The sequence below is a fragment of the Lepisma saccharinum genome, chromosome 13, assembly GCF_977018435.1.
Source record: "Lepisma saccharinum chromosome 13, izLepSacc3.1, whole genome shotgun sequence".
In the NCBI taxonomy this organism is placed as follows: domain Eukaryota; kingdom Metazoa; phylum Arthropoda; class Insecta; order Zygentoma; family Lepismatidae; genus Lepisma; species Lepisma saccharinum.
In genome coordinates this window covers 62,348,937-62,493,115 of record NC_139241.1, presented here as the reverse complement: position 1 = coordinate 62,493,115, position 144,179 = coordinate 62,348,937, and the positions used below count along the sequence as shown (strand labels likewise).

The following is a 144,179-nucleotide window of genomic DNA, read 5'->3' as shown; positions in this document are numbered from 1 at the left end:
TCGCCCACAACAATGACTTCTACTGTTGTTCAGAGGCGCTTGTGATTCAGGTAGGTTTTCTAATGACTTGCGTCATACCAAAAAGTATAAAACACCAGAGTTCAAAACATTTGTGGCATAGTGAGGCATCTCATTTTCTAGCTAAAAAAATGGATAGATGATGTTTTATTGAAAACCCAGCTGACTTCAGGCAAATAAACAATACCTGTGGCGACTAATTCCATAAGTAAATTATTAAGCAAAAAAGGGCCGACACTTCCTTCGGACTTGGCGTTCCCACCCGAAATGCCTATGCTACGCCACTGACGTGTACATGTTTACTCATCATTTTTTATGCCATGCAAACACTTGGCTTTTCAATACCAAAATGTTGCTTTAATCTTTGGAAATTTTGCTTGGCTTCTGGCAAGAAATTTAACAATAGTATGATGTGCAAATGAGACTGGAACTGCTTGCTTGCTCACTCATTGTGCTTACTACTGACTGACTGTTTCAAAGGTGAACTGCAAAGTATAGAATGAGTCTCAGACACAACCCCTTCAACATCCGACTGGTCCTAAGTTGATAAGTTTGCTTGGGTGACTGTAGGGAACAAATTCCGATCTATATTTGAATAACCAATGTATTATTAGTATATAGGACAAATCTTTTGAGAATTGTAAGGTACATTCTCAAAACTAATTTCAGTTTAAAAGTTTTATTGCAATAAGTTAACTCAAAAGGACAAAACTCTTAGTGACGTAGAATGTGAAGATCCAAATTTGATTTATGTCTAAATGACTTATGGCAATGAGGGCACGGAAAAGGAAGGGAATTCTTGTAATACTTTAAATGTGAATTCAAGTAAGCTTTAGACACATATGACTTTCTACATACAGTGCATTCGAAAGGGCGAATTCCTTTGTGATTTCTCATATGATTAGTCAACCCTTCATTATATACAAATCCTTTACCACACAGGTTGCACTGAAAAGGTGGAATTCTCTCATGAATTAAAGTATGTTTTTGTAAATTTCCTCTTCTGTTGAAGCTTTTACAGCAAATAGTGCATTTGAAAGGACGGGCACCATTGTGACACTTAATATGAACACTCAAACATCTTTTTCTTCTAAATAACTTGCCACAAAGATCGCACTTGAAGTTAGCAATTTTTTTGTGAGTATCAATATGACTAGTCAAATTCCTTTCCCACTTGAATTCCCTGGGGCAAAGGGTGCATTTGAAAAGAGAAGTGGGATCGTGAAGTTTAAGATGGTACTTCAAGCGAACTTTATCTCTGAATGATTTGTCACACTGTGAGCACTGGTACGTGCTATTTGCTTCATGAAGGATGAGATGTGATTTAAAATGCCATTTTGTAGTAAACGATTCACCGCAATGACAACAGCGGTATGGACAAACTCCTTCGTGCTTCTTGATATGAGCAATTAAGTTTAGTTTAGTATCATATTCTTTGCTACAAAAATTACATTTGAAACAACTGTGGTGGTAAGCTTTAGTCTCTGCAATTGTGTTTGAATTTCCCTCGAATGGTTCGATGGGAGCACTGTGTTTTAAATTTTGAACCTTGCCATGGATTGCAATGTGAACATTTAAAGCATATTTCTGCTTGAATGCTTTGTTGCAGAGGGTACATTTGAAAGGACGTACATTTTCATGACTCTCCATGTGATTGTTCAAGTTTTGAATTCCTGTGTATGTCTTGAAGCATATAGAACATTGAAAAGGACGAATTCCTGTGTGTGTGTTAAGATGAGCATCCAATCTTGCTTTCAGGTAAAAGGTTTTGTCACAATGGGTGCATTTAAATGAGTGATTTTTTTCATGAATTACTCTAATGTGTGTTCTCAAACTTAAATATGATGCAAAAGGTTTGTTGCACTGGGTACACTGGGTAGACTGAATGCCTTCATGAGTTTTAAGATGCACTGCAAAATAGTTTCTATTTGTAAATGCTTTGTTGCAATGAAAGCATTGGAAAGGGTAAATTTCTTCATGCCTTCTTAGGTGAGCATCTAAACTGTACTTTTGAAGAAACATTTTGGAGCAATAAGTGCATTCCAGAGGCTGAATATCTTGGTGAATTTTGCCAACATTATTTAATCTCTCTTCCTCCGTAAAGGTGGGACAATTGGATTTGCATAGTATATGGTTGTTAGTGTTTCCTATTGATGTGTTTGAATTGCTACAAGACTTGAAACTGTTGGATAGTTCCAATTCTGTCTTTAAAATACAGTTGGGAAGATTACTTAATGTTGAAGATATTTCCTTGTGCTCAGTTTTAACAGTCTCTTCAGTAATCACTTCGGTTTCCTTTTGGAATGGCATGTCACTGAATCTGAAAAAAAAAAAATCTGCATTTTAACTTTCATCATAAAAATATTTTATCTTATAATAAACTTAATATTACAATGCCAAGTCACACATTTAGAACATACAATTGTACCAGTCATATAGACCTATTCCTTTGAAAACAGGTTTAGTGAACATGAGAGCTCGGACGTCAGTGTTTTGGATCCAAAAGTTTTATCTTATTGTTGTTGTTTCTGAAGCATCCATATTTTCCATATTGGCTAACAATCTCAACGTCTTGCCAAATACAGAATATGATGCAAATAATTCTACAGGAATCAGGGGACAGTTCAGATTAGTTAAACAACAACACGAATAACAACCCTCAAGTAGGTCACCATTAAATAACAATAGCATGTCAGCACAGAAAGTGGCACCATGGGTGGAAAGGACCGACAAGAAGAAAGTGACAGGAAATTCTTGTCCCCATGGTTCGAGGAATAGAATATGAATCCCAATGAGGTCATAAGGGCGACGCTGAAAGGTATTGAAGCGGGGTGGGCTCTAATGTGCCTCATTATGATTAATTTTGTTTCATTGCTGAATCCACCTGTCTAGGATTACTCTATCAAATCAAGTCAGTCTTTATGATGTTGGTACCCATCCTGGGGAATATCCACTGGGTGAGCTCTAACCCACTGGGAAATGATCACAGGGCAACTGCCTGTCCAACAAAATAGCTGCAGGAGAAATTTTTGGAATCATCTATAGTAGAGAAACAATCACTCATGCATGCGCGCGTGTGCACACACGGCCGCACGCACACATCACACACAGAGAGAGAGAGAGAAGGATACAGACATAAAAACACTGAGAGGAACTGGAATGAGAGAATCAGAGTGAACAGATACAAAAAAAGAGCAACGAAGAAATCAAGTAATTAAAAAAGTAAAGCAAGTAAGAAATAAAAAAGAGGATGAAAGAGAAGGAAAATTAGTAGTCATGACCACAGAGATTGGCTGAATATATTTAATTAGCCCTTGATTGGTTTCATTTTACTTCACTTTTCTGCACTTTTGGCTAATCACGAATATGATGATGAATGGAAACAAGATGAAATGGGTGAAGGACGATCACAGATATATATATGGACAATACAACACAAGTCCTACAGAAAATTATACTGGCTTTGAGTTCAGGTGTACAGTGTGTAACACGAGCTAACTTACATTATTATTATATAGTGTTTATTCTCAAATAACTATGTTATTTTCAGTCACTATTCTACCATCTATGCTACATGCATAAGCTAAACAATAAAACATAGGTGATGAATGGTAGAAGAGGTGAAACATCATCACAAAAAACATGTAACTTTTCGAACCCGGAACTTCAGGTCACCAGCAAATGAATTAAACAGCTAAAATTAGATCACTTTAACATCTGCTTAAAGCTATTCACATTTGCTGTAAAATACAAGTAGAAATCGAACTTCAATAATAATACATAATTAGGAATTGTAGCTATCCTGGTAACGTGATTCGAAAAAGTGTTCTCGTGTTGCCAGCCAGGTTAAATCGGTGTTAGCTTCCAATGTTTCGAGCATATAGATTGCTCTCACCATGAGGGAATGTAGATATGGAGACCAGTGTTGGGTTAAATACATGACTATGATGGGGCGGAGCTTGGATGATGTCTTCCTATTGGTTCGCTCTGGATCCTGGTGTACATAATTAATTTAAGCAAAGTCATAAGCTTTGCACAAGTGTGCAACTTCGCATATTTGAAGCTGATTCCAATCTCAGTATATCATGGAAACTGTTAAAAAAAAATAATGACACCTTCGTCAATGCTGCTTGTGGAAAGGATACTCACATGCACACTCTCACTCTTTCTAAAACAGAGAAACACGCAATGCAGTGTTATGTGTGTTATTCAAGTTCAAAGCAACAACCCCTTTCCCCTCATCCTACTGCTATATGTTTTGGTGAGAGTGCGATAAGAGTAATTTGATCCTGTAAGGCATTTTTTCCTGAAGGCAAGAAAGAAAAAAAATACCGTGACAACTTCAATTCCTGTATGAACACTTGATGCCCCACACCATGGCCATGCAGTCTAAGGTGTCATGCATTGGGCTCTGGCTACAGGATGTGCACAGGTTCGAGTCTCCTGGAGGAAGCATAACAACTTATCTCCCAAAATTTCGGACTGTCGCCTACCATCGCAAGAAATTGGGAAGCTACAAATGAGTAGCCTGCAACAACGACTAGGGTTTCATCGTGCTGACCACACATCAGCCCATAACTGGTTGGCTGATCTCCCACCTTTGTCAGTGGGTAGGTAGGTCCTGGCCTTCACTGACTGTTGAGCCATGGGTTAAAAAAAATGCACTTTTGATTGTGTGAAAATCGGTGAATGGGAAGAGGTAAAGTAAGTGTCCTCCCTTACCTTGCTATGGATGGGACAATGTAAAGCCCACCACTCAATGAAGTGAGTTCCATAAATCCACTTTTTTAAAAAAAAGTTCACCTTACATATGTGTGTGCACATTTCCATAATATTCAACTCCCGAGTGGAAACATCATTGCTTTTTAATCAAGGGGTCTCGGGTTTGATACCTGGTCGAGGCACATAGCGGTTCAGATCCCACTTTAAACTGTACGTCCATTCCCAATTAGCCTTTCTGTGCATAAAGTGTGCTTAAAAATCAACTTACACGAACAATGTCCATAATAATAAAAATTAATATATTACCTGGAATTTGGCGAAGGAGATTCATTCATTTCATTAACATTTTTGCTTGACAAATCTGGGTCGGTTTGCATATCATCTGTCAAAGGAAATCTTTCTAATCTTGTTTCACAAATCATAACTTCTTCCTCGATTTTTATTGCATCACTTTTTATTTGTTTTGCAATGTCACTGCACTCATTTATGTCCTTATACTCTCTGCTTTGAAACTGATCAAATAACAATGTGGGAAACTCGTCTGCCTTAACATCTTCAATACCTTCAGTTTCAGTCTTTATTCCACAGGAAACGAAGAGTATACCACAGGCCTCTACGTCTCCTTCCACCTTTACATGGCTGGTATCAGGTGCAATAGCCAAGTCTTCAGAATCTTCCAATTTGATGTGCTTTATCACATTCTCCATTGTAACACTTGAAGTATTTTTTCTGAAGACTAAATAATGTGATTTGTACTAAATGCACTAAGATTGAAGAAAATTATTCTTAAAATGTTTTATTTTATTTTGCTTTTCTACCAATTTGGACCAATCATGATAATTTCATTTCACTAGCATGTGGGATACACGTGACTGATAAAATTTCCATGTGACCAAGTGACAAAATACATATTGTTGGACATTCCCCAGCATTCAGACATGTTTGAAGTAAAATTTGTTAAACCCATCGGAAAATCTGGAAAGAGAATGAAATATTGATCATTAAAAAAAAAATCTATGCATAAAAAGTAAAACTTCCTGGCATGCATCGTCTGCACAGTAAATGATAAATGACTGTTGCCTAGACAAACACCTTCTAATTTGTTACAAATTTTAAAACCTGCCTAGGTTTTTATCACAGGACAAATAAATGACTTTGAATGCAAAAAAAAAGGGTTAAAAAAGGCTTGAAGGTAAGGAATAAAACATTTAAAACCAACTCATGCCAGGAAGTTATGGCTTACACTCCCAATTTGGGTAATACTCTATTATTTACAAAATGTATACTCTTAAAAACTATGTCCAAAATATTGGACACTGTGAAGATCTTGCACAGAATAGGGAAAGATGGAACACTTATGTTGCTGTGGCAATAAACACTAGGTGTGAATGGTGTGTGCTGGCTGAACTTAGATTTCAACTGTCACTTCACAGGATACCCTAACCTTTACGCAAAGGAAGCCAAGTAATAGACAAAAATGTGTAGGTCCAAGTGAGGAAGTAGTAAAAACTGATTTTTAATAGAAATTGGGGTAGAGGTTATACTGTAAAACCAATGGGTCTACCACAAAGTAGGGCCTCACTGATGGCATAGTGTTAACGTCATTGGCTTGTAATCAAGGGGTCCTGGTATTGATACCCAGTGGAGGCACATAGTGGTTTGGATCATCACACTTTAAACTGTATGTCTAGTTCTGATTAGCCTTATGTGCATAAAGTGGACTTAAGTTTTTGTTTTTTTTAAAATTAAGACCAAAAAGTTGCATAATAGCAGGAGCCAGTGTATGTGTTTGTACCACTCATCAAAATGTTAAACTAATGATAGCTGGAGCTCACTTAAATAAAATAACTCTCCTAGGACATAAAAATCCATTTAAAACATTCCAAAATTGTCTTTAAAAAATAATGTGTAGGGTACCACAACTGAAGTGTTTTCTAGATGAGGTCACTTCTTCCTTTTTTGGAAGACACCCTCCTTTTTCCCAACTTTTTAGTTTGACAGGGTTGTCGTTTGCAAGCTTGTGCGATGGTGTTCAAGGTGCCTGTCCGACAGCAGGTTCATTCATTATATCCTGACATTTTTATGACTTGACCGGACTACGTGCAATGAGCAAGGGTCCCTGTGCCTCACCGTGTTTTTACCCTAAGCCTTCGTCTTGTAAAAGTGTTTGTAATTGTGTCTGTGAAAATAAATTTGTTATTATATTTATCAACGAAGTATTTAAAGTTTCAGCAGTGAGCTGTTTTTGGGCAATTTTGTAAATTTTCAATTTCAATAACTCACCTTCATATGAGAGCATTTTCCTTACACTATTCTGAGCAATTGCAGGTCAAATCAACCAAAATAAATAAATTTTGGAATTTGATGTCATGGATTTGACTAATTTTTTGTATAAAAGTTTATCTAAAATATAGAAAATATTGTAATAAAAAACCAAGCATGTTGTATATCAAATGAAAGCCCTCTTCATGAGCTTCAAAATGAGACCATGCCCAGCCCTGTAGTTAAAACAGGTCTCTTGCAAATTGTATTACACAATCGGCAGTGCTCAGCTCGGAACTATCTGCTGGCAGCCATTAGAGTACATTATTATTTTACGCCCTGAGATTTAGAACTCTACAAACATGCTCTACAAGAGTGAGACAAACGTGCACTACAAAAGTGACAGGGTGGCTACAAAGAAATGAAATGAAATTCCCTGACTTTTCCAGGTTTTCCAGGACAAAATTTACATTTTTCCCTGACAATTACAAACTAAACTAAATCGATGTTTTTGCAAATGGAAATAATAAACTCATACAGATCCTCATATGGTTTTGCTAAGTACCAATATTATCTTCTATGAAATTGACTTAATTTCTCTATTCTCTATGATTTGAATTCAAACTGCAAAATAGTGAATTTGGAAAATTATTATAATTCACAAGCTAAGGAAGGATTATGGAATTTTGTCATACGCAGTAAGTTTAAAATAAAATACTTGATTATTTTTAAAGTTACGACTAAATGAGATAAGAGTGACGAGTGATTGATTAAGAAATACAATTTGTAATTTATCAGTCTCCTTATACATTCTCAGTATTATATGTTGATATTTCCACTGAGGTTTGGAACCCTCTACTTGCAAAAACTATGAGTGCGGACTCATTTTTCAATGCATAGTAAAGCTACTTCTCTCTTCTCTGTAAAGCAAACAACTTAACTTTTGAAGATAAGTGAAACAATAGAATTGTACAAAAGAGTCATATTTCCTTACAGTATCAATGGGATTTCTGCTTCAGTACAGTATATCCAAGTGAAGTACTGTGAAACTGACGACATGCAGTTATATCATTAATGTTGAAGAAAAGGGTATGTAAGTATTAGAAATTTAAGGCAAGGAATTTATAGAATTGCATTGTATAGGTACCTGCTTTAGCTAACCAACACATTAAAACAGGAACACTGTAATAATAAAAGCTTCTGAAAGTTCATATACGAGGGGCATCCTGAAAAAGCTCCAATGGTGCCTATACGCAGCACTAGTGGTCGGAGAGCAACACACACACATGCAGCACCACACACTTTATCCCGCAAAGTTTCCTCAAGGTACCAGCTTCATATGATGCTGGGTGGGCACCGGAGCAGTTTGAATAGGTGAAAACATCAGGGTTCTCCCCCGCAGGGATCGACCCCTTGTCTCTCACATAGTAGTCAGATGCCCTAATGACTGAGCTCCATTATTACTCGCTCGACAAATGCCAATAGTGCACACTTAGCTTGGTAATTCCAAACATATCTTGTGCGACAAATACGAAGATGTGGCTCCCGTGTGACGGTAGATATGCACTCGATCTCCTATTAGAACCCTGCCACTTTGCTCTGTGATGCAAATGGTTTTGATAGAAGTTGAAAAAATCATGGGAAATAAATTATTTAATGTGGCTGTCGGAATTATTCCATGTACGTATAACTCTATAGTTTACTCTTGAGTAAAATGTTGGAAAACTTGCATGTTCTATGTACACAAACATGGCCTAGAAAAGACAAGGATGTTGGATTTCATGGAATTTTTCATTGTTTTAGGACATTTCTTTTTAAAAAATCACTAATAATGCCAATAATTTGCATTTTTTGCCAAATTCGCATTATTTTGATATTTCGAATGGGCGAAAAATGTGTCCAGACATCACTGCACATTCCTAAACATAATTTCGCAGCAATTACCATTTTTCACGGTTTTGGCGTTTGCGAAAAATCAATGTACCTACTAATTGGAAATTACTTTCTAGCCACCCGTCGTATAAATCAGTAGATGGAAAGTGAAAATTTAGCAGGGCTGGCAGAGAAAAGTCAATTCTTAAAGGAAGTGATTTGCTGTTACGATTGAATGATTCGAGTAAATATGATATTAAAATATTTATGTATTTATTATAAGTATTTTATTTCATAATATTGGACATTAACTTCACTCAGTGAGAGATTTAAGACCATCTCTCACGAGATTAAACAGACAGGACACAGAGTGGCGTTAATTTCATTGCAAAACTAGTGTTGCAGTAAATTTGAGGTTAGGAGCATGCACTTGCCAATTTTTATAACGTTCACCAATGCAGATTTATGTTTCACTTTTTCGTAATGGTATTCAATATATATCCCGTTTGGTTGAATTCTTCTTGATATCTAGGAATATTACAATATCATTGTAAACGTATGTAACTTGTGCGAAACCAGTAATATGTCAGGATGATAAAAGAAAGCCTTCGTAAGCACTGCTACATTCAATAAGGTGAAGTGAGCCAGAAGAGTAATAAAATTCCAACAGCATATTTGCAGTCTAAAGCTCTTCTTGTTTATACATGCGATTTTTGTTGGATGTTGCAGTCCATGCAATTTCTGTCGCATGTTGTAGTGAGATACTTTGTCGGGTGGCGATATTCGACAAAAATCGTATGTATGAATGGAACATATTTGTTTCCATGTTCCTTCAGTTTGCCCAACAAAATGCCTTACTACGACGTCCGACAACTATCGGACGGCACCACCCGCTCTTATCCCCTCCATCTGTTGACAAGTCCCCTTACTACTTCCATACGGACAAGAAAAAATGATAATTCAATGCATTTTCCACGTAATACAAGGGTTCATCAAATGAAAAGGTACGAAACGTCGTAACAACGGAATCGTTTATATAATACCGATGCCGCGATGGGACAACGTAGCGTGATATGTAGGGGTGCAATTGGAGTCACCACGCGGCATCGGAGCATGCAGGGGAACGCGCATGCGCAGGAGAGAGCAGAGGCTCCGATACAGAGCGCCGTCCAAGTGACGCGGCAGTGTGTATTCGGACAAGATGGCGTTAACATTGGCAAATTCGACTGTTGAGGAGCAGCAAGGCGTTATCCGTTTTCTGACAGCGGAAGGTGTTAAACCGGCCGATATTCATCGCCGGATGGTGAACGTTTACGGGGAAGACGAACGACCGGGGCTGCTCATGGAGGGTGTGGTTCTGCTCCATGATAACGCACATCCACACGTCTCCAGGGTCACACAAGCGGAACTGGCCAGGTTCAAGTGGGAGCAGCTAAACCATCTGCCCTACAGTCCGGACTTATACCCTTGTGACTTCCATGTGTTTGGTCCCCTGAAAAAGCATCTCAAAGGAAAGCGCTTCACCTCGGACGATGAACTCAAGGACGCTGTGAAGAACTGGGTCGCACCACGGCCAAAGAAATTCTGGGAAAAAGGAATCATTCGGCTCGTTCATCAATGGGATCAATATGCTCAGGCCTATGGAGGATACTTTTAATAAAGTATTCATTTACACCGACAGTGTCGTTTTGTACCTTTTCATTTGATCAACCCTTGTATTTAGAGGCTTAACCTTTACTCCTAACGATGATACCAACCATATGGTATCATCAGAGTAAGGTCGTACTGGCCCGATGATACCATATGGTATCATGGTGCTGATTACAAAATGAATGTGCTTTTTGGACCTTCATACTCTTATGTTAGGGTGGAAACTCTGACACAGGTCTGGAGCAAGCCTGGGAAATTCATGTTGATGACCAACCTCCCCCCTCTCCGCAACATATCCATGCCACATAACCGAACAGAGTTTCACATTTTGGCTCACTATTCAACTTGTATGGCACCCCGGAACATGAAACATGTTTCAATCTCTTTGGAAATGTCCATTCTCTGAAGAGAATACTAACGTTTGCGCCTTCTCCCCAAAATAGCGGGAGAAGAGAAGGTAAACTCCAGATTTTTATGTTGTTTTTTTTTCATTAAAATTCGGTGGTCACGCCCCAAAACCCCCCTTCCTCGGTTTGGTGTTCTGAATTGTACACGGTTGCATGCTATGATGTTTTAGCTACAAACCAAAACTTATCCGAAGTAGATTGCTCCCATAGTACCCGAGTTATAACAATTTTCCTCCAAACATGCAAATTAGCTATATTTCGTAAAAAAAAAAAAAATCACATTTTGGCATATTATTCAACTTGTATGGCACCCAAGAACATAAAACATGTTTCATTCTCTTGAGAAATGTCCATTCTTTGAAGAGAATGCTAACGTTTCCGCCTTCTCCCCAAAATAGCGGGAGAAGAGGAGGTAAACTCCAGATTTTTATTATTTTTTTTCATTGAAATTCGGTGGTCGTGCCCCCAAACCCCCCTTCCTCGGTTTGGTGTTCTGAATTGTACACGGTTGCATGCTATGATGTTTTATCTGAAAAACTAAACATATCCGAAGTAGATTGCTCCGTTAGTGCCCGAGTTATAACAATTTTCCTCCAAAAATGCAAATTACCTATTTTTCGTAAAAAAAATAATCACGTTTTGGCTTATTATTCAACTTGTATGGCACCCAAGAACATAAAACATGTTTCATTTTCTTGGGAAATGTCCATTCTTTGAAAAGAATACTAAAGTTCGCGCCTTCTCACCAAAATATTGGGAGAAGAGGGGGCAAACTCCAGATTTTTGTTTTTTCCATTGAAATTCGGGGGACGTGCCCCCCAAGCCCCCTTCCTCAATTTGGTGTTCTGAATTGTACACGGTTGCATGCTATGATGTTTTATCTGAAAAACTAAACATATCCGAAGTAGATTGCTCCGTTAGTGCCCGAGTTATAACAATTTTCCTCCAAAAATGCAAATTACCTATTTTTCGTAAAAAAAATAATCACATTTTGGCTTATTATTCAACTTGTATGGCACCCAAGAACATAAAACATGTTTCATTTTCTTGGGAAATGTCCATTCTTTGAAAAGAATACTAAAGTTCGCGCCTTCTCACCAAAATATTGGGAGAAGAGGGGGCAAACTCCAGATTTTTGTTTTTTCCATTGAAATTCGGGGGACGTGCCCCCCAAGCCCCCTTCCTCAATTTGGTGTTCTGAATTGTACACGGTTGCATGCTATGATGTTTTATCTGAAAAACTAAACATATCCGAAGTAGATTGCTCCGTTAGTGCCCGAGTTATAACAATTTTCCTCCAAAAATGCAAATTACCTATTTTTCCTAAAAAAAAAAATCACATTTTGGCTTATTATTCAACTTGTATGGCACCCAAGAACATAAAACATGTTTCATTCTCTTGGGAAATGTCCATTCTTTGAAAAGAATACTAAAGTTCGCGTTTTCTTGCCAAAATATCGGGAGAAGAGGGGGCAAACTCCAGATTTTTGTTTTTCCATTGCAATTGGGGGGACGTGCCCCCCAAGCCCCCCTTCCTCGGTCCAGTGTTCTGAATTGTACACCGTTGCATGCACTGATGTTTTATCCGAAGTAGATTGCTCCCATAGTGCCCGAGTTATAACAATTTTCGTCAAAAGAGTGTTCAAAGTCAATGAAGACGAAATTCCCTGACATTTCCCTGACTTTTTTTGACACCTCAAATTCCCTGACCTTTCCCGGTGTTCCAGGTCTGTCGCCACCCTGAGTGAGTCCCAAGCCGAACCCAGCTGACCATCATGGCAACCGTGTTTTGGGACCAAAAGGGTGTGTGATTTTTGTGGAATTCTTGGAACCAGGTGGAGTATCACAAACTGTCTGCGAGGTGGGTACCAAAAATGCTGACAGACGCTCACAAAGGGCAAAGAAGGACAGCTGCCATTGCATTGACTGCTGCTTCGACTCCCCAGTAACGATATCCACGTCCTGGTTATCAGTCACAATTCGATGCACTCTTTTCGCAGACACTTCTGGAAACTCTTTGGGGAGTTCAGATATTGTGAACCGGCAATTGGAATGCACTTTCTCGTTAACGTGTTCCACCAGATCGTCCGTCTGAACACTAGGCCTTCTGCTACGCTCATCGTCATGGACATTTGACATTGCCTGACCTTCCCTTCACTCATCACTGTCGGTCCATAAATGGCACACAATTCCCGATGGATGTCAGCTGCATTCTGTCCTTTGGCGTTCAGAAATCGTATGACAGATCTCACTTCACATTTGGCGGGATTTTGTATTACGGCAGCCATTTCACCTTTCTGCTACTCGCACGTACGCAACCCAACTCTGCAAGCACAGAATACTAGGGCATGCTACTGCGCATGCTCAACTTCATCAGTGTTGCCAACCCCGCATAAAAAATTATCGGCCCCTTTTTTTACATGCACCTCGTAGTTGCAAACTTTAGCGAGAAGTCGTGGATTTTGAATTTCAGTGGGTGCTAAAATTCACGAAACAGTGACGAGGACTTTTCTTTAGAAACTAGTCTGCAGGAGTTATATAATATCTTTCGAGATTTATATGATTTGCACATGTGCATCTAAGGGCCATTCAGACTGTGCAACTTTTTTAGTAATCGATATCTTTCAAGCCAAGAAAATAACTCTCACCTACTTAAATTGCAAAGAAAAGTGCCGACTACATTTACATAAATTCAACGTGCATTTTCGTAGTAACTACGTATACTCAGAACATTATGGCACCCTATGGCCTAAATAGCTGTTACCTTACAAGTAACTGAGCATTGCAAGTGTAATATGCGTCTATATTCTGACTTGGGCGCCGCAGAAAAAAATCTTGAAACACCAAGGGTGTTGTGAAGTGAAAAAGTTTGGTAACCCCTGCTTTAAATGGTCAAAAATCAACCTCTCTGAACCCTGGGAAAATTACGCTAGGAGGAAAAATATGAAACATGAAGGAAGGAAGAAATATGAGCAATGTCACATTGATACTTCAATCTAAGCATCGCAACCGAGTTATTGTGTATAATTCTGTATAATACCCAAATATCTTACATATGGGAGGACGCATCCTCCCCTCTGTCCCGATAACGACACACGTGCTTTCAATACTGAATTGATTGATTTGGATTGATTTGATGTTTCAATGCAATACTTTATGCACGGTAAGGCTAATCGGGACTGGACCTACAGTTTAAAGTGGGATACGAACCACTATGTGCCTCCAATGGGAATCGAACCTGGGATTCCTAGCTTACAAGGCGACGACGCTACCACTGCGCCATCGGGGAGGCCTCATTGGTTAACATATGGTATGTGTAATAAAACAGTAGATTGCGAAATATGGTAGTCTTGCATTGTACATATCTGAGATTGCATGTTGTGCTAATTAGTTTGGACTAGCCATTATTAATTATAAATGACATAATTAAAATGGTGTAAATTGTATAAATACAACTTGTATTACTTCAAATATAGCATGATTTTGGGGGGGGGGATTGTTGAATTGTTATTCTCGCTTTTTCAATTGAAGATGAAGTTACAAGGTTGCATTCAGTACAAAGAGTGTATTGTGAACACCCATATGTGAACTGCACGCGATGCCACTGTCTCTCATAATATATCAATCAGAAGTGAGCTGCCCCAGCAGAGACACATGGTCGTTTGGATCCCACTTTAACTGTAGGTCCTGTCTCAATTATCTGTGCATAAGGTGGACCACAACTCAAACAAAAAAGAATTGAGTTGCGCATGACAAGCCCAGATTGGTGTAGGGGCTTCGCAATGTTCCCTGTGTGTTCCTGAAATGTTGTATAATCCAGAAATTCAATCAATTTAAATGAATTAAAAAATCAATATTTGAAACAGATATGGCTCAACAATAACACAATTCAAACTGGGAATTCTTTGAGGAGGTCACTGAATTCAAAGATTCGCTCTTATTTTCCATTTTCTTTTCTGGCAGTACATAGAGCTGTATTATAAGAGTTAACAGTCACTACAAATAACTCCATGACTCAGTGTTTATTATTATTTGCCAATATATGGAAGATGATCGAGGATGTCTAGGATAATACACAGGAGCGTACTGGTTCAGCCAGAATGTCCCAGGCAACTTCACATGTTGAAATGCTGGAGTTACTTTATTTCCCAGCAGATGGCTACGATAGGAAAAAGCCTAATCTCATATCTTTACACATCGGTTGTCATAAACTTAGTGTAAATTGCCTGCAGTTATTAATCTAGTGGGAAGAATAAAATTATCCGTCAGTCTTCTTATTGCAACACAATAAACAATCAAATTGGTAATTCATCAACGTTTACCACTAATTTTAATTTACGCCGTATCTTAGTAAAGCATCCAAGTTTGGCATATAAAGGCAAAGGCAGTTTGGGTGCTTGAGATGTCTACCATTTCACAAAGGGCATAGCACACACTACTTAATATTGATCGTAGCATGGTTATGTGGTCTGCATAGCTCAGGTGTTCATCCAGTAGGATACCCAGAAATTTGACATTCTTTTAAGGCCCTAGTTGTGTATTCCCAGATATTAAATTGAGGCTTATTTGGTTTCTAGTTTGGATTGTAGAAAACCTAATGTATTTTTTTTTTTACTGCTGAGGAGTAGATTATTATTTAAAAACCAGTCATCTAATTTGTTTAATACATTTTTAGCCTTAGACTGTAGAGCATCTTTGGGAGTGTCTGCAATTATAATATTTGTATCATCAGCATATAATATTGTATTTGCCTCAGGTATAACATTTGGCAAATCATTTAAGTACATAAGAAACAAAAGAGCCAAGAATACTTCCCTGAGGCACACAACAGGTTACACTTTTGAGGCAGAGTGTTGATGTGTTAAGTATCCTTTTGCTGTGGTGTGAGGGATTGCTTCAATTTGCTTTCTATTGGTAAGGTAAGATTGAAACCACTTTTGTGGTAGTCCATGGATACCAAGTTTTTTGAAGTTTTGAAGCACAGGGGAGCACTTTACTTTTTTTTACCATCATTATTGAATGCTCAATATTTTTTTTAGAAGACTGAGTTGTGAAATGGGCTTCTAATTTGATAAATCTTTTGGGTAATTTTTCTTCAGTAATGGTTTAACAACTACTACTTTTAGCCTGTCTGGGAAAATACCCTGTTCAATGGAATTGTTTATTATATGTAGTAGTCAGTGGCAGCGATTAGGGAAAGGGTTGGCATTTTGCATTTTTTTTTTAAAAACCCAACCTGGGTGGGTTTTTAGGGTTTTTTCAGATAAAACCCAGGTAGGGTTTTTCAGGTTATGTTTATAAATATATACAGGTATTGGACAAAATAATGGAAACACCTGTGGAAGTCTGAACATATTTTCAATGTGCCTGGTAACACTGAGCACGGCGAAAATCAACCTTCTCTTGTTTGTTGCAGGTAGTATGGACTGTGCACTGCCAGTAGAGTGAGGCAGTGTGGTAGTGGACTTTATGCACGTGTGGTGAGTGACCAGTATGTCCGATCTGACGTAGTTTGAAAGAGGTCGAATTGTTGGTACCTGTGTCGCTGGAGCATCTGTGAGCAAAACAGCGACATTATGCGGTGAAACACAAGGCACGGTCTCGAAAGTCATGACTGCATACACAGTGCACAGTAAAACAGGGTCTGCTAAGCACAATAGTGGTCGAAAGACGAATCTGCAGGAGAGGGACTGCTGGGCCTTGAAGCATATTGTGACGTCATACAAAGGAAACAACGGCTGCCAAAGTGACTTCAGAACTTAATCAGAACCTAAACACCAGCGTCATGCAAAACAGTGAGGCGGGAACTGCATCAAATGGGTATCCATGGGCATATTAATACATGATGTTCTGACTTCCACAGGTGTTTCCATTATTTTGTCCAATACCGGTATATTTTAAAAATGAAATACATTTTTCCCTGATAGTAATATATTGGAACATTCAATTTGTATTGTTTTAGTTCACTGAATCAAAAACTATTTAATATTTTCTGTTAACATTGTTAAGAATGGACAATCAAGGTCTCACACCTTGAAATGATTAAACTAAAAACATACAAAACCTGTGCCGCAAGACTATTTAGGGCCCAGGCCTACATACTGACTGCCGGCTGCACTCCCACCCAATCCTACTCTTATGAGGTGACATGTGGTCAGCACGACGAACCCCCAGTCGTCGTTGTAGGTTTTCATAACCTGGTTATGCTACTCATTCGTAGCTCCCCAATTTAATCATGATGGTGAGTGTTTACCAGTCTCATACGCAGGCCGAAATCTCAAGAGAAAATCTGTTACATTTCCCCAAGGAGACTCAAACCTGCACACGTCCCATAGCTGGAACCCAAAGCATGACCTCACAGACACAGTGTGGGACAAATGAAAAATGTGACAACAGTTTCATTCTACTCTTGCTGGATGGCGTAATATTCAATATATATCTATGATTATTTCCCAGGGTTGCACACTGCAATACTATACTAATACTTGATAGCTGTGGTGGTTTAGTCAACCTACGTGGTGGAGTGGTTAGCACAGCATACTGCAATGCCAGGGGTCCAGGGTTCGAAACCTGGTTCGGACGTGGATGTTTATGTTTGTCCCAATGATAATACAGAGAGCCGGCCCCCATGGTGAAATGGTAAGCACATCGCACTACGACGGCAGGGGTACCGGGTTCGAATCCTGGCCTGGGCATGGATGTTTGTGAGTGTTCATTCATCAATTTCATCCTATCATCACTCATTCTGATCTTCGCAATTACCTAGCAGAAAGTGGCAGAAAAGCAAAGTAAAATAAATCAAATCAATCAAGAAAGCAAACCCCACATTACTGGCCTCTCCGATGGCTCAGTGATGTCGACCTCCATGCCAGTGTGGTTAGCACAGCAGCTGCGATGCCAGGGGTTCTGGGTTCAAGTCCTGGATAAGACATGGGTATTTGTGTTTGTCCAAATGAGAAAAACTGAAAATTGAGAAAAACCGAGAAATGTAAAAAGTTGAGGAAAATGTGAAAATAATTGTAATACTCCGCATAGGGGTGTTCCATTACAAAAAAAAGAGGTAGCGTCGCTGTTGTAATCCAGGGTTCCCGGCTTTGATACCCGGCGGAGGCACATAGTGGTTCGGATTCTAATTCTAACTGTAGGTCCAGTCCCCTTACTGTGCATAAAATGGACTTAAAACGCCAACTCAATCAATGAAACTCCCATTAAAATTAGCCACGATGGATATTTTTTTTAGTACAATTTTAAGCCCCTAAAGTGTATTATCCACTCTTACAATTCTCACTCCCAGAAAAACACCCTGCGAGTGCGTACGCTGGTGAGTAGCATGCGTGTGTATATGAGAGTTGATTTTAATTTGACAATGTCCGTCTCTTCTTCTCTCTCTCTCTCTCACATAAATATATATGTATGTATATGGTGGGGAAAAGAGAAGCAAACAGAAGGTAAGATTAAGGATTGGAATGTGGAATGTCAGAACCCTGTTACAGACTGGAAAGCTAGAAAACTTAAAGGCAGAAATGAGAAGAAACAAAGTAGATGTTATGGGAATATCAGAAGTGAGGTGGGAACAAAATGGTGAAATAGTGAGTGATGAGTTCAAGATTATTTTTATTTTATTTTTTGAAATTATATATTTCAAGGTGGGCGGTATGTTGCCCCCACAATGTACTTGGATCCAACATGGCGGCCAAGATATTTTTCTTTATATTAGCCAAATAGGTGTTAGCAACACTTGTCTTCGAGTGTGCAGCAAGTATGGATGCAGGACTTCGTTTTGTGTCTACAGTTTTATATCTTGTCATCTGTGTGACAGGGAATGTGTAATGTATGTAAACATATGTGTGTGTCATTAAACATGTAGTTTACATAAGGTGAGTGCCCTTTGCAAATTCACCTACCGAACCACCGAAAGTTTTTGGATGCAAATCGGAACGGGGCTCGCTCCCCGACATGGTCCTCCATAGCCGGATTTGTGACATTCTGTGAAAGTGATTCTAGTGACTTGGTGCTTTTCTACATGCATAATTGTGAACTGTGACTGTGAGCGTGCATTTGTGTGATAAAGACAGTCTCGACACAGAACTTCTTATCACACTTTTCGTATTTTTCGTTCGTTAGTTCCTCGCCCGCGAGACGCGAACAAAGAAACTGACGTCATCAAGGCGTGGTGCTGGCCTAAACAAGCATCTTTCGTTACCAGCGTGTAGTGCAATCCGGTTTGCCAAATTTCGGTCGGTTCGCAGTTCGTGAACGTGCCAAAATGGAGCGAATTCTCGCAGCAAAGACAGTGCTAAAACGTAAGATTACACGTCTCGAGAATCATGTCAATTCCGGGACTTTAGGCAATGCCACGATGTCTTTGTGTGGTGATAAAGCGACGCAACTACCAAGTGACTGCTAACAACTATTAATTGATCTTCCTGCAAGGGATGCTAGTGACTTCGAAAGGTATGAAGGTGAATTAGGTGTGGAAGAAGACAGACTTGATCACATTGTCTACAAGCATCGGTCAGTACAATTAACGGCATCAGGAAGTCTTACATCAGTGACGTCATCATCACGTGACAGCCCACCCCAGCAACAAGTAGGTGAAGCTAAACTACCGAGATTGGAAATTCCTTCCTTCAGTGGATCGCTGGAGGACTGGCTAAGTTTTCATGATTTGTTTAGTGCAAGTGTCGACAAAAACGCGAACTTAAGTGGTGCACAAAAACTTCAGTATTTGAAGGCTTCTCTCAAGGGCGAGGCTGCCTTGCTTATACAATTGTTAGCAGTGACAGATGAAAACTATCAACACGCGTGGGAGTTGCTCAACAACCTCTATTCTAACAAGAGGGAATTAGTTAGCAACACTGTCCAGCGACTGGTGAATCAGCCGCAAGTGAATAAGAACACGCACACAAATTTACGTCGTCTTATCGACACTACAAATGAGTGCATTCGTGTTTTAAAGGTGCTCGGTGTACCTGTTGAATCTTGGGACACGATTCTTGTTTATCATACAACAAAAAAACTCTATTCTGAGTCAAGAAAACAATGGGAACTCTCTCTCACGTCGCAAGAAGTGCCTAGTTTTTCCGAGTTGACCCAGTTCCTAGATCAGTGTGCGCGTGCATTGTCGTCAATGGCAAGTGAAAACAACAATCGGCGGAAGGTGGTGAGTCATAGTAAGCCTTCAACCTCTTCCTTTGTAACATCAGCTGTTTCCTTCTGCCCGAAATGCTGCACCAAGCAACACAAACTACACAAGTGTGAAGAGTTTCTTCAAATGTCCGTGCAACAAAGGCACAGTTTTGTGAAAGAGAAGGTGCTTTGCTTTAATTGTTTTCAACAGCACAAATTAAGAGTATGTACATCAAACGGGTGTCACCTCTGTGGAAAATATCACCATACTTTAATTCATTTTGACAAGGCTAACAAGAATGGGCAGTCGACCAGTTCCTCTCCCCCAAGTGTCATCTCATGTTGCAGAAAACAAGTTACTTAAATCCTCTGGTGTACCACAAGTATTGTTATGTACTTCTATTGTTAATGTTAAAAACAAACAGGGTTACTTTCAGCCTTGTCGTGTGCTCTTAGACTCGGCGTCGGAAGTGTCCTTTGTGTCTGAGACATGTTTACGAAGGTTGCAGTTACCTAAGCAAGGCACAAACATAAATGTTTCTGGCACAACTGAAAGGGGTGTTTACACAGTCAATGCTATAGCTAATGTTCAATTTCTGTCAAAGTGCAAGACACAACTGTACAGTGTAAGGGCTGTGGTAGTGAAGAAAATCACAGGTAATTTGCCAAGGGTGCAAGCACCAGGGGCGTGCACTCGGTCACACATACAGGGCTTACCCTTAGCTGATCCTACATTTAACGTGAGTGCTCCTGTAGATATTTTACTGGGCTGTGATATTTTTCCTTTATTGTTGGGAAGTGGACGCTGCGTGGGACCTCCTGGTACTCCATCAGCATTAGAAACAGTCTTCGGTTGGGTGTTATCAGGGCAAATTGATGGTAGTGTTGGTAATGCAAATACCAACTCAGTCTCATCTTTCCATGTGTCATGTGATTTGAATACTAACGTACGTAATTTCTGGGAACTTGAAATATTACCAACCCTTAATCATTTAACGTCAGAAGAGAAAAAGTGTGAAGCACATTTCATAGCAACTCACCAACGAGAGAATGGTCGATATGTAGTTAGCTTACCATTTAAGAACGATGATGTGGTGTTAGGGTTTTCAAGAGAAACAGCAGTTAAGAGACTTAAAAGTCAAGAACGCAGACTTTCTCACTCCCCTGAACTTCGTAAACAGTATAATGCTTTCATGACTGAGTATAGAGAACTTGGACATATGGAACTCATATCCCCCCTGAAGAAATACATAAGGTGCCTAGTGAAAGCTAGTATTATCCTCATCATCCTGTATTTAACACAGTACGACTTCACCTATTCGTGTACTTTTTGATGGCAGTTGTAAAACGTCTACAGGTGTTTCTCGTAATGACACTTTAATGATTGGCCCTAAGTTACAAAGTGATATCATTAGTGTGATATTACAATTCAGAATACATTAAGTAGCCCTAACTTCTGACATCTCAAAAATATATAGACAAGTGAAAATTAATCGAAAGGATACAGACTCTCAGAGAATTGTGTGGAGAGAGGATCCTAGTGAACCATTTCAAGACTTCAGATTATTGACTGTCACTTATGGTACTGCTTGTGCACCATACTTAGCTACGAGGTGTCTGCAACAATTACGTGAAGATGAAGGTGCAAATTTCCCCCTTGCTTCAAATGTGTTACTTAATCATGTGTACATAGACGATTTCTTAAGTGGGAGTGATTCTACGGAGGGTGCTATAGAACTGTACCATCAACTAACCCAACTCCTGCTTAAAGGTGGTTTTGAACTTCGCAAATGGTCATCTAATGATCCTAAGGTGTTAGACAGTATTCCGAGCGAATTGCTTGAAAGAAACATGCCGTTTCAATTTAATTACAGTGACTGTAAGAAAACATTGGGGATTCAGCGGTGTCCGTCCTTGGATCATTTCTCCTTCAATGTAGTGAGTCCAATTGTGCATTCTGTGTTGACCAAGCGACTTCTCCTCTCAGAGATATCTAAGTTGTTTGATCCTTTGGGCTGGCTATCACCTACCACAGTGAAAGCCAAATTATTGATACAAGAACTGTGGAAATTAGAACTTGACTGGGATGATGAACTTCCAACTAATGTAATTGATGAGTGGGTTAGTTACTACAGTGATTTACCAAATTTGCAAACTATTAGAATTGAACGTTGCATCATTCCAAAAGACTGTATCGAGCTTCATTTAGTCGGGTTTTGTGATGCATATGAAGCAGCCTATGCAGCGGTTGTTTACCTTAGGTGTGTGTGTGTGCTTATGAACAAGTACAGGTTAAACTTGTTGCCTCAAAAACAAGAGTGGCTCCTCTGAAAAAGATAACACTTCCACGACTGGAACTTTGTGCTGCATTATTGTTGGTTCGCCTCATTACTTATGTGCGAAAAGCATTGCCAGTCAACTTCACAACTGTTACCTCCTATTCGGACTCCAAAATAGTTTTAGCTTGGATAGCTTCATGTCCTAGTCGTTGGAAAACTTTTGTGGCGAATCGGGTCTCTAAAATACAAGAGGAAGGTGATATAAAGTGGTGTCATGTCAGCAGTAAAGACAATCCTGCCGACTGTGCAAGTCGTGGGATTCCCCCTTCCAGCTTAGTGACACATTATTTATGGTGGCAAGGGCCTCCATTTTTACATGAGCTACAATTGCTTGAAAACAAGTGTGACATACAAGAATGTAGTGAAGTGAGTGTAGAACAGAAGCAGTCTGTTGTAAGCCTTGTGTCAACACAAGACAACCCATTATTTGAGAGGTATTCTTCTCTAAATGAACTGCAACATGTAGTGGCCTGGTGTAAACGTTTCATTTTCAATGCCCGCAACAAAACTAACAAACTGCATGGTCCATTGAGCACTAAAGAGTTGTGGGACACACTTCTGGTGTTAGTGAAAATTGTGCAACAGAGTGAATTTGCCAGTGAAATTAATGCTCTTAACAATTGTTTACTCTTATCTTCAGGGAGTATCTTTCATAGTTTAAATCCATTTTTTGATGAACTAGGTGTTCTCAGGGTGGGCGGCAGATTGAAACAAAGTAACATTCCATACAGTGCCAAACATCCTATTTTGCTGCCCAAGAAGCATAGATTAACAGACTTTCACGGTGGCAACTTACACAAAATTTGATGCAACATTTCTGGAAACGTTGGTCTCGAGACTATCTCACCCAGCTGCAACAATGTTCGAAGTGGAGAACACAACAGAAAAATCTTCAAGTTGGTGATTTGGTTCTCATCAGAGATGATCAGCTTCCTCCACAGCAATGGAAACTTGGAAGGTTCATCCAGGTACTGATGGACTCGTAAGGACAGCTACAGTGAAAACCAGTACCGGCAATTACAAAAGACCAATTGTAAAGTTATGTCTTTTGCCACTGAATAATGATTGTGAAAATTGAAAAATTGAACATTTGCATTCAATAATTTCAAATAGTTCTAGTGTACAATATGTGTAAAATTGTTTTTCATATTTTTTGTTTGCAGTGTACAATTTTTTTTTTTTTTAAATTATATATTTCAAGGTGGGCGGTATGTTGCCCCCAGAATGTACTTGGATCCAACATGGTGGCCAAGACATTTTTCTTTATATTTGCCAAATAGGTGTTGGCAACACTTGTCTTCGAGTGCGCAGCAAGTATGGATGCAGGACGTCGTTTTGTGTCTACAGTTTTATCTTTTGTCATCTGTGTGACAATGTGTAATGTATGTAAACATATGTGTGTGTCATTAAACATGTAGTTTACATAAGGTGAGTGTCCTTTGCAAATTCACCTAACCAACCACCGAAAGTTTTTGGATACAAATCGGAACGGGGCTCGCTCCCCGACATAATGGGTGATTGGAATGCTGTAGCAGGAGAAAGGCAGGATGGAAGTACAGTAGGAAGATATGGATTAGGTGAGAGAAATGAGAGAGGGGAAAGCCTGGTAAATTTCTGTAAAAGAAACTCCCTAATTGTTGGAAACACACTGTTCCAGCAACATAAGAGAAGGAGATACACCTGGATATGTTCAAGAGATTGCAAAAGATACCAGATAGATTACATACTGGTACAAGAAAGATTTCGAAATTGGTTGAAAAATACGAAGACATTGCCAGGAGCTGACATTAATTCAGACCACACCTTGCTAATATGAGAAATCAATCTTAGATTGAAGAAGATAACACAAAATCAGATGAGCAAGAAACCCCACTTAGAGAAGCTAAGGGAAGAAGACGAAAGACAAAAATTTGCAGAACATTTCCAAGGAAACTATAATAAGTTTAAAGCTAGTTGTAACAATAAGGATGAGATGTGGGATGGAATAAAAAGCTGCTTATAGAAGGCAGTGGAGAAACAATAGTCTACAGGGAAAGGAAAAGTGCAAAGAAACCATAGATTACTGAAAGTATGCTGGAAAAAATGGAGGAACGGAGAAAATCGAAGAACGTAAATACAGAAGAGGGAAGAAATAATTACATGATACTGAATAACCAGCTAAGAAGAGAAACTGACAGGGCAAAAGAACAATGGATGAAACAAAAATGTGAAGAAATTGAAGAACTGGAAAAAAGAGGAAGGTACGACTTGATGTATCGTGAAGTAAATTGCTTGGACTTCCAAATGAAGAAATGGAAAACAATGTGGATGATAGAAGACGAGGGAGGATGTGAAATCACAGACAAAAAAGGAATATCGAATGTGTGGGGAAAGTACGTTAAAGAGCTCTATGAGAAAGAGAATCGCCCAGACAGTCTGAATGTAGAAAATGAAGACGACGTGCCTGATGATGAGAAAGGATACTATATCCTGAATGAAGAATTTGAGCAAGCACTCAAAGAAATGAGGAATGGGAAAGCAACGGGCACTGATGAAATTGCTGTTGAACTTATCAAATGCCTGGGAGATGGAAAAAGAGAAATACTGCACTTATGAAATGAAATCTATGAGAAAAGCAATGCCAGAAAATGTTCTGAGTACAGGACAATCAGCTTGATATCTCACTCGGCAAAAATTCTTCTAAGAATTCTGAACAGACGCCTATACTCAAAGGTCAGTGGCGAGTTAGAGGAAGAACAGTTTGGTTTCAGGAAAGGAAGAGGTACAAAGGATGCAATTGGTTTACTGAGGACCATTAGGGAAAGATATTTAGAGAAAGGAAAGGAGGTGTTTGTAGTATTTGTAGACCTGGAGAAAACCTTTGATAGAGTGAATTGGGTTAAACTTTTAGAAATTCTGATGAAAATTGGTATAGATTGGAAAGAGAGAAGACTTCTAAGCAACTTATACATGAATTAACGAGTTAAAGTGAGAAAAGGATACGAAATGACAAGAGGCTGTGAAATTGGAAGAGGAGTACGACAAGGATGTTGCCTATCTTACTTTGTTTAATATCTATTTAGAATATATAGTGAAAAATTGTTTCCAGGGCACAGGAGGTGTCAAATTGGGAGGAAGAAGAATAAACTGCATAAGATTTGCTGATGACATGGCATTATTCGCTGAGGATGAAAGAAGCATAAATAGTATGTTAGAAGAGTTAAACAGCAGCTGTGAGCAGTATGGGATGAAGATTAATGTAAACAAGACAAAGGCAATGGTCATAGGACGGAAACCAAGGAATATTAATGTGAGAGCAAACAGTGAAAGAATCCAGCAAGTGGATAGCTTCAAGTACCTCGGATGCACTATAAGCAGTGACATGAGCTGCAACCAAGAAGTGAAAATGAGAATCGCAATAGCAAAGGAAGCTTTCAATGGAAGAAAAAATGTTTTTTGTGGACCCATGGACATAGGTCTAAGGAAGAGATTAGTGAAATGTTTTGTGTGGAGTGTAGCACTATATGGTGCAGAAACCTGGACGTTGAGAAGAAATGAAGAGAAACGACTCAAAGCTTTTGAAATGTGTACATGGTGAAAAATGGAGCATGTAAAATGGACAGACAAGGTAAGAAACGAAGTCGTACTAAAAAGAGTTGGTGAAAAAGATCTATACTGGAGACCATCAAGAAGAGGAAAAGAAACTGGTTAGGACACTGTCTAAGAAGGAACTGCCTGCTAAGGGATGCCTTGGAGGGAATGGTTGAAGGAGGAAAAGTCCGTGGAAGAAAGAGATATCAGCTTATGGATGATATTAAATTAACTGGGTCATATGCTATTACGAAGCATAAGACAGAGAATAGGGAAAGCTGGAGATTGCAGTGAAAAACCTGCCAATTAGGCAGAAAACAATGAATGAATGAATGTATATATACATACATAATGTTGTTTGTTGTTAAATTTCTTAATTGTTTCATAGATATATTTCTGCCATTTGGGACCCCCCCCCCAAATGATCAACCTAGCTACGTCCCTGGTTGCGAAAGAAACATATGCGTTCACATTAAATTATTGGAGAGGGGACAGTGTATAATAATAATAAATACCATGCAAACACAACACATTTCATTTTTCGGTAACATTATAGTATAGGGGTGACGGATTTCTTCAAATTTACAGGAGAAAATACTTACGGAAACCATTTTCTGTAGCGTTATGAAAGTTCGTGAATGTAGATTTTATCCATTTTAATGCGAATACATGTTGTTTTCTGCGAAAATCTCTGTCCGACACACTGTTTCTGCTACCGCCATATGCTTTCTGCATGAGAGCACAATGTTCCGTGTGTTAAGATGACGTAACCCCATAGTCAGTGTTTCAAACTCACAGTGTTTTCACTAGAACATGACGTTTCGAGTATTTTTTTTTTTTTTTTTAACTATGCTTGCCTAACCTAACATAACCTTACGGAAAATTGTTTCTGGGGCTAACGTGGATGGTTTTTGGGGCTAACGTCAATGGTTTGCGACGTATTAGCATAATTTCAAATCCAGGCACGAAAGTAGGTATTTTCCGGTGAACGAGGTTGCAGCACTGCATAAATCGACAAAACACTCGCACAACGCGCACTGAACCAGTACGCTATCACCGCCAAAATGTGTTACACAATCGAAATAACAAATAACAGTAAGTACTCGTAAATGTAAGAAACAGACATTATCTTAGTTAGAAATACATTATTTCACCTTAGGAAATGTTCCGCATTCCAAAATAGGGTAAAATTTTCGTATCCCCAAAACGTATTTCTTCAATTTTACAGGAGAAAGTACTTACCGAAATGGGTTTATTTATACTTTACGAAGGTCTTGGAATTTTGTTTTCACCTCGTTGAAATTTTTTTGCCGATAAATCATGTAATTTTCGACATTAATGTCACTCCGATGCACGAAAGCTGTTCCCTTGATGTGTGTCTACTACGTGAACCAAATATTTGCGAGCGTTTCATGACGTAACAACCGGTCAGTGTTTCCAAATGCGCAGTTTTGTAACTGTGTTACAGTTCTAGAACGTAAATAAACGTGAGTTACTGTTCATCATTTCTGATTACGAACTTGCGACAACATGACGTGCACAGGATCAGTACCGTGCTCAACGTGAGGTTGATGGGGGTTATAACCCCCCCCCCCTTTTCGCCCAGTATCTCTAAGGCTATTTATGAATGGTTCGTGGAGCTATTTATGAATGGTTCGTGGGGCTATTTATGAATGGTTTGTGGGGCTATCCGTGAATGGTTCGTGGGGCTATCCGTGAATGGTTCGTGGGGCTATTTGTGAACGGTTCGTGGGGCTATCTGTGAATGGTTTGTGGGGCTATTTATGAATGGTTCGTGGGGTTTTCGAACCCGAAAAAAAAAATTAATTTTGAAAAACAAATTTCACTATGTTTCCTAACCTAACAGAACCTAACCTAACCTTGCCGTGCATGGTTCGTGGGGCTATTTATGAATGGTTCGTGGGGCCTTTTATGAATGGTTTGTGGGGCTATCCGTGAATGGTTTGTGGGGCTATTTATGAATGGTTCGTGGGGTTTTCGAACCCGAAAAAAAAATTAATTTTGAAAAACAAATTAAACTATGTTTCCTAACCTAACAGAACCTAACCTAACCTTGCCGTGCATGGTTCGTGGGGCTAATATTTATGAATGGTTTGTGGGTCTATCCGTGCATGGTTCGTGGAGTTTTCGAACCTGGAATAAAATACAAAATCAGTAACACGAAAGTAGGTATTTTTCTATGAAGAAGATTGCAACACTGCATAACCAGTGATCATGGACTACGCTAGTCAAGATTTCTCCACCATATCGCGTGTAACGCAAGCGAAAGCGAACAAAATAAAAATACTCGATATTTCGAAAATTGAGATTATTTGCGTGCAAAAAACGAAACGCGAAATAGAAGAATCCTTACGAATGCAGAATATGTAAGTATCAATGTGAAAAATACGAAAATAAGGGAATTAGAGACGTATGGTGGTTACCGAAATTTTAATCAAAATAGTACGTTAGAAATGTAAAAAAGTTCGAAATATATGATTTATAGGTGTCACCCCCAGACTATAATAGTACCAAAAAACCTAAACCGTAGTGTTCTTGTTGCTTATTGTGAACCCATCATAACTTGCCGTTCCGCTCTAATATATTAAATCTTACCTTCGCAAGAATGTAATTTCCGAAAACCTATGACATCGTGCATTATGTGAAAGATTTATGAAACAGATTTTTATTAGCAATTTAAACTGGAAAGAAACTTCTAATTTCGGTGAAATTAACTCGGTCCAACGTCAAGCTTATGGAAACCAAATGACATACGAAATTCTCTGAAGACAGGTCTTCCTCTCCGCACAACAATCATGCTACCTTGTGTTCTGACGTCAGACGAGGTACACGAAGTTAGGTTAGGTTCAATTAGCATAAATACAATGAAAAATTATTATTTAGGCTAAGAGAACTAAGCATAGCTAGCCGAACATGACAACGTAGGCATCTAGCCTAAAATTAAAAAGCTTTCTCCCGTGACTTCAGAACACATAATTGCTCAAGTGTCGTGCGATAAATGAGACTCGACACAGGGTTTCCCTTGTTTCACAACACTTATGCAACGTAGTAGATATGGATATATAAATTTTTTCCTACTGCCACAAAAATAGGCAATAATTAAGCTGGAGAGTTCAATGAACTAACCGATCTCTAACTACGCACTGGCAATGATCAGGCTGGAAAGTTCATACGAACTAACCGATGACTGATTATGCAACGATAGAATATGATGCAACGTAGTGTTCTGACGTCAGACGAGAAATACCTACAAGTTTGGTTTCGTTATATTAGCACAAATACACTGAAAAAATATTATTTATGCTAATAGAACTAAACTTAGCTAGCCTAACCTAACAACGTAGGCATTTAGCCTAAAATTAAAATGTTCTCTCCCGTGACATCTGAACTCTGAACACAAGTTTGCTCAAATGTTGTGCGATAAGTGAGACCCGAGGAAACAACCCAAGACTAGCGTATACTTCGTTGTTACGTTAGATGCCATGCCTGTGTTGTGAGGTTTAGCTAGTAGAGCATAAATACACGGCAAACTTCTACTTTCAAGAAATTTGATCCCCAGAACAAAAAGTCGGGATCGGGATTCGAACTACTTTTGGGATTTCGCACACACTTTCTTTCCGGTTTCAAGAAAGATCTGGCAACACTAGTTTCTGGTAGATGAATAAATGGGAGTGGGTGCAGTGGCGTAACAACTGTTTAGTGTTACAGGGGTTATTATAAACCTGTAGCATAACTTATTATAACTTCTCCAAAAGTAGTTGTAAAAAATAATTTTCGGTAAGTTCTTACAAAACGATCTTTTTTCTTAAGTGCAAAAACTAGTATTGTGCTCAGTAGCTGTATGATTCATAGTTGGTCACCAACGCGCTACTTTGACCCCTTGGTCCTTTTTGTAATTACGCCCCTGGGTGCGTGAGTGTGAGAATAGAGATTTTTTTACGCCAACATATTTAAGAACTTAGCAGCATACTTCTTTTAATGTATATATTTATGCCTTCATAGCCGGATTACGTCATTAACGTACACGCACGAGAAGCATACGTGGACAATTGATAATGGCTAGCACTATCCTTGCATTTATCTGCCTGATAACAGTTTTAATCTGTACTGATAACCATGAAATTTTCCCAAGTCATATTTCTGTAGGTATCTATATTTGGTGTATGGCACCGAATTACTTTAGAAATGAAGCCCAGATCGATACCAGAGGATATATGAGTGAACCAAATTGGTTTGGACTGTACAAGGCTAAAAAAAAAAATAAAACATCGAAACTTGATGACTTATATTTGGAAGGCTTTTTATCACGTCAGTAGATTTCTAAAAATATGATTTTATGGTGAAGAAAATAAATCAGGAGTTTGTTAAGTTAGCTAAAATACACCCTTAACATGAGGAGAGTCACCCATGGGACAGTTATCAATGTATGTGATAGATTCGTGGTGTTCAAATCGCAATAAAAGAAGTTTGGGTAACAGTTTCATAGATCGGAGACATTAAAATCGGATATTTTGTGTTTCGCATGGTTCGTACTTACCAATTGTGTATTGCGGAAGATAGTTCAAGGTGCCATTATGCTTTTTACACAAAAAAAAACACAATTTTTCACATAGAGAGTAATTTCTTTGACACCTTTTTCCGCTTTCATAACACAGAATATGGCGGGCAAATCTTGACTACCGTAGTGGGCATGCAGTGTTTCCATTCACGGATAGCCCCACAAACCATTTCCAATAAGGTTAGGTTAGGTTTGATTACGTTAGGCAAGCATAGTAAAGATAAAAAAAGGGGGGTTGAAACACTGAAGGGGCTTACGTCATCAAACGTACGCAGCATCCGGTTGTCATAGGGCAAGCAAATGAAAGCAATGGCAATTGTGCGTCGGTGAGATATTTCTCTTGAAAAATACATGATTTCCCGGTTAAATATATTCCATGATGAAAGAAAATACCTCCACGAACGTTGTAAACCTTGGAGAAACTCATTTCCGTAAGTAGTTTCTTGTGTAAAATTGAAGAAACGTGTCTCCAATGTATGAAACTGTTACCGAAGTTTGATATGATATGTACCAGCATGTACATTTACATGATATGTTCCCTTGCACCAGCACGTACATTTACAATAGAGAGAAACTTTATACAACTGTAGATTGCTTGACAGTTGTTCCTTGAGGTAGAAGTTTTTTTTATTTGCACCTGTGCCTGTGTTCACTTAGATGTTCCTGGATTTTTTGACTCTTAACATTTGCTGAATGTTTGCATTGCTCCACTATATATATCATCCCCCCCCCCCACCAAAAAAAAATTATGAAAGAGAACTGAATGGTGGTTGGTCACATAAAAAAATCTTTGGATGTATATCCTGAGTGTTGGCAGATCTACCTCCCACAGTGGATAGATAATTAAAATTTCAATCTCTGCGAAATGTCTCAAATTTGTTTATTTTGTTATTTTTCACATTCGTACATACGTATTCTGCATTGCTAAGGATTCTTGAAGGTGGGATTTCAATTTTCCACATATCGAGTAATTATTGTTCGTTCGTTTTTCACTTGCAAACTTGATTAGCGTTGTCCATCATCAGTGGGTATGCAGTGTTTCCAACTTTCTTCACCGAAAAATACCTACTTTCCCCACACACTATTTATGAATAGCCCCACAAACCATTCATAAATAGCCCCACGAACCATGCATGGCAAGGTTAGGCAAACATAGTTAAAATTGTTGTGTTCTTGCAAAAGAACAGCATGGTTAGAAACTCTGACCGGGTGTTACATCATCAACACACACAACATTTGGTTCACGTAGTGGAAGGACATAGAGGCAACAGCTTTTGTGCATCGGAGATACATTAATCTTGAAAAATACATGATATACCGGCCAGATAAATTAAACGATGGGAAAAAACACTTCCACGACCTTTCAAAAGTCTACATAAACTCAGTTCGGTAAGTACTTTCCCCTGTAAAATTGAAGAAATATGTTTCCCGGAGATCAAAATTTTCTGATAGATACGTACAGTACATGCATTTGTATATGAATGGCTTATTGCAGAAAGGGACCTGAGTCACTTTTGCACAATTCTGAGAAAAACAATGAAAAATCGTATAATATTAATAGTGTAAGAAAGAAATGTGCCGTTGTTGGCTCAAATATTCAACATAATGAATAGTTAATTTTGCAACCCTCAATGCACCCCCCTACAGTATGCTGCTAGACACAGTGGAGATGAAAAAATTAACTCCGATACCTCAAAAATGTGACTCAGGTCCCTTTCTGCAATAAGCCATTCATATGTAGTTGTCACGAGTGGCATGGGTCCAAGTTCTGATTATGTAGATTCAATGTCATCATGATATGGGTCATTCCATGCCAAATCAACAAAGTTCACAACCCGAGTTTCTGAAACTCTACTATTTGGTAGTCTTCATGATGATATGAAATCCTGAGAAATTGTAGCTTCCTCTGTGGCGTAGTTATGGAGTTTTGGGGGCTCGAAAATACAAAAAATTGTCAATTTTTAGTCTGCGCTCCAGACTTTCATGGATAAGTGCTCTTACCCTAATTGACGTAGAGAGCTGGTTGTAGTCTTGTTTGAAAGGACATGAAATAAGCTTTCCAACGGTGTATCACATCACTATATTTCGAATAAAATCTTTTCAAGGTCATCCACTTTGACCTTTGGATCTTGAACTTTTGAAGATGCATATCTGTGATTTCCTTGGAACTGAAATATATTGTTAACACAAGGTTACACTATAACATAACCAAATTTGAAGTTGGGACGATTATGGGATAATTAAAGAAAAACAATTTAATTAGTATAAGTGTATTTTTTCAGCCAGTCATTTCTAGTGGGAGTTTGCAACACTGTTGTTATTTACTTCTAAGAATAATATAATTATCTACAGTAGTGAAAAATGGACAAGAATTTTTTGTTTCCTGAGAAATAAATTACATGCACCATAGTTCACAGGTTGTTCTTCAGTATTCATTCATTCAGTCTTTGCATGGCAAGCTGGCTTGCGTCCATTGTTAAAGTGTACATTCTTCTTGTAGCAGTGGAAGGATCCACTTTTGTTAGAACATTGCACGTTGGGATCCAACAAATGTCCAGTTGAACCAAATGGGGACATAAAAATTATCCTGATGGACCGTGAGGTTGAAGAAAGTTACTTTGTAAATCACCGGTGGCTTCAGACACTTTATGAACACACACTAGCCCCCAGTTGTTATTATATACACAAGTAAAATATCCAGTAATATCTTAATTCTAAGGCATTTTAACATATTATGAAATGATGTTCTGTAAATTCATCACATGCAGAATAACATTTCATATGATTCCTGGAATGGAATTAACTTTAGCAAATTGGTCACACAACATAGAAAAATCATCCTTGTGGTAGTCAACATTGATGAAGTTTTTGCGATTTTTGTAGTGTGCTGCTGCTCCATCAGAAAAGTAAAATATCTTGACCAGGTTGTCAGAACCAAATTTATCCTTCAAAAATGTAATAAGTACTTTCTGGAGTAAGTGAACTAATGCTTTATTATGCTATCTGATATGGCAGCCAAATTTTCAGTTATGATTGTCGAAGTATTGGAATTTCCATAATAAATAGTGAATGGATGTATTGTTGTTGCTTGACCATTGTTTCAATGAAAACCTTCCACGGATCTCAAAACCTTGAAGGCTTTCTAATCTGGATGATGCCATGATGCTGGCGATCAAGGTACCTTACTTAAAAAAAGTCAGCTCAAATTAGAACTGTCACACTAAACACACTATCTATTCAACATTCTACCACACTTGTTTCAAACAACACTGCTGCACACATTTTTCACTTTCTAGTTGCAGAAGTATTGCAGATTAGCAAGTCTGCAATGCAAGAGTGCAGTGTTGCAAACTCCCACTAGAAATGACTGGCTGAAAAAATACACTAATACTAATTAAATTGTTTTTCTTCAATTATCCCATAATCGTCCCTACTTCAAATTTGGTTATGTTATAGTGTAACCTTGTGTTAACAATATATTTCAGTTCCAAGGAAATCACAGATATGCATCTTCAAAAGTTCAAGGTCCAAAGGTCAAAGTGGATGACCATGTGACACACCGTTGGAAAGCTTATTACATGTCCTTTCAAACAAGACTACAACCAGCTCTCTACGTCAATTAGGGTAAGAGCAATTATTCATGAAAGTTTCCATAACTACGCCACACAGGAAGCTACAATTTCTCAGGATTTCATATCTTCATGAAGACTACCAAATAGTAGAGTTTCAGAAAAATCCGAGATGGTCGGGTCAGAAATGACACTTTTTTTTGTTGATTTGGCGTGGAATGACCCGTATACATTTTCTGCATGAATCAAATATTATAGATGTCTGTAATCATGTATTGACCACATTTCCTGGATTACTTACCTTAGTGTATTTATTTTGGAAAACAATTTTTTCAACCTCCTCATTAATATGCTTACCTGAGTAAATTAGGTAGCTGCTCTTAGGATTATAATTGTACACCTGTGTGTTGGTGTTGCTATTGTAACCTTTTAATAGGTTAGGATTGTTTTATGTATGCGAGAGTGTGTGTGTGTACATATATATTGAGTGAAATAGATGCATTCATAATGCAAAACTGTGACAAAATTTACACCTTTATTAATTTCTAGATTGGTTTGCAATGAAAATTAATACATTGAAAGATGAAAATAATTTAAAACAAGGAGATAGGAATTCGTGGTGATAAAGTACATGCTATTAACATAGTAGTGCAACATCTCTGAAGAATGACAATGTATTGCATGCAAATATGCCATAAAAACCTTAAAAATATGTGCAATAAAATGAGCAAAAAGACAATTTCTCTTACCCAACAAAATCTGATTAAAAAAACCTGCTACAATACATAAAGTTACCCATGTTTACCAAAAACTAACAAGAATTAATTTGTAATATTCATCCAAAAAATTTTCAACATTTGTAACCACCATTTTCATACGCTTATCAATATGCACTAGAGTGTAGTCCGAAAAAAATCTCGTTAACATTATATGATGCAACAGGAATGAATTTCATGTTGAGAACTTCAGATGTGATTGATATGAGTGGATTGAGGACACACATCTTCGCATAATTACACAAACTAATATTCTATTTTAAAAACATCTTGCCTTTATATTGTCTTAAAAATATGCATTTGTAGGAAAAATATATGTAACATAAAATGTGGGTTCATTTAGTTTAAGTTTTAACAACACTCTTCTCTTAAAAAAAACATTTTTTTTGTACATATTCCTCTTTTGCATATAAATCTTCGGACTTGTCATTCTGTACAATCGACAGCAAAGATAAAAGAGATATCATGTCCATCACTGTTATTCTATATTCAGTGTGCTTTTCATTAATTTCTTGCCCTGCCGTAAGAGGCAGATTTTTCACTGCAATCTCCAGTCTTTCTGATCTTGTATCTTATATTTTGTGTATCATCTGATATCTTCTTCCCTGAATCATTTCCCCTTCAACTGTTCCTTCCAATGTGTACTTTATCAGCCAATTCCTTCTTAGACTTTTAAGGAATGGAATTTTTTTAGTGCTTTTCTTTTCAACTTATGAACCTTGCAACATGGTAAACAAACCGAAATGATGAACAGTTTGGATATTATTACATTTTGTTGTGCGAGGAACAGAGGGGTATAACTTAAGTTTATCAAGTTTACACAGAAGAGGGGATAGTGTATTCTTAGGACTATGTCAGTAAATGGGAGATGGGTGACTCCACCTTACTGCTAAGGATTAGAAGTGGAGATATGTTGATTTGACTCCAAATAGAGCTCTTCAGAGGAGTTTAAACAAAACTGCATTTCACATCTTTAGAGTTATGTTCTTGCAGTTCTCATATATAACTGTGCTGTATAGCTATAAAGAAAAAATGTCACAACTGCAAAGTAGACGAGGTATTCATTCCTAAACTGGTAGGAAGAGTATTAATATACCCTATCATAGACTCTCGAAATCTTTGAACAGTTAGGAAGCTCTAGAATGAAGACTGTTTAATAAGCTAACTGTGACAAATTTGCCTTCAAATATATTTAAACATAAACTGTATGACTGGTTTGTTGGCCTACCATTTTACTGTACAACCTTAATGACAATAAATTATTATTAATATACAACACTTTGTCCCTGGCTGTATGTATAACTTATTTCTTGAAGTGTAGTTTTCATATAAATGCCCCAATACTTATCTCATGAGACAAATATTTATCATGGTTTCAAAAGTTAGATGCATCACTGTGTAAAAAGTCACTTGTTGGGCCTTGGTCCTCAAAGGCCTGTTCGAACCATATAGTTTAGAGTTTGGTAGTTTAGTATTTAGCATTTTGTAGTGATCAGTTTTTATCTCTTTCCAGAAAATAAGAACATGATGGATGGTCACAGAACGATGGAAATTAATGGGATTACAATTGAAGAAGTTGACGATAAAAGTGAAGCAAAGTGTGAAGATCACGAAAGTAATAATGAAAGATCCGAACTGGAAGACAAGGATGATAGTTCCTGTCCAGATTTTGTAGAAGTCACCCTTGGATCTCCAAACGAAGACTCCAGCGAGAAGAGTACTTCGTGGTCACCCGTTGATATGACCATCAACACACTCTCGTCCAATGGATCTAAGATGAAGATGACTGATGGGAAGTCTGATAACAGTGAAGACGAAGACGATTGCGAGGTCTTGGTGGTTGAGTGTGATCCGTTAGTCATAGAGAATGCAGTTAACTACAAGAATGAAAGTCCCGAATTCAGCTCGCATAGAAAAGAAAGTGAGAATTCGGACAGCTCTAAGCCATATCAACCATCAGATTTGGCGCAGTCATCTCTAGCCAAGAGCATGGCCGATGATTTAGAAAGCATCCGGGCACTTGTGCAGCAAGCTCGTCAGGCAGCTCAAATATCTAGAAGAGCTGTCAGTAAGAAGAAAGTGCCAGATGAGGAAACTGTCCCCACGTTTGTTGATGATATAAAAGTGGAAGTCAAAGAGGAAGAGGAAGAATTTGTTGACACAGATGGAAATGAAATTTCAATGATTGAGGCCACAAGTTCCTCCAGGTTAGTATTTTATTGTCTAATACGAGAGATTACTATGCTATTTCTAAATATAGTTGAAACTAGTGCTCTTTGCTGGTGGTACAAAGGGTATGCTCAGCCATAACCTTTGCCTTTTCAAAGATAAGGTTAAGTTTTTGTTTTAAAGTCCACTTGGAAGTGGGATCTGAACCACATTGCCATCGAGGAGGCCTGTTTAACCAAAGGAATGTAGATAAATGTGTACTTTTGACCTGTTTGCTTGAATCTACATACAACAAAATACCACTCTTTGAGAAACCAGTACTTTATCAGACTTTTTCAAAATCTGCAAAAAATATATTTTCCCCCAAAAATGTAGCCTACATTTTTTTAAAAATCCTTCTCTGTTTGACCCCTATTTAGTGCATAGTGTCAAAAACTGTTTGTAACAGCAGTTCATATCTACATATGCATGTTAGCTGCAATAAAGCAATATTTGCCTAGCTTAACCCTTAAATGCGCAATTTTTTTATGTTAATTTTTGTGATGTTGGAATCCCTGAAAAAATAGTTAAAAAATTATGTTGTAAATTTAATGTTTTATTGATATTTTATTGAACTTTGCATATGTGCAAAGCTGCACGTTTATGTTACATTTTGACACTTAATTGAGCTTTGAATATTTGCAAAGCTGCACGTTTAGGTTACTTTTGCATATACATTGCAGTTCAACATGTAGTGTAGAATAGCATAATTATTACATATTTTTTATAAGAATCACTACATATAATATTCTGTCCAGACATATTAAACCCTGCTCACTACTCATGGAAAGCCTTGAAGCTATTTTTTTCTTTGTTGAAACAAATTAACCTTACACTTTTCACAGGCTACATATGTATATCCTCTACAGTTATTGCATTTACAAGTTGTCCTTTTCTCTTTCCATTGAGGCCATTCAAGTCCTTTCTAATTTCTTTACTTGGTGGAGTTAATTTGTATTTGACATGCCGTTCATCTACCTCTTTTTTGACTCTTTGGTCCAATTCTGCAGAGTGTTTGCTAATTTGACTCTGAATTGCATCTGTGTTAGAGTATTGCTATTTGCTTTAGTATGGACTTTCCGCTGCAAAGTCCAAGCATTTAGAATTGTAATGTCCACAAGGTGATAAAATAATGGAAAATACCACTTTTGAAATTTCATTTTGATACAAATTCTTCCTATAGGACATATATGTTACTGTCCAGGAGATCAACATTTCCCATGTGCTTGTTGTAAACAGACACAACTGCTGGACATTCCTTGTACTTTTTGTCACACCTCTGAACTAGTTGCTTCAGTTTTTCACCAATGAATGATGAAAGCAACGCAACATTGCTATTATCCTAGAATATAACTGTGGAGATCTCTACAGAATCAATATTTGCACATAACTCTGAGAGAATCCACGAGGATGCTTCATCCTTTGGAAATTTACAGCTTGGTATTCTGTTTCTCTGAATAGTGCCTACACACTAAATTCCTCTTTTATGAAGGTATATTGCAAGGTCCAATGAAGTGCAAAAACGATCAAAGTACAATTTATAATTTGGTATTTCTTTTGCCAATCTTACAACAACATTGCCACTTGCACCAATGACAGGTTCAGCCTAAACTTTGGATCAATGACCTTATTTCATCAACCGTGAGTCTCTTATTTTTCAGTTCCTTCTCATGTGTGTGATGATCCATTGCTAGTTCACAAAATCAAAAAAAGAACGAGAAAATAATAACATAATCGAACAGCGCTGTATGCTCCAACACCAACATGCCTCGTTCTGAAAAGGGAAGCTGAATTCGCAGCTTTGCAGATATGCAAAGTGCATAAAAGGTAGTAAAAAAACAACAACAAAAAACAATGAACAATAATGTCCTCCTCTATAAATAATTGGCGAGGTAAACAGCAATGTTAACCATAGAAAAATTGCCAGTATTGCATGTTGAATACTATGCCGACAAAAGCGGCACCGTGTACATCAAAGAACACAACAATCAAAACTTTGCACCTGAAGGTAAACACTAATTATTGACCCAGTGTATGCTTTATGATAAAGTCTGTAACAACTATTGAATATCAGCATCTTCAAATGTCTAACACTCTCACGTGAAGAGAACTGGATGAAGTTTTACGGGTATTTAAAGACCGCATTTAAGGGTTAATGTATGGACTAAGCCACTTATCACCGTCTAGCATACTTTTTTTAGAGTTATGCAATGCAATTAAATATTTTTGTACAATGAACCATTATCAGAAAAACTGTGCATGGTTATAGGACCCTAAGAGTACTCAAATTATTTTTTTTTAATTAACATCTATTTATTGCAGGGATCACAGAGGCTCTTCAAGTAGAATTTTTTTGCAATGTGTAAATTTTCTTCTGTTTTTCTTGGGGGGTAGGGGGACACTATACCATAATTTGCTTACCCACAAGAACATGGTGTGTTGATTGAGAAAAAACAACTACAACTGCCTAAATAGTTTCTCCCTTACCAGCACTGCACACTTGAAAAGTGCATGCTTGTAAACCTCCACTCCCAAGAGACTTAAAAGTAGGAGAGGTTTCTGTCCACTCTAGGTTGACATAAACTCCCATTTTTTTATATTTGTAAAATGCATAGTAATTACAGTTTAAATCGAGAATTAAGATATTGTTAAATAAACAATAATACCAGTCAGTGAATTGTTATTTTATGTATTTAGAAACCACCGTACATAATTGTAAATAATATAATATGCATGTAAGTGTTTTTTCACCCCTTGGGATCATTTTATACTTCTGATTCCATCCAGTTCTAATTAGCATGTGAACTTTTTGCCATGCCTTTCTCCAAAAATCAACAATATGTCGCACAAACTTCACATAGTTAACACACATCAAAGAGTTATTCTACTCGAGAAACACATTGGATTGTAGCTTTTTAGAGTGTGTGTGCAGTAGCTAGGCATATTTGAGATGGTCACAGACACACAGACATGTTACTTTTATGAAGTAATCTTATAATTGTGAACTGTTTGATTATTTTAAAAGTGGTGACTTAGTGGCCATGCACATTATGCTTTGCCACTCAAGGTTCCAGGTTCAAATCCTGACCTACACACCAGCTTTGTTTGTGAGTTTGAGACACCATTTTCAGTATGTTGTGTCATTTTTCTTCACCTTGTCAAATCTGTTATATTGTTCCTGTGCTAAATCGAAACAGCTAGCTGAGATTTCCCAGAAAATCCAGAGAAATTTCATATTATTAGAAACAAATTTGGCAAAGATACTCAGTCACTTTCCCACACCCTTTACACTCCTAAAGTGACTTCCTTTACTTTTCTAGATTGATAACCTTGATACAAGAAAATGTGGTGTGAATTGTCCTCTCCTTTCTGTTTCAGATTATCAGATGGTGCCAGCAGACAAGAAATAAATGATAACTCACCAAATGACTTCATGAAGAGGAAATCATTTTCTTGCTGCTTATGTGGGAAAACTTTTTCAAAGAGTAAGTATCTCGATGCTCACATGAATGCCCACATTATGAACCCCAACGACAAGTACCAGTGCCCGAAGTGTGGCAAGATATTTGCTTCGAGATGTGAGCTGAACGGTCACAAGGCAGTCCATGGCAGCACGGGCGATTTCAGTTGCCCCGTGTGCGAGAAAAAGTTTTCAAAGAAGAGCGATCTTGTCGACCACAGCAGGGTTCACAAGGAAGGTAAACCTTTTAAATGCAATGTTTGCGGCCGATCGTACATCTGGCGGAAAGGTCTCAAGAGGCATCAGAAGTTGCACACTCAGTCGCTCAAGTATTCTTGCCCACAGTGCCCAGAAGTCTTCGTCGATAAACGTCAGCTTACGACGCATGCCAAGTGCCACGAACCGGATCCCATTTTCATGTGCCCTCATTGCGGGAAGGTATATCGCCGAAAGCGTGGCCTAGTGGCGCACATGCAGATACACTCCGAGGACCTGCCTTTTTCTTGCAAGTTGTGCGGAAAGTCGTTTCCACACAAGAGCAGCCTGAAACGGCACATCAGAACCCATTCAACCGAGGACACGTTTTCGTGTGCCTTCTGCACGAACACATACTACGACAGGGACACGCTACAGAAACACGAGCGAGTGCACACCGGAGATTACACGTGTCAGTTGTGCGGAAAGGTGTTTGCTGGAAAGAGTAATCTTCAGCGTCACATCCGAACGCACACAGGAGAGACGCCTTTCGCATGTACATACTGTCCGAAGGCTTTTTCGGACAAGAGTCACTTAATAAGGCATGCACGTATACATGTGAACGACGGTCCATCATACTCGTGCCATCAGTGCGGAAAGTCTTTTGCGCAGAGGAGCTACCTTGTCCAGCATGCGAGGACTCATATCACGGATGCTCCGTTCCGTTGTGAATACTGTGATAAGTCCTACTGTGAACGATACATGCTGGTGAAGCACACAAGGATCCACACGCAGGAGAAGATATACTGTTGTGAGTTTTGTGGGAAGGGGTTCACACATAAGAGTTACCTGTTGAGACATACTAGGTCACATGCTGCTGAAGCTGCTGTATGAAGGATTATGGGTAAATCTCTGTGCCTAAAGCTCGTTGCCTATGGAATTAGATTTTCTATTTTACAAGTGATACTGGCCAATAATCTGGTTACAAAAATTGTTAATTTTTGTTAGTAGGTAGAAGGGGATGGATGTGTTCACCCATGCAATGACTTTGCAGTAGGGGTGGGCAAGTTTCTGAAAGCCTTATTGGCCTATTTGGTTTGAGTGCGAAGAGACACCAGATGTTGACTGACCAAAAGGGTGGTTTATGACTGAAGATAAAGCAACAAAGTGGTAACACTGTACCCACCCTTGGACTCCAAAAATCTGGCTCTATTAATTGGCACCAGGGCCAGTGTTTTTTTTTTTTTGGACGTGGCTACCTTTTTATTTAATATTTTTTTCTGAGTCATTGTCTTTAGTGTAATGAATTGTACACTACAGCCCAACCCACAGTCAGTTACATGAGTAGTGGCTGGCCCTTCATGTGATGAAGTTTCAATACTTCTGTTATCCAAGATATACGAGACAGATTCAATTCAACATATATTTTCTGTTTCTTTCATCTGAACGGTCTTTCATTCTTCTTTGTAAAGGGAATTATTTCCTTAATGAAATTTGCAAAGCATGAAAATGAACTAATTTAGTGCTATGCTTATATAAGGCAGGCAGACTTGACCTATTTATGGCATGGTGCATTTTTCATAAAAGGTTACCAGTTAACACACATTCATTGTTGTTACCATTTGAAAGGTGGTATCCAATTAAGTAATATGAATTAATATGGTAAATACTTATTATAAAATGACACTATTTGAAATTTACATATTTATTGGTGCTGTAAATTGTGTACTGAATTCCCATACAAACCGAGAAAGGGAAAGTTTGCACAAGAACATCAAAATTGTTTGGATACTATATACTTGCATTGAATAGAGTTTATAAAAAAAGCGTATGTGGTGCTGTCAATTATTTATATTTGCTTGCCATTTTTCTTGTGGATATCTTTTATGGTACATTGCAATCACTTTTGGCCACTCTCATTTAATGTTGTTTCTGATAGACTTCTCAGCATTGGGTACAAAAAGCCAGAAGCACAATTGAGCAAAATCAGTTGCTCTTGACTTTGGCAAGGAAATATTTCAAATTTCATATCTAGTTGAGATGTGAACTTTATGCTCAGGAGAGCTAATTGGCCTGGCACTATGGTTTTAAAATGGGATCCGAACCACTGTACATTATATTTTACCTTCAGCAAAGATTGAACCCAGAATATTTGATTACAGTGAGAAGGCCCTCATACCTAGTTCAGAAGCCAGTGAGGCATTTAGATAGAAACTCTAATTCCACATACAGTAGCTTTAATGTGTATACATGGGGAGGTAGAGTAAATAATTAGGTCACTGAACTTGATATTTGGATACATTGACAGTGGTGTGTAGTTCGCTTTGACAAAGAGTTCCTCACCTGCATGGTCAGCTGGAAACATCATGGTCCCAGTGCATAATAGTTATACACCAGAGCTGAGAAAAGTTCATTTTAAACCATTAGTAGCTTAATTTCACACATTCCTCCTTGGTTCTGGTGAATTTCTGCACGTCATGCTGTGTTTGGGTATGTAATCAAATCTTGCATATGTGGAGGCAATTTTTATTTTGCATCTACAGGCACAAACAGACCAAGGAACAATGAATAATTCCTTCATTGCAAACATTTTAGTTGCATTTTGTGACTTGTCGATGTCCGTTCTGAACACTGCTACTTACATACTTTACATTCTGAATTTGTCTGTTTAATCACTATATGTATTCACAGTATAAAAAGTATAAAAACTTACGTGAGTGAGTATAATAGTCGTAACAATTCTTTCAAACGACGTTTCGCGAAGCTACGCTTTGCTTCTTCATGTTTTCTTATCAGTAAATAATATATATGATGAAGTATTTTATTTACTGATAAGAAAACCTGAAGAAGCGAAGTATACTTTGCGAAACGTCGTTTGCAAGGATTGCTATGACTATTATACTCACTCACGTAAGTTTTTTATACTGTGTACTTACATACTGTTGGAGTACATTTTCTTTGTTATAGATACAATACATTATGCCTTCTGTGATATGGACTGGTAAATTTGCAATTTGGATAAGTACCACATTAATGTAGTTGTTATGTACCTGGAGTTCAATTGTTTTGGGTTTGATCTTTGCTGTAGATCGCAAGGAGAATTGTGAAGCTGTGTGAATACAGAAACATGTCTGACCAGTGGAAAGTTTAGTTTGGGTATCTTGCAAGTAATTATTCTCTGAAATGATATCAGTTACAAGAGTACTTTTGTATCAGCTCTTCATGTTATGTTGGATATTATTTTTTATTGTTTCTCAGCTCATTGAACTATCATGTGTATAAGTAGAATTGACAATGTACAGAGCAACCATGCAGGAATGTTTTAGAATGAAGGAAAACTACTAAGTAGCAGACAACTATAATTCTTCATGCTAAGAAATTTGTTAAGGGCCTGAATCAGGTTAACCTTTGTATAGTTCTTGATGATTTTGTAAGTTGGTTAATTTGACTGGTTAAAGTTCCACCACTTATTTCATTGTTAATTATTACTGTGTTTGTATATGTTGCATGTTATGGACCTTCAGTATGAATTATTTGATAATGGAATGGTTTAAGAATATGCTAGCCTTATCAGTGAAAAAAAAAGGAGACCTTGGGTGATCATTAAGTGGAAATTGTAAAACAAGTAATGTATTTTACAGATCTTTTTAAAGAGATATATGTACTGTTTCTATGTTTATAAAATTAATAATGGTCTTATTTTACAAATTGCAAGCAGTTTATTTCTAATTATTTACTAGGAGTTTTAGGATACTTGTATTACTTTTCATGAAGTCCTATCTTAGAAAATAATATTCTGTACAAATTCCAAAAAAATAATGCAGTGCACACAGTCTCTGTTTTTGTTATTTTATATTGCTTTTGTACCTCTTGCATTAACTGCAAGGATGAAGATGAATGATGAACAGATGAAATTGATGATGCAACAAACACAACAATCCATCCATGCCATGACCAGGTTTTGATTGGCTTGTTAAATCATTTTTTAAGAAACATAATTTTGTTTTTTACCATATTTGTAATGAACAATAAAGCAGTTTGTTCCTTTTTGTTTAGCTCTAGGCATGGTTAAAACAGCACAAAAATTTTAGCCTAAACAGTTTCCAGTTTCTAAAGTAGAATTCTTATTATTAATGTCCTTTAGTTAGTTATTCCATATGTGTTAAATGCATGATTATGTATTGCAGGCATGGACACGCTTTTGTGGTATATTTTTTTATCACTTGTATGTTTTGTGGTATATTTCTGTCATTTGTACAACGAAAAGTGCTATATGTCTTTTTTCTTTCCAAACTACATTGATAAGGAAAATGGTGTACATGTACCACTTCAGAATGCAATTTGAAATTGAACTGTTAAATATTCTATTTTGAAATTGATTTACATGTTAAAAGAATATGGGAAGTGATTATATAATAAACGAGAGTAGCATTGATTGAAGCTGCACACAATTGTGTTTCTTTTATTTTACTTACGTTTGCATGTGTGTGTTTAAGATGCTTTTTTTCTGGGGGAAGGGGAGGTTCTGGTAGTCCTCATAAGACAAATTCCCTATGTTGACACAGCTGATAGTCATACAAAGCTAATCAATCATGAGAGCTATTAAAATACTGTTGTACATTCATTTATTTGCTATAAATTTAATAATGATAATATATTGTGCTGTTAACATCCGTTGGCACTGTTATTATACTGAAGAAAATTGTCCAGGAAGGTGAAGCTAAACTTCAGAGCAACATTTATCACCAGGGAACGGATTTATATGTAGTAAAAATGTGCTAAATCTGTAAATACAAAATATGCAGTTAAATATGGACTTAAAATTGTAAAAAAATATATATTTTTAATAATATAAGACACTACATAAAATACAGTATGCTTACATTGACATTAATTGTAAAACAACACAGAATGTGTTTTTTATTTTCTGTTTCCAAAACAATGAACAACAAAATTTTGTTGTAAGTGTTAGAACGTGAATTTCCTTCTATCTCCTCTTAAGATGGATTATATTGACTAAAACTGCGTTCAATATTGCAAGAATTAATGGAAGTGTCTTTCAAATTTGTCAGTTATCCGCAAGAAATTCACTCGAATCTTACGGTCACATGGGGACATGTAGTTATTGTGCGAATATGGAGTATATGTTGACAAATGTTCTGAAACATGGGTATAACTTGGGGCCTAATTTTGGGGGGAGAATTGATAAAATTATCATAAAAATAGCATCCAGGGACATTTTGCTAAATGACTGATAAATTTGCAAAATCATGAAAAGTATTTTGACTAAATAATTTGTGTATTGACAGATTTAATTCAACAATAATAAATATTATTGGAAAATTAACAAGCCCCATAGAACTCTTAAATACACAAGAGACTCAATTTATAAGCTTAAAGAGAACCTTGAATCTGAAGTTTGCCCAAAATACAAGTTATCGTAGCAAGCACGTAAAAATCTCATATTATGGCGTACCAATGTGAGTGAAGTTTCTGGTCCTAATAAAGTTGCAGTTACCTTTGTCAGAGAGTTGTTTCAGAGTCCAAATCGGCTAATATTTTCGAGATATCAATATACAAAATGGCAAGGTGGTGAAGTTCTTCTTGTCCAGCAGTATTGCATACATACATCCTGCATCTTTAGAGGCAAAAAAGGATCGCTTGCAGCTTGCTGAATTCACAGGGTCTGTCAAGCATTTTGTGAATGTATCATTCAAATTCGGAAGCCATTCATTTAAATGGCATTCTACAAAAAAACAAATTTGGGTTCAAACTCATCATCTGTGTTGTTACTTGTACACATTCACAACAACACAGTGGGTTCTGAAGCAATGGCAGATTAAAGGAAGGGGCAGAGGGGAAATGCTTGATGGTACGTTGTATGTTATTTTCTTCTCATAAATTAATAAATAATTTGCACAGAAATGCAACAAATATTATGTTATTTTAAGACGAGGACATATTCAAGGAGGCCAAGCGGGCACTCATTGGTGACAGTTTTACATGGGCATTTGATTATTTTTCAGATATTGATAAATAGTGATGGAATGGAATGAAGCAAGGCAAACATTAACACATTTTGTGACACACATGACCAGGTAGCAGTTAGGGAGAACAGGAGGCAATTGTCACGAGCACTGAAATGTGGGGTTGGGGTGAAAGTTTGGGGGAAGATGAAAAAACTTTAGGTGAAGGACTTACTACTGTATCTTGCTCCAAGAGTTGTTTAAAGGGGCCTGGACGGAGGTAACCTACCTCTACAAGGGGCCTTGTGAGTGATGCAGGGTGTAACTACCAGGGCCTCATTTTATTTTTTCAGATATTGGTAAATAATTTACACACTTGAATAAAATAAAGTTAACATTGAAGCATTTTACAACACACATGGAGCAGAGAGGAAAACCCCACTTAACCAGTCTGCCTTCCTACCATCCACCCCAGCGAACAGTAAAACTACATAAATGAAAGTTCTTTAAACCCAAATCAGAAAATATCCCTGTCACCTGGTTCTTTTTCTTTCAACACCATCACCATGGAAGACTGTAGTCTGGGCAGAAAGGAGCCTGTGCCACGGGTAGGATTTTATATTTGGTATAAATAGCCCCGACTAAAAAGCAATGCATTTTGGCTTTCTTAAAAACATATGTAACCCCTCCGGTGTAATATGTGCACAGCTCTGATCTTTGGGTATTTTGTCCAAAGGCATTCTTCACCTCAGCATTCATCAATAAATGGTGGGGAACAATCTCTGGGTGTTGACAGGAAGAGTTACAAGGGTCACTATTTATTTTGAGCCTTGGCAACACTGATTGAAGTTATGCGCGATTTGACGTTTGCACGGAATCGTCTGGCATTATTGACCATAAAGTACTTCAAATGTTTTGTCAATAGCTTCATTTGTGTTGTTTATGTTGCATTGGATATTGCGCGACAACAATAAAATGAAATTAACTCGTGAACATTTTCGTGCAATGATTTTTTACGATTTTCGACGTGGATTATCAAGACAAGAGTGCATCGATCAACTTACTTCCACATTTGGCGATGAAGCCCCATCCTTTGCCACTGTGAAACGCTGGTATAACGAATTTAATCGTGGCCGCCATTCGGTCACCGACGAGATTCGCGAAGGTCGTCCAAAATCAGTTGTTGTTCAAGAAAACATTGATGCTGTGCAAAACCTAATACTGCAAGATCGTCATGTGACATACTGTGAGATTGAGGTAACCATAGGCATTAGTTCCACCAGCATATATAAAATATCACATGATCATTTAGCTGTGAGAAAGGTATGTTCTCGTTGGATCCCACACAATTTGACAAAAACTCAAAAAGACGCTTGCGTCAATTGGTGCAAACAAATGCTCAATAAATACAATCGTGGTGCTTCAAAGACGTATATAAGATTGTAACAGGTGACGAATCATGGATATATGCATATGAGCCGGAACGTAAACAGCAGTCGACTGTATGGGTGTTTCAAGATGAACCCAATCCAACAAAAGTTGTTCGCGCTCGAAGCACATCGAAACAAATGGTCACCTGTTTTTTCGGGAAAACTGGTCATGTGGCAACTGTGCCTTTAGAGGAATGTAGAACGGTCAACTCTGAATGGTACACAACAATTTGTTTGCCAGAGGTCTTCGGTCAAATACGGAAAACAAACAAACGCCGTCGGATCATTCTTCATCGAGACAATGCCAGCTGTCACACATCTCATCTAACAACCGACTTTATGAACAGTCAAAAAATCGAATTGATGGGTCATCCACCGTACAGTCCTGATTTGGCACCCAATGACTTCTTCTTGTTCCCGAATGTCAAGAATAAATTGCGTGGACAACGATTTTCATCGGCGGAAGACACCGTTGATGCGTTCAAAAACCATATTATGCAGGTGTATCAAGAAGATTGGAAAAACTGCTTTGACAAATGGTTCGAACGAATGGAAAAGTGTATTGACCATAAAGGAGAATACTTCGAAAAACAATAAAGCAGTTTTCAATGCCAAATTCCTGTTTTTTCATTGTTAGGCTCAAAATATAAATAGTGACCCTCGTAGAGGAGTCCGTAAACATTTCAACATTTAGTCAAAAAAGTTTTTGCATCATATTAACTGGTTGCTTTCACTGCGATGTTTTTCCAATTGTTGATTAATTTTTCCCAGTTAGAATAAAATATGGCAAACATTGTGTTATTTGACGATACATATGGTGAGGTTGTAGCTACAGGGGCATAGGCTCATGCCACTGGTGCTGATAGATGTGAGAGGGGCCAAAAATCAAGGACTGAAAAGAACATACAAGAGATAGGGATAATTTAGAACAGGAGAAATATAGCTTTTTTTCCTTAGTTTGGAAGTTTATGAGAGGAAGTTTTTAATCTGTCATTATTCTGAAGTCAATTTTGTCTGAAATTTTATAGGTGGCACAAACCTCTTTTACTGAATTTTGGGGGGTGGGGGGCAAGTGCCCCCTTGCGCCTCCCAAGTTATGCGTATGTTCTGAAATATGGAAATAATTCTTAAAAATAGCTAAAATATGTAAAATACCTTACTCTTTCCAGTAGTGTTGCGCTGACTCGTGTGTGTGTCATACATGCTGGAAATTGCTGCGGCGATAAAGAAACCCATCAAATGCGAAGTGCAGGCTGTGATGCAGTTTCTCCAGGCAAAAGACAAAGTCCAGAAAATTGCGGTAGTTTATGGGAAGGTGATGAAGTTGCATCGTGCTTTCGCGGGATGTCAGACTGCTGCAATTTTCTGTACATTTGCCTTTTGCCTGGAGAAACCGTATCACAGCCTGCACTCTGCGTTTGGCAGATTCTTTATCGCCACAGCAATTTCCAGCATGTATGACTCGCACACAACTTAACGCAGCACTGAGAATTAATGTTACTGGAAAGAGTAAAGATCAAGGTTACTGTCAGTGTTGTCAACTTATGTCTTACATACTTTCCCTAAGATATATATCAGTTGTATTTTTACTTTCCTGACACACCTCGTACATGTAAAAATATGAAGAAAAAAAATTAATTTTTCAAGTCTACATGCCATGATGTGTAAAGATAATACAAAATATAACTGATTTCAGCTTCACACATAAATATAGTGTTATTACAAATGATCTTTCCGATTACAAACTTGAATAACATGCAGATACATGGAAGTTGTCTCAATGAAAAGGGAAACTCAAAAAGTTTCAGTGGTTGGTACAACCATCGCGTACTTATTGATTTCGTCACTAGGGGTCATAGGAGAGAAAATGGCTGCCAAGGAAGAGAGGAAGGCTTTTTGTGTGCTGGATTTTCACGTCTGCCAGTCTGTTTTCACTGTGCAACTTAATTTTAGAAGAAAGTTTGGTGAAGATGCACCCAGTGGGCCCAGTATCCGTAAGTGATATTCTGACTTTAAAGCAAGGGGATGCATCTGCAAGCGAAAGTCAACCGGCCGTCCACCAGTAAGCAAGGCAACTGTGGAGCTTGTGAGAGAGAGTTTTGTACGAAGTATACAGAAATCCACCCACAGCTAGTGGAGAATTAGATATCCTGCAACCAACCGTGTGGAAGTACACAAACGTTTGTGGTTCATCCTTACCGTTTGCAATTGTTGCAGGCCTTGAAACCAGACGGCAAAAGGCAAGAGACTTGTCTTTCTATGATGACATGCAAATCGAAATGGAAACTGATGGTTTCACGGAATCATTGGTGTTCAGTGATGAAGCCACCTTCCACCTGTCGGGTAAAGTGCACAAAAATAATGTTAGGATCTGGGGTCTGAAAAATCCTACAGATCATGTGGAGCATGTACACGACTCCCCCCAAGCTGAATGTTTTTTTCCGCTATTAGCCATGAAAAGATGTATGGCCCTTTCTTTTTCGACGAGAACACAATCACGGGGTTTTCGTACCTACAAAAGTTATGGACATGGCTTCTTCGACAACTGGAACAGGATATCGAAGGTTTAATTTTTCAACAGGATGGGGCAACACTCCATTTTCACTTAGATGTCAGACGTGAACTGAATAGGCGACTACCAAAGAGATGGATTGGGTGTTCTGGCCGTGATGATAGGGAACGTTTGCGTTGGCCTCCACATTCCCCCGACCTTACATCCTGTGATATTTTTCTCTTAAGGTTTTGTCAAACAACAAGTGTATCGTCCACCTTTACCACCTACCATCCAGGATCTTTGTGTTCGCATCACAGAGGCCACTGCAGTGAATCGTTCATTGTTACGTGTATGGCAGGAATTAGATTACAGGCTTGATGTGTGTCGCGTGACAGGGAGCTCACATTGAGCACATGTGATGTGATGTGAACCAAATGTAATACAAAACTTTTTGAGTTTCCCTTTCCATTGATATCACTTTCATGTATCTTAGTGTTATTAAACCTGAGTTATTCAAGTTTGTAATCGGAAAGATCATTTCTAATAACCCTGTATGTATTTATATATAAATCCGTTCCCTGTTTTTCACTGCGTCTTGAACTGTTTTTTTTTCTTTTGTTGCTAAGACAATCTCAGTGTTGTCAGGCACATAAACATTATGCAATTTAACATACGTAGATAAGGAAAAAAAGGCTATTGAACATCAACTTTAACATTTACATTTGAAATTTTGAAATACATAACAATTATAATTCTACATTTGAAATTAAAATAAGAAAAAATGAACTTGTGCTGTAATAGAGAACAGTCACAAAATTGAAACTCATTTCTTTTGTTAACAGAGATTATTACTAGATTTGTTCAGGTATGATAAAGGTGTCCAGTACAGTCTACAATTGTACACCACCAAAAAAGAAAGGACTGTAGTGTGTGAGCATGTGTATATGTATGTTTATATGTATGCTGAGAGTGAGTGGTAGGTTTGCAAATATATGAGTGGCTCGGGAGTAAAACTTGATAGCCCACAAAAGTATGAAACCAAGGAGAATGCAAGTGAAAGTTCGTCCATTACATTGTGGCTTATCGGGTACCCAGATGATCCTGTCTGTTTCCGGTTGTCAGCGGCTACTGAAGAAACTTCATTCAACCTTAGACTGTGCAGTAACTGAATCCAATGTTAAACTCAATTTTGACCAGACTATGGGTTATCAAGTTATACAGTATGTAACATTGTTATTCGTACACACAGAATTTCTGAGGAAAAAATGTCATATCTATTAGTAAATATAATCATTTTACCTGGAAATTAATGATAATGAAAGTTTCACCAACAAATGTCAATAAAAATGTATGTTCAAAGTGTATAAACAGAGCATATAATTTGTGTGAAAAGAGAAAAACACGCTGTTTCATGCAACATTGTTATTCGTAAAGGCAAGAGTTTCAATCTTCCTCGCATACAGCGCCACCGCTATTTGGGCAATTTTGTGCAGTTTAAAACTTCGTAACAAGTTTGAACATGCAGGCATGCTCCCCGTCAAGGGGAATGCTGGTGTAGGTATTGTTGTAGGCATATCGTCTATCTATCAGCATGTTTGAAATGGGCAAGGTGAAGGAACTTAGTTCCGATCTGAAGGATGTTATTATAAATTTGGCCCTTAGAGGTTATTCGTTCAGAAAAATTGGACAAACAGTCAATAAATCACACTCCACAGTTCAATACATAGTAAACAAATTTAGAGAGGAAGGTTCAACACAGAATGTGCCAAGAAAACCAAGAGAGACGGTTGAATAAACGTGATGAACGCTGTATTTTAAAAAGAGTGCGAGAAAACCCCCAACTAAGTGTTCCTCAGTTACGACCGTTAGTAAAAAATGTTGCTGGCAAGATGATGTCCGATCAAACTGTCTGACGTGCCTTGTGGAAGCATGGCTATCATGGCAGAATACCACGAAAGAGGCCGTATGTAAATAAGGTGAATCACAGGAATAGACTTTCATTCATGAAAAAGCACATCCACAAAGACCAGGAACTTTGTGATAGTGTCATATGGTCAGACGAGTCCAAGATTAATACGAGATACGGGTCAGATCGGATAAATAGGGTCTGGAGAAAATCAAATAAAGACAATGATCACATTAACACAGTTCCAACAGTCAAACATGGTGGTGGGTCATTAATGATTTGGGGTTGTATGTCGTCCAAAGGTGTTAGTATCATCCAGTTTATTGATGGTACCATGGATGCATATGTCTATTTGGACATATTGAAGAACAGTGTAAAGCAGAGTGCACAAAAAATGGACACGCCGCCAATCTACAGATTCTAACAAGACAATGACAGTAAGCATAAGGTGCGAGTTAACATGAATTGTCTAATATGGAATGTGCCCAAACTACTACAAACACCAGCTCAAAGTCCAGACTTAAATTCCATTGAGCATTTATGGACAATTTTGAAGAGGCGAGTCCATAAAGCTGGCATCAAGTCCAAACAAGAGTTGAAAACTGTTGTGCAAGCCGAGTGGAATGAAACATGTCAGAAACTGGTTAATTGTATGAAGAACAGGTGTCAAGCAGTAATTAAAGCCAAAGGATACGCATCAAAGTATTAGAACTGTCAGTCAATTTGCTCTGAATATACTTTTTTCTTTTATATTATTAAGTGTACGAATAGAAAAGTTGTACAAAAAATGGCATGTTTCTCTTTCAGTTTCATTTAATTTATTATTGTCATTGGTTATACAGAATTTGGGTAAGATTTTATGTTCCTAATGATATTAGTTATTGAATTGTAAAGAAACAATTTCAAAAGAGTGTATTTCCTTTCAGATATTAAAGCATTTCTTTGAAAATCCGTGTGTACGAATAAGAATGTTACATACTGTATAATAAACGCAACAATGAGAATGAATTGAGGTGACCTAGCAAGTGGAACAGGACACAATGAAATATCCAGGCTCAAACTGTAACGTTGGTCACATCTGCACCATGGCCAACCCCCAGCTGCTCTGCCATGGCAACATTAAATGGCAAGGGAGAGCATCTTTTGGAGGGAAGATGACAGCCAGCAGGTGTGAGGAATGGGAATGGGGGAAGTTATAGACTGCAAGCCACTTCTAGGAGTGGGAGAGAAATTGTGCTGCTTCGCGAATTTTACTCAAGGAAAAATACATGAATTAATCATAATTGTCGCTGCTATTATTATTAATTTTCAGAGAAGCAATGAGCTTTTGTGCATATGATCTGAATTAATAATGTTAAGTTTAAAGGCCGCTAGCCCATCATCGGGATGCGACGTGCCACCTCGGTCCCCTCGAACGACCAAGCTGGGCGTCACTGCCTACAATGTCAGTAACTTATTTGCCTCGACTATTTACTCAGAACCTTCGGGACATGAGAAACCGCTTCCCAGAGTTTGGGTATGGGGTCTGCATCTCAACTTAGCTTACATACCTATACTGGGTTTAATCACTTAAACCTATATTCATGCAAAATTACCCTCACTTCGGTACTTTGCTTAACCATCGTGATCGCACCCACATTTCACTGACCAGTGAGAACGTACATGTGAGTCACGATGGAAGCAGTACCAAAATAACTGATGGACTTGTGAGCCAACAGCACCTCCACCCCGCTGACCAGCAGCAGCAGAACACCCTGTCAGGCCAGAAGTCCATCAGCCAACCAAATATTATCTATACACAATAATCATTAGTTATGTTTACTTATTACTTTTCAAAGAAACAAACTTCATCAATTACTGAATTTATTTACAACTCAAGTCAAAATAATCCAACTCCTAAATATAATACAAAAAGAAATCATAAAACAACACTCTTGAGTGAAGTTTACCACCATGAATAAAACTGAATCATGGTGTCTTAACATTATCTTAGAGGTACGGGATCAAACCATGAGATGCGTTACTTTCCAGTAAGTAGCTTAGGCTTCCATAGAGCAAGAAAAGGATCCACAACTAACATAATTTAAATAAACACTGAAATGAAAGGTGGCACACACAATTTGAATTCTAATACCTTCACGACTGAACCGGTACATTCATAATTAATGAAAGGGTTTACCTATCTCGTCAGATGGGTCCTCCTTAATCTCACACATGCAGAAAGTCTATTTAACTGATTGTTTGAATCTAAAACAGTGTTCCTTCTGAACGTTAAACAACAGAGTCACTCCCTACTTCTCCCTAAGATCAACCCTTTCTCTCTCTCTCAAACTACAAGCAACAACTCCTCTCTCGAAAACCCCAGAACAACTGATCCTCTTTCCTCAAAAGCCAACACTCTTAACCTCGTAACATTCATAACAAATAACAGGGGAGCCAATCTCAACCCTTTACATCAGGGGAGAACAATATCTCAACCCCTTTCAAGCCATCGTCGGCTACTTATATTACAAATGAAACTTTACAGAATTCTCTCAAGCATTCATAACAAATAACAGGGGAGCCAATTTCAACCCTTTACAACTGGGGAAAACGATCTCAACCTTTTACAACAGGGGAAAACAATCTCAACCCTTTTCAACAGGGGGAACCATATCAACCCTTTACAAAGCACTGCCGGCTACTCATATTACAAATGCAGCTCTACAGAACTCACTTAGATAATTCCCTTTCATAAGAAATGTACGACCAATTACATATTATATGCTGACCCAGTAATGCGCACCTTTGCAACCAGTAAAAGAAACCATTTACTTTTACCTAATGATGCAACTATTCACATTCTAACGTACTTGTTACGGAAAGTTTTTAATGTGCACCTTCTGACCAGAAGAGTGCTCTCAGTTTAAGGCAACAACATTTCAAATTTATTTACAGAACCTCCTGACCAGGAAAGCTCCAAAAGATTTAAGTTAAAAATATTAAAATTCACAATATGATTTTCAACATGATAAGCGGATTGTAAATATCTGAAAACTTCAGTTTCATTTTTATGAATTTAAATGGAGTCGCACTGACCAGCACTAACTACAACAAAATTTATAAATGATTAATGATTTTAAATAGTATAGTTAATATATAAATTCATTTTTTACAGACACGCGTTGTCCCTTCTTAAGGATTGTACTGACCAGCACTAGTCCCTAAGGGTGGCTTCCTGAAAATGCTGGACATTGCGGAAGGACAGGGCTGACCAGCCACTTCCCACCCAATGCCCCTATTCTCAAAGCCTGGACCCCTACTTGCAAAGTGATTACATTAAAACCCAAGAACAGAATGAATTTTGCTGTCGAATCTCCCAGTATTTATACTTGCCGGATTGAGTCATTTTCTCCCCCGAACAAAAGATTAGGCCTAACTGAAAGTTATTTTTAGCTACAACAATTACCCCTTCCAAAAGACACACAGAATGAAACACAATGGAACTTAAGTTTACTGCTAAAATCAAGTGCAGCACCTAATGTAACAAACGCATTGTTCAGACAAAAGAAAATGCAAGATTCAGCTTGCTCTGCATTCTTTTCACCCGAAAGAAACTGTGTTGCTTCGGAACCAAGAAAATTTACACCCACAAAAGAAAAACATTTTAAAATACATATACAAGGGCTGATTGAAAATTATTCAAACAAGTATAACTTTTACCAAATTTCCAGATCGTTACAATTACATGAGAGAAACCATGCAATGCGTCAATATCTGGCCTTGAGTTTTGACAAATTTCAGTTGACTGATTTAATGAATATCATTTATTTGCCTCCCTGATAGCATAGTGGCTAACGGTGCCACCTTTGTAACGAGTTTGATTAGGTGAGACAACAGCATATGCTGAAACCTCGCTTGTTGAACAATACATATTACTATTATTATTATACCTGATAGGTTACATTTCAGTTCTTTGGATCTCACTTTAAAATGCATTTCCAGTCGCATAAACTGTGCATACACTACACAAAGTTTACGTAAAATTACATACAACGATGACTTCATTATAAGGATAAGTTGCACAAGGCGTGTCCCAGTCATCCCATTGATATTATTAAAAACACTATTTGTCCTGTTTTATAAAGTCTACGAGTTTGCTTGAAAACCAAATCTAAATTTGAGACATTTCATGCTAAAACAAAAAATGTTGATGGAATTTTTAAATAAGCGTTATGGCTGTCGAGAATGTTTGAGCAGACAGTTGTATTGTTTTGAGCATGTTCCATTATTTGTAGAGTAATAAGCATGGTCAAGAAGCATAATATAGTTTCAATACGGATCTGTAATAATTTAAATTTGTGCACCTTGACACAAACTCAGACAAATCTCATGCTGTGTCAGATATGTGAGGAGTTTTATGACGGTTGGTGAAGAATAAAGTTGTTCTCAAGAAGACTGGTTCTTCTGATAAATACTTCTGGCCTTCCTCAACTTCAGCGTAGAACTAACATCAAAGGTTGATCAGAAGGGACCAGAAATACTACGTAAGTCATACAGAGATTAAAATAATGAATATCTCTTGTCAATGGGAGATCATGATTCATTTATTGTTTATGATGTATCATTTATGTGGTCCACACTGTAATAAATAATAATAATAATAACAACAACAATATATAATTAGGCCTAACAGACTTTTCATGAGGGGGGGATCAACCAACTTCCTTGGGATGTCTCATTTTGGAGTGAAACTATTATGGTTGCCCTATGTATTGATCCCCGGCCGGTTCAAATCCGGGAACTTTTCTAATGGAAGCGGCCCCGGGATCAAGAAAGTGTGGGGCGTTACCCCCACACCCCTATATGCCTTCATGGTGTGGTGCTAAGCACAGGGGAGTACTTTACTTTTTTTTTTTTTACCTATGTATTGATGATCTCGTATATTATTATTACGGTTGTGTTGCGACACCTTCTTTGCTTCACATGCCCTTATCTTCAGATAATGGCAGGAGGCACTGTCCATTGTATCTGCCAAGATATGCCCTATCTTACCCGTGACTGATAAAAGTGGTTTGGTCACTTATCAGCTGGTGTAATCTCTCTCTGGTGAATTCCAATTGTAGATAAAAAAGAAATCAGTACTTCGACACATTCAGGAAGTGACAGATGTGTTAAAATGTATTCGTTTTTAATTCCTTTAGCCATTTTTGTGGTACCTTCTATTCATTGTATGGGCCATGTGCCTGTTGTGGTGTGGAAATCTTTTGGTGCTGACGACGGAGACTATCCTGCTCTGAAGAAATGGACATCAGAGGAATTCTCCAGATTTCTTGAAGACCAAACAGCTGTGAAACCACTGGTGGTTGTGTTCACGGAGGATCATCTAAATCTGGAGGATTTCAGCCGGAATCCAGCATCTTTTGCGGAACTAAGCACTCTAACTAGCCAGGCTCCAACAAGGTTCTTCTTTCCTTCCGTGTACGAGCCAATCAGCGCTTTGCACAGCATCGAGAACAACAGATACACCTGGCAGACAATCTCGGTAGAGTCGGATGGAGATATCACTGCTAAAGAATTTAACGTAGCAGGCAACTCGGTATTGACAGTTAAATTTACTGAATCACGACAAGTCAAAGACCAGTCGGTGATTCACAAGAAGCATGTGTCCATGATCTCCATGATTTACCGAGGGTTGCTGAAGAAAAATGCAAACGTTTTGGCCTTATACACTGCTAATAGACCTACATCCCTCTATTCTAACGACAAGCATGTTATTCAAAGGCGCACTATTCACGAAGAACCAACAAATCGTGTTTTTGATTCGTCAGATGTGCTGTTTTATACACATGAGAATAATGTTACTATAACCTGTGGAGGTGTTGATACACCTTTTTATGAATTTCATGAAAATGTTACGAGTGTAGAATCAGCAGATGATAACACAACCATTTTGTATCTTGGTGGATTTACACTGAAACTGAACATCACACGGTTGGGAGGTTATTGGAGGGTACGAGGAGCAGAGCTCAACCTGTCTGATGATAAACAACAGCTTTGCAGTATTAGTGAACATATTCTGAACTTACCAAATTACCGAATCGAAGCACCAATGTATTTCTCCTATCACTGTGGCCAGAAGATGAATTTCAGTTCAAAATCCGTTACTGTTTCTTTCAATGGGTTGCAGATACAACCCTTCACTGGCGGAAAATATAGATTTGGCGATTCCTTTGACTGTGTGAATTTCTTCAGTGTTCCTATCTTGTCTGGAATGTTTGTGACTGTGATTTTTGCCATCATCTTTGCTTATGGAATGTGCATGATAGTGGACTTAAAAACTAATGACATGTTTGACGATGCGAAAGGAAAGACCATCACGGTCACCGCTACGGAGTGATTTTGTTTTTGTCTTATATTTGGGAAATTGGGAAACAATGGTATAATGAGATGTAGGGTGTTGTTTTGACATTGTGTTCTTAGTTGTGGAAATAGTAATAAAAATACACACCATCTTGGCACGATTTCATTGTACCAGTAGGCAAGTATCAATGTATAGTATTTTGTTGTAAAATGTGCTTACCAGATGTCAATATAGTTTAAAATTTTTAAGCAATGTTTAAATGCAAAAACCTTACAGTTGGAATGTAAGGGGTCGTCTTTTAGAAAGGCATGTATTACTAGAAATTTCAGATGAACAAGTACAGTACGTTTCAAAGGTCATGCAGCCCTTTCATTGTTAATAACTTGAGTGTCATGTGATATTAACACAGATTTTTTGCATCTTCAAGCCTTATCTTTTGACATATGTTTAAATACTTTACATTGCCAACTTTAGTCTGTACAGAAAACTCCAGAAATTAATTATGGGACAAACCAGACAGATTTTTTTTCCGGAATATGATTTTCGAAGGAGAAAACATACTGACAAATAGAGGTTGTAATTTGTGTGCAGCGCTTGATGGGTTTGGAAAAAAATGATTTCATGGGTAAATGGACAAGTGACATTTTAGTGGCTTATGATCAAGGTTGGCAACATGTTATCAGATGCAAACAACATGAACCCCTGTACAGACCATACAACTGCATGGAAAATCATAATAATTTTGCTCTGAAATTTTACTTCGGACAGTTAATTTTGTTGCACCTGGCAACCCTACTTACATTTGATCCTGCGTAATACTAGTACAGATGGAATGGACCATAGGAAAGTCAAACCAGGGTAGCCAGTTGCAACCAAGAAACCTTTAAGAAGTATCATTTCATGGAAAATTTAGGATTTTTGAAGCAGTTGTGTGGTCAGTACATGGGTACATGTTGCCTGCATCTACTAACAAAAATCTGGACTGCTGGTGTTGCTAATGAATATTATAAGCCACCAAAATGCCACTTTTTTCACTTCAATAAAAATCGCTATTTCCAAACCCATCAAGTGATGAACATGACCTATATTTGTTGCAAACTCCAGATTAACATGATACCCATCCTGAAGCATAAAATTATGATCCTGCAATAGTTTATAATAATTTCTTCTTTACTGAAATCAGAATAATTCTGGAAAAACTTCACTGCAACTAATTAATTTATAAAATTTTCTGTACATAATGAATTGTTAACCAAAAAGTATTTTAAAAAATATCTTGAACGAGAGGTTTCATAATGCAGAAAACCTGGTGTGAATATCGCTCATAGTGTTCATCTGATCAAAGTTAAAGTTTGGTGACTTTTGAAACACACTGTACTTAGTGCCTGGGCCCATAGTCAGGATAATCCTCCATCGGGTTTTTTGTAAACATGTATTTGATCCTTTTGTGCTGAATCCCTCTGTGTTTTCATCATGACATGATAACACTAACATTCCTCACAACTTCTCATGACTTGGTGGGTTGGCCATACTGCTTTCTATGCATGCAAAAGTTATTAGTAGAGACCGGATGTTAGGCAAAATGCCTATTCTTTCCTGTTAGAGATATGATGAAAACTAATGTTGCGAAGGCCAGGGGGGAGGGATTAGCTTCATTTAAAGGCAATTTAATTTTGCCTATTTTGCCTATTTCATACGATATTGCCTATATTATTTCATAAATGCCAGATATTGCCTATTTTAGGCATTTTCTTTAAAATTGGGACATGACTGAACTCGGTGCATACAATTTCCTGTTCCCAGGATTAGTTTCCGATACTTCCAAGAAATTTAAAAATAACAGTTAGCGAGTTATTGCAGCTAATAAGGACTTGGACAAATTAAGGGCAATTCAACAAGTTCGGAAAGGTGAAAATATACAAACTGAGTTAGATCCACATGTTCTCGCGTGCTTTAAGTATGCTCCGGTAACATCTGTGGAGGTTGAAAGATCTTTTTTCAATTCTAAAAAATGTGTTGTCCGATCGCAGACATAACTTGTCGGTTGATCATTTGAAGAAATACCTTGTTGTGATGTGCAACCACAATTAGTGCTTCTTATTCAGAGACTGCCAAACCGTACAGTACAAACTTAAAATGCATTTAAACAGGTGCTGTGTGGAATATATAGTGTAATTTTTTAAACTGAAATAACCCTGTGTGCAGTGATAAAGTGTATATTTAAATAATTTGCGTACTGGTTGGAAGTAGCCAACAATTTCATTTGTCAGATTATTGTGTGTAGCCATTATACAATGGAAAATTTTGGGCTGACGTGACTCCTGTTTGCAGTGATTTATTAAGTATAATATTGGACTCCTGTCTCTAATGATGAGCTCCTGGTTTATTTTAAGCAACTATAAAGAATGTACAGGTATGTTTCTATATTTTTTAAACACCTATTTCTTTTTGTATGTCTATCTTCATTATTTTGAGTTAAATTTAATTGCCTTTTTATTGCCTATTTGTATTTTAATGCCTATTTTACTGCCTATTTTGAAAATTATAAGTGCTTATTTGCCTGCCTATTTTATATGTTTTTAGTGCCTAAACATCCGGTCTCTAGTTATTAGCAACTAAAACTGTCACGTTCTCTTTACAGGATATAGGAATGAAAGTAAAATCAAGTTTGTTGAATCAGTTTCTTGATGGCAGAAATTGTGCATGATATGTTTTATAGTTAATTTTAGTCCATTTATGGTGTTCAATTAACTTCTTTCTCTTGAATAGGGAGTCCAGTTATAATGTCTCAGACTGGTCTGAAAATTTATTTCACCATACCCTGGAAAACCTGAAAAATTCATGAAATTTGTTTTTTTTTTTTCAAAATGAGTGGGTGTGGCCACAAAGAACAGGTCACTGCTCCCTGTTATTCTTTGATGAAAAGTGAAAGTGAAAAGGACGTTTACCCTACACCCGTGAGAAAAGAAAATGGGTAATGACGGTCAAATATGTGCAAAATTCACACTATTTTCTTGCATGTGCAGAAAGCAGTAAGGCCTACCTAAACAAAATTACAGAAAAAGTGCAGATAATTATTGACTTGACCCTCTATATTTCCTCAACATTTTGCCATTGCACATATAATGCATTGAAATGTTGAGCAAATAAAGAAGTTTAGCCTCTGGACATACCAGTCTCATTTTTAACGTGACTCACTACATGTAATTAATAACAAACACATCCATGTACTGGTGCACGCAGGGGAAGCTGAAGAGACTACAGCTCCTCCTGAAATTTTGAGAAAATCAAAATTTTTCAATGAAGGCAGTAACGAACTTGGGGGAAAAATCAAAGTGGCAAATTCAATCCCTTTAAATGAGCCCCAATTACAATTATGAAAACAAAGGTTGAAAACGGTAATTGTAAAATATTTTGTAGTAAAAACTCACTATGTAGTATCCAGTCCCCTCCAAAAAAAAAAAAAAAAATCTTCCTTATGCTAGCAGCTCCATGTGACACAAACTTCTACCTCCAGCAAGTAGACTCCTTCAGTCAGTGAGTGACCCCTTCTGCAAAGTGCAACAACTCTGGTGGGTGATTCTCTAAGGGAGCTTTCACATTGAAGCAATACTTGGCAAGTAACATGTGTCTCTTTGAACCCACACTTCAGAAATCAATGGAACCTTTTGAACTGAAGGAACATGACAAGCTGCACATGCCGAGTGTTGCTTGTGTGTCGGTCAGACTAGGCCATTTTGTCTATGGCTTGCAACATGTTGCTTCAGTCTGTTTGGGCATGCATGGTGAATGCTTTCATATAGACTGAAGGGGCCCATTTTGCTTGTCGCTTTGGTCTGATATCTCCCGAACACTCAAAGTCTTCTCTGTGTGTGTGTGTCTCTGCCACAGTTCCAGACATTGTGACAAAACAAATTTCTTGATTTTCCCTGGCATTTTCAATTAATTTCCAGAGCATCCTGTAATATTAACCTAAATTAATGCTGCTGACAGTATATTTTTGAGTGGAAATATGAGAGCCTGGCTTTAAGTTGCAAGAAATACCAGGTTTCAAGTGTTTCTTTCTACTTACCAACAAATGTTGTATCAGACGAGGGTTTAAAAAAAAATCATTGCAGGTACAGCAATCATATTTAATTTTCCATGACCTTTTTATTATCCCTAAGTGAATTTCCAACTTTTCCAAGCTTTCAAGGATTTTGTAGGTCATGACATGAAGAAGGCACAGACTAAACCAACCAAGTTCTTCTTTCACTTTCTCACAATGTCAAGCAAATGTGCCCTCCAAGCATTCCTTTTAAACAGATATTCCACGATTAAAACAATATTCATGTTAAAGTAAAAATACATTTATTTTTTTAAACATCAACATCACAGATGAAAAAATCACAGCTTGTTATTTAGCTTTAAAGATCAAAAGTCCTTCTCGGGGTCTCCTCCCCTTCCCCACTTATCATCTGAAGCTCCTGCAAGCCGTGCAGCACTAACTTTATGTTGGCCTTCACCTTGGCACTGTCTTCCTTGAGGGAGTCCACCTGCTTTGTCAGCTGTGCCAGCTTCTTCTCCACAAACTTCAGAGCTTCCGGTAGCGTCAACTCCAGGTAAAACCCAAAGCCTATATGGACAAAAATCCTGGAAGGGTCGGTCCTGAAAATAAGGACATCTCTCACACTTTCACAGGAACAATGCTATTGTACTTACTCATTTTGAAAAAATGAATTCCATGAATTATCAGGTTTTCCAGGCAATGCTAAGAAAAATTTCGAGATCAGTCTGTGGTACTATAACTGGCCTCTCTATTCAAGAGAATAAAGTTCACTGAACACCATTAATGAACAAAAATTAACTAAAATATTGCATGCACAATTACTCCCGTCAAGATGCTGGTTCAACGAACTACATTTTACTTTCATTTCCATATCCTGCATAAAAAGAACTTTACAATCATAGCTCTTAACAACATTGGAATGGACAAGGAAATCAAGAACACCATTGGCACTCTTGAAAAATTGTAGCAGTGTGGAATTTATGTTCACGGATTTTACATTTTCCTGCATTATATATAGACAATCTTGATGGACCCAACATAGTAAACTGTTAATAAATTTTCCTCGATTTTGCATTTTCCTGTATTTTAAGATTTTTCAGCATGGTCCCTTGAAAAATGTAAAATCAAGGTTCCACTGTACATATACAGGGAGGTTATTTCAGTCGTTCACCGCCAGCGTGTCGGCCGTTCGGCGGACTCTTCATGCAACAGGTCCCGGCAAATTGCGTTCAGGAAGTCCGTAACAGAAACCGCTTGTTTTGTAATGTTTCCACTTTTCACAATTACAGTTACAATTACAATTGAAATAAGCACGTACCTTGTCGCAAGGATGCTGGAAAAGGTGTCCTCCCAAATACAAATATTTCTGGCACCTTATTTCTGACAGAAAATCTTAGATTAGACATCGCTACTTTATCCTCAGTTGTCAGAAAGGGAAGACAGCATCCCGGCGCATAAAGCAAACCGAAAGCGTAAAATGATATTTAAAAGTAATAATAAGGATGATCACTAACCTCCTGTGTTATAAGAGATGTTGAAAATGACCTCCTTCAACAGCAATACAACACGTTTCTTAGGTTCAAGAGATCCTGTCTCTCGTAATTGCCTGACCACTTTTCTGCAAGAATTCGTTTTCACGTAATTATCGTACATAAAAACTGTCTGTTCAAGACTATATTTGTTTAACGACATAAGTAATGAATGAATAACAATTAACACACAATAAAGCACTGGCCATGAGTAGCACATTACAATAACACAGTATAAGCAACACGCGTACTGTTGAACGCAAACAGAATTGAACATGAACGAACACTGACGTCTGGTAGCCAACAGTGTTGCTAACCATTTTTCAGCAATGTCCCTACAGACGTAGTCAAAATGTCCCTACAACTGACCAAATGTCCCTACGCCAAGTAAAGTGACTAAAAAAACAACACCTCATTAGCATGCAAAACAGAAGATAAAATATACACATTTACTTACCAAATCTTTCTGCTCGGTGCTTCCACAATTAATGAAGGAGCGAATTTACAATACATGACCCCTCCCCGATTTTTGTAATATTTTGCATACTCACTAATTGAGGCCTCCTAATCATGAATTTCAAGTTAAGATTTGGGGGGTCACGTGTAGAAATTGCAAAATAAGTGAAATTGAGTGGTCCGCGATCGGCACGATTGCTCATTATTTACCGGAAGATTTTGTGTTTCCAATACTTAAAAAACGAAATATACATTCCTGATATTACTACGACCCCAAATTTTAACTATGTTTGCCTAACCTAACCTAACCGTACCTGAATGGTTCGTGAGGCTATCCGTCATTGGTTTGTTGGGCTACCCGTGCATGTTTTTTTCGAGCCCAAATTTTAACTACCGGTATGTTTGCCTTGCCTAACCTAACTTAACCTAACCTTACCGAGAATGGTCAGTGGGGCTATTCCTGAATGGTTTTGCGGTAATTGTGATTACGAACCGATAAAAAATATTATTTTCGTAGCACTTTAACAGCAAACGTTCATCATCGAAGACGCCATTTTCGTATCCTGCAATTTTATGATTGATGTACTGTTGCCAAATTTACCTATAATCAAATCAGTTCTTCTACATCGTGATTGTCGCTGTCACATGTAAGCACGTTCTTTGGGCAATATACTGAAATCCATAAATTTATTAATTAGCCCACAGCCATCCGCCTGCACACTCCACCTAAAAATCTGTACAACATTAACAACTCTTTTACTGTTCTCTTCCGCCATTCTTACACGATCCATGCTCTCCAAGTATGAAATCAACAGTGTGGCAACGCTGTAGACAGCGTAACTAATTGTAATTTGTTCATATCAACAAATATGGCTACCATACTTGTATACAGAGAATCATTGCGAGAATTGAAAAGCTTATTTTACAACTTCTACACGTTAATGGACATTTTTTCCCCCTCACCACAACATGTTAACTTGAGATAAGTCATCACGAATAATTATTTCGTGAGTATAAGACGTAGCATAGAAATTACAGACTGGTCCGGTATTGTAAATTCTTGCCTTAATGAATAATAGGGGTGTGCGGGACAGAATGTTTTGGGTCGGGACGGGATCGGGACGGTAATTTTTTTAAATCCCGACATTCGGGACTGAAAAATTTGCAATTTCCCGACCAAGTCGGAAAATTTTCTGGACGGGAAATGTTCGAAATTTCCCGAAGCACTGGAAATCTCAAATTTTACAAGTCATTTTCACTTTAAGTGATTGTTTTTGCATTTCTAGAATAAAAACTTACAACTTTCGATAAGTTCCAGAAACTTACAAGGCAGAAAACGTCGAGAATTAACGACTTTTTAAAGTAAAGAATCCAGCACACCCCTAATGAATAACGTTGAGTCGTTTACTGTTGATTATGTTATTTGAAGTCATACATGCTGCTGCTGTGAAGAGATAGATGTTGGTTGGTGATGCTGTATTTCCTGCAGTCTTTAACAATTTTGGTCCCATTTTATTTCCGTTTTTTTGTTTTTGTATCACTTAACATTGAAAATATTCTTTCCGTTTCCGCGTTAGAATGCGGCAATGTTAGCACTATTTTCGCGAGAGTGGAAATGTTTTCAAAAAGGAACTTGCCTTGAAAGTTTTTGGTAACCGATAACATGTTCCAAAATTCTGATGGAGATTTGTTAGTTAGTTCTTTTTTCTCCTCCTCGCTAAAGTATCCAGATAAACTAATTCATAAAATGTAATTTACCAAGATTGAAAAAAGTACCTACGTTTTCCCTCATTTGGCAAAATCTGTCCCTACGTTCCTACGCGGGCGAAATTTAGTGAAAAGTCCCTATGCGGAGGGACATGTCCCTACGGTTGGCATCACTGCCGACACGTGCAGTATGAAGCGCCCTCTCGCGGCTGACAACTCACCCAACCCCCGATAAGCTGCAGGCGCTGTTGCGACAACTGAGGATAAAGCAGCGATGACTAATCTAAGATTAGATGTCAGAAATAAGGTGCCAGAAATATTTGTAATTGCGAGGGCACCTTTTTCTGCAATCCTTGCGACAAGTTAAGTGCTTATTTCAATTATAATTGTAACTGTAATTGTGAAAAGTGGAAACATTAGAAAACAAGCGGTTTCTGTTACGGACTTCCTGTAATGCAATTTGCCGGGACCTGTTGCATGAAGAGTCCGCCGAACGGCCGACACGCTGGCGGTGAACGACTGAAATAACCTCCCTGTACATACCAAATTTTATCTCAAGTAGATTAATTACCAGACCATGAACAAATTGGTGGTAGCATTTCCATTATACTTTAGGACTTGTTTTTGTAATAAAGGTGTAGGTGTACCCTTAATATATCTACTTCTGATTTTGATTTATTGCGACGATGAAGATGAGTAATGATATGATTAAATTGATGAAGGGACGCTCACAAAGAGGTTAGAACACCATGTCCAAGCTGAGATTCGAACCTGGAACCCTGGCATCGTAGCATGCTGTGCTAATCATTCTGCCATAGAGGTCAGCTTATTTCTACATATGGTTCTAAGATCACCAAATCAGTGATTTATATACTCTCCCAAATTTCCAAAACACCCCCTAAAATATTCCACAAAGATCCAATTTATGGTCATTTTGGCCAATGGAAAATTATGGATAAACTCCTGATATAAATTGTAATGAATTATATGCTCAGAAACCAGTGCAGTGACAAGTACCATGTGAAATCAAAACCAGCAGCCAGGTAACAATGTTATGCTTAGTCCAGCAGCCATACGGTCTTTCTGGGGAAAACAGAGCAGCTCCATGCAAGACTGGCTTCGAGCTCTCTTGTAATGTAGTGGTGTATGGATAAGAAGTACACCTCTGTAAGATACGAGGTGCATCCAGAAAGTAAGTTTCCCTATTTCTTAAAAAAAAAAACCAAAACAGTTTCAGGAAACCATTTATTTACAACAGACACAGCAAAGGTTCAGCAATTTTTCAACATAGCAACCACCAGAATTGAGACACTTGTCGAATCGTGGTATCAACTTTTGGATCCCACTGTCGTAGAACTCTGCCGCCTGTGAATGGAACCAGCGTGTGACAGACATCTTCAGCTCTTCGTCGTTAACAAAATGCTCAATTTCTCAAATGCCAATATTCTTGAGGTGCAAGAAAACATGAAAATCGCTGGGAGCCAGATCAGGACTGTAAGGTGGATGATCAAACAACTCCCAGCAAAATTCCGTCAAAACAGCTACTGTGCGCCGAGCCGTATGTGGACGAGCATTGTCATGGAGGAGCACAACACCTGCAGTAAGCATGCCACACCTCTTGTTTTGAATGGCACGTCGCAATTTCCTTAGTGTTTCACAGTAATGGTCAGCGTTCACCGTTTCACCTCTGGGGAGGAAGTCAATGAGCAAAATGCCCTTCCTGTCCCAAAACACGGTGCACACCACTTTCTGTACCGACAGCGTTTGTTTGAATTTCTTCTTGACCGGAGATCCACTATGCCGCCAATGCATTGACTGCTGCTTGATTTCAGGGGTGAAGTGCGAAATCCACGTCTCATCGCCCGTGACGATCCTGTCGAGGAAATCATCGCCGTCATCATGGTACCGTTGCAGGAATGTCGGTGCTGCTCCTGAACGTTTCATTTTGTGTTCGGGTGTCAGGTTTTTCGGCACCCACCTGGCACACAATTTTTTGAACAGCAGGCGCTGCATGACAATCTCATGCAACACGGATCGTGATATCTGCGTAAAAAGGCTACTCAACTCCGTAATCGTGAAGCGATGGTTCTCTACGATGCGCTGCCGCACCAGCTCAACCAGATCATCAGTGATGAGGGACGGACGCCCACTGGCTCTTCATCATGGACACTTTGACGACCTTCCGAAAACTGCCGACACCAGCGACGCACCATATGCTTACTCATAATGTTCGGCCCATAGACCTCACAGAGCTGACGATGAATGTCAATTGGCGCAATGCTTTGTGCATTCAGGAACTTTATCACCGACCGAACCTCGCATGCGGCAGGAGAAGGAATACGAGCTTCCATTTCGGACCACTGCTGCCTCGCTACTGGCATGCGGTGGGAGAAGGAATACGAGCTTTCACTTCGGATCACTGCTGCCTCGCTACTGGCGCCAGGCGGGATCTGTCCGCCTGGCATATGATTGATACGTGTTAGCTCTGCTGCGCATGCGCAATTTACATGGCTCATTATGTTTACTTTCACGGGAAAAAAATAGGGAAACTTACTTTCTGGATGTGCCTCGTATATTATGGTCAAGACAGCTGTCATTTGAATTTCCTGACTCAAATCAACTGTTACTGTCTCCTTGTGTCTGATGAAGGGTGGAAAATAATTTTAATCGCCAAATCATATCCTTGTGGTTCAAAGGCGGTTTCCGTAAGGTGCAAGACCATGCTTGAAGTGAACAACCTTTGAGGGTGGTCTTGCAGTTAAATCTTGAAGCCTGGTACTAGAAGTGAAATCTTTCTGATTGCACTTCGACTGCAGCACCAAATATGGTCAGTAGATAAAACTGTAAATACAGGGTGTCCGGCTTAAAGCTATAAAAAAAAAGAAACTGTCCAAAAATCTGTTTGACCAAGAATTTATTGTGAATGAAGGTGTATCCTGATGCACAATACCTTGCCATTACACATCATAAAATGAGAGACACTGGCTCCCAGGTTATACTCACGACAAAATGCACGTTGCACTAAGGTCACAAGACTTCAATTCGACTAATGACAACACACAGAACACCTTCTGTTGTGGAGTCGACTCCACCATGTTTGTTTACTGTGTCCATGCGCATGCACGAGACACCGTTTCATGTTTCTTTGTAAATGGCAACAGATGGCAGTACCGTACATACACAGGTTTTGACTGTGGCAGGTATTTGTACACTGTAGTGCATGTTTCTTTTATTATAGCTATAAGCTGGACACGCTGTACATCGTTTTACTCGAGTTATGAACACTTGTTTTTCACCATAGAAATTACATAACATTTTATATTTAAATTTCCATAATTTCCACACAATAGAAGAACTACAACTACCAAATGGAAGACTTCCATGGTTTCAAACAAGGGAAGTACAAAAGTGAAGTGCATGCTGAAGACTCGAATGCTTGTTTAATTGGCACTTTCAAACTGCATTAGGTGACACCACTTCCGACAAGGCTGTACTTCAAGCCTGCTGTTTGGACCTTTTGGACAAAGCCTAAGAAAATGCAGCTACTCACACATTAGCCTGGACATAAAAGTTGCAGCCGAGGTCTACTTTTGTCTTGAGCCCTTCTTTCTCCAAGTCTGCTTCCTGCATTGTCTCGATGGTATTCTTCAGCTGGACGTACTCTGACATCTTCTCGCACAGCTTATCCCTCTCTGTACAGATTTTTCTGAAATGGCAGAAACTATTTAGAATATTGGCATATAAGCAGTTTTTTCTTTAAAAATTGCAAAAATGGAACAGCAGCAGTGATTTATTGGAACAACTTTTAATTTTTTGTGGTATCTCCACAAAAATTTACACAATGGCTAATATTGTTATTTCGGTACTGAATTTGCCTTTACTCTCAATCCCATATTGGAAATTCTGCATAAATTCCTGAACAGCTGTGTGTAAATAGTACCCGGTATCCGTAGTATTTTATCCAGGGGAAGAGGGAAAGCATGGCACCTCACCCCCCCCCCCCAAAAAAGTTTCATTTTGAAGTTATTGCATGCCTGCAACGATCTGTATGGGTCTTACTAATAATAACCAGTCCTTTATACTAATTAACATCAATTACTGTACCTGAAATTAAATATATATACGGTGAGTCACCTAAAATTAGCACCGGAAATATTTCGTGAACAATAAATATTGAAAAACTACTTATGCAGATATAAAGGTATGAGAGGGGCTTATGAAATTAGTGGACACAATGCGTTCAACTATGTACGGAAGTGCGATTTTCAACACAAACTTACTTTTCTTTTTAAATGGAAACCCCATATTTTTTTAGTGCAATTGAAAGTAGAGAAAAGATAATTAAGAATGGCGTTTGTTACGTTGTAATACGCCAAGTAGTTCTCAAGTAATTGTAATGTGAAGTAGACGCTTGAAACGAACATCTCAGAAGTAGAGCTTTTCGATATATCGATGTCGAGTCGATGTTTTTAAAATATCAAATATCAAAGCATCGATATCTATATATCCACAAATATATATATATACACACACACACATACTCACACACACACACACAGGGGTTGAAAAACTAAAAATAATTCAGTCACCATCCCCTTTTACTCAAGAACCAACTTTTTTTTTCTTTCTTTCTTTCTTTTTCTATAAAATACAGTTTAAGAAAGCCATAAACCCAAATAACATAAAGCTATACAATTTGAAATATGATTTTAAAACATTTAATACAAGAGTATTAATTAATACAATAATGGATTAAAAGTAATTAATTCTTGTGTGGGGTGGCCTTTCTAAAGAAGGCTTTGCCCATAACAGCATGAATAACTATACTCAATACTCATGCATTCCGCAGGAAACCATCGGGAATCAACATGGACGTTTGAGTAAAGTGGGTTTTTACAGTTTTAACTTTCATATGTCTCCGGGGGTTTTACATGAGGGAAGAGTCCTCCTCCGTAGCCGAGTGGGTTAAGGCATTCACTCGTCTTAAGTTCGTTCGTAGCGGGACGGCGTAGGTTCGAATCCGGCTCTGGTCGGAATTTATTCGGCCTACGTATAGGGCCGGTGGCAACCCACCATCGTGAGGAAATTGGGGAGCTTCGAATGAGCAAGCGTAATCCGGTCCCGGAAACCTATTATAACGACTGGGGATACATCGGGCTGACCCCCCGGCTATTCCAATACTGGTTGCAGATCTCCACGCTTAGAGGTGACAAAGGAAAGCGTGAGGGGGAGACTGGCAGTCGGTATGTAAGCCAAGGCCCTTCAGGGCTGTTGCGCAAAGGATTATTATTATTACATGAGGGAAGAAATAGAAAACCAAAAGCTTTATTTAGGCATGTGCAAGTTTTTAACTACTTTCTTAAAAAGTAAATCCTTTTACCTTATTCCTTGTTCGACATAATTGACGTGGCATGGAGTACTGATACATGCCAAGAAAAAGCCTGAAGAAGGGGGCAGTATGACCCCCGAAACGTCGCTTTTATAAATGGAGTATACTCACATTACGTGGGAGTAATTCGTAAAAGTGCAAATATGAATAATTAAAAAACACATACTGTACTTGTTATTTGTTTAAAAAAAGTAATGGAATTTTCCATTACCGAACTCAGATTGAAACATATGTATATTTTTAGAACTGAATTTAAAAATTCAGGTGCCAGGGAAAAATTTTCAGGTTCCATGGCAACCTGGTGCTCTGTATTTTTCTACGCCTGTATACAGATGACAGAGAGCTTGAAATTTTACACAGGAGATAACAGGGGGGTCATTCCATGTCATGTCATCCAGGATTTTTTAAAAATGTCACCCACCATCCCCAATTTTGATGAAATTCGGTATACTTGAAGAACTTTTGATGCTGATTACAAAAATGACAACTTTCTTAAAATTGATCAAGGGGTTCAGAAGTTATGCACTTTTTAAGATCTCCGTGTATGGTACATGTGGCTACACTTTGAATGACACGCATTAAGTTATAAACGATTGTATCTTCCCTCAGGTTTGCCGTAGAAACTTCAACTTTGTTTTCTTTTGTTCAGAATAGTATATGCTTTCATTTAAATAACGTTTCAGATGAATGCATCAATAAACATGTATTTTTATATATAGTTTTATGTATTTTTTTAGAAAAATAAATGACTAACTTCAGGATCAAATTTCATGCAATGCAAATTCCAAATTTATATATTAATTAAAATTTACAAGTTAAATATATTTTGTGATCCTCCTGGCACTTGAGGAAGAAACGAATAAAGAGTAATAATTGTGACTTTTCAAATGTATTTATCAAATAATCCTGGACACTATTTTTATGCGATGGAAAACTTTGTGATTATCTCAACCCGAAGATAGTTTCCAAGTCACACCCATTAATATAGTACCTAAAAATTGTACTGTATGTATTGCCAAAATTTCATGTACTATAAATTGTGCAGTTCACATTTTAGATGGATATTTTGACCATTTCAAACACACTAAAGTATTTGACTTATTACTAAGTACATATGTCCTTCCATTTGTGTTGTTGATGTCCACTGGGCACAGCATACTTTTTGGCCAGTAGTAGGAAGTTGATGGACAAGTAAATGCAAGAATTTAATAGCTGCATCTCCATTTTCACGTGGACTTTTGAAGCAATCCTACAAACAAGTTTGAGTGACGCACACACATGCTACTCCATAACTGTTTACAGTTGGAATTCGGAAAGTCACTTCTTACAAAAGTCAAACCATACAGTTATACAAAACATATTACATCAGCACTTACTATTTTTGCTCTGACTGTTATACAACTAGTGTTTCGAAGTAAATAGTTACAAAGTTACAAGTACAGTTACTTTTTATTTAGGAATTCTAACTAAAACTAACGTTAACAATGGTAACAGAGTTACTTTTTGCAGTAGGGAAATAGCTAAATTGGACAATTCTGTTCCAGACTATGAAAATAAAATATGTACCTTCTTCGGATACTTCGTGAAAGGATTTTCTTGGAATTGCTGGCAAGGAAGCTATGCTTTGTTGCATGCTAAATTTAGAACATCCACGCTTTACTGTAATTCATTTCTAATCGTATGTGAAAACTCATTTGTTTTTGATAGACTGCTGCATTCGTTTGGAATGTTGTTATCCAGCTAGGAAAAAGTCATTTGTCGAGGGAGTGGATCTTTGGATCTTGTTGAACTTGGAATGGAGGAGAAAGAAATAGGTGGAAGAGGAATCAATCAATGACACCATATTCAAAATACCATGGTCAGCATACAAATGATTTTTTAAATTATAATCGTTCAACCAAAGCTGACTGTGTTTTCCATCATTTATTAGCAGTAATAATGTAAATATATGAATACATATTATGTACTAGAAACATAAGTAAAACACGGAAGTCTTCATGATCATTGATTGTGTGTAACTTTAACACAAATCAATGATCATTAACAGTGTGTTACTGTTACAGTAACTGTAAAAGAAACTCAGTTACTTTCAAAGTACCAGTAACAATACCTGAGTAACTTTTTAAATGAGTGACTGTAACTCAGTTACTTGTAAAAAGTAACTTACGGAACCTGTAAATTCAAAATAGTGCATACATCCTGGTACTGTTGTAGTACTTTGCAATCACTGACACATTGTACTGTGTAGTATTAATTCTTACTTCATATTACGTTTCCCCATGAAGAGTGCCAAAAAAGAACTTCCATGTTGAGATAAAATGCCCAAAAAGAATGTTCTTGAAGATAAATTTGCTAAACTTGGGAATGTTAATAATTATTATATATATAATTATATAATATATATAATTTTTAAAAAAATGAAGACAGTTGAATCTAAGTTAGATACAGTGAAACCTTGATTTTACGTTATCCAGGAGATCAAGCTGAAAAAACTAAATACGTGGGAAAATGGAAGATCTTGGAGAATTTCTAAACAATTTGCTATGTTGGGACCACCAAGATTGAATGCAAAATGAAGGAAAATGTAAAATCGAGGAACTTAAATCGGGATTCCACTGTAATTATTACTTGCAAATTTAAAATTAATCTATAAATTTGGGAGAGGGCAAGTGCTTCCCTTTGCCCCCGACAGGTTACGCCTATGCTTACATTCACACATAGTGAACATAAATATTGAATATTGTAGCTTGAAACATATTGTACTTCAGGCTTTATGTTAAATGCATAAGCATTTTTAATAAGATTTACTTTTAATGTCATTTTATGCATATGATTTTTTTATCACCCTGTCTCTGAACCGCCCATCCCAATTTTTCCATCAGGCATTAGTACACACTCTGAGCTACATACATATAAAATTGGGAGGAAACTATATATAAAAATACATGTTTATTGATGCATTCATCTGAAACGTTATTTAAATGAAAGCTTATACTATTCTGAACAAAAGAAAACAAAGTTGAAGTTTCTACGGCAAACCTGAGGGAAGATACAATCATTTATAACCTAATGCGTGTCATTCAAAGTGGAGCCACATGTGGCATACACGGAGATCTTAAAAAGTGCGTAACTTCTGAACCCCTTGACCAATTTAAAAAAAGTTGTCATTTTTGTAATTAGCATCAAGAGTTCTATAAGTATACCGAATTTCATCAAAATCGGGGATGGTGGGTGACATGGGTTGGATGATTTGACGTGGAATGACCCAGGCCTTTGGAGAACCATGGAAATGGATACTCTTTTTCTCGCTGTGAGAAAATGCAGCATGACTGATTGGTGTCACGATAATCACAGAATAGATAATTGGAAACAACAATCATGCATCATCTTGATCAATTAGGGTGACTGTACATCTCGTTTTGACCGGGACAGTCCCATTTCAGAGGCTTGTCCTGGTCATCCCGTCGGTATTATTACAAAAGCACTATTTGTCCAGTTTTATAAAAGTCTGAGTTAGCTTGAAAATGAAATCTAAATTTGAAAGACATTTCATGTGTAAAAAAATATGTTGATGGAATTTTTAAACTTGCATTATGGCTACACCCTGACAAAACAGCTCTACTGTTTCAAGCATCTCATAACAATCAAAAATGTTCAGTTGTTGTCAAGAATGTTCAAACAGACATTTGAACTGCTTTGTGTGTGTTGAGATCTTTGTAGAGCAATGAATAGGAATGACAAAGAAGAGTATGTGTAGTTTCAATAGAAACCTCGGCAACAAGAATTCCTGCATATCTAGACACAAACTAAAATCTCACATTGTGTGTCAGATATGTTGGGATTAAGTCCACTTTATGCACAGTAAGGCTAATCGGGACTGGACCTACAGTTTAAAGTGAATCCGAACCACTATGTACCTTGATGACCCCTTGATTACAAGGCAAGGACGCTACTACTGCACCATCGGGGAGGCCTTTTGGAGTTTTATGAACTCTTGATGAAAAATTAAGTTTTTTTCAAGAAGATTGATTCTTGAATACTTCTGGCACTCCTCAACTTCAGCATCTGACTAACATCAAAAGTTGATCAGAAAAGACCAGCACACTATGTAGAGTTATACCTAAATTATAATAATTAATACCTTTTGACAACAGAAGATCAATTTTCAATTATTGTTTATGATGTATTTTTGTGATACATACTTTAATAACGATAATTTTATATTTAGCTATATTAGTTAAATTAACTTTCTTGGGATGTCCCGTTTTTGCGTCAAAATATTATTGGTCACCCTACTATCAATACTGGTGGATTCACAGGTAACAAAAATATAATTATATGATCACATACACAAATTGGTATATCAAGTTGATCTCAAATCTCTTAGGTTTCTTTAGCAACATATTACTATTAGGAACATTTAAACCTGCTTGCCCATGTATACAGCTACACCAAAATTCAAAACACAAGCATTACATGCTTTTTTTCCTAAATTATTAACTTTTGTTTTGCTGGTTGTCAGTTAATTTTTCGAGAGGAAACTGTTTGTTAGTATTAGATTAATTGGCCCAAGTTCCTCTTGCGATTTCATCAAGCTACAAATGCAATTTTTACATGGTTCGATTTCGATTTACGTCTGTTAACACATACTGCAGAGTTTTAGCGATTACTTCAGATTTTTTCAATATACGCTCTCGTGGTTAGGTTAGGCAGGACAGGTTTGGTTCTCTTAGCATTCAAATGAAGTTCCTAAATGCATTCTACTAAGGTTCCAATTTAATTCTACATTCATTCCCACTAGTCTACGATACTTACTGTTGCTTATGAACGGAGAATATCATGTCCATGGGAAGAGAGTATGCTTGCGCAAGGAAATTTTTTAAAGTTTTCTTTTTCAATGATAAATAACTTTCATTTCGAATCCAAACAGTGCTCATTACTTTAAGGAAGGTTCAAATTTCGTGTGACAATGATTTCGAAAATTCTACGATAATTAGTCTTTCTGCTAGGAGAATTTGAAAAAAATCTGAACCGTTACCGATTAATTAGTTGACAGTTTAAGAACATGGTACCCTTGGCCCTCTGTACCCCCTTGAGAAAGTTAAATATTTTCCATGGTTTATAAAGATTATGTTCTTCATGAACGTTCCCAGTTGTTTTTAGCTCACAGAAATGTGTTATTGTTAAGTAAAGTACATCTGTTACGTTAGCATGATGCAGACCAGGTCGAAGGCTTCATGTTAGTGCATATACCACCCAACACAACAACAGCAGCAGCAGATGTATGGTGCCTACCATTTCATATATGTATTATACAATTAAGTAAATCAAACACAAAGGACTGAAAACTTATGAAACCAAAATAGAAGTGAAATTATCCATAGCAGTGTTAGATTTGGTGCTGATTGATTTTCAGTTAGGAGAGCTAAGTTTGATAGTGTGATCTTTTGCATGTGTTCTTTAGATATTTGAGTGTGCAACCGGTTCTTACTAATAAAAAGCGGCAAAAGTACTTTGTTACTTACCATACTTTGGGATCAAATATCTCTGCTATTTGTGTTCTCTGTGTGCTGGAACCAATTGTATATTACATAAAACATTGAAATATGTTGAATCAAAAAAATTCAACGTAATTCTTGTGGGAGTACAGTGGATCAACAGCTACAAGAACATTTCTGTATGTCTAGGTATAGAGAAGGGGGGGGGGGAGCATGGGGCCTGAGAAATGTGCTTTGAAAGTGGATATTACTGTTGGCAGACAGAAAGTATAACTTAATAAAGAGAAGAGAGAAGTTTGGTATTGTTAACTTGCTTAACAAATAGATACAGTCATCATATGTAGACTTTGCAACCCACTCGCCTCCTTCACCCACTTACACCCAAGAAAAATTAGTAGTCATGGATCACGGCTATGGGAAAAAAGTTACGTTTTGCAGTGTATCGAAAAGAATAGATGGTAACGGTTCCGTTGTTTTATGATTTCTTTCAAATTCTCCTAGCAGGAAGACTAATTATGGTAGAATTTTGGCAATCACTGTCACACGAGATTTGAACCTTCCTTAAAGTAATGAGCACTGTTTGGATTTCGAAGAAAAATAACTGAAAAATTACTTTACGCAAGCATACGTGCTTTCCATGGACAATGTATTTTCCATTAACAAATGACTGTAAGTATCGTAGACTTGTGGGAACTCATGTAGAAGTACATGAATCGGAACCTTAGTAGAATGCATTTAGTAACTTTATTTTAAGGCTGCGGCTAATTTCACCAGGTGGTGATGATAGCATACAGGGTTAATTTCATGAGGTGTTGAGAATAGTATGTAGGGCCTATTTTCACCAGGTGTTAAGAACAGCATATGTGGCTTTCTTCACCAGCAAAAGTAGGTAATTACCTGAATCATAACATACAACAACATTATAGTTTATCTTATTTTATTATATTCATCGGCAATGTTGCTCAACTTAAATGGTTCGACTACTACTGTCGCCAGGTAGTGAGAAGAGCATAAAATGCTAAAGACCAGAAACTACGTGTTCATGTGTTTACGAGTATCTACAGAAGTAATTTTAATGCTAATAGCCCTAAACCTGACCTGCCTAAACGAACAACGAAAGCATTTAGGAATGCAATATGCTTTCTTACTTATATAATGTCACATACTAGTACCACTAGTCCATCTCAGAACACCTTGTGGTATTTTTCCAACTCCATGGCATGCAGAAAAAAGTACTTGTCTCCTGCACAAAAATAAATGCACACCGATGCAAACTTCATACACATCAACAACTAAAGAATACACACATCTGTGTCACAGGCCAGGCCAAGTTGTTGATCATGCACATGCAGTTTGAAATCTGGTGCCAATAGCTCAAAAGCTAGCTTCACCACCTGGTGAAAATAGTCACTCCGTTATTTTAATGCTAAGAGAACCAAACCTGGCCTGCGTAACCTAACTACAAAAGCATATATTAAACAAAATCTTAAGTAATCGCTAAAACTCCGCAGTACGTAACAGAAGTAAATCGAACAGATGGTTATGTAAGGATGCTTTTGAAGTTCCCAGAGTTATGCATACCAAGTTTCCAACAGCTGTGATAGTTTTAGGAGTTGTGAGTAACGAAGGACACGTCATGCCACTCTAATTCTTTCCACAGAGTCTCTGAGTTAATGCTATAGCCTACATTGAGGTTCTGCAGAGTGTTGTTAAGCCCCAGATAGACAGTGTACGCAATAGCAGGCCGTACGTATTTCAATAGGACTCTGCTCCTTCTCGTAAGGCTCTCATTACCCAAGAATGGATGTCAGACAATCTCCATGACCATGTCACACCCAACTTGTGGCCCCCTAACTCTCCAGATCTTAATCCCTTGGACTATTATGTGTGGATCGTTGTTGAAAGAGACACTAATAAACATCCGCACAACACCAAAGAATCATTGAAGGCAGTCATTGTCAAGGTGGTCGGAAATAAAGACCACTTGATTCAGGCCTGTCAACGCTTTCGGTCCCGTCTCTAGAAGTTTTTGAGGCTGAAAACGATTTTATAGAATAACCCTATTCAGAAGCTTTTGTTTCTCATGTGTACCAATTTTCATGAAAGTATATTTGATTTTGGACGAGATATGGTTATTTTTCAAAATTTACGTAATGTCCTCAAATTGCCTATGCACCCTGCAAATTGTCCTATACTTACTTCAAATCCTCTCTTAGGACATCATTCAAAAAGTTCTCATACTGTAGGACTTTTTGTGATATTCCAGCATTCATTGTAAATCAAGTTTGTTAATCTCCTGGTGCACTTCACGGACAAACTAAAAACTCCACATTCAATGACATCTTACAGCGTCCTTTTTCGGTAACGGTGTGATCTCGCGCTGATGTTGATTTTAAATAAATTAGACACTTAACGATTAAAATGCAATTGCATTTATCTATTTTTTTAATGGTAACAGTAGAAAACCGGTGTAGAATATTCAAAAGCTTTCATTTGTTTCCAGATCTTCATTCATTTTCTCATTTGTCAATTCAGTTCATCATTAATGAGCGATTCTACATTCCTAGTTGTTTTAAGTGTCAGCTTTGACTGATTAGCCGTGCAACAACGTTACGATATTGCTTCATGGTATTGGAAATATGATTGTATAAATTTACGAAAATACATGTTACGGGCTCAGTGGCGGCTCATGGTGATCCAAAGTGGAGGGGCGATAGCTCACAAGTTTGCTTTATTTTACATCGCCTTTTGTGCCACATTTGGCTAATTTGCGAAGATGGGGATGAGTGATATGATGAAATTGATGAATAGACACTAACAAAATACATGCCCAGGCCGGGATTCGAACACAGGACCTCTGGCGTCGTAGCGCGATGTGCTAACCACTCCGCCACGGGGGCCGGCACAAATTTGCTCTACTAGTAATGTGAGTTTAAATGATGAATTTCGTATAACAGCCAACATGATAAGAAATTGATACGTTCGTGTTTACCGAATATCATGTTTTACACGTTTTAAATTAATAATTATTTAACAGTAATGCGAAGAAGATGGAAGAAGAAATAGAATTCTAACAGATTTAGTCGTTTAACAGAGGGGAAAATTCAGAACAAGGTATATTAATTTTTACACAACTTGATAAGCACAATGACGAATATTTACGTGCATTGATCGTGAAAATTTCTAGTAAAAAGTTACACAGAAAATATCTCCTGTCCAACATGACTAATTGATATGTGAAATAGGGCACCAAAATATATATGTATTTAACTGGAAAGGTGATATCTGCGTTACCAGAAGCTCTAGTAAAAACTTCAAACTTACCAGAAATCTTCAGACATGCTTGTAACTGAAATTTATCCTTCTGTCCTTCAACGCGAAATTTGCGAGTGAACTCACGACCTCCCTTGTTTGACACTTGTTCTATATTCAAATTCGGACTAGATTGTTTATGTTTATTTTTTCATCCAGACTTCCCAAACTTCTGGTAGAAAAACTTCGCACCAACAATTTCTCCACACTGTTCATCGCGACAAATGCACAACTACAGCACACAACTACCGAAAAGGCTTCACTTTTCCATGGAAAACGAAGAAACAACAAGTGTCAATACTATCGTCTTCCCATCCGGTCGTTTTATTGCTTCGGGGTTGCCAGACAATTTTGCCAAATTTTAAGAAATTTGTAGTTCACAGGTTCCTGTAGCGGCTCTTGGTGAGTTTAGATGACGAGTTTCTAATTTATTTAACATCCGCCTTGAAAATAAATTGGAGAACTTTGTCACATTATCAGGAATTTTTTTCAAACGTGCTAATCAAAACATGTATTTAAATCTACATGATGTACTCCACATCATTGTAATCCAAATGTACTTTTCACTAAACTCAGAAAAAATACAACGCATATATACGATAATTTTGCGTGTAACAAGAATCTATAACCGACTTCCATGGCTAGCATACCGTATTACAAAGCCAGGGCTCCTGGGTTCGAATCCCGGCATGGGTATTCTTTGCGAGTGTCCCTCCATCAATGTCATTATATCATCACTCATCCTCATCGTCGTGATTACCGAAAAGTAGCAGAAAGCGACGGTAAATAACAAAAATCATGCAAGAATCTGTACTTTTCCAGTTATCGACATTTTCTTTCCTCGTTGGAAATTGCGTTATTTATTGCTCTACTCTTATGTCATAAATAAATAAGATTATGGAATACAGAATATTTTTTTTCAACGGTTGGTAATTTTCTTTCTTATGTTAACTTCATTGCTTCTGGCAACTCTTCATTGTTTACCATTCTCCGGAGAGAGGGCCAGTTTCTCCTAGGGGGTGGGTTTCGGACGACAAACCCTCCGTCCTCCCAGCCAGAGATCCCGCGCGTGTTATTCCCACAGTTCCCTCGCCACTTACCCCTCGAGACCGCGCCTGAGAATGCTGTACGTCTCGTAAAGTGGGAGGACGGCGACCCGCCACATTTCTCTCGAAGTTCCGTATCCCCCCGCACGGTGGCGTGCAAACATTGCAATTGTCGCGGAAGAATGAATACAGAACCGACTAACCAACGATCTAAAAGCAATGGAATATTTGCAATTCAGAAATGTAAAAGCTAATATATAAATGTTAATGTAATGTTTGTTCACTTGTGGTTTCACACGGCAGTGCGGCGTCCGTATCGTCCTTATGACCGGCCGCCCCTGTACGGGCTATTTGCACGACACGACAATATAAATATATAAGAATTAAGAAATGAAAAATTCAAGGCCGAGTCTGCTGCCACGCACGTGTCAGCAGCAAGAATAAGCGTCAAATTTGCTCCTGCCACGTAATACGTCTGCTAAGAGGATGTTACAAATCTTAAGAACAGATTAAGACGAGATAAATGCAAGTTTATGATTAGTGGGAATGAATGTACAGGTCACTTAGAACTTTTTTATTTAGAAAGCATTTAGCGATATTATTTTAATGCTAACAGAACCTAACCTAACCACGAGAGCATTTAGGTTTATTATTAGAAGAATGCTGAGGGACCTAATCTTAAAACATTTTTGTGAAAGTAATCGTTACAACTTCACAGTATGTGTTACAGACGTAATTGCATACATAGCATGATGAAATCACGATAAAACAAAGACCGAGTCTGCTGCCACGCGCATCTCTCTTGAATTTCCAGCAGAAAAAGAACGTGGCAGCAGACGACACTGCCAAAATTCAAATACTTACCACAGTACAGTAATAAATAATAATATATATTTATTGAGCGTGCGAGGTTCAGCGTACGTACGATGTTCTCTCAAAATGGACATTTCCACTCAATTTTTTACAACGATTTTAAAAACTACACCCTGGAAAAATACTTCGCGTTTTGTGCAGCTTGGCTAATTTGCGAAGATGGGGATGAGTGATGAAATGATGAAATTGATGAATGGACATTCACAAACAACCAAGCCCGACCGGGATTCGAACCCGGGACCCTTGGCGTCGCAGCGCGATGTGCTAACCACTCGGCCACAGGGTCGGTCGTCTCATAAAAGGAGATGGGACAAGTGAATGTTTTCGAAATGAGATGGAACAGAAAAAAAGTTCGTCTCTTATCATGGCAGGTTGGGTGTTATTAGATTGTGCAGTTGGTGGTAGTGTGTGTGTGTGGGGGGGTGTACTCCTGCACCCCGACTTCGAATACAGCTTGTAGTTATTCATCTTCATTGTAGCGATTAGCCAAAAGTGGGAAGAAATTTGATGTTAGAGATGATAATTAATAAATAAATTATAATAAATTAACCATGCGTTCTCATCATTGCGGTTGAACGAAGTGAACGGAAAAGCGACGTAAAAGTAGGCTAAATACAAAAATTTGCAATATATATATTAACTGAAGAAAACTGTCATTTACTGCAGGAAATTGAAAAACTCACCGTACCTTTTTATACCTTATCACCTCTTATATTGCAGAAATTGGCGTGTAAACCAGTGTGTTCTAAAAGCATTATCTTAAAATTTGTGAAGACAGTATTATGACGAAAATAACTGTAATTCCAGAAAAGGCATTCCTATAATATTAAGTTCTTGCCAGTCAGAACTAACCTATGTATTCGCAATGAACAAGGCTGTTCACGTGTTCAGCCATTGACTGTTACAAGGTTTGCTTTGTCACCCTAATGGAAAAACCCTCTACCGAGTGGCTGAATTATAGTAAATACTACTACAGTATACTGCTAGGGCATAATTCATCTCCAAGAAATGGAGCACAGATTTTTGCACTGGATGTTGTAAGATACTTGTTTTACACAGTAGCAAGTGCAGGCCCGTAGCCAGGAATTCTTTGCAGGGAGGGCAATGTCAATCCTAGAGGGGGCAAATTTTAAATATATTGTGTCACATTGGCAGATATAGCAGGGTACACAGAAAAGGGATGATATCTTGAAACTGAAAAACAAAAACCTATTTCGAGCAACATCAAATAGCAATATTTCGATGATGACCTTTGCAAATTGCTAAAGAATATAAAGTTTAACATAAATAGGCTAATAGGGACTGTATCTACTTGATATTTACAGGTCGATAATGTTAAAAGATGATTAATATGTACCAACAGCTTTGGACCTCTCTGCAGAACTGATTAAGGGAGCCCTTTATAAATCATGCTTCATAATGATTCCCTCTAGTTTCCAGTAGGCAAGGTTTTTACGTACAAAGAAATCTAACGAGAATCCAACACCATTGTTTTGTGTTATGCAAGGAGAATTGAATTAATTAAATAATAATGGTTGCATATTATCTACACTTGATGAATTGTGTAAAAATTTGTAATACATTTTTTTGTACTTGCTAAAACATGAAAACATGGGTCCCTTAGTCCACCATGGAATCTATTTCCTTCAAAGGGGAGTCTCTTGCATCACTACAGACAATGTTTGCCTAATGGTTACGTTAACCATTTTGCAAAATATTGTGTGAATTGTATTACATTATAGTTGAAATACATGTTTTGACACCTGACAAACAAATAAGAATCCCTTGATAGTTCAATGAGTTCTTGGATTACAATGTCATCATTAATATTTCATATTAAGTTTCATAGAAAGAAATTGTTTTAATGGGGCACAAATAATTTTACAGGACGCCATGGAGAACTTAAATTTATTTTTTCATATAGATGGTTTGGCTCCCAGGGCCGACTCCCGCCGCCCCATAGCTATGGCTCTGGACTTGGACTATAAGAATAGAAGGAAATGCGAGCGAAGCGAGCACCCCCTTGCAAGTGCCCTTTGCCGTCTGGGAGAAAAATGCAAGAAACACGTAAAAACTAATTCCATCATGAGTATCCAATTGTCTTGCTTTCTTAGATTCTCCTAGTCTTGTTATTTTACTTCAATGTTTGCTTCCCCTAGAATGGATTTCCGTCCAAGGTTGGTGGGGGGTGGGGGCAATGCCCCCTGTGGTTGCGGCACTATTTATGAGTGTATCTTCATCAATTTCACGTCATCACTCATTGTTGCGATTAGCTACGTGGCAGAAAAGCAAAGAAAAGTAACAAAAATCAAATATCCACTCCCTCCTCTCTCTACCATATGAATCACTATTACCAAAAGGTAGACTTGGGAAACAAAAATTTAAGCAGTTCCAAGTTCATAGCAACACATCCAAGAAACACTTCCGAACACATTAGGCACCTTTAATACAAGACTACTCAAAATGTCACAACTGTTCTAGATACTGAAAATTGCGAGAGGACGTTTTCAAATCCGTGACGTAGTAGGTGAATTTCAGCGGTGTTTGAAAGCGTCTTTCTCGAGAACCGAAGCAAATATCGCCGAGATATTTTGTACATCTCATGTTTGTGTCATTATCTGTAAAATGAATGGATTTAAAACGTTTTTCATGTCAAAGTGGAAATGTCCATTGAATGCATTTCGTAAGGCATTAAAGTCCCGTACAAGAAGGTTCCATGCTTTCTCCTTCTCCTTTTGTGTTGTGCCGTCAGTTCTTTTTTAATATTATTTTTTTACACTCTACTACATCCTTGTACATGTTGACAAGGTTGATTAGTACATCTCTCAAATTCAGAGAAGTTTGCAGCCCGAATTAATATCTTCTCCTACAGGTTGATACTTTAACACATCAAACTACTCTGTGAGGTTCTTGATTGTCATTTGTTTTAACCAACCAATCAGGTATAGCCTTACAAATTAATCTCGGATCAGTTGAACGGAATCTTGTGAACGTCGTTTTTCGTTGGTGCAATGCAAATCTTTAAACCAAGTTCATTTAGAGTGGATTAAAATTGATCTCGTTCATCTGAACTTCGAAATAATCAGCGTTGGTGCACGCGGCCATCATGGTGTTTTAAGTCCACTTTATGCACTGTAAGGCTAATTGAGACGGGACCTACAGTTTAAAGTGGGATCCGAACCACTTGTGCCTCCACCGGGTATCGAACCCGGGACCCCTTGACTACAAGGCAACGACGCTACCACTGCGCCATCGGTGAGGCTGTGGGAGAGGAGAATGTTTATGGGGGTGTGCGACGCATGCCACCGCACAAGGCCTCGCGCGTAGTGCCAGCATAGGTCAAGGCATAGACATGTAGAATCAAGTCCCCAAGCTATGAATTTATCGCCAATTTTCCCCCTATCCTTTTTTAATTTTTTTGTCGCGCTATCAATATCCTACACGGTCATATAAAAAAATTAAAAGGCAATATGTCACTACTATGGGTCTTGTCAGTAGCGGTGATTCGGTGCAAACACGTGGGGGGGGGGGAGGGGCAATGACAGTTCATTTACTCTTTGTGTTCAAGGCTTGAGAGGTCATGGTGCGGGGACAAAGAGTGGGGAAAACTACTCTAATCGCCGCCGCTGGGTCCAGTAATGTTATTTACCTTACGTAGTTTTGCTGCGAATTTAGGTCAATTGGAACTGATTTACAGATTGTGGGGAACATCCACACGTGTGTCTGTGCTCGACCACTGAGGAGACACGTTGCAATGCAGTACGTAACAGCGCGGTACAGCCACTGATGTCATACTTGTAAGCGGCATGCTCTTGTCTGTACAAGAGCTTCCGCTCGAGTACAGTACCTTGAATAATGTAGTGTGGAAAACGGACGGTTTTGGCCTCTCTGGCAGGTTCCACTCAGAAAGGATACCGCTAGAGGCGCTGGTGTTGATCCCGGTGCTTGGTATTCATCTGCTTATAATGGAAATAAATGTAGTTTTCGCTGCAACGTCTGAATCTTTTACATGAAGCATTTCTATGAATGTGATAATTGCTATGATATTTGGTACAGTGGTCGCGAAGATATTAACGAACATTCTAGACAGTCGACCACGTCCTGTTATCGTCATACTTTCGTTAATAATACGGGAGAAAAAATACGCGTGGAATGCTCTTGGCAACTACATTTTTGTGTATGAATTAGGTTCATTATTATTATCATCATCATTTCTTTTAAAGATATACACACTGAAGCATTTGTATTTTTGATAATTGCTGTCTCTTTTCTTCCGCTTTAAACTAATCGCGGCGATGATGATAATGAGGATTGCATGAAACGACAAGGGGAACCCCACAAAATTTTCTTAGTGCCATCGACATGAGTGTAAGGAAACTTTCAAACCAATGGGACAAGCGACACGGGATGTTCACACTGTCACACTAGTGACACACACTTACGACTGTAAAATAGCATTCATTGCACATGAGGGTCCAAACAGCAAACGATACGTTCATATGGCGTATTATTCACGTGCTACTTGTTACTTCGGTCGGAAAGCTCCTTAAAGGAAGGGTGCTCAGACCGAAGCGACGCGCTACAAGGGGAGTTCCCAACTAAGTGACAAGCGACATGGTGCCTTCAGTCTATTAGCAAGCGTTCGCTGCTAATTGTGCGAACAACAGATATGCGACACGATATAACCGCACATTACAACAACAGATCTAGGCGACACTATAAGCCACACGTGTCGCTTTGTCGCTTGTGCGTCGCTCAAACTGGGCCATTTCCTCAATAGCTTGCAACATGTTGCCGTGGTTTGTTGTTCGCAATGCGCGATGCAATTAGTGTTTTGCTTTAGGAAGATTGCGCACCAAAGCGACAAGCGGCACGCGACACTTATCGCTTCAGGATTTCACCAACCACCAACCGAACGCTGGCCTGTGCTTCCCGTCATGCCGCTACGATGTGAAATGTTGCTCTTGATTGGCTCGTTTCCAAGCAACAACATGTGTAGCTTCCTTATAAAAGTTGCCTTAAACCGAAGGACCCGTGTCGCTTTGGTGTGAAATCCTCGTATCGTTTGTCGCGTGTCGCTTTGGTGTAAAATCTCCTTGAGGAAACGATGCAGTCAGAGCTTGTGTCCCTACGGTTCGAAAAGCTGCATTGATTACGGACTGCTCGCTTCCAAGCGACACTTGTGGTTTGTCGCCTCGGTATGAAATATCTCTCAGGATACTATTTATAGAAAAATAAAACTCTAGTGCACAATCCAACAACTGACGTCAGGAATCACTTTGCGATGTTTTTTCTTGTGTTACGCATGCTATTTATTTATTAATTTTATTTTACTTTTCTTTCCATATAATGCCATTTCGTGACTGCAAATCACTCCACAAATATAACTGTTTGCATCAATTGACGTACCGCATGTCAAGACAAACAAATCTACACAATATATTCCAAAAACTAACTAAGCCACATTTAAGCCCCTATCACACGGAACTGGATTTCTATTTGGAATGCTCTAGTTGACGCTGGACTGGCTACCCATTTGCTAGTTTTCGCCTCACACGGTACTTGTTATACCGTACTCAGGGACGTAGCTAGGTTGATCAGTTCGGGGGGGCCCAAAACTTAAGATTTTTTTTCTATCAAACCATTAAAAACTAACAAACTATTAATATACCATATAGGCCTACATAAGTATATACATATATATATAAAATCTTGTTGGAAGAGAATATTATTTTCTCCTGTAGCCCCCCAAAAATTACGGATATAGACTCGCGAAATCCATGGCCATTATTCAGGAATCTAAATGCAGAATTAACTTATTAACTTAATGGCATCTAGACAGTCTTTAAAAATCCATGTATTTTCTCTTATGTCAGATTTTTGAGACACCAAGAACAATGTCATTAGTCCTTACTCCTTAAATTTGTAAATTTGCTCGAAGAAAATTGAGAAGTAGAGAAAACCCTCTTCCGTGGGTTTAGATATAAAAGGGTGCTGGTATTAGGTGTACGTACAAGTATGACAACGGTGCAAAAATGAAATGTTTGTGTAATGAGTTCAAGATAGGCATCCCATGTATATTGTTTATACCAGAATCGAATCCGGTGGCCTTTAGTGCAAGGCGACACCCTTAACCACTATTCTATGGGACATGCACGAGTCTTTTCTGGCGTCGTACTGTACACATTGGAGAATGATGACGATATATATGAAATTTTATGCACACATCTAGTTTCTTAAAAATAATCTTTGCGCGTGCAAAACTGAATATATGATGGCAATAGAAACAACAAAATTCTCGCGCGCTCAAATTATTGCACCCTAGTCTTTCAAAGTTCGATCACTGGTAGAAACTCCAAAATTTCTGTGATGGCCTAACATCGTGAGGACAATTGAGAAGCTACTTGAAATCAATATGTAAGCGAATTCCACTCTCAAAACTAGATGGGACTCGATGTGATGACCATGCGTCACCGAATGGAAAAACACTTCGAGGCTTTGTCCTTCAAAATTAATTTTACTGAATAACTGTAGTTTTCATTAGAGGACCTAAACATGGCTTTATTGCACAGTACAATGTTGTTCTCTTTCACCCTACTTTTATAGTTTTTCATTCGAAGGATTCCACTCCAGAAGCATGAGCATGACACACTACGAAACCAGAGGTCCAAGGTTCGGACCTTGGACAGGAGGTGTGGTTGCATCATGTGTCGCATAGCTATTAATTCGGATCATCATTCAATCTCATTGTCGCATTTAACATAAGAGGTAGTAAAAGCGGCGTAAAATAACGAAATAGAAATAATTGATTGACTTGGTTCATTTTACTTCACTTTTCTGACATTTTTGGCTAATCGTGAAGATGAGAATGAGTTAAGATTAACTTGATGAAAGGATCATCACGAAGAAGACACATTCTCAGGCCGGGATTCGAACACGGGACATTCTGCTTCGTAGCGTAACCTGCTAAGCACTCCACCACGGAGTTGTCGACCCTAATAGAAATGAAAATTAGAAATACCGTCTTGAATTTGCAGGAACAGAATTCACCAGCAAGGACAAAAGATTTTCGCTCCCACTAGGATAGGCAAATAACAGAAATTGCTTGATAAGTAATTTGGCTCTCCATATTTCATGATATTATTATGTAAGTAACTATTATTCGCTATATACGAGTAACTTTGGATTAATTTTATTTGTATGTCTAGTCAACTTTCCCGCCTAAGCACTAAGCAGCAGCCACAGCGTCTGCATTTGCGGGTGGAGGCCAGAGTTGCTAAAGGTCCAGGAATTTTAAATAAATTCAATTCCCATCCAGGAGAGAAAATCAGCAAGCGTAAATGGGTTCTGGACCGTAAGGAACCTCTTCATTTATAACGTTTTCAATTTGGTCTATGAATTATTTTCCAGATGAATTTAATTTCGGTCCAGGATCCTTATTTCCTGAAGAATTTAAATACGGTCAAGGAACATTTTTTTCCGGATCAGTTTAAATAGGGTCAAAGTTCCGTATTGAAATGAAACAATTCGCAACTTGGTACGTATTTAGATTGTGCGAGAGAAAAGGTTCCGGTCCTATAACGGAATCCTATAGAACAAATGTATGCGTTCCCTAATCTTAACAATCCCAGGGTTGTTAATGGTCCAGGTATTGTAAATAAATTCATTTCACATCCGGAAGAGAAAATCAGCAAGTGTAAATGGGTTCTAGGCCTCAATTCGGTTCAGGAACCTTTTTTCCGTATGAATTCAGGAACTCTTATTTCGGTAAAATTTAAATACGGTCCAGGAACCTAGTTTTGCGGCTGAATTTAAACACTGTCCAAGAACCTTTTTTCCAGGATCAATTAAAATTTGGCGCAGGAATATTTTCCGGATCATTTTAAATATGATCCTGTTTCCTTTTTTTAATGGAACAATAAACTACTAGGACCGAATTTAAATTGTGCGAGAAGAAAGGTTCCGGTCCTGCAACGGAACCCAATAAAACCCATAGAAGTTATGGGTAGATGGACCTTTGACAACCCTGGTAGAGGCTAAATGAAGAAAAATCACAAAATATGCAGAATTTTGAAACGTATTATTTCTAGAGCATGTACTCTACTATATAAAGTTGACTACATACCTCGTTTCCTTCCTTAATTGAAATGTGACTTATTCTTCATCACATGTGAGATCAACCGCCCTGGGAGTCAAATGCGGTCGCCTGTGTGGTAGTCGGACACCAATTTAGAAAGTCAATGTGTTGGACATTTGGTCGATCAGTCGATCCTACTTATTTTTTTTCGAGAGGAAAACGAGCTGGCAGCTTCACACTCGAAATTTCACTTCGCCTACCCCCTGGCAGAGTGGTTAGCACATCGTGCTACGATGCCAGGTGTGCCGGGTTCGAATTCCGGACTGAGCAAGGGTGTTTGATGTGTCCATTGATCAATTTAATCATATCATCACTCATCCCCATCTTCGCAATTAGCCAAATGTGGCAGAAGAGCAAAGTAAAATGAACCAAATCAATCAAAATTTCACTCGCAAAGCATGAAAATGAGATCTCAAGCACTCCGTGAACCTACCGGAATCTCACGTTTACAGAAGCTAACTATGAAACTACTTCTAGGATCAAACTGTTCTTCGAACTAGTTGGCAGTCATCAATTGTCGACCAATCAACACAGTAGGGCAAAAAGAAGCAGATGTTTCTTCAAAATGAGTGGAAAGTTACCAAGGAAGGATATAAACTGGATACATTACAAAGGCTTATTATGGCCTTTCCCTTCATTGCAGGTTTATGAGCACAAGGGTTGAGTGTGGGAACCTGAAGGAACCGCGACATCTTTGTCATTCATCTCCCGCCAGAAAAGGGACAAACAGTAGAATTTTGTCTCTTGCAATTTGAAAAGCCTATGTCCATGCTGAACCATAAAGTAATTAATCCAGAAAGTCCTAGCTACCTGCAGTGCGTTTCGGCGCGGCCGATAACCAGAGCCAGATGAAGAGAAGATTTTCTGGGAGGGGGTGACCTGGCTTAGGCCCCCTGGTGTGCATGAAGGGAAAGTGAGTTTTCAAAAGGTCCCTGACTTCCCAGAAAGGGACGGCCCATAAAATCACTGCATTTCCTACCAATGCATCCGTTTGTGTTCAACCAAAGTGTATGTCACCGTAGGATCCGAGCGCTTCGAGTTCTGTCGGTTGCGGGACTTCTTGAGTCTTTTGTCAACATGGTAGAGTTTCTTTCTGCCAAGGTCGTTGCACCTATGAACCGGCTCTTCAGCTTGAGTGGCAAAATACATGTTGTACGGAGAAAAGTTGCACCGGAAAAATTACCTTCTTAAATACGATGAAACCTGTAAAACATCCACAGATATTTATTCGGGGGTGGTCCCTCTGAAAAAACATCAATATTCTCAAAATTTTTTGAACGGACTGTGTAAAACATTGCAATACTGCAAAAGCTGAACCTGCTCTGAACCTGCACAAGGAAAATGTCTCATTTAGCAATTAATGTGCCTTTGTTAAGTTGGTAAGTTCAGTATGGCACTACATTTTAAATAATGCTGATGGAATAAATCAATAAAGTTTGTTAAATGACAACGACTCCTTACCACTAGAATATAATTATTCTTTACGGATAACCCCTATAACGGTTGGGGGTTCGACGTGCTGACCCTACGTCACCTCATTACTGGTTAAACATCTCCACACCTCTAGGTAGGATTGTGAGCAGTCGGGAGATAGGCCAGCGCCCTTCCAGGGCTGTCGAACCACGGGTTATTATTTATTTATAGATGCTTAAATATATGTGCAACCTGACATGTCTATCCAGTAACTTATTTCAAGGGTTGTACTTGACTCAACAAAATAAGCTTAGTGTGTGAGCCAGATTCATACGAACTAAAAATACCCAAAATAATAACAATAATAATTTATTTCGAAATTACAAAAATGTATTTACTTGTTCTTGTTTAAATTTTCGATTCTTCGAAAAGTTTGTTAAGGAGTTGAGTTGAGTTGGTGTTTTTAAGTCCACTTTATGCACAGTAAGGCTAATCGGGATTGGACCTACAGTTTAAAGTAAGATCCGGACCACTGTGTACATGCACACGTGTATCGAACCCGAGACCCCTCGATTACAAGACAACAATGCTATCACTGCGCAATCGGAGAGGCATCGTTTGTTAAGGAGGATTCTCAAAATCGGTCTTCACGATATCGAGAAAAATATGCGACTCGAGAAATCATACAGTTTGTGAAGATAATTACTTTTAACACGTTGCTTGTTTTAGACTGTTTTAATAGTAGAATAGATATTTGATGCGAATAATAATTCTTACTCGGAGATATGAGGCATCCTGCCACCATTATACTTATTTAGCGTGTATTGCGCTCTGATTCGCGACCAGTTGTAACTGTTTGCATATATGTGGTTTACCGCTGCACAAGCGGTCGTTCATTAATCTACTCAAGCTCAAAACATTGTTTGGATGCAACGGCAACACTCAACGCCCAACCGCCTCCCCGATGGCGCAGTGGTAGTGCCGTCACCTTGTAATCAAGGGGTCCCGGGTTCGATTCCCGGTGGAGGCACATAGTGGTTCGGATCCCACCTTAAAATGTAGGTCCAGTCCCGATTAGCCTTACTGTGCATAAAGTGAACTTAAAACAACAAATCAATCCAATCAAGGCCCAACCCTGCCTGTTGTTCACCTGCGACTGCTAGGGGTGGAAAGACCGCTCCCTCAAAATTTCGAGAAACAACGAAGTTCTAGGTTCCTACACTGACACCCACTATAGCTAGAACCAGGAAAACGAGAAAGATATGTGGTTTTGGGTTCGTGCCACTCAAGAACAGTGTTTCTAACTGAAAGAAAAAATACTGAAATACTATTTTGCAATATTTGTCATGAAAGTAAAATTTTCAGCAAATGTAGAACAGTTTGCCGGGGCCACGTGAACGTTTCGGGGGGCCAGCGCCCCCCCGGGCCCCCCCTAACGACGTCCCTGACCGTACTTGTCGATAGTCTTTCGTTCCCATAATGGCGGCCGCGCGAGATGTAAACAACGTATCACTTCACACTTTTAAAATACGATAACTATCCAACCGAGAGGAATATTGCATCGCATTACATGGTTTTAGGTAGAGAAGAACGGCGCTGATAAAATACGTACTTTACAATGTTTACTATACACGTGTGGAAGAATATTTTAGCTTTTTCAATTGTAAACATGCCTTTCGTGTTGTATGCACTCGGAAGCCACAGACAAAAAAGGCTACTTTACAAACTCACAGAATATCTTCACATGACCAAACTTTGCTCTGATTGGCTGTTCCACAGAATCTAGTCGAAGAAGTTAGTAGCAATTAGAACATGTCCTATTCCTCAAAACAAGTCAAGCAGTTAGCCAGGCGGCCATGATTACAGCCCCTATCACACGGAACTAGATTTCCAGTAGGTATGCCCTAGTTGGCGCTGGACTTGCTATCAATTTGCTAGTTTTCGCCTCACACGGTACTTGTTATACCGTACTTGTCGATAGTCTTTCGTTCCCATAATGGCGGCCGCACGAGATGTAAACAACGTATCACTTCAAACTTTTAAAATACGATACTATTCAACCCAGAGGAATATCGCTTCGTATTAAATGGTTTTAGGTAGAGAAGAACGGCGCTGATAAAATACATACTTTACAACGTTTACTATACACGTATGGAAGAATATTTTAGCTTTTTCAATTGTAAACATGCCTTTCGTGTTGTATGCACTCGGAAGCCACAGACAAAAAAGTCTACTTTACAAACTCACAGAATATCTTCACATGGCCAAACTTTGCTCTGATTGGCTGTTCCACAGAATCTAGTCGAAGAAGTTAGTAGCAATTAGAACATGTCCTATTCCTCAAAACCAGTCAAGCAGTCAGCCAGGCGGCCATGATTACTGCCCAGAAAGTCAGTTCATCGCCAACTAGGGCATTCCAACTAGAAATCTAGTTCCGTGTGATAGGGGCTTACTACCCAGAAAGTCAGTTCATCGCCAACTAGGGCATTCCAACTAGAAATCCAGTTCCGTGTGATAGGGGCTTAAGCCCGCATCACACGGAACTGGATTTCCAGTAGGTATGCCCTAGTTGGCGCTTGACTGGCTACCAATTTGCTATTTTCGCCTCACATGATACTTATCAGCGTACTTGTCGATAGACTTCCCATACGAGGGAAGTTGTAATGGCGGCCGCGTGAGATGTAAACAATGCATCACTTCACATTTTTAAATGCCGATAACTATTCAGCCGAGAGGAATAACGATTCGAATAAAACGTTATAGGTACAAAACAATGGCGCTGCTTAAATACATACTTTACAACGTTTACTGTACACGTATGGAAGAATATTTTAGTTGTTTCAAATGTAAACACCGTGCACTCAGCATAGATGGTGTAACTCAACGCGCCTTTCATGCTGTATACGTTATACATTGTTGGAGTAACACTCGGAAACCACAGACAAAAGTACTCCTTTGCACACTCACAGATTATCTTCACATGGCGATACTTTGCTCTGATTGGCTGTTCCACAGAATCCAGTCGAGGAAAGCACAAACCAGTCAAGCAGTCAGCCAGGCGGCCATCATTACTACCTAGAAAGTTAGTTCAGAGCCAACTAGGGCATTCCTACTAGAAATCCAGTTCCGTGTGATAGGGGCTTTACTTTCATAACAAAATTAGCATTCGTACTGATCGTACTATGTTTGTCATCCGTCTGGGGAACTAGTTTCTTGGGTCGTTTTCCACATTACGTTATTCAAGGCGCTGTAACTCGAGCTTCCACCAATTCGCTCCTCCTTACATAGTTTCGATCACTGCGCATGCGCACGCACAATCGATTCATTTACTTCAAAATCACTCATATTCCATAATCGTCTAAAAATCATTCTTATTCCATAACTCGCTTCAAAAATCAGGCCGCGTGCACCAACGCCGACTATTTCGAAGTTCAGATGAACGAGATCAATTTTAATCCACCCTAAATGAACTTGGTTTAAAGATTTGCATTGCACCAACGAAAAATGACGTTCACAAGATTCCGTTCAGCTGATCCGAGATTAATTTGTAAGGCTATACCTGATTGGTTGGCTAAAACAAATGACAATCAAGAACCTCACAGAGTAGTTTGATGTGTTAAAGTATCAACATGTAGGAGAATAAATTAATTCGGGCTGCAAACTTCTCTGAATTTGAGAGATGTACTAATCAATCTTGTCAACGTGTACAAGGATGGAGTAGAGTGTAAAAAAAAAAATATTAAAAAAGAACTGACGGCACAACACAAAAGGAGAAGGAGAAAGCATGGAACCTTCTTCTACGGGACTTTAATGCCAAACGAAATGCATTCAATTTTGAGAGAACATCGTACTTACACAACCTCGCCCGCTCAATAAATATATATTATTATTTTTAACTGTACTCTTTCTCTCTCTCTCTCTCTCTCTCTCTCTCTCTCTCTCTCTCTCTCTAGCCTCTTAAACCCGAAGGTTCATGGCTGCAGCAACACATGTCTTCCATCTGTCCCTATCTTGAGCAAGATCTATATGTATACTCTTTTCCATCCCTACCGATTTTTTTTAGGTCCATCTCAACGTTGTCCCTCCATCTTCGTCTTGGCCTTCCTAAAGTTCTTTTACCATCAGGTTTCCCAACAAGAATCCTGTGAACTCCTCTTTCCTCTCCCATTCGTGCCACATGGCCTGCCCACCTAAGTCTTCTTGATTTAATTATTCTAATAATATCTAGACATGAATACAAATTATGTAGTTCTAAATTATGTAACCTTCTCCACTCACCTGTCTCTTCATCCCTTTTAGATCCAAATATTTTCCTAAGGATCTTATTTTCAAATACTCTCAATTTATGTTCCTCTTTCAATGTAAGGGTAAAAACACAGTGAAGCACATCCCTCATCGCTCATCGCCAGAAACTCGCAGGAACAAGTTTCCGGTAATTCAAAACCATGGAGTCAAATGGGGAAAAACATCGTGGAGCCCCGCTCATCGCAAGATGTTTCCAGGATCAAACACGGTTTGATCTTGGGTCCCTTGTTTCAAGTGGAAGGTTCTGTGATTAGTCCACTCAAGGTCACTTCTTCCTTTTTTGGAAGACACCCTCCTTTTTCCAAACTTTTTTTTGACAGAGTTGTCGTTTGCAAGCTTGTGCGATGGCGGTCAATGTGCCTGTCCGACAGCCGGTTCATTCATTATATCCTGACATTTTTATGGTTTGACCGGACTCCGTGCGATGAGCAAGGGTCCCTGTGCCTCACCGTATTTTTACCCTTACGAATTATCAGCATTGTACATCCAACATCTCTAGCGTTTGCACGCCCTCGATATCACTTTCCGCTCTTTTTATATTAAGAAAACAACTGCCTGTAGTCGAAGCGTCAGTACCGTGCAGTGGCGTGCCCAAGGGGTAGTTGGTGGGGGTTATAAAAGGCATGCACACTTCCTTGCAAATGGATGGCCCGCGGGGCGTCGCTGCAGGCTGTCTTGCATGGAGCTCACTCGCAGGGAGAGGGGGGACGACCCGTCACATCGTATTGTTATGATTGGAGTCCGGATTTCTAGGCACTAAAAAACTGCCCAAATAGGCAGGCACAAAGACTCTAAAATGTGGAAAATAGGCACTAAAATAAAAAGACATATAATAGGCATTCACTTTCATATTATGAATATTGAAAGGCCTCAAATTAAGATTTTTCTTATTATCAACAAATCGATTGCTCTTTATTCTCAACTTTTATTTAATATTTATTGTTAAGTTCTTGTCGTCAAAAGGAGGGGAAGCACTTTCCTGTGCTCCCTGAATCATCCTGTGGGGAAATGTAAACGCAAAAAGGCACAAAACACATTTCTCGCAGTTGAAATATTATTTTGCCCTTCTTTGAAGCATTTTAGGAGCTTATAAGCACTAAAAACCGAATAGACACTAAAAGTCAAAAGGGCAATTACACGTAGAATCATTGGCGGATTTAGCCTTTCCCAAAAGGAATGATTAATGTATTATAAAAAGTGTTGATAGCATTTATTGCAACAAACATGAAATGTTCTAGCAATTCTTTTCCAGATAGCATAAGAATAGAACGAAGTAGAAGAAATGCATTAATGGGACCTAGCTTTACAAAAAGCACGGCCATGAAATAAGGCGGGTGGCAGGAGTTCGCGCTGTTGCCACGTCGGAGCACAACCCCGTGTATTCGGATGTTGAAGAGAATGAAAGATCTCGTTGTAAAGTTGATCTTTGTAATCCATGTGATACAAACTGACAGTGCTCGAAGAGTCGGGGATGTCACAAAAGCAGGGTTGGCATGTTTAAAACAAAAGTGTTTAAAACACTTTGTTTTAAACGTTTAAAACACACGGCTTTGTTTTTTTTACAAATGTTTTAAACGTTTAAAACAATGTGTTTTAAACATGTTTTTTTTAGAAGTGTTTAAAACACATTTTGGTACTTGATATTTTATAGTCTGTGATAATGTTTTTGTTTGGCAACCCTGTCTTTTCATTGTCAATTATTCCGTGCTTTACGGGTCTCACTTATCGCACAACACTTGACCAAACCACAAGGTAGAAAAACTGTTTTGCGACAAGAAGGGCCCGTACTTTACTGTAGAAATGGAAACTTCTCAGTTCTTTGTTTCGTACCGTCCTGTAAGTTTGAGACTGGTGGAAGTATCTGAATACACAATGCGTGATTTTGATGATGATGTGAATTTTTTTCTCTTGCGATAGGATTCATTCGTTTGTATAACTGAATAAAGGACAAACGCTTACTTTTGGTAACACAATTTTGTACTTTGGATATATAGATAAATTGATCTGGAGAATCTATTATGACACTGCAGGTTGTTTTCTACTATATAAACTGTTCAGGCAGCAGGAAATATTTCACACTGATTTTTCCACGACGAAGATAGTAATTCTATAATATTTAGTTTCTTGAAATTTAGATGAATATGAATCCTAATCTACTTCAGCAGTGGCGGAAAATGGGGGCTATTACCCCCTACTTTTGTCCCTCAGTAGAGGTGTGCGGGATCCCGAAGAGTCGGCACCGTGATCGGAAAAAGAAATTCCCGTCCCAATCCCCACTTTTCGCGGTCCCAAGCAGTAGGGAAATACAGAATGGTCATTTTAAAAAGTCGCCAATTCTGGACATTTTCTTCAATGTAAATGTATGTCTGGAACGTATCGGAAATTGTTAATTTTTGTACCAGAAGTGCAAAAACAAACACTTAAGATGAAAATTACGTGTAGAATTCGAGATAACAAGAGCTTCGGGAAATTTCGAACATATCCCGTCCCGAATGTCGGAATTTAAAGAATTTCCCGTCCCGACCCAAAAAATTCTGTCCCGCACACCTTTTCCCTGCAGTATGGTAAACCTTATCTCCAAAGTGATATAAACTGTCCTTGCAGCCACTGTACTTAAGTAATATAGTTTCATAAAAATAAGTATTTTTTCTATAGGTGTGCGAGACAGAATGTTTTTGGTCAGGACGGGATCGGGACAGGAATTTTTTTTTAAATCCCGACATTCGGGACGGGAAATATTCGCCATTTCCCGACAAAGTCAGGAAATTTTCGGGACGGGAAATGATCGAAATTTCCCTAAGCTCTAAAAATCTCGAATTCTACACGTAATTTTCATATTAAGTACTTGTTTTGCACTTCTGGTACAAAAACTAACTGCTCACCAGATCCCGGTCCCGACTCTTCGGGATTCCGCACACCCCTAATTTTTTCTTTAACGACTTTAACTATAATTTACTGGGAAAAGTTGACTTTCTTTTGTTTAAAACACACGTTTAAAACATGTTTTTTTAAACTCATGTTTAAAACTATGTTTAAAACAAAAAACATGTTTTAAACAAAAAAAAACAGTTTGTTTTGTTCTTTTTTTAAAAAAACAAATTTTGCCAACCCTGCACAAAAGTACCCGGGAGAGAGGTCGGTCTGACGGTCGAACTAGGCAACGCAGCCCGGTTGACGTTGCCACACAGTGCGCGGGAACCAGCGACTTTTGTCCCGCTCTCGCTTTGCTTTTCCCATATGTGGCACCAGCGCAATTCTGCCCAGCCGTCAATTTTTATGGCCGTGCGTTTAGACAAATAAATCGACAGCGGAAATCTGATCCGGGGCTTCTTATAAGGCAATAATAGTAATCGGCGAATAATAATAATAATAATAAAATCGTATTTATTAGAGCGGGCGTGTTTCGGACTCTAGGGCTGTTCTTACAACGTTAACTGATGGACAAAGCAGCAACATTATTCAGTCTAGGTCAAATATTTCCCATGTTTGTGCCACTTTCGATTGAGGAAAATGAATTCTCAAGCTTATTCCTTTCTGTAATCACGGTTAAAAATACAAAAAAGTATAATAACTTCTATGTCACAAAAATTACTAATACTATCACTTTAATCAAGGGTTCTGTGTCCGTTTCCTGTTGGAGTTCCACTTTTACGCCCAGTCCCGACAAATTTTTATCTGACGACAAATTGGACCTAAATCGAACCCTTGTAATTGTCATAATGTAAGTATTATATGCTGTTTTAATATGTCGAGAAATCTGCACATTATATTTTCTGTGTTTATTTTATCCATTAAACACTGGTCCCGGGTTCGATACCCGGTGGAGGCACATAGTGGTTCGGATTTCACTTTAAACTGTAGGTCCAGTTCCGATTAGCCTTACAGTGCATAAAGTGGACTTAAAACACCAAATCAATCAATCAACCAACCATTGAACTGTGTATATACAGTTCATTGATCTTATCCTACGATTACATCTATATTTTGAGCACCTTCCAGTAAAAAAATATTCTATGCGTATAATGATTGCATTACCCTGAATTCTACTTCTGTACTAATCACAGGAACAAAATAGTCATTTAGGGCAATATTTGGGTTTATGATCTTGCACACTGAAATAGCGAGTACCTCTGTAAGTAGAAATGAAAGATACGCAAGTGATTTTTAAATCTAATTTGTACTACCTAGCACACCATTTTACAAGTCAAAATACATTACAAAAATAACACTTTAAAATAAACACATGAATTAACATTTGAAAGCAACAAGAACGCAAAACTGTTCACTTGAAGTGGTGGGTGACGATGAGAATCTTATCTGGAGGCACGTGGGCAAAGGAAGCCACTTTTGCCAGGAGGTGTTTCTCCCTCGTCCCGCTCCTCAGTGCTGCTGGGAACAACAGAGCTGCTTTGTAGTCCTTCAGACTCCTGCTACAAAGGAAAATGGGAGTCTCTGATTGGTTATTGCATTTCTAGATTTCTCTAGATTACTGGAGTTGGAGAAGAGTGGCGTGCCCAAGGGGGGTTGGTGGGGGTTATAACCCCCACTTTGGCCCAGTATTCCTAAAAAAGAACATCAAATGCAGAAAAAATGGCAAAATGAGGGCTGACTAATAAAAAATGTATACCTAACCCCCTCCCTTTGAAAATTCTGGGCACGCCACTGTTGGAGAAGTTCAATAAGAAAAGTATGGTGTTACAAGCAGTGCTAGCAAAAGTTATGCAAAACATATCCCCTGCCTAACCTAACCTGTTAATTGCCACCATGTTAAACGTAGGAGTGTCCCCAGCTATTTCCAAGGCTTTAGGCTCCTCCCTCCCAATTTAACAATTTCGACTTCAAGGGTTGGTTACAAAAAGTGGCGAAGCGCAGTTCTCTGGGGGGCCCCCCTAGTGGTAATATATACGAGGCGCATCCAGAAAGTAAGTTTCCCTATTTTTTAAAAAAAAACAACAACACACTTTCAGGAAACCATTTATTGGCAACAGGTACAGCAAAGGTTCAGCTAGTTTTCAACATAGCAACCACCAGAATTGAGACACTTGTCGTATCGTGGTATCAACTTTTGGATCCCACTGTCGTAGAACTCTGCCGCCTGTAAATGGAACCAGCGTGTGACAGACGTCTTCAGCTCTTCGTCGTTGCCAAAACGCTCACCGGAGGACAGGAATTTCTTGAGGTGCAAGAAAACGTGAAAATCGCTGGGAGCCAGATCAGGACTGTAAGGTGGATGATCAAACAACTTCCAGCCAAATTCCGTCAAAACAGCTGCTGTGCGCCGAGCCGTATGTGGACGAGCATTGTCATGGAGGAGCACAACACCTGCAGTAAGCATGCCACGCCTCTTGTTTTGAATGGCACGTCGCAATTTCCTTAGTGTTTCACAGTAATGGTCAGCGTTCACCGTCTCACCTCTGGGGAGGAAGTCAATGAGCAAAATGCCCTTCCTGTCCCAAAACACGGTGCACATCACTTTCTGTACCGACAGCGTCTGTTTGAATTTCTTCTTGACCGGAGATCCACTATGCAGCCAATGCATTGACTGCTGCTTGGTTTCCGGGGTGAAGTGCGAAATCCACGTCTCATCGCCCGTGACGATCCTGTCGAGGAAATCGTCGCCGTCATCATGGTACCGTTGCAGGAATGTCAGTGCTGCTCCTGAACGTTTCATTTTGTGTTCGGGTGTCAGGTTTTTCGGCACCCACCTGGCACACAATTTTTTGAACAGCAGGCGCTGCGTGACAATCTCATGCAACACGGATCGCGATATCTGCGGAAAAAGGCTACTCAACTCCGTAATCGTGAAGCGACGGTTCTCTACGATGCGCTGCCGCACCAGCTCAACCAGATCATCAGTGATGAGGGACGGACGCCCACTGCGCTCTTCATCATGGGCACTTTGACGACCTTCCGAAAACTGCCGACACCAGCGACGCACCATCTGCTTACTCATAATGTTCGGCCCATAGACCTCACAGAGCTGGCGATGAATGTCAATTGGCGCAATGCTTTGTGCATTCAGGAACTTTATCACCGACCGAACCTCGCATGCGGCGGGAGAAGGAATACGAGCTTCCATTTCGGACCACTGCTGCCTCGCTACTGGCGCCGGGCGGGATCTGTCCGCCTGGCATATGATTGATACGTCTTAGCTCTGCTGCGCATGCGCAATTTACACGGCTCATTACGTTTACTTTCACGGGAAAAAAAATAGGGAAACTTACTTTCTGGATGCGCCTCGTATATTATATGGTGCCCGAGCAGGTCGGACGTATAATACTGTAGTTCGCTAGTCGCTCCTCCCGCCCCCAGTTGTACAAGGAATTAACTTTTAACCCAAATACTCTGTCTTCTCATTTTGTTATAAACATATACGTATATCAGTATAGTACCTTGTTGAAACTAAATCAGGATGGTCTGAATCTCTGATAAATATCTGGAAGAAGAATCTGGGAATATTTCCTCACTTAAACGCAGCGGCACAGCTAGGAATCTTTTTTTGGAAGAGGGGGAAGCTTCCCGCTGTCTATTTTTTTTTATTTAGGGGAATTGTTAAAGGATAGTAAATATTTCTCTTTTGGACTTTCAGGTAAATGCCCCTTCAGCCTCTAAGCCATCTCCTGACTGAGCTAGGGCAAGATTCGACGAAAGAGCCGCCCACATTTCCCTTCTAATACTAATAGTGAAAGAAGAAGTAATATACTCAAGCAAACATATCACTTCAGTTATGGGGGTTGAACCGGACTTCTAGATTGTCGGTGGTGACCTAACATCACAAGGTCAATTGCAATCTGCTACGAAGAAATAGTCGCGGACTCCAGTCTTGAGAGAGAGATAATAAAGCGGCGATGAGACAGTATTCACTGAAAATTTGTCACTCAATGAAATGCCGCTTGGAAGGACTGAACCCTCCCACCCCCCCCCCCACCCCCAAAAAAAACCAAAGGGTGGCACAGACATGGTGCTTGATTTTGGTGTTACTGGAGCTCATTATCATTATTCATAATTTTTACGCTGCCATTTCTTTTCGATAGACCATTGATCGATCATTTCTTAAAATACTTTTTCATGAAACAAGAACAGTGTTGGAATTTGCATAAGCATCCTCCTCCACGTACTGTGTTGTCTTCAAGTTGATCCATGCAATGATCCTTCCTTCTATCCCCAAACTCGAACAAGGAAATCCGAAATTAGGAATTTATACTTCGAACACTGTAGGTCACAAAATCGTAACACATTGGAAAAGAAGAACTGGTTCCACACACACACACACACACACACACAAAATCAATATATGAGAAAAATGAACTTCACAAAATTACACCCAGAAATGGTCACATTTAACTCATACGCTATGTACCCTGTGTGTCAGAGGAGAGGATAATGGCCCTTAGGGCAAATTAATAATTGTCCCTGTACTCCACCTCCTACAGAGTTTTTTGGCCCCTTTGAAGTAAAACGTTACATGTGTAGACAATGTGGAAAATTCATTTCAGCTCTTATTTCAATATGAAAAGGCTTGTTGCCCTTTTGAAGTTACGTTTTAAATATCACGGTAAAAGGGCATGAATTACCAAGTTTGATGTTTATTGTATAACAATAGGGCATAGACTGATTGAGCAACTTAATATTTCTATTGGATTCATAACTACAGGCAATTGACACATTACCCTACTTTTACGACAAACTGCGGGGGCCACCTGAATTGCGGGGGTTGTGGGGGCGGCCGCTACGCCACTGGTTACAAGTAGCTCTACCCCACCAAAAAAACCAAACACTTATAATGAGTTATTTTCCTGTAGTTTACGGTTATTACAAGCATAAGAAAACAGTTTTTCTTTGTGACGTTTCAGGAGAACACACGCTCTTGGGTTGGGACGAACTCAATACGTGCGTAGCGCCGAGCGGCGTGTTATTTGAGTATTATCGTGTGCGTTCTGCTGGGAAATAGTTTAATTTAATAAGCAAATGAAAAATGTCAATATTAATTTGAAAATTAGGTGAAAACATCTGCACTTGTTGCACTTGGCCAGCCGCCACTGGCATCCCATTGTATGTGCAGTGTTAAAAATGCATTTGAAGTGAAACAGAAACTAAAAAATATTGTTGAAAATGAGTATCGTATTGCAAGTTTTGATGTTGAAAATTTATATCCTAGTGTCCCAATAGAAGGTGCCACAGATGCATTACACAGATGGCTTATTGAGATGAAGGTTAACCCAGTAGAATCATGGGAAATGGTTCGATGGTTTACTGTATGTGCAAATTACAATTACTTTCTATTTGATGGCAAAATATATCAGCAAAGTAATGGTCTATCAATGGGAAACCCAGTATCCGGAATCATCTCCAGCATTTTCCTTCATTACATAGAATCTCCAATTGTTAATGCGATAGGTGCGGATATCAAACTCTACATCAGATATGTAGATGATGTGCTAATTATCGCTAAAAATGAGAACACCATCATGGACGTATTTAAATTATTAAATGAATCACATCGTCGCATAAAATTCACTTGCGAACCCATGAATAACAATGTAATTTCTTTCCTTGATCTGCAAATTAAGACAACTGACTCAACAATTCAAACATCAGTCCATAGGAAAAAATTAGCGGGGGAAAAATATATCCATGCCAAATCAGAACATTCGCGTATAACAATGGATAACATATTTTTAAATTTTTTCCTGAGAGCACAAAGACTATGTTCTAATGATGAGGATATCAAAAATGAAGAAGAAAGGCTCTTTAATATAGCAAAAGAAAATGGTTTTCACACTAACAGAATAAACCAAATCAAAAAACAAGTTGCAAGAAAACTAAAGGAAAAGAGAAATACAGACAAAGATGAAAAATCTGTTGAAAAGAAATTTGTGTGCATTCCATTCCACAAGGGATTCTCACATAAAATTGCAAAAATTTTTAGAAGTTTTAATTTCAAAATTGTTTTTAAATCACCAAGAAGTTTGGAATGTACATTTAATGAATTCAAAATGAGAAACTCTCTACCAGATGTGGAAACCACAGGAATATATAATATAGGTTGTTCATGTTCAAAAGATTATGTGGGACAAACAGCAAGGAAAATGGCAATAAGATGGCACGAACACGATTTGGACATTATAAATCTAAACCCAAGAACAGGTTTGTCAACTCATATCATCGAAGAGAAGCATTTGATTAAAAAGAGAAGGGTTTTAAAAAGATTAACGGGAAACACAGAGTTGAATGTCTGAGAAGCTTCGTTCATTGCAGAAGAACACTGGAATAAATTAAATAATGAAAATGGTAACATAGATCCAGTATGGAGTTTTCTTTTTCACAAATGGAGTAAGCCACCATCTCTAAAATTTAATGTAACAGAAAACATCAAGAGACTTTGTGAAAACAATGATGAATTTGAATTGCCTGATGATATTTTGGATTCATAATTTAAATAAAAATAAAACAGACTGTTTTTTTCACAGTTAAGTTGCTATATTACAACAATGTAACATTGACAACATCCATTATATAACAGATTCTTTTTGTTTAAAAATTACTAACCATTGTTATAACTGTATCTTTAGTCAAAATGAAAATAAATGTCTGATGAAAGGAGCGTGTGTTCTCCTGAAACGTCACAAAGAAAAACTGTTTTCTTATGCTTGTAATAACCGTAAACTACAGGAAAATAATTCTATAATGCAAGCAATGCGTACATACAAGAAAAACTTATAATGAGTGTTTTTATTGAAGAAATGTTTTCATATTTGGCAACAGTGAGACAGCTTCAGGGATGCTTTGCAATTAATAAGAGGGAGGAGCCAAAGCAGAAATTACAAATAGTTTCGCCTGAACTTACCATCGAACAATGCTTTCCATTGACATCTTTCTGTGGCTGCACCAAGATGATAGCAGGGGGAGCAGATAGGGAACAACGTGTATGTCAAGGTTCTCCCCCGCGTCGATGCAATTCAACCAGTCCTCCTTTAGAGATCGAAGAAGAAAAGAATCTTCCACGAAGAGGGTCATCTTCTCTATGTTCCAGTGGATGCCTCTACCAGAGTTCGAAATGCCATGTCCAACGTTAGGCTCGCTGCAAGTTGTCACTGGGAACAGCTTCTTGCTTACCTTAGGAGGCAAATCGTCTCCTTTGACCTTGTCGCTCTGCGACGAATGTGTAACGCTGAACGAATCATCGCTTATGCCTGGTCTTAAATACAATGCAGATCCCTTGGCAGAACTTGCGGGCACGAACTCTCCTTCCTCAACCATCGACAGATTATTGCACGTTCTCTCTGTCTTTTGATATCTTGGGTTTCTTACGTTTATTTGAGACGAACAACGATGTAACTTGATGCTACTACCAGTGTCCCTTTCTTCTCTATCATCCACCTGCTTCGTGGGTTTTAATTTCAATTGAACGATTCGTGGATGAGTAAACCCTGGCTCTTCTTCCAGATTACTGGTTCCTGGAATAAACATTTTACTCTGAAATGTACTATTCTCAGGTAGTGTGCTCCTATCTTTCTTCGTGGTATGAACTCTCAATAGTTCGTCCTTAAATTCTGGATTGGAATCTCGAAGATCCTCAAAAATCTGTTCAATGTTTCTAGTAGTTTTCTGTCCTGGTAGAAATGCTTTGGCTTGCTCCTTGGGTTGAAATGAGCATCGACTAGCAAAATCAGAAGTTGAGGCCTCGCTCTTGACCTTGTAACTAACTGAGCTCTCTATCAAGTTTCTTTCACTGCCATTTACATCGAATGTGCTTTGTGCATACGGCTTTTCAGCCTTTTCTATTCTTAGTTCTCTCTTGCACAGAAAGTCGTTGCTTTCCTTCACAAAAGTTCTTGAATTTAGCAACTTTTGGGAGAGTGGACGTAGATTAGCATTAGTGAGTGGAATTACCAAGTGTCTCTTGGGACATTCTTCAGCGAACACGTTTCCGTGCTTGAAACCAGAACTCGAGTTCACAAGCTTTCCTATGCGCCTTTCCTCATTGCATTTGACTCCCTTTTGCACAACCTTTTCTTTGATAATCTCTTTCTGCGTGGTAGCTACGTACGGTAGTAGCCTTCTAACAATCTTTCTTGTGCTTGTTGAAGATTTAGACTCAGCAAGTGGCATGCACTCCTTCTGAGAGCTACTTCCTTTGGTGTAATTCTCACTCTTGCTTTCCATTACACTTTTCCGAGGACTATACTTCTTACCTGCGTGTTCTGTTACTTTAACTTTCAGAAAATTTTCGTTCACTTTCTCTACAGTAACAGAAGTGCAGCCTTCATTTTCATGCGCATTCTCATGTGCTGTTTGCTTCTTGGCGTCTGAAATTAGAAGTGTCTTATTGTTTTCTTTGCTCACATTTGTTCCCGTGTGTTTATAATGTACCTCCAAAGAAATATTCCCCCTGTTCAAATCATGCAATTGTCTAACTTCAAATGAGTTCTGTTGTGGTGGTGACTGTCGCTTTGTCTGATCTGTAACATCTGTGCTTACTTCTCTTTCTAATGTTTTACTCTGGTTATCTGAATGCCCACATTTAGTGATCGATTTCCTTATTGTCTCCACACGTGTAGAATTCACCTCGTCAGGGGAGATATCTACTGTAGTTCTTCCATAGTGAGGACTTGAACATTTTCCATCGGGATGATGTGTTGTTTGCGATCGATATTTACTTGATTCTGCTACTTTCTGAGGAATTTTCCTGAGGCTATTTTCTTCTAATGGTTTGCTGTTGTTATCCTTACATTTGTTGAAGGAATATGTTTGTTCTTTACTGGCTTTGGAAGTACATTGATGTTCTTTCGAGTACGTCGTACAAGACAATTTCGACCTACTCTTTGTTTCATTTGTTGTGGGACCTGGTTTAACCTTACATTTAGATTCCACTTCATTCTTGTCATTCAACCGCTCAAATTTATTTATTAGATCTTTAATTTTTGAGCGAAATATTGGCGTCTCTTCTCGGGAAATTTCAGGATTCATAATGTGAGTAATGTTTGTCGTAAGTACTATGACACCGTTTACGTTAAAGTTTTCTTCATATTACCATATAAAAACACAACCAACATCTTGAAGCTCAGCTTGCGCCTCCCTGATCCTTGTATATTGTTAATGTCAGATATTGGTTTGAAAACTAATCAGAAACACACACATCAAGAAAACTGTGGCTAAATAATAAACAAATAGACTGTTTACTGGAAAATCTTTTCATGTTTCAAATTATGAGCTTAGAAGAAAATGTTTAGAATCATAGACTATTGTAATAATGAGATGTAGGGATATTTTTTTTATTAAATAGACATTAAAATGAAATTAACTTGTATTCCAAAACATATGCATAAATTAGGTGTAAACATTTAGTTAAATTAGTTATTTTCTTAAACTCAACTCAACAAATGTTATTGGACTTACAGCTTTACAGGAGGCTGTTTATGCCCAGCATACTCTTTTCTTAGACTTGATCTCTGCCAAGGTGGAATACATAGAGGTGGGCTCACTAATATTAGAAAAGGTACATTGACGTCGTGTTAAGATATTTGGATCTGGTGAAAATATAATCAGAAGGCACAAACACACAATCGGTTTCAGTGAAAATCGATACAGATATACGGTACTTAGCAACAAAATGAAGAACGTTATCCACAAAGCCAAGTACTAGCCTACCACAGATGGTAGTATATTATGCGAAACTAGGAAACTCAGTTAAGAGTAAGGGTGCTCCATTGTGTTTATTTAACGTTGGGGGCGGAGGGGGGGGGCATCCGGAAGAACGCAAGAGTGTCACGCCTCCCTTTCAAAATGAATGATAGCCTAAAATTACATATTCCGCAATTTCGGTAACAGTATGGGGCTGTTCATTGGCAAACTTTTCCAGTGATAGCACACAGTGGTCCAGGTGCATGGAAAACCTGGTCAAATTCATTTTTTTGGTCTGTGACCTCTGAATGCAGATTTCTTTCATATATTCTATCATTTTAGGGAAAGAAAAATACTGGACAATATTATGATATTTTAATGTCAATTAAGCTCACAATACAGTAAACCACGTATTGTGCGCTGTTTAACGTATTTACAATTAACGTCTGAATCGGTTTCAACATCAGCCAACGACTGGAGGGGACGTTTAAGGAAGTCTAATACGCAGTGGCGTAAATAACACCCCGCAACTCCCGCAGTGTGGGGGCGCAATAAGGATGATACATTAAGAAAGACCGATAGTTCGCAAAAGTTTTCCTTTCGGCGTTAAAATACATTTTCAACAAGACATATAGGTATTTTTATGCCCCTACAACTGCAAACAGAAAATGTTAATCAGTAGAAAAATAGAAAGTGAATTATCAGATTAGAAGAAAACCTTCATTAGCTGAATAGTTCAAATCAGTACGTCACTGAAGGGTAGACAACAGGCAAGAAAATGCGCTGGCAATGCTGACCTTCAAACTTGAAAATAATTTGACATGTAAGCTGAGGGACAAAATCCGGCATTACCACTTCCTTTTCAATACCTTGCTTTTCTACCATTTTTCGCTCGTTGGTTCACTTCCTGTTGGTGTACTGGACGCATTTCTAGCTTCGTTTTACAGCACATAATGCGGTTGGGAGTTTGTAATTTCTTCCAATATTTGCGTGTTCCTTGCAACAATGCCGTGCAGTGTTTCACCGCAATAAAATAACACCACAAATGCGATGTTGGGTTGCCCCATGCAGGCTGCAAAACGGGCTTTTTTGAACGACTGTAGCGCCGAAACGACGCACCAACGATAAAAATGTTACTGAGAAAAGTTGTTTGTTTTGATGTCCTCTATACGTTTCTGTGGGTCGTGGGCGCCATTAAAATGACACCCTGTATAATTTCTTACAGTTTGTTGTAAGATTCAAATTACATGTATTTTCATATTTGTATACACCTAACATAAATGTAAGCGTGTAGGAAGCAAAACTTTTTTAAACGAGCAGGGGCACACAACTGAAAGTTGTGCGGGGAGGGGGGGGGGTTACCCTACGGCTAATTCGTACTTTTGAAGTGCCCTTTTGTGACTGCCGGAGTGAGGAGATGACTGGGTCGGAGGAGCCAAAGCATTACGTCCATATACATATATATTTTTTCGAGAGCTGAAATACTTTACGAAGCCGTTACACATGCACGTGATGGACAATCCACTCGACAACGCCAGATTCAAACTGTAGGCTGCTAGGTGGACGCAGAAAGTTCTCGAATATTTCTCTGATTCGAGCCTGAACACCACTACTGTGTCTTGTCCTCCCATGTTTGCAGCTCTTATAAAAGCCGAAACCCACTAAATTGTTCATATTCAGGCCTCTGAAAACCCTTCCGTTCCCAACACATCTAATGTTTCGTCTCCCAATATGATCAAATGCTTACTTATTTATTTCTAGTGACGTGCTCAAGGGAGGATTGGTGGGTCATAACCCCATTTGATCCAGTATTCCGTAAAAAAGGAACGTCAAAGACAGGAAAAGATGGCAAAATGAGGACTGACTACCAAAAATAGTATTCGTAACCCGTCTCCCTACCGATAATCCTGGACACGCCATTCTTTATCTCGGACATAACTCACCAGAAGTTTTTATCATTTCGTATTCCAGACTTAGGTAAAATGCGTTCTTCCTGCAGATTTGGATATTATCCTTTAGCGTGCTTTCGCCTGCTTTCGCACCTAACCTTAACAAAGCCCTAATTTTCCATCCTTGTGACTTGGATCTTCAGACCGAAGGGATACGCGATACATGACGTATGGAATGCGCCAATCAACAAAAACGTTTCACACCGTAGCGACACAAAAGGCCTCTCAAACCAACGTTCGACTTGTGAAATCTCCCTTAGTAGGCCACTGTTATAGTCACCTCGAAGCGGCAGCTCGTGTTGACCACGGAAGAAAAATGTCTCCTCAACCGGTGGGAATGCCCCTCAGTTTTCTTCTTTCTCCTTTATTTTCTGTGCTTGTTAATAAAACAGGTAACATCTTACAATTTGACATACACAGAACATGTACTATGTAGCCTATACATTTTAGCGCAAACTCAGTCGAAGTCAAGGGTGACTCGGTGGCTCAGTTGGTAGAGCAATGGCATGGTACGCCAGAGCCCTGATTCGGGTCCTCGTAGAGCCTGCAATTTCCGTTAAAATAACTACATATGCAACATTTTCTTGCTTTCTCTTCTCGACATTCATAAAATTTTCGGCTGTCCCTTCATGGTAGTTAAGTACACTGGTGTCCAAAATTAAGGTGACAAAGGGGAAAAGTGGAAAAAGTCGCAAATACGTGCATGAAAATAGACAACACTTTCGGGAAATATGCAACACGTCGCAACACTTCTATCGAAACACTCCAGGGAAGGATAGTGCGTGACGTCATTGCACAATTGTGGACAGGAAACAGCTGCGCCACAGGTGAGCGATTTGCAGATGGCAGAAACCTCGTCAGTAGACAGCTGTAGGTGGGCGAACGAGCATGATGGCTCATCACCAACGTCTGGACGATGCAATGCGATGGCGAGCAATCGGTCGAATGGAAGCAGGGCAGTCACAGGCCGACGTGGCAGGGTGGTTGAATGTGTCACGCCAAGTGGTCTCCAGAATGTGGAACCAGTTCCAGAGGACAGGAACCATAACAAGACGACCAGGGCAAGGGAGGCCACGACGGACAACACCAGCCGATGACCGTTATTTGACAATTACGGCCCGTCGCTATAGAAACGGCACTGCAACTCAGCTCTCCCAGGACCTGTATGCTGCGACTGGAGCCTCAATGTCGCGTTAAACTGTGTGCAGACGACTCAATGCGGCAAGACTCTTTGCAAGACGACCAGTGGTGTGCACCCCCCTCACCCCCTATCACCGACGCGAGCGATACATGTGGTGTCGCGAACACGGACAATGGACCCAAGAACAGTGGTCATCTGTGCTCTTCACAGATGAATCGCGCTTCAGTCTCCACAGTGACAAGCGGCGAATGTGTGTATGGCGAGAGACTTTGACGCGATTTCATCGATCTCGCATCCACGAGGTTGACCAATACCGCGGTGGTGGCATCATGGTCTGGGGAGGGATAATGAGTGGTGAACGTACGCCCCATGTATGTGCTAAACCGCGGCACACTCACTGCCCAGAGGTACAGGGATGACATTCTGGAACCAAAAGTGCGACTTTTCCGAGGGGCTGTTGGCCCAGAATTCTTGTTCATGGACGATAATGCCCATCCACATCGTGCTCAACTTGTGGATGAGTTCCTGGAAGGTGAGGATATTCGACGGATTCCATGGCCCGCACGTTCACCCGACCTAAATCCGATCGAACATGTGTGGGATGCATTGGGGAGGCGGCTTGTAGCACGTCCTATCCCTTCACAAACCTCAACGAGCTTCGATGTGGTCTCTTGGAAGAATGGGATGCCTTGCCCCAGGAACTTATTGACACCCTCATGAACAGAATGGGAAACCGTTGTGCGGCATGTATTGCTGTTCGTGGTGACCATATTCCTTATTAAGGGGCAGTGCCTGGTCACCAGAATGCCTAGGATGGAATTAAATCTTTGTATTCCTTTGTATGCGTTTTGTACCCAATCCAGTAATACAGGTTTTTTCCTTAAATGCTCCTTCTTTTCTGTTCATTTGGTGCATCCTCTCTCTTCTTTATTGTTTTCTGTCTCCTCTATCACCCACAACCCCGTTCTATACATCATTTTGTTGTTCTCTTGCATTTTTCATTTGTCACCTTAATTTTGGACACGAGTGTATTTGTGTGTGTGCGAACCCAGTAGGTTTAAACAAAATTATTTATTTTATGCCATGAAATTCACGGACTGCATACATGAAATTTTGTTCGGGCACAACTAAATCATCACTCAAAACTTTGATTTCAGTTGATCTGTGAAGCTTATTTCTCTTTTAATAAACCGCTGAAATATTCACTTTAGAGAGAGAGACCTTCGACCTGAACTAGCTGCACTACACTGAGGCTCCGGAAGTTCCCTGTCGTCAATGTCTTCAGCTTTGGACCCAAACTAGTAGACTTCGTTACTTTACGATATTCAGTCCTTTTTATTTTCGAATCACTAGATCTTACAAAGCAAGCAATGGACACACATATTACTAATCGACTGTATGAATTGTCATACTCTGAAAATTCTGAAGTCTCATTAACCGATTCTGTTGTACAGATCAACCGGTAAATTGAAGCCGCGTATTAATATCCTCATTATATTCTAGAACGTTCCGCAGATAAAACGATTCGTTAATGTTGCCAGTAGTTCGACTCGTTCTCTTATTCAAGAACGTTCCCTCTCGCACCTTCCAGAGATTAAAAATTACAACGAATCGTCTTACTTGTGGCGCTACCTTTGTTGTGCAGATTCCAAAATGTTTGCTGCGACAACACCGAAAGTGCAAGAAAAGTTTACGTGCAATAATTTCAACAACAGGGTTATATAGAACATTCTTATCGTTACAGTATTCAAGAAGACAAAAACATAATTTCATGTAGTGTAAACTGAAAATTTCCTGTTTGTGTGTGTGTGGGAGGGGGAACTCAAGCACACTTATCCCCACCTTGGATACATGCTACTGACAATAACAGGGTTATAGAACATTCTCCGTCTTGTCTTTATAATTACTATGTATCTCCTTAAATTATCGTCACATTTTTCAAGAAGACAAAAACATAATTTTATGCAGTGTAAACTGAAAAATTTCCTGAAGGGGCGGTTCGAGCCCCCCTGATATTCACCTTGGATACATGCTATTAACAATAATAAGGTTATAGAACATTCTCAGTCTTGCCTCTATAATTATTACTCTCAAATTATCATCATATTATTCAAGCACCAATAACCTAAGTTTATCTAACATAATCTGAAAAATTTCCTGAAGGGGGCTCGAGCCCCCTGATCCCCATCTCGGATACGTGCTATTAACAATAACAAGGTTATAGAACATTCTCCGCCTTGCCTCGATAATTATTTATCTCCTTAAATTTTCGTCACATTATTCAAGAAGCCAATAGCCTAATTTTATCTAGTGTAAACTGAAAAAATTCCTGGGGGAGGGGGCTCGATCCCTTTGATTCTGAACTTGCATACGTGCTATTATCAATAATAGGGTTACAGAACATTCTCAGTCTTTCCTCGATAATTATTTCTCTCCTTAAATTATCCTCATTTTATTTTATTTCACACCAAAAGGAACCAAAAACCTTATTTTATCTAGTGTTAATTGAAAACTTTCGGGGGGGCTCGAGCCTCCTAAGCCCCCCCTTTGGATACGTGCCTGACTGCATACTTCTGGAGCCTGCCTCTCTACACAACAAACATATTCATTTATGCAAGAACAAAATTGGAATTTTACAAATTTGAAAAATCGTCGATGTTATTTTCGTAGCTTTCATAAGTTCACATTTAAATATTTCATAGTTGGAGGCAGGCCCGTAGCCAGGATTTGTTACTAGGGGGGCAAAATTAATCAATGAGGGGGCAAATTTTTAATACATGGTGTCGCTCTTAGTTACAGTAGTGTTCAAGGAAAGTCCACACTTATCTTAAAATATATCACACACTAATGCATAAATAAAATAATACTGAGTCAAATGTATAGACAATTTTCACCATTAACAATAATTATTATTTTTCAGAGATGATACTTTTTTTTTATTTCAATGCAAGCTGCCAGTCGCATTCAGTAACGGCTCGTGGATGAAATTATTATGTGCATGGATATTATAACATGCAATGACTTATTTCATATTAACAATATTTTAACAAATGAACTGAAACATAGCAAGAACAAAATTTAGAGAAGCTACAGTACTCACCCATTCTTGAAAAATAGAATTCCTATGCTCCTGCTTCCTGAATTCCTGAACTATCACACTTGACACTAATCACATTCTCACATTGTTTCCTAATTAACCCAATAAGTTCTCTATGCACCATGCATCAATGTATCCAAAAAGTAGACATATGAAGGAAACAAAAATTGAGCATCTCAACAGCAACACTTTCGACTTTAATTATACACTTGTCTATTGAAATTTCCTTTACAAGCAACTCCATCAACATCAACAGTCTGTTGTGTTTTGTCACTGTTTCACATTTTCTTGGGGGAAAAAATGTTCAGCTCTTCATGTAATAAATTTGCATTTAACTCGTGCAACATGTTCATCACTTTAATATTAATTCATTCTGCACCAAACACATCCAACGAATATAGTATTATTTTCAACACAAATACAAACAATAGTTTCTTGTGTTCCTTATTACATCATGCCTTAGTTTGTTCTCCAGAATACATAATCAAAACAGCTGCAACCTTCTTGTTCTATTTTTGTTAAAGCAGTGTAAAAATTTGTCCAGGTCAAGGTTTTCAGTTCTCTTCTTTTCGAAGGCGAGAAAGGTGAGTTTTGATTGTCGGGTAGTAGACATTGACCTCCTTCTTGGGCTATCTATATGGGTTAAAACAGAAAATGTAGATTCACACATTGCTGTACTACAAGGAAATGTTCTCACTGTTGCTAGCAACTTGTATGTGTCCTCAAAAGCTGTTCTCTGCTTGTAAACTTCCTGAAATATGCACGGATCATCAAATTTTTGCAAGTAGTTCTTCACAACTTTTACCTCTTCTTTGGAAGGTACACACACACCCAATTCTCGAAGATATTTTAAATTATCATAATCAAGGTTCTCCGCTGCCTCAAGTCCTGTTAACAGTTTTTCATTGCTGGAAAATCTGCGAGCAAGTTCACATACAATAACATCAATCACCGAATAAAATATTCTCTTTAAATTTTCTGAAGAGAAACTTGATCCTATTTTTTCAGTGATGACAAAATCTGAAAATGACGTATTTGCTTTTCGTCTCTTGCATGGAAGCAGAGATGAGAAACTTTCGGCAGTACCATCATGAGCATTCTCATATTTCCTATTTTCTACCTTTATTAGAGTTCTAGATTCTTCTAGAAGCACTTCTAGTGTCTCTTCATTACGTTTGTCAGATATGAAATCAGTAGTTGCCTTGATAATATTAGAACTATCTACTAAACTTGTAGTGCGTGATTGAAGACTTTTATTTGCAGGTTCAAGGGATTCAAGTACCATTTTCATAAGGACTAATATAAATCTGAACTCAAACTTCTTCAGGACATTCAAAAGACCTACACTTTGAACAATGTCTTCTCCATCAAACTGTGTTCGCTGGGATTTTACTTCTTCAAGCGCAGCTAGAATAAGGTCAAAGTTATTGTAAATTATTCTGATCATTTGCAAGTGTCCAGACCACCTCTGAGGCAATAATCGCACCAACTGCTGTCCATTGTATAATCTGTTCACCTTATGACATTTCAGGAAACAACAAAGTGTACCACACTGCTGAAAAAAATGTTGAACACTGTCCTCAAAGTCTGTAGCTTTCATTACAACAAGGTGAAGACGGTGATTGGCACAATGTATGTAAGGAATATTTCGCCCTGCACTTTTCTTTATTAATGCTTGAACTCCGCCTTCACGGCCACTCATAACCGATGCTCCGTCATAGCATTGACTTAACACATTTTGAGTTGAGAGTTCAGAGTCTTCCAGTTCTTTCAGAGTTAAGTCTGCAAACGTTTGTGCATCCAATTTTTCAGAAGACTTCATGCAAAGAAGAGATTCATTTGGCTTGCCATCCTTGACGTAACGAATTCCAATAGCTATCTGCTCACGGTGGTTTTTGTCTTTTGTTCCATCCTCAAGCAGGCTAAACCATGGTACATCAGCTGAAAGAACATCACTTACAATATCTTGTTTAACCATTTCAGCCATAATTCTTATAACTTCATTTTGAATTTCTGGGGATGTATATGTTGCATTTCCTGGCATAATTTTACTAGCTTCTTTGAGCTTTTCATCTTTTTTCAAAAACAAACTAAATAAGTTCATAAATAAACTGCGTTCTTCACTTTCCTCCAAGCTGTAATCGCCTCGTAATGGTAATTCATTTACCACTAGAAACTGAATAACCTCTGCAATGGATTTTACGTAGTATCTTCTTTGTTCTAACACACTGTCTTTTAAAAGTATCGAGACAGAGCAACCTTTAGATTCCCTGTTCCTTTTTTCTTGCCACTTCTGCATTGCTTCAAGATGGGAATCTGAAGTGGAATGCTTTGGAAAACCTTTCTCTTTGCTAAGAGCATTTTTCCAGTTCGTAAATCCTCTAACTGTAAAAACATTCTCTTTTGAACCGCATGAGTTAAACTGCCTACATGCATAGCAAAATGCAGCATCCCTGGAAGGTGAAAATTCTAGCCATTTATACTGCTTGAACCAGTCCTCTCCAAATCCTCTTCCATCTTTTCTCGGATAGACTTTTAACTTTACTTGTTTTATATCTTCACCTAATGTTGAAATATCACTGGGTACTGACGTGTTATTGTTGTGTGTCGAAAATACTTTCACCTCAGCAAGGAGATGCTCGTTTTCAGATGATGGCGAGGCTGGGGAAAAATCATTAGACACTGTACCTGAGTTTGTGAACTTCTTGCTCCTCACTATGAATTTATCCATCTTTCTCTGAAAAATCAGTCCATTAACACACAGTTGAACTTAATTGGCACTCACATCGATACTCAATGAAACTGTCATCATGGAGAATTCATGTCATTTATGTAGAACAGTTTGCTCTTGTCCAGAAGTACAGGGAGGTTATTTCAGTCGTTCACCGCCAGCGTGGCGGCCGGTCGGCGGACTCTTCATGCAACAGGTCCCGGCAAATTGCGTTCAGGAAGTCCGTAACAGAAACCGCTTGTTTTGTAATGTTTCCACTTTTCACAATTACAGTTACAATTACAATTGAAATAAGCACGTACCTTGTCGCAAGGATGCTGGAAAAGGTGTCCTCCCACATACAAATATTTCTGGCACTTTATTTCTGACATATAATCTTAGATTAGACATCGCTACTTTATCGTCAGTTGACAGAAATGGAAGACAGCATCCCGGCGCATAAAGCAAACCGAAAGCGTAAAATGATATTTAAAAGTAATAATAATGATGATCACTAACCTCCTGTGTTATAAGAGATGTTGAAAATGACTTCCTTCAACAGCAATACAACACGTTTCTTAGGTTCAAGAGATCCTGTCTCTCGTAATTCCCTGACCACTTTTCTGCAAGAATTCGTTTTCACGTAATTATCGTACATAAAAACTCTCTGTTCAAGACTATGTTTGTTTAACGGCATAAGTAATGAATGAATAACAATTAACACACAATAAAGCACTGGCCATGAGTAGCACAGTACAATAACACAGTATAAACAACACGCGTACTGATAAACGCAAACAGAAGTGAACATGAACGTACACTGACTACGTCTGGTAGCCGGCAGTGTTGCTAACCATTTTTCGGCAATGTCCCTACAGACGTAGTCAACATGTCCCTACAACTGACCAAATGTCCCTACGCCAAGTAAAGTGACTAAAAAAAACAACACCTCATGAGCATCCAAAACAGAAGATAAAATATACACATTTACTTACCAAATCTTTCTGCTCGGTGCTTCCACAATTAATGAAGGAGCGAATTTACAATACATGACCCCTCCCCGATTTTTGTAATATTTTGCATACTCACTAATTGAGGCCTCCTAATCACGAATTTCAAGTTAAGATTTGGGGGGTCACGTGTAGAAATTGCAAAATAAGTGACATTGAGTGGTCCGCGATCGGCACGATTGCTTATTATTTACCGGAAGATTTTGTGTTTCCAATACTTAAAAAACGAAATATACATTCCTGATATTACTACGACTCCAAATTTTAACTATGTTTGCCTAACCTAACCTAACCGTACCTGAATGGTTCGTGGGGCTATCCGTCAATGGTTTGTTGGGCTACCCGTGCATGTTTTTTTCGAGCCCAAATTTTAACTATGTTTGCCTAACCTAACTTAACCTAAACTTACCGAGAATGGTCAGTGGGGCTATTCCTGAATGGTTTTGCGGTAATTGTGATTACGAACCGATGAAAAATATTATTTTCGTAGCACTTTAACGGGAAACGTTCATCATCGAAGACGCTATTTTCGTATCCTGCAATTTTATGATTGATGTACTGTTGCCAAATTTACCTGTAATCAAATCAGTTCTTCTACATCGTGATTGTCGCTGTCACATGTAAGCACGTTCTTTGGGCAATATACTGAAATCCATAAGTTTATTAATTAGCCCACAGCCATCCTCCTGCACACTCCACCTAACAATCTGTACAACATTAACAACTTTTTTACTGTTCTCTTCCGCCATTCTTACACGATCCATGCTCTCCAAGTATGAAATCAACAGTGTGGCAACGCTGTAGACAGCGTAACTAATTGTAATTTGTTCATATCAACAAATATGGCTACCATACTTGTATACGGAGAATCATTGCAAGAATTGAAAAGCTTATTTTACAACTTCTACACGTTAATGAACATTTTCCCCCCTCACCCCAACATGTTAATTTGAGATAAATCATCACGAATAATTATTTCGTGAGTATAAGACGTAGCATAGAAATTACAGAAGGGTCCGGTATTGTAAATTCTTGCCTTAATGAATAATAGGGTTGTGCGGGACAGAATTTTTTGGGTCGGGACGGGATCGGGACGGTAATTTTTTTAAATCCCGACATTCGGGACTGAAAAATTTGCAATTTCCCGACCAAGTCGGAAAATTTTCGGGACGGGAAATGTTCGAAATTTCCCGAAGCACTGGAAATCTCGAATTTTACAAGTTATTTTCACTTTAAGTGATTGTTTTTGCATTTCTAGAATAAAAACTTACAACTTTCGATAAGTTCCAGAAACTTACAAGGCAGAAAACGTCGAGAATTAACGACTTTTTAAAGTAAAGAATCCAGCACACCCCTAATGAATAATGTTGAGTCGTTTACTGTTGATTATGTTATTTGAAGTCATACATGCTGCTGCTGTGAAGAGATAGATGTTGGTTGGTGATGCTGTATTTCCTGCATTCTTTAACAATTTTGGTCCCATTTTATTTCCCTTTTTTGTTTTTGTATCACTTAACATTGAAAATATTCTTTCCGTTTCCGCGTTAGAATGCGGCAATGTTAGCACTATTTTCGCGAGAGTGGAAATGTTTTCAAAAAGGAACTTGCCTTGAAAGTTTTTGGTAACCGATAACATGTTCCAAAATTCTGATGGAGATCTGTTAGTTAGTTCTTTTTTCTCCTCCTCGCTAAAGTATCCAGATAAACAAATTCATAAAATGTAATTTACCAAGATTGAAAAAAGTACCTACGTTTTCCCTCATTTGGCAAAATCTGTCCCTACGTTCCTACGTGGGCGAAATTTAGTGAAAAGTCCCTATGCGTAGGGACATGTCCCTACGGTTGGCATCACTGCCGACACGTGCAGTATGAAGCTCCCTCTCGCGGCTGACAACTCACCCAACCTCCGATAAGCTGCCGGCGCTGTCGCGACAACTGAGGATAAAGTAGCGATGACTAATCTAAGATTAGATGTCAGAAATAATGTGCCAGAAATATTTGTAATTGCGAGGACACCTTTTCCAGCATCCTTGCGACAAGGTACGTGCTTATTTCAATTGTAATTGTAACTGTAATTGTGAAAAGTGGAAACATTAGAAAACAAGCGGTTTCTGTTACGGACATCCTGTAATGCAATTTGCCGGGACCTGTTGCATGAAGAGTCCGCTGAACGGCCGCCACGCTGGCGGTGAACGACTGAAATAACCTCCCTGTAGTTGGTGGATGAAGCTGCAGCTCATGGATGCAGAAAGTCAGCAGTGAAAACCTCTTTTAGATGGCAACCAAAATTAATTGTCCTGCAAATACCATTTTTTTTTAAAGTTCAAACAGGCAGTTTTATAACATTACACAGAATGTTCGACAAACCATACCCAAAGATGTAAAAATAAAAGAACAAAGATCATGCTGCACTTATTGCCATTCAGAAGATATAGTTGTCTATTCACAAGTTCGACAATTAACAAACTGTGTTTAATCACGTTTCAATTTATCTTATTTAAACTATAGCGTTATAAATAGAACTACAAATAAAATCCTTCGTTTTGTATTGATTGTACGCGTATGTAGTGATAGCTTCTCAATGGACAAATGGTAGGCATAGTATGTTCTTGCCAGTCTCTTAGACTTTCCATTCAGCTTATTATTATTCTCATTGTCTATGTTAAAGTTGAATACTACATAGATTAAAATAAAACTTTGTAGAAATGTATTTCTAGTTTGTGTATTTTAATGCCCATTTCTCTTGTTTTGAATGCATTTTGCAATCTACAAAATGAGGGGTGAAGTGTACCAAACTACTCTGTAGAATTTCCAGAAAAAAATAAACATATTTTAAGATAATATCAGAACTGAAATTATGAAATCTAATATTTTAAGAGCCGGAATCTATCTACTTAATCTACCCCAGAGGTATTCATTTCAAATAAACCTCTCTCATCTTTGCGACTTAACCTCACCCTCGTGACTTGCCCAAGCCATCGCCTTCCCTCATCCTTACAAAGCCGGCCCCCGTGGCGGAGTGGTTATCACATCACGCTACGACATCAGGGGTCCCGGGTTCGAGTCCCGGCCTGGGCATGGTTGTTTGTGAGTGTCCATTCATCAATTTCGTCATATCATCACTCATCCGCATCTTCGCAAATTAGCCAAAAGTGGCACAAAATGCGAAGTAAAATAAAGCAAATAAAAAATCATCCTCACAAGTCTTCCGGAGGTTGAGGTGTGTAGATTTTTTTGCCAGTTTTGGTCAATCGCGCCGAAGAGGATGATTCGTGATTAGTTTTAATCGATGAAGGGACACACATAAAGAACACATGAGTTCAGCTTTGTGCAAATTTGTGCACAGAAACGCTACTGTGAGACTGAAACTACAGTTTAACACCGGATTTGAACCAATCTGCCTCCACTAGGTATCGAATCCGGGACAATTTGATTAAAGAACACTCATACCCAGGCCGAGATTCGAATCGAGGAACTTCGGTGTCCGGTGGCAAGATTGAAATTGGACCACTAAAAGAACTGGATTATCAAGCCGGATGAGTGCCTCCATTCACCTCCTGAACTATGCATTATAGTGAGAGAAAGGGGGGAGGGGATGAGAAAGAGAGAAGAATGGAGAGAGCTATTTAAAAAAAAATAATAAAGTCTTGTACAATAAATGTTCTGAATTACAAGTTTAATTCCTTACACTCCCAAAATGTATTTGATACAGTTTTGAAAACAACCGTGTGCAGGACCAGCGCCCTCCGTACTTTTCACCCTCCCCCACAATTTTATACCCTGGTGTCTCTACTTTCCACCTTTATCCAATGAGAAACATGGCCGTGTTGTATATTTAAGTTTTTAATGACGAAAAGTAATAGTCTTATTTCTTACAAACTTTAAATGTTACTGTTAAAGAACACGTTCGTTGCAGGTATGTATTTATTATTTAATACCTACATAATAATATATAAATAACAATAATTTCTTGGGTTAAATTTCTACATAAGTTTGCAATAAATTATGATATGCCACAGTAGCTTACATTAATTTTTCGTCTGCACAAATCCAATTCTCTTTCAAACAAATAGACACGCTTACACCACATATGATCAGAAATAAGGTTCCGACATTATTCAAGGCGGATGCACAGTTTGTCACCCATCCATGGGCGTCCGGAAGGGGGGGACAAGGCGAGGTCGTGCCCCCCCTGGAAAATTAAAGTCAACCAAAAATTATGTATTTCACACATATAGTTTCATTTTAGCCACAATAATATGGGTTAATTATTGCATTAACACCATAAATTCAAATTTAAGCAATTTTTTTAGGGAACTAGACTCTTTTTGTGGAAAATGTGACTTGTTTGCCCCCCTGGAAAAATATCTTCCTTGCCCCTCCCTGGAAAATATCCTCCGGACGTCCATGAGACCCACCCCCTCCCCCCGAGGACGGAGCCCTGTTCACTCTCTTGAGTCGCACGAATCATAGTGTGAATCATAGTGAAAATAGTTATTTTTTCTAATAGCTTGAAAGGGGTCTCGTTTAAATACAATAGCGTACTTGAATTTTCAAATATCTGCCTGCAAATTTAACGGAACTTCTGATGGTTTTTCCCATGATCTTTTTCATCCCTATGACGTCACGATTTTACAATTGTCTCGGCTTACCAAACACGGCCGTTATAACAGACTTTCCAAAGCGGACGGCAATCAGGTTTGCCCTACCTGATCCCTACGGACCGCCCTCACTTCCTGACTCATCCTCAGACGTCCTCATCCTTGGGAATCACCTCGCCCACACCCTCACGAGTCACGTAACCCAAGACTTCATCTTTCCTCATCCTTACAAGTTTTCCGGAGGCAGGCCTGTAGCCAGAATTTTATTTCGGGTAGGGGGGGGGGGTCATCCCTTATCAACAGCCGTCATATAAAGGCAATAAAGTGTGGGGATAGCACTGATGATGAATTTATCAGTATATTGTAACTTATTATACAAGATGTTTAATCTTACGAAGGAAGTAAAGTTAATTGCCACCAGGCACGTAGCTAGGGGGAGGGCTCGGACGGCTGAAGTCCCCACGAAATCCTACAAATGTTTCGTTGGCTTATACACCTACCGCTTTGAAGCTCCTCCGAAATGAAATTATGCATGCGCATAGCATATTTATTCTTTTCTATATTGGTTCTAAACATTCAATTCACTAATATGTACCCCCTCCAACTTTTTAGATTTTAGATGGGAGGTGCTGATAGTGACTTCCTCCCCCCTCCCCCCGCAGAAATAAAATTCTGGCTACGGACTGATTACCGCTATACAGTATTTTCGTCAAATGTACGATTTCGGAGGGCTACTGCCCCTAGAGCCCACCCCCTGGCTACATGCTTGGCCACAGGAGGTAAGGATGAGGTCCGCCCTCATGAGGATTGCCTTCTGGATGGTAAACATATCTGAACTCGCGTACAAATTCATTGCTGAATATTTTTACAGAGAAAGCCATTGGTTCTGACTGCTTAACTTATTAACAAGCACAAAAAAAAACAAGAAAAAAAACGAAATAACCTTTTCTTTAGACACCTCTCAGTGATGAAAAAGAACGTTATTTTGCACCAAAAATGTGTAAAATGTGTGGGATGGCTTTGGTATATGGGTGTGCGTCAAAATCCACGAAAAACGTTTATTAAAATGGGAAAGCGTGAATATATTCAAAAGAGATTAGGTCGGAAGGATTGACATTTTAAAATGCATTATACTGGACGGATGTGGCGTGATCAAAAAAGTATGAGAACCAGAGGTATACAAGGTACACACATTTACTACGAATATGTTTTAAATGAATGGTAAAATAAAAATAAGGCATACATAAAATAATGATAAAAAATACAAAATTATATGCAAAATCAGAAAACCATGGCAAATATACATAAATGCAAAAAATAATAAAAAAATGAAAATACTTTTACAGAAGCAAAAAAATAAAAATTGAGGAATAGAGACACGCGCGTGAACATGCACAGTTATAAAACACTAAAAATGATTTTTGAAGTAATCAGTGGCGTGCCCAATGGAAATTCGTGGGTGTCAAACTAGCCCTTGTTTTGGAGAACTATTTCCATAACCCCTTCGGTAATGAAACGAAGTCAATGAAGTCCAATAAGTGGAAATCATTATATCAATAACATCCATTCACAGTGGATTATATTGTTATCCGTGTGTACTTTTACTTCCGTACCGCTCACGCAAGAAGGAAGGTTTTTCCTTTACATTAAAATCAATCCTGAGTACTATCTGATATAACATTATAGGTGTTGTCTACTCTTACGGCGGGCACTGTACACTTCGCAACTTCTTATTTGACCGCCCTGAAAAATTTCAAAGTCCGGAATTCGTAAATTTGGCAGCATAGCGCTTCAGAGCCAACTAAGAGTAGCCAACTTTGCAACATTTCTTCTTCCTGAATGAAAACGCTCGTGAATTTTTTTTCATTCTTTCACATTCCATAAAGTAAAGATACCCTAAAGCACTAATAAAATACATGAGTAGACAAAAAAATGTTAAGTAGAAATACGAATGTTGAAAATATTTCAAGATTCCTCGCTCTGAATTTGAAAAGAGGTAAATTTATGTTCATTTTGAAACACTGAACAAGTTCTCATCCACTTGGAAAGAATTGCCGTCACATTTGAATGCAAGGAGGCAAATTCATGATGATTTTATACGAAATTTTTATGAAAGATACCTTGCACAACACCAAACGATTCTGCAAAGTGTGTCTTTTCCTTGGTTATTGGCGAAAAATGGTTCGAAACTCCGGCACAAGGTTTCTTCAACTGAGATCAACGTGCTTTACTGAGGTTTTCGTTAGAAATCTCCTGGAGTAGTTGGTTAGATGACAACACTTTTCATTTTTTACTGTTTTCGTCAAGATCGAAACATCGTAGGTTCAAATCCCACCCCTTCCTGATTATGTTTTCTTTTTTATTTACCGAATACGAAGTGTTGTAATAACGTAATATAAGATTATATGATATTACTGTAAATATTTATGCGATGCATACTCAGTGGCGGCGATTGAGTTCCAAAACTGATGGGGCAAGGTGTCAAAACTGGGGGTTTCCCTTGGGAGATAAGGTTTAGCATAGTGGGAGGGCAACTGTTCCTCTACCCCCCCCCCCCGTCTAATCGTTGCCACTGTGCATGCCTCAAGTAATATTTCTACTAATGTTCTTAAACTTTCAGTGATTGGCAGGATGTAGGAAAAACTTATCCTTTCATCAGGCGCGGCTCGTGCATAATTTTCCTGGGGGTTCACCAAAATTATGAAAAGTGGACTTACCTAAACCTTTTGAGACACTACACGCTTTGGTTCGTAGAGATAGTTCTGGGAAAATTATCAAATTTTGGCCGGTAGATTACTGACAAAGTTAATTTGCTTTATGTTCAGATAACAGTGACAGCACCAAGGATTGTGTGTGTAGGGGGGCGATCATTTTATTTAAGATTTTCGTATGGTATTGTATTTAGGGGTATCTCAGAATTCAGAAAATATTCTCGCCTCAATTTTGCCTCTTCCACTCTTGCCAACTCTTTTCTGGTCCCACCACTGTCAAATAGACTATATTATTGAAACTGGATCCTGAACCTACAGTTATAAAATACAAATCTCTGCCTGCTAAAATGAGTATGTATCAGTAATCGAACCCAAGACCCCTTGATTACAAGATAATTCTTATATAACTATTCGAAAGTATATCGCTAAATCAAAGCGATTAGATTCTATTCTATGCAATATGTTAACTTCTCGCACAGCAACAACTACACTCCTTCCAATACACAATCCACCTCACTTCACTCAACGTATCACTATGCCATATATATTTCAATCACCAGCCATGCACTTCAAAACAAACTAACAAGTATGGAGACAATGACACGTAACAAAGTTAAATGCGCGCGTCCCTTCGAACACCCTCTCGCGCTAGAGTATAACTGATCGCACGAAACCCAAACAACTTTTTGGTCGTCTTCTGACGTAAGTGCGAAATGCCTTCATTGTTAGGTTAGGCTTGAATAAATAGCAATTATTACATTTTTGGTCAAGCACGGTAAGCCCCGAAAATTGAGTGTATATATTCTAAGACAACTAAACCTAAAAAGCCTAACATGTCAACGAAAGCATTTAGTCTGACGTAAGGAGACCAAAAGGTTGTTTAAGTCTTGTCCGATAAGCGACCACTCGCCCTCGCGCTATTTTTGACTTTTCGGCTCCTTCCACCTAAAGTGTTTCCATCTTAAAGATGAAAACTCTGAATGTGTAGGCAAGTTGTTTTCTATCATATTTATCTTATTTGTCCCATCATCTTTACTTCTAGCTTTCGTTCGGTGTTACCTCTACATTTGTATTACACCCTCTTCATTAATCTAATAAGTCTTGTAAAATATAAAAATACAAAGAGAATGCCAAATGAATTCAAATTGAAACACATAGTGCAACATTGGAAGAGAGAAGAGCGTGATTCACTCCAGCTCGCTGGTGATCCTACGAACTGCGCATGTCCGTTTTGACGAGACTGCCTTCCTCCAGTCTCAGACTGCATGTATTTTCGCCATATGTACGCGTCGAGCTTCTGCTAGCCGTCCTAAGCTTTTAGCATGGTAGGGGTTGCCTTGCGGAGGTTCAGCGGAGACTTTGCACGAAACGGAACTAGAGGGGAGCCGAGTGGCTCTGGCCCGCGGTTTCTTCTTCTCACTAAGAGAATTTGCCACTCTACGCTTATGAACATCTCAGTTATTGTTTATTTTGTATATTACTGGGGGTTCACTGCACATTTGCGCTATACAGCCAACCGCGCCTGCCTTTCATTCAGCTGTCATAAGTTATGTTAACACATACGTGTATTTAAGAACTTATATGTCATTAATATCTGTTCTTAAACAGGATGTTGTAATCAAGGGGTCCCGGGCTCAACACCCGGTGGAGGCACGTTGCTTCGGATTCTAGTTTAAAATATAGATCCAGTACCGAATAGTCTGTCTGTGCAGCAAGTAGACTTAAAACAACAATAGAGAAACATATACAAATCAGCGGCGTATACTCTGGGTCATCTAGGTAATAGCAGATGACCCGGCTGTATTTCTTTTTTTTTTTTTAAAAAAAAAATGTATATATATATATACACATTTGTTCCCAATTTTCTTCCAAACCAATTTCGATGCATACATTTCCTTGCTTCCAGCGCGCGAATACTTCCAATCGTTTGCCGCCGAATGTCCGGGAACCTTTCTCCAGCCGGTGGAATGTCTACAGGGAATCTCACCCTGACGTCATTCCTCCCGCTTCCCTTGCAACCCTTGGCGAGGAGGGAGGAGAAAGGAAAGAGGGGGAGGAAACATTGCTTTTCAGGCGCGGTGATTCCGTGCCCAGGGTAAGCTCCTTCTTGTGAGAGTCCACCGGTCGCACTCTCAACCTTCAGAGCCTCTCCATTCCCTCCGCTGAATAGGGAAAACATACCCGGTAGAGTGCGAAGAACAGGAAAACTGAATAACATGGGCAAACCAATTCTACGCTAATTTTCACTTTACATTTGCTTCTGTCTTGCTGATTTCTGTTACTTGAACATAAATTTATCAAAAGGGAAAAACTTAAATATTGAAGATGAAGCAAACTGAATTAAAATTCAAAGCTTAAGAAATTAAAGCACCTATTTGCTGACTCCCCCCAATCCTTGTATTTACAAAAATAGTGATTGTTTCTCCTCTCTAATCTTCAAAAGCAGCGAGAATACTTCTTTCACGGAACTGAATATTTTTTAAAGGGAAAGATATGAAAAATAAATTATATATATTAGTTAATTTAAGTTGCTATATTCCGCCTGTTTAGATTAATAGTGATGAAGATGAACGAATTAAACATAAACGAAAAAAACACATCAGGCACGTAACCAGGTGGAGGACTCGGGGGGGGGCTGAAACCCCCCCTCCCCGAAATCCTACAAATATCTAATTTAAAAAGTGTATAGTGATAATTAATTTTACTTCATTAGCAGGATTAAACACTTTGCATAATACGTTGTAATAATCTGAGATTCATCTTCAGGACTTCTAACCCCACTGTTTCAACTTTATGTGGCGGCTGCTAATAAGGGATGATCCCCATCCCGAAATAAAATTCTGGCTCTGACCTGCAATGATTCGAACTTTTAAAAACCTGTCATTTCGAGCTCGGAAAGGGATTTTTTTTTATCATTCATAGGGAATTTCTTTCTGAGCCAGGAGCACAACAACAGAAGTTTGGCGCGTGAAACTGAATGCGTGTAGTCGTTGGCTTCGTGTTTATTATTTATTAAGGTGTTAGTGTTTGTCGTGATAGTGCTGTGTTAAAGGGTAATGGATGTGATACAAGATTTGCTGGTGAAACCTTTTGGAACAAGATCTTTTCAGGAGAAGTTGCAAATTGTTAATACAGGTAGGCCAGTGTCATCGCTTGAACTTATTTCTACACACAAAGACAAAAATCGGGAATATGTGAGGCATATTCGCAAGCAAATTATGACAAAACACCATGGTTGACAGGAAGTATAAGTATTAATAAGCTTTGCATTTTTGTTGGCCGTGCTTACTTTTCGGGGCTGAAAAGAATGTATGGACGCGTGGCTGATACTGTAATCTTTGCAACACTTGTGTCAAACATGAAAAATCCAAAAGTCACATAACTTCCTTTGTTAAGCTGCAATCTTTCGCAAAGACACGTATTGACGTGAACTGGACAAACAGCGTGCTTTGGATGTGGTACGGCACAAGTGATCGGGTCCTGGAGTAAGTTGAATTTTGCACTTAAATTAATATTGCGGGTTTTTATTTCACTAGTGCACGTCTTTCATTTTATATTTCACAGGCTGTTTTTTATAGCTTTATAATACTGTCTTGTTTTATTATTTGAAATTCTACACGTATAGTAAACTGCAATAACGAGAATTAATTGATTGTGATCGTAGCAATAAGACAAATATTCCGACACAATATTCCTAAATCCAATATGGAGCTTGACATAAATTGCACGGAAACTTTTGGAGTTTGAGGATCAAAAGGTCGGAGATTACCCACTCGTTAGAACCAGCATACACCACTGATACAAATAGAATGTTCTTTGCTTGGAAGTTACGAGTGAGTAGCGTAACCCGGTCATAAAAATCTTCTATAACGGCTGAGGGCTCGACGTGCTGACCCCACGTCACCTCATACCAGTTGAAGAACTCACACCTCTAGGTAGAATTGTGGGAAGGAGACTGGCAGTCGGGAGATAGGCCAAGGCCCTATATGCTCGTCAATACTCGTCAGAAATTCAATCAAATTCATTCAGCTGTGCGTCATAAGTTGTGTTAACACACATTATGAGTCAATAATAATAAGTTAAGAAATTGACAAGACGTTTCTGTACTGAAGGTAACTAGAGGTTGTTTTCTTGTAACGTCGTTACTGTGTCCAGCTCGGCATTGTGATTAAAATTACTCTATCTGCATGTTCACTTTCCTCTTACATAAGTTTTCCTTTCGCGAAAACATCGTTCCATAGTTTCCAGTTTCTCAATATATTTTTCTATGAAGTGTTGAATATAATTCTAGCCTGCTTTCCACAAGCTACACAACTTCTTCCTCTCTCTCTCTCTCTCTCTCTCTCTCTCTCTCTCTCTCTCTCTCTCTCTCTCTCACTCAGAGGTGCAATGTAACATAATTTAAGAAGGCCATTGTTGCACAAACGATAAACGAACATGTGTTAAATTCGGTAAGATCAGCAGGTAAGGGAAGCTCGATTTTAGCTGCAAATCAGTGCCTTCGTTACAGGAAAATCCCCAACAAAGCAAGGAAATAACTAATGAATGGTTATGCTTTACGATCTTTAGGGTTAAAAATAGGTGATCTAAATCTTTAAAAGAAAACCGTTTTCCAGATAGAATAGGTGTATGCATGAATAGAAAACAAAAATTAAGATATTGTATTAGCTGTGGAGTTCATTCTGTTGTAGCTTTGTGGCACATCCGGTAAAGGCACCCATTTCCAGTTCCACTTGTGTCTTTGATTAGGGTTCGAGCCTCACTTCATCTGGATATTTTTATTTATATTGAGGCCTGTAAGACAATAATATATGAAAGGTTCCAAATTATTTCTTACACGAGTGTATTTTTTTTTTAATTTGTTAGTCCTGAAAAGGACTGTTTGGGAAAATTGAACATTTATTTAATATCTTGTCCAGTAGCCACCTGCATCTATGACATGTCTCAGGCGTCGAGGAACGGATTGCACAAGATGTCGAATATACCTGTGCGAAGTGCACACTTCATTCCAGGCATTGTTGACGTGGTCAAATAGTTCATCACTTCTGCGAGGTGGTGGATCGGGCCAGCTTTCTTTCAAACATCGAACGACCTCGGCCCACATATTTTCAATTGGGTTGATGTCGCATCCCATGGGTGGCCAGTCAATTAGATGTATGTCGTTTCGTTCAGAAAACCAACGCTGAACGATGGCTGAATCATGGATGGAGGAGTGGTCTTGCTGGAAGTCAATATTTCCCTCGGGATACAAAGCTCGCACGCCAGGAACCATAACATGCTCCAAAATGTGCACATACTGTATCCCGTTGAGACGTCCTTCTATGCGGTGTAGGTCACCTCCGCCACCGAGAGATATCCAACCCCAGACAGGCACGCTCACGCGTCCACGCCGACGTGAGTTAGCAAAAAAATGGGGATCAAATAGTTGTCCTTGACGCCGGTAGACCAGAACCGGACCATCATTTGCAGTAGAAAATACTTTCTCGTCTGAGAAGATTACTCTATCCCAAATCCTATCAATATTTTCTTCAGCAAATGCTAGCCTATCAGTTCTGTGTGCATCCGTCAAGACCTCCTTCTTTGCTGCCCTTCGTGCCCGTAAACCAGAAGCAGCCAGCCTCCGCCGAACTGTCTGTGGGCAACCAGGAAAATCGGCCCTTGCCTTGAGTTGAGTGGCTGACTGGAATGGATTGGCTTCACACTCCGCTATCAGCCGATCGTCTTGCACTGGTGTCGAAACACGGCCCCAGCTCTCGCGTCTTTTCCGTGATGCCTCACCAGTTTCTTCGTATCGAGCCCACCACCTCCTTGCTGTCCGTGCTGGAACGCCATACTGCTCGCCAGCTAAACCAGGTGACAATCCAGCTCCCTCGATCAAACCGATCACTCTTTCTCTTGTGGATTTGTTGTAGTGCTCCATTCTTCGCGAGGTTGAAGAAAGAAATGTTGCATGCCTCTGTTTAGAGCGTAGTTCAAAGGAAATAAGGTCTTCTATTGGTATAGTTAATCACGTGATGCTGCAGTTGGTTCAAAGTCGACTTCCAATTACATTCAGCCATGAAAAGTTTCGTACGAATTCATACCAGAAAAGGATGTCAAGAATAATAAAATAAATTTAACCATTATTTACAATTACATTACTTTCATTTAACAAATAAATAAAGAATAATTATGACAAATGTGCTACAACGAGTGCTCTTTACATCCATGTGTAAAAGTATTTGGTATTACTAAACACGCACACACGTTCGGAACATCTGTAGCGTAGTTGTAACGTTTCAGACAGCATACATCTTCTTACGTTCATCTTTTCTCTTTGAGGTATTGGTTCAAACCCGGCTCAGCTTTCACGTTTTTTTTTATGTAATACTTAGTAAAGTTTTTGTCACAATTTTTTCGTCCACAAAAAAACAATAAAAACAATAATTAAACGATCTTCTCCCCAAAACAATAATTGCAACATCATATTTATTCACATAATAAATCTATTCCACTCATAAAATTGATTCCTTCGGGTCTTAATGCAACATCACCGAAACATTCAAGTTTCAATGTTCATGTTGGAAATTGAACAATAAACAGTTTTGGGGACACATTGCTTTATATAAAACCTCATGTTATTATAGAAATATACACAAGACGTCGAATGAAAGTATGCGTAAGGAATACTCTTGAAACTCTAGAGTTGTAATCATGCGATTTGTTTTTCATAGAGTAATCTGTTATATTCAAGGTTAATTATTTCAAATTTTTTGTATTCAGTAAATATCGTACTTCTGTGTTCACTTCAACAGAAAAGAAATTGAGCGGCTAGGATTTGAACCTGTGATCTTTCATTTTAGATAAAAAAAAATACACGTCTTACCAACTGTTCTACAAGAAAATAGACAAAAAGTTTCCTAACATGGTTGCGGCAACAACCACCTGCCAGTGCTCCAAACATTTCTTTGCCACAGATTGTGGATAAGTTCCTCTCTACACAAATGCCCGGTATTTTGCAGTGTATTTTAGCTCAAATTTTGCCTAAACTCATGCGAACTTTGATGAAGAGGATTTACCGGGATATCAACGAGGTTATTTCTGGATAGGCTTCCGAGGTTTCGAGAGCTCTTTTATCTTCAGGGATTGAAGGGATGACGGATAACGTGCTTGTTACTGGCAAGCGTGGTCGTAACTGCGATTCCTCATGCTGCCGAATTTTATTTTCGGAAGGAGTATGGCATCGGACGTAAAATATATATATACTGTTCTTGGATGATCTCTCTGTGTATATCAGGGCCTCCCCCATGGCGCAGTGGTAGCGTCATTGCCTTGTAATCGAGGGGTCCCGGGTTCGATACCCGGTGGAGGCACAAGTGGTTCGGATCCCACTTTAAACTGTAGGTACAGTCCCGATTAGCCTTACTGTGCATAAAGTGGACTTAAAACACCAAATCAAACCAAACCAATCTCTGTGTATATCAGGAGGTGGCAGTAATGATGAAGCGTTTAGAATTTTCGGAAACTATTTCAATTATATTACTGAATCACGTGCCACGTGGAATGGCAGAATCAAGTAACGTATAAGCAAGTCTGAGGGTGGCTGTTTTGAATATTGCGAATTTGGTGGAAAGTTCGTTAGATATACTTTCTGTTGAAATAACACTAACAGTATTATTTTGTTGAAATTAGACAAGTATTTTGGATATAAAGCAGTGCCGAATTAATGATCATTCTCAAGTTTTGCATTTATTAGATGTCACGTAATATATAAATAGTTATTAGTAGATTTTTATCGCATCGGCCTCGGTCGCAAAAGGTATTTACTTACGTTTATTGGGGATTTATTATTAGATTTAGATGCACTGGAAGATCGAAGTGAGGGGAACAAGAACAGTCATTACTAAATAAACGACATCACATAACCAATCTTAGCGAATTGAATACATTAAACTCTCCCGTTCGTTACAAAAATTCAATACATCAATGTAGTGGATTATTTCCTATTATAATTGTGTGTGTTTGTGTGTTAGTATTTTGAAATAATTAATATTTTAGTTGTGGAGTGAAGAGCGTACACAATACTTATCTTAAATTCCATTGCTTGATTGATGATTTGGTTTAATTTACTTCGCCTTTGTGACGTTTTTGGTTCATCGCGAAGATGAGAATGGGTGATGGGATGATGAAATTGATGAAGGAACACTTACAAAGAACACCCATGCCTGACCAGGATTCGAACCCAGGATTAAATACCATTACCTACAGCATCCTGAATGCATATATAATATATGTAAATTAGTCATAATGTGTGTTAACTCAGCTTATGACGAATAGCTAAAATACAAAAAGTTTTAACCTTTAATCCTGGCAAGCAACTGAATAAGCATTAACCTTCTTAGGGAGAAAATGTGCAGAAGAGACATCCCTTGAAGTGTGCATCGGATATTTTACAGTGTTGAAATATCAATTGTCTCTGTTTAGCACACACACACACACACACACACACACACACAAAAAAAAAAAATAGAGGGTGGGATTTGAACCCGCGACCTTTCAAGTATGTTGAAAAATATGGATACCAGCGTCTAACCAACTGCTCTACGTTAACTTAATGACAACATTCCCTTACAAACACGTAGATGTTTATGATAAAATCGATCTTCCTGTGTTCCAGCATGTTTTCTCCACAAGTCGTGAAATAAATGATTTCTTTTAGATCTGTTCGATATTGTGCAGGCATTGTAAATAAAATGTCGCATAAACTCCTCAGAAATTTGCCTCTTTCTACTCAAACTTGATGGCGATTTACTCCAGGTGGAGAAAACCCCTGTTCAGTGTTTCAAACCTATGTGATATCAAGTCGAGCACGCAGAATTGTTACAATTTCGCACGATTCTCATTCTTATTCTTATTTCAATTTACTATTTCAGTTTCAGTGTGTATTATATTAGCGATTGATAGTTTATAAGTTCATGGAATGTGCGAAATTGGAATCCTTTCACCGCAGCGTTTTTCGTCTAGTTGAATGACGAACTCGAAGTTGGCTACTCTCAGCTGGCGCTGAAGTGCAATGTTGCTAAGTTTACGATTTTCGGACTTAGAATTCTTTCGGGGCGGTCAAATAAGAAGTTGAGAAGTGTACATGCTGGCAACGAAAGTGGGGAGCGAGGTATACACAGCAGACCAACCAGACAACAGCGGTGGCGCCGAGAGTTACGATGTGGCAGGAGGAAGTACTACGTGCACCTCGTTCTACAGGCTACCCCGCTCCCCACTTCCCTTGCCAGCATCTAGATTGCCCGCCGTTAAGAATGAACAAGATCTATAGGCACTTATTACATTTTCTTTGTAAAAAAAATACAGAGGGGCACACGGATAAATAATATTTAGGTTTGCCCAAATTATCACTTGCCGACCTCCTTGGCAGAGTGGTTAGCGACGCGAGAGTTTCCTGGTTCGAATCCCGTTTTGGGGATAATGTTCCTTGTGAGCGTCCCTACACTTATTCATATTAAATTTTTTAATTATTTTTTGTTCTCCAATATTTCATTTAAATTATTTAACCACCAGTTTCATCATATCACTCATCCTCATCTTCCCAATTAGCCAAAAGTGGCAGAAAGCGAATGAAATCAACCAATGAATCAGGTTATTACTTTCAATAAAAAATTGAATGAAAGCCTTTCTTGTTTTCGATGCAATGCTCGAATCCATGCATTTTGTGTGTGTAGGGGAGGAACAGTGTTTCAAACCAATATGTACTATAGAAGCAATAATTGTAATGGTGTTCTTTTGTGTATATACGAATGTATATGTGGGCATTTTCAAATCTGTATAACATGAATTACTTCCTTTCGGTCGAGGCCCCAACATGTGACTGTGAATTGGAAAGTCGGTCTGACCGTCTGACGTGATATGACAGGGTTTCATTTAATGTTAGATGAGTTAAATAAACTCAAACTTACCTTGCAACTCGTTTCTGAAATATCTCCAAGTTTCTCTAACACATCCGTAGCACATCCATGTGACAAGAGGAATGCGACTCTTTCTCTCCCTAAACACCACAACGGCTCTCGTCCGGCATCGGAACCAGATGTCGAAGTGGATGGGGGGTTGCAAGTTGGTTCAAGTTACAAGGTGCCTTCAGTTTGACCTCAAGATTCTCGCATTCCAAACATTTGGAAGTTTCGCTACACTCTGGTCAAGTCGCGGACACCAAAGCTTGGTTTTCAGTAAAGATTGAACTTTTCCCATTAGTTCAAAGCAACATGCTTCGTCCATGCATAATAGTTTCTGTAATTTTCTTCTTCATTCAATCTTGGTTCATTATGCTAATTCGTAATTGTTATCGCGAAAAACATTTCCTTGATTTTTCACAGGGGGGGCAGAGCAGGGTCTCAGGGGGGCAGTTGCCCCCCCTGCCCCCCCCTCTAGCTACGGGCCTGGCCCCCCGTGGCCCCTCCCCTGGGTAAGGGACTAGTTTCGAGCCTCTTTCGACATTTGTCCTATCGGCAGAAGGGCAGTTGAAATAATCGCTGGATAGCGGTCAAGTATCTTGTGAACTGATTTTACTATGTTGAATCAAAGATAGAGCGAGAGGCGCAGCTCCCAGGCTATAAGATAGTGCCTACAAGATGATGACATATTTCTTATGGTATCAGCCTATTCCCGTTGTACCCACCAATTTCTCAGAGTTCTGGAAATCCTATTCTCGGTATTTCTGTCGTTAGACGTCCCGCTTCCCTGCTTCCACTTTGCCTCGGTTCATCTACAATGATGTCTAATTCCTTCTTCAGCTCGGAATGTATATTCTGCTTTCTTTTCTTCATCGACTGTTTTCCTTTCAACGCACCTGCCATTTCTTTCATTTCCATGCAGTTCCATGAAGTGTATCCACGAATGTAACGTGGAGAGGCGAAATTGGATTGTGTCCAGATTTTCGTTCCTGGTAAAATAGATTACCTTCATATTCTTCAGAGTCGTACAACGCGCATACCACTTTTGCGCAGATCTGGTCTAAGTAAGCGCATTACACACTTTTTCTGTGAGAGTCGTTGCTTTTCTTGAAGTCTAATCGGCCAGCAAAATCTTGTCGCTGAAGGTCAAAGATTTTGTCAAATAGCAACTTTTTCTTATACACAAGAGATGTGAAGAAAATGTTTGGGTCTTGAAATCTCTCTTCCTGGGTGCCTCCCCGCTGGCAAAGTGGTAAGGTCGTCGCCTTGTAATCAAGGGGTCCCGGGTTGGATACTCGGTGGAGGCACATAGTGGTTCGGGTCCCACTTTAAACTGTAGGTCCAGTTCCTATTAGCCTTTATGTACATAAAGTGGACGGACCTAAAACCAAATAAAACCCTCTTCCTGGGCCCTCTGCTCATACTGAAAATACTGGAAATGAAGATCTATATATTTTTAAGGCATTCTCAAAATCGCTGTCTCTTGCATTTGGAAAAGTCTGCACACGCTATGGCCTAGCACTGACTGAAGGGGAATTTCAGCGGTTGATTCAGTTACATGGATTGATTCATTGTTTTAAGTTCACTTTATGCACAGATAGGCTACCAACCACTTCACTTTATACCAAATAAACACTGGACCTTTAGTTTAAAAGTGGGATCCGAACCACTGTGCAATGTGCCTCCATTGGGTATTGATTCAGTTGCATGATTTCATTTGCTTCAACTTCAGGGTAGCACTATATAGCTTCCAGAGCCTGGTTATACGAAGATTATATGTTTTGCTGCAAGTTTGATCGAGCTGTTAAATATAATAGGCAAATTTGTCACGTATCCAATAACACTTTACTTCACTTGTGTCGTCCCTAGCCCCTTAGAGTCAAATTTGGAAAATTTTATATTCTACACTACACTTTGTTTTATTTTAGTATTTGTTTTCTAGTTGCGCGTATGTGCAATTCAACGGTAGGGGTAAGAATCAGAGAAACTCTTCAAATTATCCGACCTGACAGTTCATCACAAGCAGTAGCGTGTTGACATCGGCAAGGAGCTTTGTCAGGTTGTTTCCGATGATATAACATTCTTGAAGATGGTTATCGGTTACAACCCCGAGATAAAGCAATAATCACCCAATGGAAAAGTCCAACCTCATCAATACCAAAAAAGGCGAGAAAGGTGAAGAGCAAAGTCAAGAGCATGTTCATGTCTTTCTGCGACATCAAGTGGATTGTGAACACAGAAATACTCCCAGCATGCCTACGTGAAGATGTACCAAGACGTCGCCCCGAACTTTGGCTACAAAAGAACTGGCTCTTGCATCACGACAAAGCACTGCCTCACACTTTCCTGTTTCTAAAAGTAATGTGACTGTTGCCCTTCACCCACTCTACTCGGCTGACTTGGCCTCCTGTGACACTTTTCTGTCCCCTCGACCGAGATGATACAACTTGGACCCCTTGGATGGAAGATGTTAAAAACCACGCAGGCAGTGCTGAGCATACTCACTCACAGAACAAGACTTCCAGGATGCATCTTTAAAATGCATTGACTTGTATAACAAGATAAGACACGTACCAAAAGTGGAAAGATTCAAGCATAAAATCAAATCAGTGCTACTTCAGCATGCCTTTTATTCCATACAAGAATATACAGAGGCGACACTTACCTAATAAATGTAGGTAGAAGTACAGACATATGTATTTAGCATAAATGTGAGTATAATGTTAGAAGGTTGTGTATAAACAAAGTATTAAAACAACAATGTCAATGTGGTAGATTAGCATACATGCGGACTTTGGGCTGTAATTTGTGTAAAAAAAATGTGGAAGGGTTACCATACACCTATACAAATATAACCATATGCATTCTATTATGATGTTACAAATCTTTATCATGTATTGCACTGTGACATGTCCTACACCACTGATGTACCTAATTGTACAAAACCTGTAGTTCTTGGATGCAAATAAATCAAATCAAATGGCAGAATCACCGGGACCAGTGTATAAGCAGTAAGCACGGAAAGAGACTACTTCGAGGATAAGGTAGCCAGTAAGCCAAGGTGAGTTTTGAGAAGTCCCGAAAATTTTTGATAGCCCCTTGTTGGTTGAAATTGACTCACCGGCCTTCTCAAATCTGGACGCCCATGGTTTCATAACTAAATATTGATAAACATTATATTCACAGGAAGACTTCCTCATTTCTATTTCTAGTTTAGTTTATTTGCATCCAGGGACTACCGCGTGTGTACAAATAGCAGTACATGGTAATATAGGACATGTCAATAGTACTGATAATATACTATTTTTTACATTTCGGGGGTAGCCTTCAAGTTTCCCATAAATATGCCATTCATTACATTCAAGGACATCCAGAAAGGGGTGGGGGGGGGCACACTCCACCTGGAAAATGAATGTCAACCTTATATTATGAATATTCCAAACATATTTCATTTGTCACAGTTAATTATTATAAAACATTGCAAGAACATAACTCGAGACTGGGAAAAATCTTTGCTTGCCCCTCTCAAAAAAATCCTACAGACGTCCATTGTTAGATTGGTGAATTTTGCTTTATGTCATCTGAAAATACATGTGGCCGGTCCTCCTCAACTAATTTCCTTCACATGTTTCAATTATATCTGAAAGCTCCACACTTTAAAAATGTTTTTATGTCATTCCTTTCTACCTGAACTGAGAATAAAATATGTCAAAATAGATGTATGTATGTATGTATGTATGTGTATGTGTGTGGGAGAGAGACAGAGAGAGAGAGAGAGAGAGAGAGAGAGAGAGAGAGAGAGAGAGAGAGAGAGAGAGAGAGAGAGAGAGAGAGAGAGAGAGAGAGAGAGAGAGAGAGAAAAGCATGACATTGTCCTTCATTGTGTGTGTTCGAGGGACATCCTGGAAGCACTAATAGGGTGGTGGAATTTAATCATAAGGGTGCATTGAGTACAAAAAAAAAAAAAAGCTGGATAAAGGATGGCATTATAGGTGCAATCTGTTTGAAATACAGATGGCAGAAATATAAATTGAGAGTTCCAATAAATCTGGCCAAGGCCAGATCCCTTTGGGAATAGGGCAATAAAGTTACTATTGGCACCCTAGTAAATTGATACTGACCGACTAATCAGCCTACAGGAGTGTTCCATATCAGAGAACTTTAGTTGAGAATTTGTGCAAAAGTTGTTAATTTAGAATTAAATGTTTAATTCTTACTATATAATAACATGAGGGCCAGTGCCTACCTAACAACTGCTGGCCTCACTTAAACCAGAAGTGGGAGATCATTCAACCAGTTACTGGGTGATGTGTGGTCAACAACACGAACCTCCAGTTGTTGTTTTAGGTTTTCTATGACTCGTATGTAGCTCCCCAATTTCTTCACTATGGTGGGTGGCCACTGGTCCCATACATACAGGCCGAAATCTCAGGAAAAGTTGTTACGCTTCACCCAGAAGACTCAAAACTATGCGTGCCCCGTAGCTGGAGCCCAAAAGTTTGCACCTTAGACTGCACGGCCACGGTGCGGAAGTAGTTGTTTATTATTATTATTATTATTATAAAATGAATCGTATTTTTCTCACATCTTTTAGGCCTACACCAGTGACGTGCGGTGACGTCGACACTTGGGGTAGCAGTCAGTGGCGTGCTCAAGGGGAGGTGGGGTTGGTGTGGGTCACACCCCTCCCCCGTTTAGGGCCCAGTATTCCTAAAAAAAAGAATGTCAATAACAGGAAAAGATTGCAAAATGATGAATGAGTACTAAAAAAACGTACACGTAAAGCCCACCCACATTCGAAAATAAAAAACGATTTGATTTGACTACTAAGCCAGAGATCCTGGGTTCGAATCTCAGCTTGGCCATGGGTATTCTTTGTGTGTGTCCCTTCATCAATTTTATCGTATCATCTTCGCGATTAGCCAAAAGTGGCGGAAAAGCGAAGTAAAATAAACCAAATCAAGCAATCAATCAATGATTTGATTTCATTTTTGTTACTTAGCGTCACTTTTTTGTCACATTTGGTTAATTGTGAAGATGATACGATAAAATTAATGAAGGGACAAACACAAAGAATACCCATGCCCAGGACGGGGTTCGAACCCGGAACTCCTGGTGTCGTAGCGCGCTGTGATAACCACTCCCGCACAGTTGGTTGATTTGGTGTTTTAAGCACACTTTATGCACAGAAACAAAACAGGTAACAAAACACACTTTTTTGTAGTTTCTTGAATAATATTCATTTGGCTTTTTGAGTTCTGAGATACATTTTTCATTCCAAATTATTTCATTATTCACTGGAGAGTACAACACATAGGACAAGAATGCGCACTCATCACGGCCTGGATTGTTCATATGAGGTCCCTTCATCAATTTCATCATATCATCACTCATCCTCATTTTTGCGATAACCAAATGTGGCAGAAAAGCAAAGTAAAATAAACCAAACCAACATAAATACATCCGTATTTATAACTGTTAGAGGCCAAGAGTAGTATATTTAAATAAAACACTACTAAAACGAGAGTGAGAGAGAGCCCGAGCACATATTTGTAATTTAATCATTATATATTCCATACGTGAAAAAAAAAGAAGTAAGAAGCATAACATTATTGTCTGCACATAACACGTTCCCATTTCATAAATAATAAAACTACATCCCATAATATACATACATATTGTACAACGTGTAAAAGATTGTGTAAATACAGAGAACATAAGTACTGCAGAAAATTTTACCCTGAGTTCTTTAGAGGATTTACAAAAAAATCTATGAGAAACCAATCCCCTATCTGTCCTATAGGAGATAGACTGGGGGACCTGAAAGCCTGGGCTTTCAACCATTGCAGGGACAAGGGAGGTAGAGGTAAGAATCTTCCTTTTTCCTTGGGGCGGCTGTTTCTACCTGGAAACTGGTCAGGCGGAAGAAGAGAGAGCTAGGGTATCCAGCCAGCTTTGCCCGCGGAGAACACCGATGGACGAGAAGAGCGTAGAAAAAAAGGTGTTGCATATGAGCTGTGGTGGCTTTAACAAGACAATAAATATTGTGATTTGAATATAATTCGAAATGTGAGATTGATTGATCTATCTCTGCTAGACTAGCTACTCCTCATTGCACGTCACTGGCCTACATATAAAAAGCATAAAATAGTGGTCAGCTCTCTATATAGCTTTATGTGATTTTTGTAACCAGTAGAAATTCATGAATGAAAAATATATGTTTAACATGTTTAGTGCACAATACCATTGTCAATCAAGTTCAACTAATAGAAGGACTGGGCGTCTAAAACTTGTACAATCCTGGACACTTCTCGGTTGCAAGATCACATTAACTTTCAGTGGGATTGTTGATTTATTTCATCCACTAAATGCAACCTAGAAGTTTCTGTGACTGTACATGTTATTTGGAGTAATATTTTTGGTTAAAAAAATAATTATAAAATTCCGAACTGGTCAAGGCTAGATGCCTAGGAAACCCTTTGAAGGAAGATGATGCAATAAGATTACTATTGGCATCTTCTACTTTCCTTAGTAAATTGATACTCGATCCTATTATACAAATGACCAGCATTACCACATTTGCCCCCCCCCCAATTTAATAAGAACATTAATTTAAATCTACAGTAGAGTAACAAATTGCATCAGGAGACAAATTTCCCAGTAATTATACACATACAGTTCCTAAATGAGACGTATTTTGTTAATGACAATTATGTGATGCTCAAAATATTGGGAGTTTTTTTTTTTTAATTTTTCTTTATTCCTCATGTAGAACATAAGACTGTAATGTAGGGGAAAACTGAACTAAACTCCATAGAGGATTAGCCCTCTGAGAGCCGAGGTGTGCCAAGCAAGGAGCCTTTTGATGGCTAACCATTTGGCTATGCAGAAGCATCACGAAATTTAGAGCATTCCTGGGATAAAGAGGATATTTAGTAGACTTCGAGACCCTGTGCATTGGCTGAACATTGTTAACTTATGCAGATGTAAATGCAAAGCATCGTTGCTACAGCACCTGAAGTTTTCTATTGTAATGACTACTTTAAAGTACACAATTGTATTCAATTCTTTAAACTATACGTGTGTCTCACCTATGCCACAAACCGTTGCATTGTTGCTTCGAGCAGCCATGACTGAGCCAAGTTCTTGTAAACATACAGAATTCAAGCAGGTGGGTGGGAGATACTGTAACACAGACATTTGTGATTTAAAACAAACATGCAGGTGGTTCAGATGTAACAAATGCTACGTGGTGGATATTTACTTGCAAACAAATAAAATTGGCCACAAATTATGGGTGCATCCTGACATCACATAAAACCACACATGTTTATATTCTTATGTAACACAAATTTAATCATTCAAGATTGGGTTAATCTTAGGATGGGAGTGTTCAGCATAATGACTAAATTTGTCTTATGTAAGAATATAAATGTACTTTAAAGAATGAAACACAAAGTAGCCATTACACTGACCAGCATATCCTAAAATTCAGCCGATCTTGACCATCCTTTCTAATATCCTGTAGGTCCAAATAAATTGTCCTTCTATCTTAGTCTTCCTGCAACTGTTTTATTACACGAGTGATCAATTGCAACTCAACCTTACAAAAAGACATCCATAACTTGATGTCCACTCATTTTCAGAAGGATTCATTTAGCCAATCATTTTCCTTTCTGATTGACAGGGACATTATGCATCTTAGATAAGTGGAGGGGTATATACATATAGTAACTCTTACAAATTGCACAATTTCTTCTTACAAGTGGCAATGTTTCACACACAAGGAT

The 144,179-nt window shown here is 38.7% G+C and overlaps 5 protein-coding genes and 1 long non-coding RNA gene across 7 annotated transcripts; 2 read left to right on the top strand and 4 right to left on the bottom strand.

Annotated features, from left to right (window-relative positions):
• Window positions 1–681: 681 nt before the first annotated feature.
• Window positions 682–28,726, bottom strand: LOC145997360 (uncharacterized). The gene is made up of 3 exons (XR_014442892.1): window positions 28,586–28,726; window positions 5,047–5,715; window positions 682–2,338 (listed from the first exon to the last, which is right to left on the bottom strand). It is a non-coding gene; the product is annotated as an uncharacterized LOC145997360 (long non-coding RNA).
• Window positions 28,727–29,642: 916 nt separating this feature from the next.
• Window positions 29,643–43,498, top strand: LOC145997359 (uncharacterized). Its single transcript, XM_083134319.1, has 3 exons — window positions 29,643–29,767; window positions 36,407–37,100; window positions 40,480–43,498. The coding sequence occupies exons 2-3, from the start codon at window positions 36,418–36,420 to the stop codon at window positions 41,648–41,650; spliced, it is 1,854 nt and encodes a 617-aa protein (XP_082990445.1). The 5' UTR covers window positions 29,643–29,767; window positions 36,407–36,417; the 3' UTR covers window positions 41,651–43,498.
• A 14,193-nt stretch (window positions 43,499–57,691) lies between these two features.
• On the top strand, window positions 57,692–59,046 carry LOC145996993 (V-type proton ATPase subunit S1-like). The gene has a single exon (XM_083133603.1). The coding sequence runs from the start codon at window positions 57,711–57,713 to the stop codon at window positions 58,929–58,931; it is 1,221 nt and encodes a 406-aa protein (XP_082989729.1). The 5' UTR covers window positions 57,692–57,710; the 3' UTR covers window positions 58,932–59,046.
• A 4,182-nt stretch (window positions 59,047–63,228) lies between these two features.
• On the bottom strand, window positions 63,229–80,035 carry Uxt (Uxt prefoldin-like subunit). Its single transcript, XM_083134318.1, has 3 exons — window positions 79,722–80,035; window positions 70,186–70,341; window positions 63,229–63,542 (listed from the first exon to the last, which is right to left on the bottom strand). The coding sequence occupies exons 1-3, from the start codon at window positions 79,793–79,795 to the stop codon at window positions 63,302–63,304; spliced, it is 471 nt and encodes a 156-aa protein (XP_082990444.1). The 5' UTR covers window positions 79,796–80,035; the 3' UTR covers window positions 63,229–63,301.
• Window positions 80,036–100,766: 20,731 nt separating this feature from the next.
• Window positions 100,767–108,756, bottom strand: LOC145997356 (uncharacterized). 2 transcript variants are annotated; one of them, XM_083134316.1, is made up of 2 exons: window positions 106,456–108,756; window positions 100,767–101,038 (listed from the first exon to the last, which is right to left on the bottom strand). In XM_083134316.1, the coding sequence occupies exons 1-2, from the start codon at window positions 108,576–108,578 to the stop codon at window positions 100,891–100,893; spliced, it is 2,271 nt and encodes a 756-aa protein (XP_082990442.1). In that variant the 5' UTR covers window positions 108,579–108,756; the 3' UTR covers window positions 100,767–100,890. The 2 variants fall into 2 exon arrangements, with proteins under 2 accessions (XP_082990442.1, XP_082990443.1); XM_083134317.1 differs by having other exon boundaries at window positions 100,767–101,035.
• A 7,147-nt stretch (window positions 108,757–115,903) lies between these two features.
• LOC145996788 (zinc finger MYM-type protein 1-like) lies at window positions 115,904–118,150 on the bottom strand. Its single transcript, XM_083133321.1, has one exon. The coding sequence runs from the start codon at window positions 118,148–118,150 to the stop codon at window positions 115,904–115,906; it is 2,247 nt and encodes a 748-aa protein (XP_082989447.1).
• Between the last annotated feature and the right edge of the window lie 26,029 nt (window positions 118,151–144,179).

Coding starts and splice junctions, on each gene's coding strand:
- LOC145996788 (XM_083133321.1), bottom strand. CDS start 118,150: ATGGATAAATTCATAGTGAGGAGCAAGAAGTTCACAAACTCAGGTACA.
- LOC145996993 (XM_083133603.1), top strand. CDS start 57,711: ATGTATTCGTTTTTAATTCCTTTAGCCATTTTTGTGGTACCTTCTATT.
- Uxt (XM_083134318.1), bottom strand. CDS start 79,795: ATGAATGCTGGAATATCACAAAAAGTCCTACAGTATGAGAACTTTTTG. Junction 70,342..79,721: donor GTCCTAAGAGAGGATTTGAA/GTAAGTATAGGA, acceptor CTGCCATTTCAG/AAAAATCTGTACAGAGAGGG. Junction 63,543..70,185: donor TTTTATGTCCAGGCTAATGT/GTGAGTAGCTGC, acceptor CCTTATTTTCAG/GACCGACCCTTCCAGGATTT.
- LOC145997359 (XM_083134319.1), top strand. CDS start 36,418: ATGATGGATGGTCACAGAACGATGGAAATTAATGGGATTACAATTGAA. Junction 37,101..40,479: donor GAGGCCACAAGTTCCTCCAG/GTTAGTATTTTA, acceptor TTTCTGTTTCAG/ATTATCAGATGGTGCCAGCA.
- LOC145997356 (XM_083134316.1), bottom strand. CDS start 108,578: ATGAATCCTGAAATTTCCCGAGAAGAGACGCCAATATTTCGCTCAAAA. Junction 101,039..106,455: donor ATGGAAAGCATTGTTCGATG/GTAAGTTCAGGC, acceptor TTTCCTTTGTAG/CAGGAGTCTGAAGGACTACA.